The sequence below is a fragment of the Salmo salar genome, chromosome 27, assembly GCF_965601325.2.
Source record: "Salmo salar chromosome 27, fSalSal1, whole genome shotgun sequence".
NCBI classification, from domain to species: Eukaryota; Metazoa; Chordata; class Actinopteri; order Salmoniformes; family Salmonidae; genus Salmo; species Salmo salar.
In genome coordinates, this window is record NC_138317.1 from 14,155,314 (window position 1) to 14,277,209 (window position 121,896).

General features: G+C 42.5%; 6 protein-coding genes across 7 annotated transcripts in view; 5 read left to right on the plus strand and 1 right to left on the minus strand.

Moving 5' to 3' along the window:
- Positions 1–5,430, plus strand: part of LOC106588278 (alpha-2,8-sialyltransferase 8F) — an 8,683-nt gene extending 3,253 nt beyond the window's left edge. The window contains exons 4-6 of the mRNA XM_014177114.3: positions 1,963–2,080; positions 2,296–2,460; positions 3,454–5,430. Of these exons, the coding sequence (XP_014032589.2) occupies positions 1,963–2,080; positions 2,296–2,460; positions 3,454–3,648 (478 nt within the window). The 3' untranslated portion in view covers positions 3,649–5,430. The remainder of the gene's footprint in view (positions 1–1,962; positions 2,081–2,295; positions 2,461–3,453) is intronic.
- A 21,558-nt stretch (positions 5,431–26,988) lies between these two features.
- Positions 26,989–45,543, plus strand: LOC106588277 (alpha-2,8-sialyltransferase 8F). Its single transcript, XM_014177109.3, has 9 exons — positions 26,989–27,109; positions 29,830–29,913; positions 30,548–30,634; positions 30,724–30,868; positions 30,955–31,067; positions 31,521–31,607; positions 42,259–42,376; positions 42,603–42,767; positions 44,128–45,543. The coding sequence occupies exons 1-9, from the start codon at positions 27,027–27,029 to the stop codon at positions 44,320–44,322; spliced, it is 1,077 nt and encodes a 358-aa protein (XP_014032584.3). The 5' UTR covers positions 26,989–27,026; the 3' UTR covers positions 44,323–45,543.
- Positions 45,544–60,563: 15,020 nt separating this feature from the next.
- LOC106588276 (alpha-2,8-sialyltransferase 8F) lies at positions 60,564–69,510 on the minus strand. The gene is made up of 9 exons (XM_014177108.2): positions 69,363–69,510; positions 64,907–64,990; positions 64,607–64,693; positions 64,366–64,510; positions 64,167–64,279; positions 63,743–63,829; positions 62,480–62,597; positions 61,370–61,534; positions 60,564–61,297 (listed from the first exon to the last, which is right to left on the minus strand). Exons 1-9 carry the CDS (start codon positions 69,443–69,445, stop codon positions 61,103–61,105), a joined length of 1,077 nt encoding a protein of 358 aa, XP_014032583.1. The 5' UTR covers positions 69,446–69,510; the 3' UTR covers positions 60,564–61,102.
- An 8,770-nt stretch (positions 69,511–78,280) lies between these two features.
- On the plus strand, positions 78,281–106,409 carry syt11a (synaptotagmin XIa). Its single transcript, XM_014177169.3, has 5 exons — positions 78,281–78,657; positions 96,267–96,997; positions 97,352–97,579; positions 101,227–101,347; positions 101,431–106,409. The coding sequence occupies exons 1-5, from the start codon at positions 78,624–78,626 to the stop codon at positions 101,739–101,741; spliced, it is 1,425 nt and encodes a 474-aa protein (XP_014032644.1). The 5' UTR covers positions 78,281–78,623; the 3' UTR covers positions 101,742–106,409.
- Positions 106,410–109,124: 2,715 nt separating this feature from the next.
- rit1 (Ras-like without CAAX 1) lies at positions 109,125–118,711 on the plus strand. The gene is given in 6 exon segments (NM_001140299.1): positions 109,125–109,382; positions 111,407–111,493; positions 112,315–112,371; positions 114,425–114,498; positions 115,722–115,913; positions 117,173–118,711. Coding segments are annotated over 5 exon segments (636 nt in total). The 5' UTR covers positions 109,125–109,382; positions 111,407–111,411; the 3' UTR covers positions 117,404–118,711.
- Positions 118,712–119,022: 311 nt separating this feature from the next.
- LOC106588317 (uncharacterized) lies at positions 119,023–121,429 on the plus strand. 2 transcript variants are annotated; one of them, XM_082970055.1, is made up of 4 exons: positions 119,123–119,306; positions 119,929–120,044; positions 120,160–120,361; positions 120,698–121,429. In XM_082970055.1, exons 3-4 carry the CDS (start codon positions 120,162–120,164, stop codon positions 121,182–121,184), a joined length of 687 nt encoding a protein of 228 aa, XP_082826181.1. In that variant the 5' UTR covers positions 119,123–119,306; positions 119,929–120,044; positions 120,160–120,161; the 3' UTR covers positions 121,185–121,429. The 2 variants fall into 2 exon arrangements, with proteins under 2 accessions (XP_082826180.1, XP_082826181.1); XM_082970054.1 differs by lacking the exon at positions 119,929–120,044 and having other exon boundaries at positions 119,023–119,306.
- The last annotated feature ends 467 nt before the right edge of the window (positions 121,430–121,896 follow it).

Sequence of the window (121,896 nt, forward strand, 5' to 3'; positions counted from 1 at the left end):
AGTGATGCTGGAATGTTGGTGATTTACCCAATAAATGACTGGGACTTTATATATATGGAGTGTGCAACTCTCCTTTATTTTTTATAGTTTGGAAGGTGAACCTTCGCCTGCGTCTGAGGTCTTGAGCACTCTGGAGCAGATTTTCATTAAGATCTCTCTGTACTTTGCTTCGTTCATCTTTCCCTCGATCCTGACTAGTCTCCCAGTCCCTGCAGCTGAAAAACATCCCTACAGCATGATGCTGCCACCACCATGCTTCACCGTAGGGATGGTGCCAGGTTTCCTCCAGACGTGACATACAGGCCAAAGACTTCAATTTTGGTTTCATCAGACCAGAGAATCTTGTTTCTCATGGTCTGAGAGTCTTTAGCTGCCTTTTTGGCAAACTCCAAGCGGGTTGTCATGTCCCTTTTACTGAGGAGTGGCTTCCATCTGGCTACTCTACCATAAAAGCCTGATTGGTGGAGTGCTGCAGAGATGGTTGTCCTTCTGGAAGGTTCTCCCATCTCCACAGAGGAACTCTAGAGCTCTGTCAGAGTGACCATTGGGTTCTTGATCACCTCCCTGACCAGGGCCCTTCTCCCCTGATTGCTCAGTTTGGCTGGGCGGCCAGCTCTAGGAAGAGTCTTGGTGATTTAAAAACTTCCATTTAAGAATGATGGAGGCCACTGCTGCAGAAATGTTTTGTGAACCCTTCCCCAGATCTGTGCCTTGACACAATCTTGTCTCGGCGGTCTAAGGACAATTCCTTCGACCTCTTTGCTTGGTTTTTGCTCTGACATGCACTGTCAACTGTGGGACCTTTTTTATATAGACGGGTGTGTGCTTTTCCAAATCATGTCCAATCAAGTTGTAGAAACATCTCAAGGATGATCAATGGAAACAGGATGCACCTGAGCTCAATTTCGAGTCTCATAGCAAAGGGTCTGAATACTTATGTAAATAAGCTATTACTGTTTTTTTTTAAAATCTTTAATCTTTAATAAATGAGCAAAAAATGTCAACCTGTTTTCGCTTTGTCATTGTGCAGTATTGTGTGTAAATTGCTGAGATTATTTATTTAATCAATTTTAGAATAAGGCTGTAACCTAACTAAATGTGGGGAAAAAATCATGGGGCCTGAATACTTCCCGAAGGCACGGTACTTGGTAATAAATAGAATAGTGCAGTTGTGAAATGGCAGCAATTGTATGTTGTAAGATGCATGAGTCTTTGGATTGGGTATATAGCATTCTGTGAACTTGGAGATGTCTTTTTGGTAGAACTGCTAGACTGTAAATGATAAAACAGTTCACCATGTTGTTAAAGGCTTTCTTTAGAAGTTGATTTACTGTGCTGCCTTCTGTAGTGAGGACATCAGAGTGTGATAGTTAATGTTGCTACCAAGTTAGCTAGCTTGGATAGCAATCTAGTATTTTACCAGGCAGAGACATTAACGGTAGTTACAACGTTATTACAAGACAATGTAACTAAAATTCTGCTACCTTTCTGGCAAACGGCATGATTACTTTTTATTTCAATGTAAAAACAAAGAATTATACCTAGTGTATACATGTTTTGCCTGTTCTGAATAGACTTATCTTCTTTTCAATCTTGTCTGTGAGCCGTTATTGCATCCACTATCAGTTTCAAATTTGCCACAGCCTAGACTGTCCAGAGAGGATGTTAATACTACGTCATTCCCAGCCGACTACCCATGAGACCAGGCGTTTCTTGGAAATTGTGTTCAAATCTAGAAAAAAAATCTGCATTCTTGTCAGAGCTGACCCTACAAAACATCTGTACACACATAGTTACCCAGTGCAGCTGTAATTGACCACAAAATCAACATTTGTGGTCAATTAATTAGCACCCTCTCCAAGGCTCAGTGTCGTTATCCTCACAAGGGATAATCCTCACAGGGGTGCGAATAATTTGACCACTTTTGAGAATCTCCTAACACCTCCCCTCGCTTGTCCTCAGATACCCTGACCTCCAGCGGAACCCTGGACCCCTGGTGGAAGTCATGTCAGTCTATGGCCACGCCCATCTGCTTCTCCACGCCTTCTCTTTTGGTTTTGGGACCTCCCCCTGCTTCAAGGTGAGTTGCTACCATGAGATGAGACTAGGTAGAGCCCTGCTACCCGGCTCCGGCCCGACAGGACCCAATGCTATGTACCTGTTAATGGCCGGACCTATTGTTTTCATCAATAACTAGCATTTTTAAGAACAACAAAATTGATAACTAACATTTTGATCCTGGGAGAGGAGGGTAGATGGTAATGATGTCATTAATCAGTCTTTATTCTGTCCCAGGTGTACCACGCCCTCCGTAAGGCCTGCACCCAACAGAAAGTGGTGTTCTTTCACCCAGACTACCTGCTTAAGCTGGACAAGTTCTGGCGTCGCCGTGGGCAACGAGCCCCACGGCTCTCTACTGGTATGATGCTGGCCAGCACTGCTCTGGAGATCTGTGAACAGGTGTGTGTTTGTGTGTGTGTTGCCTCAGAAGAGGTTCCCGTCCAATCTGAAGTTTCCATGTCCTTGTGCAGGAGGAAAAGGAGGAAAACATTGAATAGGACCGGCACAAGCACACACTCTTGCCTCACACTAGTGCCTACCCCAAAAAGGTTCAGACTCCTGACCGCCAACTGTAACTCTGGCCACCATCCTCTCATGGAACTGATGCAGGATGTTCACACATTTCCCAAGGCAGCCATGCTGCATAAGGGCCTTCCAAAGAAGTTCACGGTGTACTGTGTCGAAGGCTTTGGAGAGGTCCACAAAGCCCACAAATAGGTGTCGTTTCTGTTCACTGCACTTTTCCTGCAGTTGGCGTCCATGGAAGATAATGTCCACCGGGCTTCTGTTCTTTCTAAAGCAGCACTGGGTCTCCAGTAGGAGCTTCCACAAAGCTGGAATCTGAACGAGTACTTGAGCTTCAGCAAGTGGATGATTGTTCTTTTGTGACACACCCCAGAAGCTCTACAAGCCACCCTCACAGCAGCTGTACAGACAGCTACAACTGGGCCTATGTTCTGCAGGTGGTCAGAAAAAGCGCCTAAAGGACCAATTGAAGACTTCACTGAAGAAGTGTGGGATAAACCCTGCCTCCCTCTGGACTGTTACTGTGGACCGTTCCACCTGGTGCAGCCTCTGCCATCATGGAGAGCCGTTGGCTCAGGAAAAAAGGACTGAATGTCGCCTGGCGAAGTGACAGAGAAGACATATGACCATGGCTGCACCGGCCTCAACGACAGTATGCATCCCGCATCGGATTATACAGTCATCAGAGAACCCACAAGCAGTAGAGGATGCGATCGACTACCTTAAGAGATTAAGTGTGTGTGTGTGTGTATGTGTGTGTGTGTGTGTGTGTGTGTGTGTGTGTGTGTGTGTGTGTGTGTGTGTGTGTGTGTGTGTGTGTGTGTGTACGTTTGTATATGTTTCTAAGTCTCCATCTCTATCTGTCAGGTTCATCTGTACGGCTTCTGGCCCTTCCCTCTGGATCTATCCCAAAATACTTTGCCACATCATTACTATGACAACGTTGGTCCAAGTCACTTCATGCACGCCATGCCTGAAGAGTTCCTGCTGTTACTACAACTCCACAGCCAGGGGGCGCTACAGCTACATGTTGGACCCTGTACACTGACCCCTACACCCTAACCCATACAACCTCTGTTACTACAACTCCATAGCCAGGGGGCGCTACAGCTACATGTTGGACCCTGTACACCCTAACAAGCAGATGGTCAGGGGATCAGAACATAATTATAATAATTTGCACAGTGCAAATTGACCACAACTAAGGCCAAAAATAGGTTGTATTTGAAAATAACAATCATTTCATACCTTGATTACACTGAGACATGATAACGTATCTCTTTTTTAAGCCCCAAAAAATCTCACGGGCCGCCTGTTGCTGACCCCTGCCCTACACCCGAACCCCTTCAAATATAACCTACATTTTTCTATTATTTGTTTTATTTAGCCTTATTTTAATGGTGAGTTGACTGAGAATACATTCTCATTTACAGCAACGAACTGTAACCCCAACACCACTACAACTCCAAAGCACTACAGCTACATGTTGGACCCTGTACACTGACCCCTACACCCTAACCCATACAACCTCTTACTACAACTCCACAGCCAGGGGGCGCTACAGCAACATGTTGGACTCTGTACACTGACCCCTACACCCTAACCCATACAACCTCTTACTACAACTCCACAACCAGGGGGCGCTACAGCTACATGTTGGACCCTGTACACTGACCCCTACACCCTAACCCATACAACCTCTTACTACAACTCCACAACCAGGGGGCGCTACAGCTACATGTTGGACCCTGTACACTGACCCCTACACCCTAACCCATACAACCTCTTACTACAACTCCACTGCCAGGGGGCACTACAGCTACATGTTGGTACCCTGTATACAGGCATAAGCGACATAAGCGGCCACCAGGGGGACCCCGAAACAATAATAATAACTCAGTCGGGGTCTCAACTTGTTGAGAGTTAGAACAGTACAATTTTTGTTAGGGCTTTATTCAATCCATACTGTAGAAATTCGGCATTACAGCGTGATTGAAATTTCTCCCGCGTTTGCGGAGATTGCATTCACGGTAAACACTGCAGATGTCGGTTCAATAGGAAATTAGCGATACAGATTCAATAGAGACCTTAGTCTAGCCAGTTATCTAAACTGGTAGTCATCATGGCCTAATACCGATCGGGCACGTGCCCTAGGGCCCTGACCTCCAAAGGGCCCCCATTGACTTTGTTTGTCACTCCGATAACATAAACATGGCATAAGTCATTGCAAAAAATAGAATTGCATGAAATGTGTTATAAAATCCTAAAGTTTTATCTCCGCCCCGTGACAAAATGTGTAGAACTACAAAAAACTTGCTTTAAAACTGCAATATTTTCTCTCCGCCCCATTGCAAAATGTGTAGAACTGCAGAAAACTTGCAGGGGGCCCCCCAACCAAATCTTGCTTAGGGCTGGCCCTGCCTGTACACCCTAACCCCTGGCCTACACCCTAACCCCTTCACCATAACTCCTACACCCTAACCCCTGTTAATACAACTCCACAGCCAGGGGGTAATACAGCTACATGTAGGACTCTGTCTTTAACATATATCCTAAAGAGTTATTTATACATTGTTATTAGTATGCTGTGGTTTTATATTTTATGGAAAACATTAAAATGTTATACTACTTTTTGGATTTCCTTCCTGTATGGTTTTAATTAATTAATCTAATTATTTATACATTTCCTTGTGTGTGTGTGTGTCACTACAGACCCTGGTTCGATTCCAGGCTATATTGTGATAGGGAGTCCCATAGGGCGGTGCACAATTGGCCCAGCATCGTTAGGGTTTGGCCGGGGTAGGCCGTCATTGTAAATAAGAATTTGTTCTTAACCGACTTGCCTAGTTAGATAAATAATGAGTGCATCCGTATGTATGTATGTATGTATGTATGTATGTATGTATGTATGTATGTATGTATGTATGTATGTATGTATGTATGTATGTATGTATGTATGTATGTATGTATGTATCTATGTATCTATGTATGTATGTATGTATGTGTACACACACCATATGTGTATATATACAGTTGAAGTCGTAAGTTTACATACACCTTAGCCAAATACACTGCTCAAAAAAATAAAGGGAACACTAAAATAACACATCCTAGATCTGAATGAATGAAATAATCTTATTAAATACTATTTTCTTTACATAGTTGAATGTGCTGACAACAAAATCACACAAAAATAATCTATGGAAATCCAATTTATCAACCCATGGAGGTCTGGATTTGGAGTCACACTCAAAATTAAAGTGGAAAACCACACTACAGGCTGATCCAACTTTGATGTAATGTCCTTAAAACAAGTAAAAATGAGGCTCAGTAGTGTGTGTGGCCTCCACATGCCTGTATGACCTCCCTACAACGCCTGGGCATGCTGCTGATGAGGTGGCGGATGGTCTCCTGAGGGATCTCCTCCCAGACCTGGACTAAAGCATCCGCCAACTCCTGGACCGTCTGTGGTGCAACGTGGCGTTGGTGGATGGAGCGAGACATGATGTCCCAGATGTGCTCAATTGGATTCAGGTCTGGGGAACGGGCGGGCCAGTCCATAGCATCAATGCCTTCCTCTTGCAGGAACTGCTGACACACTCCAGCCACATGAGGTCTAGCATTGTCTTGCATTAGGAGGAACCCAGGGCCAACCGCACCAGCATATGGTCTCACAAGGGGTCTGAGGATCTCATCTCGGTACCTAATGGCAGTCAGGCTACCTCTGGCGAGCACATGGAGGGCTGTGCGGCCCCCCAAAGAAATGCCACCCCACACCATGACTGACCCACCGCCAAACCGGTCATGATTGGAGGATGTTGCAGGCAGCAGAACGTTCTCCACGGCGTCTCCAGACTCTGTCACGTGCTCAGTGTGAACCTGCTTTCATCTGTGAAGAGCACAGGGTGCCAGTGGCGAATTTGCCAATCTTGGTGTTCTCTGGCAAATGCCAAACGTCCTGCACGGTGTTGGGCTGTAAGCACAACCCCCACCTATGGACGTCGGGCCCTCATACCACCCTCATGGAGTCTGTTTCTGACCGTTTGAGCAGACACATGCACATTTGTGGCCTGCTGGAGGTCATTTTGCAAAGCTCTGGCAGTGCTCCTCCTGCACCTCCTTGCACAAAGGCGGAGGAAGCGGTCCTGCTGCTGGGTTGTTGCCCTCCTACGGCCTCCTCCACGTCTCCTGATGTACTGCCCTGTCTCCTGGTAGCGCCTCCATGCTCTGGACACTACGCTGACAGACACAGCAAACCTTCTTGCCACAGCTCGCATTGATGTGCCGTCCTGGATGAGCTGCACTACCTGAGCCACTTGTGTGGGTTGTAGACTCCGTCTCATGCTACTACTAGAGTGAAAGCACCGCCAGCATTCAAAAGTGACCAAAACATCAGCCAAGAAGCATAGGAACTGAGAAGTGGTCTGTGGTCACCACCTGCAGAAGCACTCCTTTATTGGGGGCGTCTTGCTAATTGCCTATAATTTCCCCCTGTTGTCTATTCCATTTGCACAACAGCATGTGAAATTTATTGTCAATCAGTGTATTGTCAATCATTCATGAGTTTTTCTTTATTTTTTACTGTTTTCTACAATGGGATAAAATAAATAAAACAAAGGCCTGGGACCATAGTGGCTGAAGGCAGCCTCACGTTCAGTCAGGACCTTTGAAACAACTTAAAGGCTTGTGCCAGAGGATCTGAGGGACCAACCGGATATTTTAAAACTAGCAGGCAAGCAATGCAGGGACTTTTAAAATAGGTGTTATGTGCTTTCCTTCTGGTCTTTGTTAGCACATGTAACCGATGTGAAATGGCTAGTTAGTTAGCGGTGGTGCGCGCTAATAGCGTTTCAATCGGTGACGTCACTCGCTCTGAGACCTGAAGTAGTTGTTCCCCTTGCTCTGCAAGGGCCGCGGCTTTTGTGGCGCGATGGGTAACGATGCTTCGTGGGTGTCAGTTGTTGATGTGTGCAGAGGGTCCCTGGTTCAAGCCCAGGTTGGGGCGAGGAGAGGGACGGAAGCTATACTGTTACACACACGTGCTCCTGCGTTCTGAATTACTTGGAGTTGGCTAATGTTTTTTTTGGGGGGGAAGACCAGACATCATAGGAGGCCCTTCACAATAGAAATATAATTACTATTGTGATACATAATTGCCCTGGTATTTTGGAATTTCCAGTCAATGAGCACTAAGGGTAATGTAGTCATTCTACAGATTCAAAAGCAGGTTGGCGTTTTATTGTCATGAGTCTTGTCCTGGAGGCAGAACTGAGCAATTTCCCCTTAGATAGGCCAGCTGCAATGTCAAAATTAGCTATATTGTTAAAAATGTACCTTCTTGGTCTTAATTTATGATTAGCTGTATGGTTAGGTTTAAATAAGATTTTATAACTTTGTGGCTGTGCTAGCTAGTGACCACTCTGCAGAGCTGCCGCAAGAACAAAATTCACGATCAAAGTCAGCGCAAGATTATTGGATGAGATCCTCCTGCCGCTGAGAAGCTTACAGTATTATAATACTGGTACTGTAAGTTGGTGGCGTCTTAATTGGGGAGGACGGGCTCGTGGTAATGGCTGGAGCGGAATGGTATCAAATACAGCAAACACATGGTTTCCATGTGTTTGATGCCATTCCATCCTCTCCGTTCCAGCCATTATTGTGAGTCGTCCTCCTCCTAGCAGCCTCTACTGTAATATACAGTAGATAAAATATTGGGAGTGGCTCCTGATCCGTGGCCAGATCTTTTATTTCTGAGGTTTTGTATCAGTAAGTCCGCAGTGTCTTGTGTTATTTTGGATTGGGTGTTGACAAACTAGACTGAATCTTTATATTGATCCTTGATAGCTGAATAAAAACATCTGCCACACACACACACACACACACACACACACACACACACACACACACACACACACACACACACACACACACACACACACACACACACACACACACACACACACACACACACACACACACACACACACCAGGGCTCTCGCCAGAACAAATCAGTTGGACGGGCATTTAATTTCCATAAGGGAGCATGTTTTTTTCATGGGACTTCCTATATTCCATTTTTTAAAAGGGTGTTATAGTAAAGACCAGCATGAGTTTCAAGTTTGGGGAAGCTTACAATTTATCCTACCATTTCTACCAATCTGGTGCCAGTTATGATTTTCATACGACAATTCACAGTGTCCAGCCCCTACCATATGGACATATTGATGGACCGTGATCCATTGTCGGCTAAAGAAATGAGCTCATGGAACTGAGATAGTCTGTAGGCCTATACTTCCATCATCAACTAAGTAAAATAGATGGCTAGGTCTAAAACTGACAAATAACAGTAGAAAATATCATTCTCAATCGCGTTCTACTCCACCGGTCTACCTATCTGTCATTACATGAGCTATACAGTGAGGGGGAAAAATGTATTTGATCCCCTGCTGATTTTGTACGTTTGCCCACTGACAAAGAAATTATCAGTCTATAATTTTAATGGTAGGTTTATTTGAACAGTGAGAGACAGAATAACAAAATAATCCAGAAAAACGCATGTCAAAAATGTTATAAATTGATTTGCATTTTAATGAGGGAAATAAGTATTTGACCCCTCTGCAAAACATGACTTAGTACTTGGTGGCAAAACCCTTGTTGGCAATCACAGAGGTCAGACATTTCTTGTAGTTGGCCACCAGGTTTGCACACATCTCAGGAGGGATTTTGTCCCACTCCTCTTTGCAGCTCGTCTCCAAGTTATTAAGGTTTCAAGGCTGACGTTTGGCAACTCGAACCTTCAGCTCCCTCCACAGATTTTCTATGGGATTAAGGTCTGGAGACTGGCTAGGCCACTCCAGGACCTTAATGTGCTTCTTCTTGAGCAACTCCTTTGTTGCCTTGGCCATGTGTTTTGGGTCATTGTCATGCTGGAATACCCATCCACGACCCATTTTCAATGCCCTGGCTGAGGGAGGAGGTTCTCACCCAAGATTTGACGGTACATGGCCCCGTCCATCGTCCCTTTGATGCGGTGAAGTTGTCGTGTCCCCTTAGCAGAAAAACACCCCCAAAGCATAATGTTTCCACCTCCATGTTTGACGGTGGGGATGGTGTTCTTGGGGTCATAGGCAGCATTCCTCCTCCTCCAAACACAGCGAGTTGAGTTGATGCCAAAGAGCTCCATTTTGGTCTCATCTGACAACAACACTTTCACCCAGTTGTCCTCTGAATCATTCAGATGTTCATTGGCAAACTTCAGACGGGCATGTATATGTGCTTTCTTGAGCAGGGGGACCTTGCGGGCGCTGCAGGATTTCAATCCTTCACGGCGTAGTGTGTTACCAATTGTTTTCTTGGTGACTATGGTCCCAGCTGCCTTGAGATCATTGACAAGATCCTGCCATGTAGTTCTGGGCTGATTCCTCACCGTTCTCATTATCATTGCAACTCCACGAGGTGAGATATTGCATGGAGCCCCAGGCCGAGGGAGATTGACAGTTCTTTTGTGTTTTTGTTGTCACCTTCTCACCAAGCTGCTTGAACTGTTGTCACCTTCTCACCAAGCTGCTTGGCGATGGTCTTGTAGCCCATTCCAGCCTTGTGTAGGTCTACAATCTTGTCCCTGACATCCTTGAGCTCTTTGGTCTTGGCCATGGTGGAGAGTTTGGAATCTGATTGATTGATTGCTTCTGTGGACAGGTGTCTTTCATACAGGTAACAAGCTGAGATTAGGAGCACTCCCTTTAAGAGTGTGCTCCTCAGTATTTAAGTGTGTCCTATTTGGTATGTATACAATTTTAAAAGTTTTCTTTCAGTAGTAGATTTTCTTTTTAGCATGGTAACATTAAACCTAATTCCCTTTGTTTACTCACTTCCTAGTGCCTAGAGAGCCCCAGGTAGGCAGAATCTCAGCAGAAAGCTGTCAGACAGACTGATGCAGGGAGGAGGAAGAGGAGTTAAAGCTTAGCAGCAGTGCCAGTGAAGGACTGACAGAAGAGATTTAACAAGCAAGTAGTACGGGAAAGGAAGAGTATGGACAGATTTGAAGTGAGGAAGATGAGGTTTTAGATGATCTAGCACTGTGGCCAGAGAAAAAACAAGACCATGAAAGAGAAGCTATTGTTCATAGACCAGCCAACAGGTGTGGTGAGGAGACAGAACTGTATAAAACCATGCCCCCAGACTCAGAAGGCAAGCCATTCCCCAACTATTTACAGTACAGTAAGTCAGCAGACGGAAGAGAAAATGTGTAGAGAGACTGACTTATTTATAGTAAGAGTGTAAAGGCATTATATTACATTCCATGTGTTCTTTTTTTCTCATGAGCAAAGTAAACAATCACCCAGTTCTCTGAATAGTAAGGATGGCTATAAGTTATCATCAGTGAAATGGCGGAGAATGTACAGTATGACAAACTACCAGAGTATGAGGATGGTGTGTCTCACAAGAACTGTTACTGGAAATGCAAAGATCTTCAGCATACCGTAGCAACAGCTACAGGTATAGACAGTCAGCTGCAGAAACAAATCCAGTCAGAAATGTATAAAAACAGAGCACTTGTAGAAAGGATTTTGGATGTGACACTGTACTTAGCATCTAGGAATCTGCCATTCTGGAGGAAAACACTCAATCTTGAGGATGTGCATAATGAACATTTACCTAGGCTTACTGGAACTGTTGTCAAATTATGACCCGCTATTACGTGAGCACTTACAGGAAGTCAGGGACATAAAGAAAGGAGCGCGACTGACTCATTACCTCAGCCCTGAGAGCCAAAACGAGTTCATAAGAATATGTGGTCAAAGGGTTTTGAAAATAATACTTTATGAAAGAGAAGATGCAATCTATTACTTGGTTATGTGTGATGCAACTCCAGACATTTCCCATACTGAGAGAAATGTATTATTGGTGAGATATGTATATAAAGTTCAGGGAACAGGTGAATGGGAAATAATTGAACGTTTTCTTGAATTGAAAGACTTTGCTAGAAAGACAGTCAGTGACATTTCGGAAATGATTTTGAGAGCATTGGAAGGGCATGGTATTGACAGAAGATTGCTGTGGTCAAGGCTATGATAATGGTGCAAATATGTCAGGGAAAGAAAATGGCGACAACAGAGATGGTCGCCTCGCTTCGAGTTCTTAACCAGTTATGGATAGGGGGCAGTATTTTCACAGCCGGATAAAAAACATACCCGATTTAATCTGATTATTACTCCTGCCCAGAAACTAGAATATGCATATAATTATTAGCTTTGGATAGAAAACACTCCAAAGTTTCTAAAACTGTTTGAATGGTGTCTGTGAGTATAACAGAACTCATTTGGCAGGCCAAAACCTGAGAAGATTCTGTACAGGAAGTACCCTGTCTGACCATTTCTTGGCCTTCTTTGCCATCTCTATCCATTACAAAGGATCTCTGCTGTTACGTGACACTTCCTACGGCCCACATGGGCTCTCAGAAGGCGGCAAAAAGATGAATCGTGGCTTTGCAGGCTCTGGTTGAAACAAAGTAGCGCGTTTGGGTAGTGGCTGGTTACAGTACTGTGAGACTCAGGCTCGTGCCCGCGTCGACCGAATGCTTTGTTTTCTTTCCTCTGTTTACCGAAACGCAGATTCCCGGTCGGAATATTATCGCTTTTTTACGAGAAAAATGGCATAAAAATTGATTTTAAACAGCGGTTGACATGCTTCGAAGTACGGTAATGGAATATTTAGAAATCTTTTGTCACGAATTGCGCCATGCTCGTAACCCTGATTTACCATTTTTGATAGTGTCTAGAACGCACGAACAAAACGCCGCTATTTGGATATAACGATGGATTATTTTGGACCAAACCAACATTTGTTATTGAAGTAGCAGTCCTGGGAGTGCATTCTGACGAAGACAACAAAGGTAATCAAATTTTTGTAATAGTAAATCGGAGTTTGGTCAGGGCTAAACTTGGTCGGTGTCTAAATGGCTAGCCGTGATGGCTGGGCTATCTACTGAGAATATTGCAAAATGTGCTTTCACCGAAAAGCTATTTTAAAATCGGACATATCGAGTGCATAGAAGAGTTCTGTATCTATAATTCTTTAAATAATTGTTATGTTTTTTGTGAACGTTTATCGTGAGTAATTTAGTAAATTCACCGGATGTTTGCGGGGGGTATGCTAGTTCTGAACGTCACATGCTAATGTAAAAAAGCTGTTTTTTGATATAAATATGAACTTGATTGAACAAAACATGCATGTATTGTATAACATAATGTCCTAGGGTTGTCATCTGATGAAGATCATCAAAGGTTAGTGCTGCATTTAGCTGTGGTTTTGTTTTTTGTGACATTATATGCTAGCTTGAAAAATGGGTGTCTGATTATTTCTGGCTGGGTACTCTGCTGACATAATCTAATGTTTTGCTTTCGCTGTAAAGCCTTTTTGAAATCGGACAGTGTGGTTAGATTAACGAGAGTCTTGTCTTTAAAATGCTGTAAAATAGTCATATGTTTGAAAAATTGAAGTTTTCGGATTTTAAAGGAGTTTGTATTTCGCGCCACGCCCATCATTGGATATTGGAGCAGGTGTTCAGCTAGCGGAACGTCTAGATGTAAGTTAAAAAACGTTTTTTTAATGTATTATTTCTTACATTGTTACCCCAGGGAATCTTAAGTCTTATTATATACAGCCGGGAAAAACTATTGGATAGAAGAGAAACGTCAACTTACCAACATTATGACCAGGAATACGACTTTCCTGAAGCAGATCCTCTGTTCAGACCACCATCCAGGACAATAGATCTAATTCCAGTAGTCGACCCAAAACAACGACACCGCAGATGGGACGGACGAAGCGGCCACCTGGCCAGGCTCCGTAGACGTGCACATCGCCCACCGCTCCTGAGTATACTACTGGCCAATGTCCAGTCTCTTGACAACAAGGTAGACGAAATTCGAGCAAGGGTTGTCTTCTAGAGTGACATCAGAGATTGTAACATTCTCTGTTTCATGGAAACATGGCTCTCTCGGGATATGTTATCAGAACCGGGCTTCTCCATGCATCGCGCCGACAGAGATAAACACCTCTCTGGGAAGAGCAATGGCAGGGGTGTATGCTTTATGATTAACGACTCATGGTGTAATCATAACGACTCATAGGATCTCAAGTCCTTCTGCTCACCCAATCAAATGCCGGCCATTTTACCTACCAAGAGAATTCTCGTCAGTTATAGTCACAGCTGTGTACATTCCCCCTCAAGCAGACACAAAGACGGCCATCAGGGAACTTCACTGGACTATATGCAAACTGGAAATCATACATCCTGAGACTGCATTTATTGTAGCTGGGGATTTTAACAAAGCAAATTTGAGAACAAGGCTACCTAAATTGAACCAGCATGTTGATTGCGCTACGCGCATGCGCAATACCCTTGACCACTGCTACTCTAACTTCCATGATGCATGCAAAGCCCTCCCTTCGGCAATTCCGACCACGATGCCATCTTGCTCCTTCCATCTTATAGGCAGAAACTCAAACAGGATGTACCAGTGACGAGAACCATTCAACGCTGGTCCGACCAATCGGAAGCCACGCTTCAAGATTGTTTTGATCATACAGACTGGAATATGTTCCGGTCAGCCTCTGAGAACAACATCGAACAATATGCTGACACTGAGTGCATTTATAAAGAAGTGCATTGGAGATGTTGTACCCACTGACTATTAAAACCTACCCTAACCAGAATACGTGGATGGATGGCGGCATTCGCGCAAAACTGAAACCGCGATCCACCATTTAGCCATGGAAAGAGGTCTGGGAATATGTCCGAATATAAACAGTGTAGTTATTTATTCTGCAAGGCAATCAAACAAGCGAAATTCCTGTACAGGGACAAGGTGGAGTTGCAATTCAACGGCTCAGACACGAGACGTACAGTTGAAGTCGGAAGTTTACACACACTTAGGTTGGAGTCATTAAAACTAGTTTTTCAACCACACCACAAATTTCTTGTTGACAAACTATAGTTTTGGCAAGTCGGATAGGACATCTACTGTGTGCATGACACAAGTAATTTTTCCAACAATTGTTTACAGACAGATTATTTCACTTATAATTCACTGTATCAAAATTCCAGTGGGTCAGAAGTTTACATACACTAAATTGACTGTGCCTTTAAACAGCTTGGAAAATTCCATAAAATGATGTCATGGCTTTAGAAGCTTTTGATAGGCTAATTGACATAATTTGAGTCAATTGAAGGTGTACCTGTGGATGTATTTCAAGGCCTACCTTCAAACTCAGTGCCTCTTTGCTTTGACATCATGGGAAAATCAAAAGAAATCAGCAAAGACCTCAGAAAACAGTTCTAGACCTGGTTCATCCTTGGGAGCAATTTCCAAAAGCCTGAAGGTACCATGTTCATCTGTACAAACAATAGTACGCAAGTATAAACACCATGGGACCACGCAGCCGTCATACCACTTAGGAAGGAGATGCGTTCTGTCTCCTATAGATGAATGTACTTTGGTGCAAAAAGTGCAAATCAATCCCAGAACAACAGCAAAAGACCTTGTGAAGATGCTGGAGGAAACGGGTACAAAAGTATCTATATCCACAGTAAAACGAGTCCTATATCGACATAACCTGAAAGGCCGCTCAGCAAGGAAGAAACCACTGCTCCAAAACCGCCATAAAAAAAGCCAGACTACGGTTTTTAACTGCACATGGGGACAAAGATATTACTTTTTGGAGAAATGTCCTCTGGTCTGATGAAACAAAAATAGAACTGTTTGGCCATAATGACCGTTGTTATGTTTGGAGGAAAAAGGGTGAGGATTGCAAGCCGAAGAACACCATCCCAACCGTGAATCATGGGGTGGCTGCATCATGTTGTGGGGGTTCTTTGTTGCAGGAGGGACTGGTTCACTTCACAAAGTAGATGGCATCATGAGGGAGGAAAATTATGTGGATATATTGAAGCAACATCTCAAGACATCAGTCAGGAAGTTAAAGCTTGGTCGCAAATGGGTCTTCCAAATGGACAATGACCCCAAGCATACTTCCAAAGTTGTGACAAAGCCCTGACCTCAATCCTATAGAACATGTGTGGGCAGAACTGAAAAAGTGTGTGTGAGCAAGGAGGCCTACAAACCTGACTCAGTTACATCAGCTCTGTCAGGAGGAATGGGCCAAAATTCACCCAACTTATTGTGGGAAGCTTGTGGAAGGCTACCTGAAACGTTTGACCCAAGTTAAACAATTTAAAGGCAATGCTGCCAAATACGAATTGAGTGTGTGTAAACTTCTGACCCACTGGGAATGTGAAGTTTGCAGATGACACAACAGTAGTGGGCTTGATTACCAACAACGACGAGACAGCCTACAGGGAGGAGGTGAGGGCACTCGGAGTGTGGTGTCAGGAAAACAACCTCTCACTCAACATCAACAAAACAAAGGAGATGATCGTGGACTTCAGGAAACAGCAGATGGAGCACCCCCCTATCCACATCAAAGGGACAGCAGTGGAGAAAGTGGAAAGTTTTAAGTTCCTCGGCGTACACATCACAGACAAACTGAATGGTCCACTCACACAGACAGCATGGTGAAGAAGGCGCAACAGCACCTCTTCAACCTCAGGAGGATGAATACATTTGGCTTGTCATCCAGAACATTGACAAACTTTTACAGATGCACAATTGAGAGCATCCTGTCGGGCTGTATCACAGCCTGGTAAGGCAATTGCACTGCCCTCAACCGCAAGGCTCTCCAGAGGGTGGTGCGGTCTGCACAACGCATCACCGGGGGCAAACTACCTGCCCTCCATGACACCTACAGCACCCGATTTGTCACAGGAAGTCCAAAAACATCATCAAGGAAATCAACACCGCTACCATCCAGAAGGTGAGGTCAGTACAGGGAACGAGAGACAGAAGCTGTTTTTCAATCTCAAGGCCATCAGACTGCTAAACAGCAATCACTAACTCAGAGAGGCTGCTGCCTACATTGAGACCCAATCACTGGCCACTTTAATAAATGGATCACTAGTCACTTTATATAATGCCACTTTTAATTATGTTTACATAGCTTACATTACTCATATCACGTGTATATACTGTATTTTATACCATCTACCGCACCTTGCCTATGCCGCTCGGCCATCGCTCATCCATATACTTACATGTACATATTCTCATTCACCCCTTTAGATTTGTGTGTATTAGGTAGTTGTTGGCGAATTGTTAGATATTACTGCACTAGAAGCGCAAGCATTTCGCTTCACTCGCATTAACATCTGCTAACCATGTGTTTATGACAAATAAAATGTTATTTGATTTGGAAAGTGAAGGGAGTTCAAGCACACATACTGCAAAAGAATCCACTGGCCACATACTCACCTTGTGCCTCCATAACTCTTTATCTTGTGGGTGTACATGCAGCTCAGTCGTGCCCAGAATGATCAACCTTTTTTGGCTGTGTGAATCGTCTTTATAATCTGTTCAATGCCAGCCCGGAGCGACGTGCCATTCTCAATGAAAAGACTGGCTGCTGTCTTAACTGCCTTTCAGACACGCGATGGAGTGCGTGTATTGCTGCGGTCTGACCAGTGGCAACTCATTTACTATCATCAAGTCCCTAGACATGCTTCTTGCTATCTGCAGTCTAATGAACGAAGCCAAATCTGAGGCCAAAGGTCTGAAAAGCTACTTCATGTCTTTCAAGGCAATCTTCCTGCTCACTTTCTGGGTAAAAGTTTAGCAGTGTATTGAGAATAGAAGCCTAATTCTTCAGTCAGGAAATATTTCTCTGGACACTGAAGCAGCTCACATTAAGGCACTACAGGAAGAAATACAGGCTCTGTGTAATCAACGGGACGCTCTTCTGGCAGAAGCCTCCATGGTGGCAAATGAAATGGGTGTCACTACTCCATTTCACAGTGAACATAGGAGCTGCCAGAAAAAATAAAACATTTACCTGATGAGACTGAAGATGACATCGCAAATGAACAGAAGTCAGACACTGGATTTCGCAACACAGTGTTTTATGTGGCTCTGGATAGTATAAATCAGTAATTTGGACATGCGGTTCCACACGATTGCAGCTATATGCGAGGAGTTTTCACCAATACTTACGCTTAGGAAAATGACTGAAACACAAATTTGGTTATCTTGCCACAAATTGAGAAACAAGTACTCGAAAGATCTCACAGATGGATTTGAAAACGAAGTGCGACATCTAAAGACGATATATGGTGCCACTTTTTCAGATGGTCTTTCTCCTGTAGAGCTCCTAAATACCATCCACAAGATGCAGCTACAGAGTATTTTTGGAGAGGTGTGCATTACACTGCGAATCTTCTGTACAATGCCTGTAACAGTTGCTGGAGGAGAACGTGCCTTCAGTAAGCTGAAGCTTATAAAGAACTATCTAAGATCTACAATGTGCCAAGGCAGGTTGAACAGGCTTGCCATCCTTTCAATTACAAACCAGTTCGCTAGAAACCTCTGAGTTTTGTTTAGAGGGAACAAGGACAAATGCCTTAACCTGTTCTACCCAAGCCTGCCCGGGGATGGGCAAAATACTGTTTCAGAGTATTTTCTGCTATGGTTTATCTCCTGTTGAACTTACTCAGGAATGCCCACATAATGTCTTGACATGACAGTTAGTTTCACAGATGCTTGTTCTAGGAAGGTACCACATTTATGCCTGCAGTCCACATAGTTCAGGATTTTTTTTGGTGTGTGTGTGTATGTTATTCAGGCATATATTTAGGAATTATGCATAGGACAGAAGAGGGTTGGCCTTGTTTATAAAAATTTGTAATAAGTTATTTAATCTGAAATATGGATCATTGGTAATTTCTTCATTAAAACTGACTACAATACCATATATTAAAAAATAAGTCACCAATTGTGTAGTTAGTTATAATAAAGCATCATAAAAATCTCATGACACAGACAACTTTTGTTAACATTAGGAACCAAAAATGTTTGCCTTACTGTTAATATAGGCAAAGGATGAAGGTGGAAACTAGGATCTGCACAATTGCAGTATAGAGCAGCAGAAGCTTATAGTCACTACATTTAATAACACATTCTTCAGCATGTTATTTTAATCTGAAACATTCTAATTTCTATGTTAGGGGCCCAGTAGGTTTTAATTTTGGCAACGCCCCTGGGTAGGCTACTCCGGTTATTTCGCTGTGCAACCAGTGGCGAACCCTCATTCAGAGTAGGTGGGGCAGTGTTTGCCTCAGTGTTCTATCACTCATGGGGACACTACATCGCCACAAAATCTACGGGGAGAGCTCGAGAATTCAAGCCCCTTGGATGCTGCCATAGAGTTACTTTAGAAGTGCCCATCCAAGAAGGCTCAGAGTCATTGGCCACAGATAAAATTACGTCAAATCCATATCTACCGTAGCTTTGATTGGACTGATCATGTCAACATCATACTTTCAAAATCTTAACTAGCAAGTCAGACAACCAGTCATCATCATGAATTAAGTTGACAATCTACTGGCAAATCCTTGTCATATGAAGAGAAATTATAGATAAAACGTATCAGTGCTCATTGGACATAAACATTACACAACAAGTTGGAAATCGCAAATTCAACAATGAGTAGTTTGGAAGGAATCAGTGGCTAAATGCAAGCGTTAGAATGTAATCACTAGCCTGCTATTCAGTAGAGTGGGTTTGTGATTCAAGTTTGGGTTTAAGGGTCTCTTTTTCAATCTTAAAAAGATAAACATTCAACACCATGGGCCAGAAAAGGTTGAATACATTGGCCATGCTGTCAATCCAGTATGATTTCTGCTGGGTTTTCCAAATAACTGGGAAATCTCAGACTTCATTGAGTTCAAGACAACTGGGAACTCAGAAAAAACAAGCTCAGACTGGGAAAATATGTTTTGAACGGTCATCCAACTCGGAATTCAAAGTCGGGAACTTGGGCCTCTTTCTAGAGCTCTGACGTCATGATTCAACCTAGTTTTTTTACTGAGTTACCAGTTTTCTTGAAAGCATCATAAATCCAGAGAATGCCAGACTTTAATGACAAAGTTTGATGACCAAATTTTCCCACATGGACCGACGCGCCACGTTCCTGTTCAAGTGAGCACAGCACAACAAGGTGTGTCCAAAAATATGCTGTATGCTGCTGCATAAATTATGTAATATGCCAGGGAGATATGTAGACTGTAGCTAAGAAAGTAATACTAAGTGTATGTCAATAGTAAGCTGTTAGTAGCCCATGTACCTTTCTCCCTCATAACTTAGCCTACTGTTCTGACTTGGTGGTGCAAATGTAGCCTATAGCCTTTTTTTGAGAAATGTAATCATCTAATATTGTAAGAGCTTTCATTGTCTGCTTATATGCCCCACTTTTATTTTCCTTCAGTTCTGACTTGGTGTACAGGGAGAATACTGTACATATATTCTTTCTATTTTTCTTTTCTTTTGTGTTAATGACTGTATGTTTGTTTGTGTAACTCTGTGTTGTTGTTTTTGTGGCACTGCTATGCTTGATCTTGGCCAGGTCGCAGTTGTAAATGAGAACTTGTTCTAAACTGGCCTACCTGGTTAAATAAAGGTGAAATAAAAATAAAAAATACTGTAAGAACGGCCCATGTTTTGAAATTCTTTCGCTGTACATTTCAAAATTTCTGAACAAATAGTTATATTGACTATGTTTGTCCTAGCTCACTCATTAACGTCTTATGGATTGCCTCTTATCCACTCGTCATCTCCTTGGTAAATAAGTATTCAGGATGTACCACAGGAACCAAACCAGGACAGAGATGTTAACTTAAAGAAATATCTCTCATAAAGAGTTTATAGGTACTAGGAACACTCCCCAGTCTAGCTACTCCCTGCCCAGCCAATAAGCAACCTTCGACAAAGAGACCATGACCTCGTTCTATAGGGTAAAAGTACATGCCACCGCATAAAATGAGTGACTCAGGTAATAGAGATGATACATAGCAGGGAATGATTGGCAGTTGTTGATATGAGACTCTTGTCTTAACCATATTCCATTCCAGTCTCAATTTATCTAAAAGGAGACACAAAGGTGAAAGTAATAACGGGTAATAAAAGGAATGGCATAGTAAAAACAGCATACACAATATTTTGGCTGTTAGTGGCCATAATCAATGACAATATGCAAATGCAATAAACATGCATGGATAAACCTATGCACAAATATAGTAGCATTATAAAATGAACGGCCAGAAAAGAGTTGCAATAGCATGCGGCATAGGCCGAAGTTTTAGCAGGCTAATTTATCAATGGCTACAAAGCATAGTATGCCAAGCAAACAATAAGAAACATAAGTTTAGTAGCAAGCATAGCCATAAAGCAGGCCTATGTAACAATGCCTCTCGTGGAGGGGGGTGTGTAGGAAATCAGGAGCAGGAGAGCAGATAGGGTCCAGGGTAATCAATGTTTATTCAGGCGGTCCCGAAAGCACAACACAAACACAATGGGAAAACCGCACTAACGTCGTTGCCACCCACAGGGAAGGAATTACGCACACGGAGGAGAAATCTCGACTCCGCAAACTACTGAGCAAAATGCCCACGGTAAACACATACCGTGGTGCAGGCACGCACCCCTTACAAGCACAGCACACAGCCTAACCTGCAGCGGGGAATTATAAGCCCACCGAAATCAGCTAAACCAAACACAGGTGTGAAAAACCAGACAGAACTAAACGAAAAGGAAAATGGGATCGGTGGCAGCTAGTAGGCCGGCGACGACGATCGCCGAGCACAGCCCGAACAGGGAGAGGAGACACCTTCGGTGGAAGTCGTGACAGCCTAGTTAGAATAACAAAAGCAATGCACTAAAAGTACAACAATTATTAATAAATCACCCATTAACACTACAACCACCAAAGAGAACAGATCAATAGAATCAACATGGCTTTTTGACTGCGCCGTAAAAACAAAAATGTTCAAATGTAATTCCACTTTGACAATATGGGGTATTATGTGTAGACCAGTGACAAAAAAAATCTACATTTATCCCATTTTAAATTCAGGCTGTAACACAATTCCCTGCTCTGGAAAAATACAAGGGGTGTGAATACTTTCCGAAGGCACTGTAAACCCAAGCTTAACAACTTGTGATGATGCAGGTATAACAGGTGAGAAGTGGAACAGTAAAGGACATCTGAAGACATGTGGATTTCATATGACTGGGAATAAAGATATGCATCTGTTGGTCATAGATGCCTTAAAAAAGGTAGGCGCGTGGATCAGATAAACAATCAGTATCTGGTGTGACGACAATTTGCCTCATGCGGCACGTCACATCTATTTCGCATAAAGTTCATCAAGATGTTGATAGTAGCCTGTGGAATGTTGTCCTACTCCTCTTCAATGGCTGTGCGAAGTTGCTGGATATCGGCGGGAACTGGAACACGCTGTCATACACGTCAATACAGAGCATCCCAAACATGCTCAATGGGTGACATGTCTGGTATGTATGCAGGCCATGGAAGAACTGGGACATTTTCAGCTTTCATGAATTGTGTACAGATTCTTGCGACATAGGGCCATGCATTATCATGCTGAAACATGAGGTGATGGCGGAGGATGAATGGCACGACAATGAGCCTCAGGATCTCGTCACGGTATCTCTGTGCATTCAAATGGACATCGATAAAATGCAATTGTGTTTGTTGTCCGTAGTTAATTCCTGACCATACCTTAACTACACCGTCACCCTCTGTTCACAACCTCCATACACGTGGTCTGTGGTTGTGAGGCCGTTTGTACGTACTGCCAAATTCTCTAAAACAACATTGAAGGCGGCTAATGGTAGAGAAATTAACCTTCAATTAACTGGCAACAGCTCTGGTGGACATTCCTACATTTAGAATGCCAATTGAACACTCCTTCAAAACTGAGACATCTGTGTCATTGTATTGTGACAAAATTACACATTTTAGAGTCACCTTTTATTGTCCCCAGCACAAGGTGTACTTGTGTAATGATCATACTGTTTAATCAGCTTCTTGATATGCCACACCTGTCAGGTGGATGGATAATCTTGGCAAAGGAAAAATGCTCACTAACAGGGCTGTAAACAAATTTGTGCACAACATTTGAGAGAAATACGCTTTTTGTATGTCTGTAAAATTTCTGGGATCTTTTATTTCAGTTCATGAAACATGGCACACACTTTACATGTTGCGTTCATATTTTTCTTCAGTATAAAAATTGAAGAGAACAGGTCGCAAAATCGACCTGTGTTACACCTTTATGCACTTTCAAGAAGTTCAGACTTAACCCCAACAATCACGATGGCCTGAGTTCTGTCACTAAGGTAATTATGAAACCATGAACAGGCATCAGATCTCAGGCCTATCGAGGACAACTTATTCAGCAAAATATAATGATCAACAGTATCAAAAGCGACAGGTCCACAAACAAAGCAGCACGTCATTTGAGTGTCTAAAGCATTGACAAGATCATTAACAACTAAAGTGGTATCTGTAATAGTGCTATGGCCAGGCCTAAACCCTTATTGGTTTACATTCAAAATACACTTCTCAGATAAAAAAAAGAGCAAAGATGTCTATTGCTAGCAAAGCATCCAGGACTTATTTTTTTGTAAATAGCCTAAAAGAAAGGCTTTGACAATTTTTTCTCCCTATCAGCATCCAGCCCAGTCTCATTGTGAATAGGCTTAGAAGTTATTTCAAAGAGATAGCCCGCTGAAATAAAATGGGGATTCAATTCATCAATGACGGCATTGTTTTCCGCAATGAGACCAGTGTCTGAATTAATGTGTTGTGGCAGAGAGGAGGAAGTAGAACCCTTCAGGGATTTTCCAGTTTTCCAGAATTTAGCTGGGTTCCCATTACAATCCGAAAGAGCGGTTACATAATAATCAGATTTAGCCTTTCTGATTCCTCGCCTTGACCCAAGCATCATCTCTTTTATGAATTACTTCTGATAATTCCCTAGTGTACAAGGCATCCAACCTACCTTTAAACCTTTTTAAGCACGATTATCCACAATAGTATTGAAGACATCTCCAAAAAGGCTCAAAGCTAAATCAGGATCAGGGATAGCTGAAATACAATCAAGGTCCCTAAAATCAAGATCATGTAAAAAAGCCTGTTAACTGAAGTTTTTTTAAGTTCTTCTTTGTGATGACACAAGGCTTAGATTTTTGTATTCTCTCATCTCTAACACAAACAACTGGGCAATGGTCACTACTCTCTTAGGTGAAGACACCAGTAGAAACAGATTTCTCTGGTGTATTTGTTAGAATGAGATCAATCAGTTGACTTTGAAGGACCTTCAGGGTTGGGCTGTGTAGGCTTAGTCACCAGCTGGGTTAGGTTTGGATCATTATCAGCCAGCAGCATACCACCCTGCATCCCACTACTGGCTTGCTTCTGAAGCTAAGCAGGGTTGGTCCTGGTCAGTCCCTGGATGGGAGATCAGATGCTGCTGGAAGTGGAGTTGGAGGGCTAGTAGGAGGCATTCTTTCCTCTGGTCTAAAAAATAAAAAAATATCCCAATACCCCAGGGCAGTGATTGGGTACATTGCCCTGTGAAGGGTGCCGTCTTTCGGATGGGACATTAAATGGGTGTCCTGACTCTCTGAGGTCATTAAAGATCCCATGTCACTTATCGTAAGCGTAGGGGTGTTAACTCCGGTGTCCTGGTTAAATTCCTAATTTGGCCCTCAAACCATCATGGTCACCTAATAATCCCCAGTTTCCAATTGGCTCATTCATCCCCCTCCTCTCCCCTGTAACTATTCCCCCAGGTCGTTGCTGCAAATGAGAATGTGTTCTCAGTGAACTTACCTGCTAAAATAATGGATAAAAAAATTTTTACACATGTCTTTTAGATTGTCTGAAGCCTGCATTTCACAATCATAATTTAGGTCACCCAGGATAATAACTTCTGATTCAGTAAAAGATGACAACAAACTACTTAACTCCTCAAGTGCACAAAGGTTAGCCGAGCGAGGACGGTAGAGCCCTATAACAGTTATGCATAAATGTTTCCCCAGACAAAGGCTTAAGGATTGTTGCTAATATTTTTTGGCAAGGTAAATGGATTTCAGTAAAGACACAGAGAAATTATTTTTAATAAGAATGGCCACTCCACCCTGTCTGTCTTTTCTGAACACCTTGTAACCCTCAAAATTAATATCAGAGTTCAGAATGTCCCCAGAGATCCAAGCTTCAATCAATACCAGAATTTCTGGATTTGTCTGCATAGCCCAGATCTTGATGTAATCCAGTTTAGGAAGTAAGCTCCTAATGTTCAGATGCATCAACCCAAGTCCTTTACGATTTTTAAAGCCACATGAAGTCTCCAACTATGTTCAATAGGCGGTTGCAGGTCCTGTCTGATGGATGATATTGATATAGTTGGTATGGCTATATGATTGCATAGAACTGCACAATTTGGTCTATCCCTATTTGTAATAGAGGAGAAAGTAGAAATTGGAATGACTTTTCCAAGGTCGCAGCCAATGTCAGTATGAGAAACTGTCAGAGTAATCAATGATGGAATGTTATAAACTGACTAACATGGGCTTTGGTTGCTATCGTGCAACAGCCCAAGCCCTCTACGTGATTTGAAAACCGAGGGGGTATTCAAGTTTATGGAATTCACATTTGACCTAATAGTACTGGGTGAGCAGACCAAAGTGGGCTTCTCTTTTGAGCTAACAAAATAACTTCTGGACATCAGAACAGCGATTATTCCCCTCGAACTGGAAGAAGCTTTTTCCTTTAACGAGTACGACGAGAAGGATATACTGCTTCCTGGGAACAGGCCCAAATCCCCGTCCTTTGCCTGAAGAAAAGACGGAGGAAAAGGGAGCACAGGTCAGGCTGACTTCTGAGAATCTGTAGGCGATCGAGTAAACTCCCAAGGGCCATCCGTTCTACTGGCTAACGTGCAGTCATTGGAAAATAAAATTGATGACCTATGATTAAGATTATCCTACCAACAGCACATTAAGAACTGTAATATCTTATGTTTCACTGAGTCGTGGCTGAACGACAACACGGATAATATAGAGCTGGCGGGATTTCCATGCATCGGCAGAACAGAGAAGAAGCTACGTCTGGAAAGACAATGGGTGTGTGTCTATTTATAAATAACAGCTGGTGCATAATGTCTAATATTAAGAAGTCTTGAGGTATTTCTCGTCTGAGGTAGAGTACCTTATGATAAGCTGTAGACCACAATATCTACCAAGAGAGTTCTCATCTATATTATTCGTAGCCGTCTATTTATCACCACAGACCGATGCTGGTGCTAAAACTGCACTCAATGAGCTGTTTAATAAGGCCATAAGCAAACAAGAAAATGCTCATCCAGAAGCGGCGCGCCTAGTGGCCAGGGACTTTAATGCAGGCAAACTTAAATCAGTTTTACAACATTTCTACCAGCATGTCACATGTGCAACCAGAGGAGAAAAGAACTCGACCACCTTTACTCCACACACAGAGATGCATACAAAGCTCTCCCCCGCCCTCCATTTGGCAAATCTGACCATAATTCTATCCTCCTGATTCCTGCTTACAAGCAAAAACTAAAGCAGGAAGTACCAGTGACTCGCTTAATACGGAAGTGGTCAGATGACGCGGATGCTACACTACAGGACTGTTTTGCTAGCACAGACTGGAATATGTTCCGGGATTCATCTAATGGCATTGAGGAGTATACCACCTCAGTGTTCAACACCATAGTGCCATAAGGCGTTACAGAGGGTAGTGCGCACAGCCCAGTACATCACTGGGGTCAAGCTTCCTGACATCCAGGACCTCTATACCAGGCGGTGTCAGAGTAAGGCCCAAAAAATTGTCAAAGACTCCAGTCACCCAAGTCATAGACTGTTCTCTCTGCTACCACATGGCAAGCGGTACCGGAGAGCCAAGTATAGGACAAAAAGTCTCCTTAACAGCTTCTACCCCCAAGCCATAAGACTGCTGAACAGTTAATCAAATGGCCACCCAGACTATTTCAATTGCGCCCGCCGCCCTACTGCTGCTACTCGCTGTTTATTACCTATGCATTGTCACTTTACAAATGACCTCGACTAACCTGTACCCCCGCACATTGACTCAGTACCGGTACCTCCTGTATATAGCCTTGTTATGGTTATGTAATTTCCTTGTGTTCTTTATTTATTTATTTATTTATTTTTTACTTACTTTAGTTTATTTAGTAAATATATTCTTAACTCTATTTCTTGAACTGCATTGTTGATTAAAGGCTTGTTAGTAGGCATTTCACGGAAAGGTCTACAACTGTTGTACTCTGCGCACGAGACAAATAAAATGTGATTTGATTTGACACACAAACACGCACCTCTCCTCCTTTCCCCTCAGACTCTCCTCCCTCCTTCTATTCCCCTCCCTGATGGACCAACAGTGTAGTTGTCACGCTGTCATTCAGTCTGTGACCTGTTGTAACGATGCGTTACCTGATTCTATTCATTCTGGTCTGCTCTGGAACTCTCCTGTCTATTACGCTCATAGACTACTACCAACCTCAAAGGTACGTTTGTAATACTGTGAATGTGCGTGTGTGTAATGGGGACATAAGAGTCACTTAGTTTAGAGTGATCAACACAATGTTCAGCAGTTTTTGACTTTCTGTAATACACATCATTTCCAGTGTTCTGTTTGTGACTGTCAAGGTGCCGGTTCATGGTAACTGGACTTGAAGATGACTGTTATGGATTATTCTCTTACCTGTTGATAATGATTCATGTCAGACTGGAGATACAATAACTGAAGACACACTGATTATTCACTGGTGTATTGTATTGATAGTGTTCTGTGAACACTGTGTGATTCTGTATTAGTGATTCATTTTTATTTGGGTTTCATACAAGCCTCTCGGGCCGGTGTTTACATAACATTGTTGCGATTTCGGGCACAGAGCCTTGGGGGTGAGAAGGTTCCAGCTAGTGTATCCCTCTGTCCTTTTACTGTTGATAGATATGGATGTCTGGTTCAGGGCCCAAACTACCAATGGACTGTCATGATTATTTATTTACAAGCTCATTGTGATTTGCTCTTTAGTGCCATCAATCCAAGCACTGGGTGTCAGGTCTGCTGATGGCAGAGCAGTAGGTAAATGAACAGCTTGTTTTGAAACCATAACATGTACACAAATTAACCACACTTTTATGGACATTTTAATCATAATCCTTGAATTATATAACATACACTGAGTGTACAAAACATTAGCAACACTGGCTCTTTCCATGACATTGCTTACACCTGGATTCACCTGGTCGGTCTATGATCCCTTATTGATGTCACCTGTGAAATCCAACTAAATATTAGGAAGGTGTTCTTAATGTCTGTACACTCAGTATGAAAATATAAATATATATATTTATTTACATATTTAGATTTCTTTACTTTTTTTGACCAATCACAAGTGGGGCACCGCCCCTAACACCCTAATGGACGGGCCACCATTGCTCTGATATATGTGCAAGCTAGGAGCACTGATTTGTGACCGACCGGCTCGATTCGGTCTTATGTAGCAAAATTTGAAATTGTGTTTTTTACATTGGATAAAAGCAGACTAGAAAATTGTATATCTAGAAAATTGTATATAATACACTACAGTTGAGGAACAACGGGAAAGTTACTCTGCTTTGAAAGTTGTGAAAATGGCCTTTGAATCTTTTGGAACACCTACTGGAGAGCCCTTCTTTGTCTACACCCATTCAGCATCGTTCACACCCTCTTAAGCTTTATCCCCACCCATCTCTTTAAGGGTTGATCCTAACAACAGCAGTCAAGCACCCAAGCTAACTGGCTAACATTGGCTAGCTTGCTTGCTACTTCCAGACACAAATGAGAGAACAGCTCAGTCTGTGTCACGACTCCTGCCGAGGGTGACTCCTCTCCCTGTTCGGGTGGCGCTCGGCGGTCGTCGTCACCGGCCTACTAGCTGCCACCGATCCCTTTTTCCCTTTTCTGTTGGTTATGCCTTTATTTGTTGCACCCGTTTTCAATTAGGTTATTAGATGAGCATTTAAGCCCGTCTCCCCACCTGTTCTGTGTGCGGGCTTGTTTCTTTCATTTACACTGTGTGTTGTGTAGTGGATCGTGTTTTTTGGGACTTTGTATTTTGATATGCCCTGTTGGTTTGGGCGAATACTCTGTTGGTTGTGCGTAATTAAAAGCACTGTACTAAACGCTTCTGCTTCCTGCACCTGACTCCACACCCACAACATCCAAGCGTTACACTCTGACCATTTTACTCGCCCTAGCAGAGCTGGTTAGGCTATTTGTATGCTATCCCGAGTGTTGGTGACTGCAACTGTGCTGCTGGCAACAATTTACGCTTTTTTGGCAACGTTTACTGACACCGGCCATATTCAACGGGTGTTGAGAGTTCGTCAATTCATCAGTTATTCTGCGCTCTGGCACACTCAGACGAGAGTTCTCTGAAATTGGAGTAGATAACCAGAGCAAATTTACCAGCTATGTCTATCAACAGTTGTCAAAGTGACATCATTAACATTCTATTGAAATTATTAATTGCATGGAGTCTTTTTTAAGACATGTAGCTAGCTAGCTAAACAAAGGCCTGCCAAAGACTAAAGCAAAGCAATTGGCTAGATACTGCTCTGTTTCAGCTGTTATGGGCAGCCTAGCTGTTTGGAGAAGGTGCTTTCTGTATCCTTAAGTGTCCATGCATACAACGACCTTCGAAATTTTTAAAACCTTCTGGAATGTAATGTGATTTGTGGATTCAAATCAATTATTTAAAGTTTGTGTATGTGGTCTCTGTTGATAACAAATCTGTTAACAAAACGAACAAACAAATTGTTTAGAATTCTTCAATGTAACCACTAACAATGATAAAGTTTAAAAAAATGACAAGATTCATAACTTTTTGCCCAGATTGATACAACTTCCTGAACTAAGATGGCTTCCAAGTCAGGTGATCTGTAAGGTGACCCGTTATCTGAATCTATAAAACATCATTTGGTTTAGCAGCCATCAGAGGACTCTCTTCCAGTATGCGTTCTTGACGAAAAAATAATCATCAGTGGAGGCTGGTGGGAGGAGCTATAGGAGGACGGGCTCATTGTAATGGCTGGAATGGAAAATATGGATCGTATCAAACATATGGAAACTACATGTTTGACTGGGTTCCATTCATTCCATTCCAGCCATTACAATGAGCCCTCTGTGCTAGGATGGTTTTTGGTGCTAAAATGGTCTTGATAAATGTGTGTGTTGCAGAGATGAGTTCCTGGACTCTGTCCAGAAGAGTTTGCAGTGCAGAAGACTGCGAGAAAAACTGGTGACCATGACTTCTATGAAAAAGTAGGTCGAGTTTAGAATTTTATTAGGATCCCCATTAGCTCACACCATGATGTCAGCTAATCGAGCGAGAGAGAACGGTGTAGTTTCTCCCTCGCCTGACTTGCTCTTACTATGTTTCATGCTAGTCATATAGTTCTGATCAGATCAACCAGACAATCCATCCTGATCCAACAAGTTCTCCATCTATGAGTCGTGTGTCTGTGTGTAACAAGATCTCATAGTTTGACACCGTCTGACTTCAGTATTCTATATTTGTCCACGTTTGTCCAAAGGTTGTGTTTTAACAGTTAACCAATCTGAATTAATGCCTAAACTTAAGTTCAGGGCTAAGGTTTGGGTTAGGGAATACAAAATATTTAAAAATGAGCATCCGTCATCCGCATCGCTGCAAGCCTACTTGATGGTAATTGAGTTCACCATTGCCGCTAGTGATCGGTATTGAAGGCATCTCCCGACATCGTGGCAATGTGAACGAACATCAAACATTGCATTGGATCTGGAGTGACCTGGCTGGTGTGTGTGTGTGTGTGTGTGTGTGTGTGTGTGTGTGTGTGTGTGTGTGTGTGTGTGTGTGTGTGTGCGTGCGTGCGTGCGTGCGTGCGTGCGTGCGTGCGTGCGTGCGTGCGTGCGTCAGAGTAGACATTGCCCTGTTCTCTCAGGAGGTGAGAGAGCTGATGAACTGTCCTTGGAGACTCAACATCACACACAGAGAACTGCACAGGTGAGACACACAAACACACACACCTTGCTCAGTCTTACGATTATCTCAAACAAACATAATGCCCCCCCCCCCCCACCCCCCCACCCCAGGACAGAGTTGTGGTCATGCTGTAACGCGTCTGATAGGCTGATGGTGACCAGACAGAACACCAATCAGAACCAGAGTCTGACCTACGAGGTAGAGAGGAGGATGAAGAGAAAGGTGGACCAAGCACTATGGGAGATGCTGCCTCAGGTGTGTATGTGCGCAAGTCTTCAGTTCTCAGACAAAGTTAGTCATCACACGAGCGTGGTTTACCAGCATGGTGTGTGTGTGTGTAGACCGTACCCTGGAGTAAAGGTTCGTTGAGTCGTTGTGCCGTGGTGGGAAGTGGAGGAATCCTGCAGAACAGCAGCTGTGGAGCGGAAATAGACAATGCTGACTATGTCATTAGGTATAAGTAACAACATTATCTATCAAGCAATCAATCAATCAATCAATCAATCAATCAATCAATCAATCAATCAATCAATCAACCCGTTATTGGTAGTAATCTATAGCAATGTAGTTCTGTTGTGTAGTGTTCAACGTTGATGTGATGTGTGACTGTTGTTGTTTATAATCTTGTGTATATAATGTTGTTTGAAAGTTATTTCTTCCTATCGAAACCATTACCTCTTTCTGAGTCCATCACCAATTTGTACATGGCGCTCTTTTCAGTTATTATTTGTAATGTTGTGTGAATGTTGTTAAGTCGTGTATGGTTGAATAATGTCATGTGAATGTTGATGTCATGTTGTGTGAATGTTGTCGTTTACATTGCTGTTTCTAATCTTGTGTGAATGTTGTGTGATCGTAGTTGTTTGTAATGTTGTGTGATTGTTATTGTTGTTATTGTTGTTGACAGGTTTAACCTGGCTCCTATCAACAAGAGTTATGACGTGGGAGTGAAGACAGACCTCATAACAGCCAACCCTTCCCAGATCAATAAAGGGTATATACTCTATCAATACACATGATCAGAAACAGACAAAGAGCTCTATTTTCATGTCATCTGACCGAAGCACCGGTTCCAATCCTAGTGCCAATGCCATTTATCAAAAACCAGTCAGTGCTACAGTATGGTCAGACGACATGAAAAAGAAGCCTACTCAGAGAAGTAGCTCATACCTACAGTAAAATACAGTGGTGGATCTTTGATGCTATGGGGCTATTTTGATTCCACTGGTCCTGGGGCCCTTGTTAGGGTCAACGGCATCATTAACTCCACCAAGTATCAGGACATTTTAGTCAAAGACCTGGTTGCCTCTTCAACATTTTTACAAATGGATAAGAATGAAAAGCTGAAATGTCTTGAGTCAATAGGTATTCAACGTCTTTGTTATGGCAAGTCTAAATAAGTTCAGGAGTAAAAATGTCCTTAAGTCACATAATAAGTTGCATGGACTCACTCTATGTGCAATGGTAGATAAGTAAAAATAAAAATAAAATAAACATTGAATATCTCTTTGAGCATGATGAAGTTTTAATTACACTACAAAGATACAGGCGTCCTTCCTAACTCAGTTGCCGGAAAGGAAGGAAACCGCTCAGGGATTTCACCATGAGGCCAATGGTGACTTTAAAAACGTTACAGTTTAATGGCTGTGATAGGAGAAAACTGTGGATGGATCAACAACATTGCAGTTACTCCACAATACTAACCTAATTGACAGAGTGAAAAGAAGGAAGCTTGTATAGAATAAAAATATTCCAAAACATCCATCCTGTTTGCAACAAGGCACTAAAGTAATACTGCAAAAAATGTAGCAAAACAATTAGATTTTTGTCCTGAATACAAAGTGTTATGTTTGGGGAAAATCCAACACAAGACATTACTGAGTACCACTCTCCATTTTTTGAAACATAGTGGTGGCTGCATCATGTTATGGGTATGCTTGTAATCGTTAAGGACTAGGGAGTCTTTCAGGATAAAAAAATAAACGTAATGGAGTTAAGCACAGGCAAAATCCTAGAGGAAAACTTGGTTCAGTCTGCTTTCCAACAGACACTAGGAGACAAATTCACCTTTCAGCAGGATAATTACCTAAAACACAAAGCCAAATATACACTTTAGCGGCTTACCAAGACAGTATTGAATGTTCCTGAGTGGCCTAGTTACAGTTTTGACTTAAATCGTCTTGAAAATCTATGGTAAGACTAGCCATGATCAACAACAAACTTTACAGAGCTTGAAGAATTTTTTAAAGAATAATCGGGATTCCAGGTATGCAAAGCTCTTAGAGACTTACCTAGAAAGACTCATTGCTCACTGACTCACTTTAAGATGGCGCCGACAGACATGACAGCTTTGCTGCCCGCTCCTAAGCAACTTTAAGAGCTTTGCACACCTGGATTGCACAATATTTGCAGATTATTCTTACATTATTAGCCTAGAGCGTGTTTTGTGTTATTACATACAGCCAGAAATAACTTATGGATATCAGAGCAGCGGTAACTCACCAGCATTCCGACCAGACATACGATTTTCTCGAATTGGATCCTTTGTTCGTATCCCCCCAAAGCAACTGAACTTATCCCAGAGGCTGCTCCAAGACACCGCCGGCGGAGAAGAGGTATTTGGAGTGGACATCTAGTCTGACTCAGGAGACGTGCACACCATCCACCACTTCCAAGTATATTACTCGTTAACCTGTTGGGGCTAGGGGCAGTATTTTCACGGCTGGATAAAAAAAACGTACCCGATTTAATCTGGTTACTAATCCTACCCAGTAACTAGAATATGCATATACTTATTATATATGGATAGAAAACACCCTAAAGTTTCTAAAACTGTTTGTGAGTATAACAGAACTCATTTGGCAGGCAAAACCCTGAGACATTTTCTGACAGGAAGTGGATACCTGATGTGTTGAATTACCTTTAAGCCTATGCCATTGAAACACACCGGGGCTGATTAATGTTTTGGCACTTCCTATTGCTTCCACTAGATGTCACCAGCCTTTACAAAGTGTTTTGAGTCTTCTACTATGATATCTGACCGAACAAGAGCCTTGGAACGGTGATGGCCGATTAGACTCTGGCGCGCGAGGTCATGTTGGGTACCCTCGTTCCAATACGTTTTAAAAGAGAATGCATTCGTCCACCTTGAATATTATTAATGTTCTGGTTAAAAAAGGCACTAATGATTTATGCTATACAACGTTTGACATGTTTGAACGAACGTAAATATATTTTTTCCCCTCGTTCATGAAGTGAAGTCCGGCGGGCTTAGATCATGTGCTAACAACATGGAGCTTTTTGGACATAAATGATGAGCTTTTTTGAACAAAACTACATTTGTTATGGACCTGGGATTCCTGGAAGTGACATCTGATGAAGAGAATCAAAGGTAATGGATTATTTACATAGTATTTTCGATTTTAGATCTCTCCAACATGGCCGTTTGTCTGTATTGCAAAGCGTATTTTTCTGGGCGCAGTGCTCAGATTATTGCAAAGTGTGATTTCCCAGTAAGGTTATTTTTAAATCTGGCAAGTCGATTGCGTTCAAGAGATGTAAATCTATAATTCTTTAAATGACAATATAATATTTTACCAATGTTTTCTAATTTTAATTATTTAATTTGTGGTGCTGACTTGACTGCCGGTTATTGAAGGGAAACGATTTCCTGAACATCAACGCCATAGTAAAACGCTGTTTTTGGATATAAATATGAACTTGATAGAACTAAAAATGCATGCATTGTCTAACATAATGTCCTAGGAGTGTCATCTGATAGAGATTGTCAAAGGTTAGTGCATCATTTTAGCTGGTTTTATGGTTTTGGTGACGCCTGTCTTTGAATTGACAAAACATTACACACAGCTATTGTCAATGTACTCTCCTAACATAATCTAACTTTATGCTTTCGCCGTAAAACCTTTTTGAAATCGGACAACGTGGTTAGATTAAGGAGATGTTTATCTTTCAAAGGGTGTAAGATAGTTGTATGTTTGAAAAATTTGAATTTTGACATTTATTTGGTTTCAAATTTGCCGCTCTTGAAATGCACCTGCTGTTGATAGGGTGCACCACGGGTGGCACGCTAGCGTCCCACATAGCCCCAAGAGGTTAATGTTCTGTCCCTGGACAATAAAGTAGACAAGCTCATTGGCAAGGATTTCCTTATAGAGAGACATCAGGGACTGTAACATACTCTGTTTCACGGAATCATGGATCTCTCCGGATATACTGTCCCCATCCATACAGCCAGCTGGGTTCTCAGTACACATGTCAGACAGGAATAAATAACTATCCGGGAAGAAGAAAGGCGTAGGTTTATGTTTCATGATTAGCTACTCATGGTGTGACTGTGATAACGTACAGTAACTCAAGTTCTTTTCTTCACCCGACCTAGAATACCTCACAATCAAATGCCGACCGTATTACCTCCCAAGAGAATTCTCTTCAGTTATAGTCAGAGCCATGTATAATCCGCCTTAAGCCGATACCATGACGGCCCTCAAGGAACTACACTGGACTTTGTGCAAACTGGAAACCACATATCCTGAGGCCGCATTTACTGTAGCTGGGGACCTTAACCTCTTGGGGCTAGGTGGGACGCTAGCGTGCCACCCGTGGTGCACTCCATCAACAGCAGGTGCATTTCAAGAGCGGCAAATTTGAATCCAAATAAATGTCAAAATTCAAATTTTTCAAAAATACAACTATGTTACACCATTTGAAAGATAAACATCTCCTTAATCTAACCACGTTTTACGATTTCAAAAAGGTTTTACGGCGAAAGCATAAATTTAGAGTATGTTAGGACAGTACATTTACAAGAGTTGTGTGTAATGTTTTGTCAAGTCAAAGACAGGGTCACCAAAACCATAAAACCAGCTAAAATGATACACTAACCTTTTACAATCTCCATCAGATGACACTCCTAGGACATTATGTTAGACAATGCATGCATTTTTAGTTCTATCAAGTTCATATTTATATACAAAAACAGCGTTTTACTATGGCATTGATGTTGAGGAAATCGTTTCCCTCCAATAACCGGCAGTCAAGTCAGCGTCACAAATTAAATAATTAAAATTAGAAAACATTGGTAAAATATTATATTGTCATTTAAAGAATTATAGATTTACATCTTTTGAACGCAATCAACTTGCCAGATTTAAAAATAACCTTACTGGGAAATCACACTTTGCAATAATCTGAGCACTGTGCCCAGAAAAATACGCGTTGCGATACAGACTAGACGTCATGTTGGGGAGATCTAAAATCGAAAATACTATGTAAATAATCCATTACCTTTGATTCTCTTCATCAGATGTCACTTCCAGGTATCACAGGTCCATAACGAATGTAGTTTTGTTCAAAAAAGCTCATCATTTATGTCCAAAAATCTCCGTCTCGTTAGCACATGATGTAAGCCAGCCGGACTTCTCGTCATGAACGAGGGGAAAAAATATATTTCCGTTCGTTCAAACATGTCAAACGTTGTATAGCATAAATCATTAGGGCCTTTTTTAACCAGAACATGAATAATATTCAAGGTGGACGAATGCATAGCCTTTTATAACGTATTGGAACGAGGGTACCCAACATGAAGTAGCGCGCCAGGTGTCTAATGGGACATCACCGTTCCATGGCTCTTGTTCGGTCAGATCTCCCTCCAGAAGACTCAAAACACTTTGTAAAGGCTGGTGACATCTAGTGGAAGCAATAGGAAGTGCCAAAATATTCCTAAACCCCTGTGTTTTTCAATGGGATAGGTTTAAACTCAATACAACACATCAGGTATCCACTTCCTGTCAGAAAATGTCTCAGGGTTTTGCCTGCCAAATGAGTTCTGTTATACTCACAGACACCATTCAAACAGTTTTGGAAACTTTAGAGTGTTTTCTATCCATATATAATAAGTATATGCATATTCTAGTTACTGGGTAGGATTAGTAACCAGATTAAATCGGGTACATTTTTTTTATCCAGACGTGCAAATGCTGCCCCCTAGACCCAACAGGTTAACAAAGCAAATTTGAGGAAAACGCTACGGAAGTTCTATCAACACATTGCCTGTAGTACTTGTGCTTCAAAAACTCTCGACCATTGTTACTCTCTCTCCGTGATGGCTACAAGGCCCTCCCCTGCCCTCCCTTCTGCAAATCAGATCAAAACTCCATTCTGCTCCTCCCTTTCTATAGGCAGAAAATCAAACAGGAAGTACCCGTGCTAATGTCTATTCAACGCTGGTCTGATTAATCGGAATCCATGCTTTAAGATTATTTTGATCACGCAGACTGGGATATTTTCGGGGTTGCCTCCGAGAATAACATTGACGTATACACTGACACAGTGACCGTGTTCATCAGGAAGTGTATAGGAGATGTTGTTCCCACTGTGACTATTAAAACCTACCCAAACCAAAAACCGGATAGTTGGCAGCATTCGGGCAAAACTGAAAGCGCAAACCACCGCACTTAACCAAGGCAAGGGGACTGGGAATACGGTTGAATACAAACAGTGCAGTTACGCCCTCCATAAGGAAATCAAACAGGCAAAACGTCAGCACAGATACAAAGTGGAGTCACAATTCAACGGCCCAGACACGAGATGCATGTGGCAGGGACTCCAGAAAATAATGGATTACAAAGGGAAAACCAGCCAGACGGCATCCCTAGCCGCATTACATTTAAGTCATTTAGCCTGTTGGGTCTAGGGGGCAGCATTTGCACGTCTGGATAAAAAAAATGTACCCGATTTAATCTGGTTACTAATCCTACCCAGTAACTAGAATATGCATATACTTATTATATATGGATAGAAAACACTCTAAAGTTTCCAAAACTGTTTGAATGGTGTCTGTGAGTATAACAGAACTCATTTGGCAGGCAAAACCCTGAGACATTTTCTGACAGGAAGTGGATACCTGATGTGTTGTATTGACTTTAAACCTATCCCATTGAAAAACACAGGGGTTTAGGAATATTTTGGCACTTCCTATTGCTTCCACTAGATGTCACCAGCCTTTACAAAGTGTTTTGAGTCTTCTGGAGGGAGATCTGACCGAACAAGAGCCATGGAACGATGATGTCCCATTAGACACCTGGCGCGCTAGTTCATGTTGGGTACCCTCGTTCCAATACGTTATAAAAGAGTATGCATTCGTCCACCTTGAATATTATTCATGTTCTGGTTAAAAAAGGCCCTAATGATTTATGCTATACAACGTTTGACATGTTTGAACGAACGGAAATATATTTTTTCCCCTCGTTCATGACGAGAAGTCCGGCTGGCTTACATCATGTGCTAACGAGACGGAGATTTTTGGACATAAATGATGAGCTTTTTTGAACAAAACTACATTCGTTATGGACCTGTGATACCTGGAAGTGACATCTGATGAAGAGAATCAAAGGTAATGGATTATTTACATAGTATTTTCGATTTTAGATCTCCCCAACATGACGTCTAGTCTGTATCGCAACGCGTATTTTTCTGGCCGCAGTGCTCAGATTATTGCAAAGTGTGATTTCCCAGTAAGGTTATTTTTAAATCTGGCAAGTTGATTGCGTTCAAGAGATGTAAATCTATAATTCTTTAAATGACAATATAATATTTTACCAATGTTTTCTAATTTTAATTATTTAATTTGTTACGCTGACTTGACTGCCGGTTATTGGAGGGAAACGATTTCCTCAACATCAATGCCATAGTAAAACGCTGTTTTTGGATATAAATATGAACTTGATAGAACTAAACATGCATGCATTGTCTAACATAATGTCCTAGGAGTGTCATCTGATGGAGATTGTAAAAGGTTAGTGCATCATTTTAGCTGGTTTTATGGTTTTGGTGACCCTGTCTTTGACTTGACAAAACATTACACACAACTCTTGTAAATGTACTGTCCTAACATACTCTAAATTTATGCTTTCGCCGTAAAACCTTTTTGAAATCGTAAAACGTGGTTAGATTAAGGAGATGTTTATCTTTCAAATGGTGTAAAATAGTTGTATTTTTGAAAAATTTGAATTTTGACATTTATTTGGATTCAAATTTGCCGCTCTTGAAATGCACCTGCTGTTGATGGAGTGCACCACGGGTGGCACGCTAGCGTCCCACCTAGCCCCAAGAGGTTAATTAACAGACGCTCTTATCCAGAGCAACTCACAGTAGTGAATGCATACATTTCATTATTATTATTATTTTTTTTTTTTGTACTGGCCCCCCGTGGGAATCGAACCCACAACCCTGGCGTTGCAAACACCATGCTCTACCAACTGAGCCACAGGGAATCCACTGCGCATCCTCAGAGCATGCGCAGACCAGCTGGCTGGAGTGTTTGCGGACATATTCAATCTCTCCCTATCCCAGTCTGCTGTCCCCACTTGCTTCAAGATGTCCACCATTGTTCCTGTACCCAAAAAAGCAAAGGTAACTGAACTAAATGACTATCACCCCATAGCCCTCACTTCTGTCATCATGAAGTGCTTTGAGTTGCTAACCTGTCTGGGCTAGGGGGCAGTATTTTCATGGCCGGATAAAAAACTTACCCGATTTAAACTAGTTACTACTCTTGCCCAGAAACGAGAATATGCATATTATTAGTAGATTTGGATAGAAAACACTCTGACGTTTCTAAAACTGTTTGAATGATGTCTGTGAGTATAACAGAACTTATATGGCAGGCAAAAACCTGGGAAAATTCCAAGCAGGAAGTGGCCTGTCTGCGAATTTGTAGTTCTCCTTTTGCTTCTCTATCGAAACTACAGTATCTCTGGGGTTACGTAGCACTTTCTAAGACTTCCATTGGCTCTCTAAAGCATTCAGAAAGCGGATTGAGGCGTCCCCTGTCTCTGGGCAGATAATAGGTGCACAGTTTGTCAGTGGACTGCCTGGTGACTAAGAGATTGGAAATGCGCGGTCACGAGACCTCACCATTTTTTCTTTTGGCCATTGAATGAATACACTATTGTTCGGTTGGAATATTATCACTATTTTACGAGAAAAATACCATAAAAATAGATTTTAAACAGCGTTTGACATGCTTCTAAGTACGGTAATGGAACATTTTGAAATTTTGTGTCTCGAAATGCGCTTGCGCGTTACCCTTTGGATAGTGACCTGAACGCACGAACAAAATGGAGGTATTTGCACATAACTATGGATTATTTGGAACAAAAACAACATTTGTTGTGGAAGTAGCAGTCCTGGGAGTGCATTCTGATGAAGAACAGCAAAGGTAATACAATTTTTCTAATACTAATTCTGAGTTTAGTGTGCCCCGAACTTGGCGGGTGTCAAATTAGCTAGCTGTGATGGCTGAACTATGTACTCAAAATATGCTTTCGCCGAAAAGCTATTTTAAAATCTGATATGGCGATTGCATAAAGGAGTTCTGTATCTATAATTCTTAAAATAATTGTTATGTATTTTGTCAACGTTTATCATTTTGTAAATTCACCAGAAGTTTTTGCTGGGAATGCATGTTCTGAACATCACACGCCAATGTAAAAAGCTGACCCCTAGCTATTTTGACACCCACCAAGTTTGGGGCTCACTAAACTCAGAATTACTATTAGAAAAATTGGATTACCTTTTCTGTTCTTCGTCAGAATGCACTCCCAGGACTTCTACTTCAACAACAAATGTTGTTTTGGTTCCAAATAATCCATAGTTATATTCAAATAGCTCCGTTTTGTTCGTGCGTTCAGATCACTATCCGAAGGGTGACTCGCGAGCGCATTTTGTGACAAAAAATGTCAAAATCTTCCATTACCGTACTTAGAAGCAAGTCAAACGCTGTTTAAAATAAATTTTTATGCAATTTTTCTCGTAAAATAGCGATAATATTGCAACCGGGCAACGTTGTATTCATTCAAAGGCTGAAAGAAAAAAATGGAGTAGTCTCGTGACCGCGCATCTCAGTCTCACTGTCCCCAGGCTGACCACTCACAAACTCTGCTGCTGTTCTTTGCCCAGAGACAGCAGACACCCCATTCCACTTTCTGGCGGCTTTAGAGAGCCAATGGAAGCCTTAGAAAATGTCACGTTACAGCACAGATGCTGTATTTTCAATAGAGATGCAACAGAAGGACAACAAATTGTCAGACAGGGCACTTCCTGTATGGAATCTTCTCAGGTTTTGGCCTGCCATATGAGTTCTGTTATACTCACAGACACCATTCAAACAGTTTTAGAAACTTTAGAGTGTTTTCTATCCAAATCTACTAATTATATGCATATTCTCATTTCTGGGCAAGAGTAGTAACCAGTTTAAATCGGGTACGTTTTTTAACCGGCCGTCCAAATACTGCCCCCTAGCCCCAACACCTTAATTACATTTAGGCGATTAAGTAGTTTAATCACGTAATAATAATTACAGAGACTTTTTGATAAAGATTGATCTTCAGTTTAATGATGCCAAAGTCACGACACTACCAATACAATTTCATTCTAACTTATATTGACTCAGGGGGTTTAATACTTATCTAATATATTTGCGTTTCATTTTCCATTAATTATAAATAAAATGTTCAATTTTTTCTTCCACTTTGACATTACAGAGTATTTTGTGTAGATCTTTGGCAAACGGCTGAGCTGTTACAACTTCGAGGAGATGTCGCCAAGCACAGGATGCAGTTAGCATACCTTTGAGAGGGGAAGGAGCTGCTTTCCCTTGTGTCAGACTTGGTGATTCCCGGGAAATTGTGAAAACTCAGAAATGTTGTTGAAAGAGGGTGGCCTAAAACCAAAGATAAATAATATGTAAATAAGGGAAGTTTGTGTGAGAAACAATATTTATGCGTTCTTTATCTAGCTTATAGGCATCATTATTTAATTTAGAAAAGGTTTTAGAATCTAATTTGGACCTATCAGACCAAAAGACAGATTTCCACCAGTCTAATGTCCATTGCTTGTGTTTCTTGGTCCAAGCAAGTCTCTTCTTCTTATTAGTGTCCTTTAGTAGTGGTTTCTTTGCAGCAATTCAACCATGAAGGACTGATTCACACAGTCTCCTCTGAACAGTTGATGTTGAGATGTGGCTGTTATTTGAACTCTGTGAAACATTTATTTTGGCTGCAATTTCTGAGGCTGGTAACTCTAATAAACTTATCCTCTTCCTTTCCTTTGGCGGTCCTCATGAGAGCTAGTTTCATCATTGCGCTTGATGGTGTTTGCGACTGCACTTGAAGAAACTTTCAAAGTTCTTGAAATGTTCTGTACTGACTGACTTCATATCTTACAGTAATGATGGACTTTCGTTTCTCTTTGTTTATTTGAGCTGTGTAGAAAATAGTAAAATTAAAGAAAAACCCTTGAATGAGTAGGTGTGTCCAAACGTTTGACTGATACTGTACATAATCTATATATATATATATATATATATATATATATATATATATATATATATATATATATACTCTCACCTGTCTCTGCCTTGAACATGATTTCACAAACTCAAATAGATTTTTGTCGTCAAGTCGATTCTAGACATTTGTTCAACTGCCAATAACATCGACAATGCCTCACCTGTCTCCTAACTCCTCCCCTGTCTCCTAACTACTCCCCTCATCTGTCTCCTAACGCCTCCCCTCACCCGTCTCCTCACTCCTCCCCTCCCCATCTCCTAACTCACCTATACTCAGGTACCCTGACCTCCAGCAGAACCCTGGACCCCTGGCGGAAGCTCTGTCAGTCTACGGTCATGCTCATCTACTTCTCCCAGCCTTCTCCTTTGCTTTTGGGACCTCCCCCTGCTTCAAGGTGAGCTGCTACCATGTGATGAGACTAGGTAGAGGCCTGCGACCCGGCACGGGCCCGACAGGACACAATACTATGTACCCGGTCAATTTTTTTATCAGTTACTAGGGCAAGGGCTGGGCTCGGGTAGACTTTTTAAGAATGACAAAATGGATAACTAACATTTTGATCCTGGGGGGAGGAGAGTAGATAGTAATGATGTCATTAATCAGTCTTTGTTCTGTCCAAGGTGTACCATGCCCTCCGTAAGGCCCGCCCCCAACAGGAAGTGGTGTTCTTCCACCCAGACTACCTGTTTGAGCTGGGCAGGTTCTGGCGTCGTCGCGGGCAACGAGCCCCACGGCTCTCTACTGGTTTGATGCTGGCCAGCACCGCTCTGGAGATCTGTGAACAGGTGTTAGTATGTGTGTGTGTTGCCTCAGAAGATGTTTCTGTCCAATCTGAAGTCTAGGGTCACCCCACTCTACGTTTCCATGTCCTTGTGCCAGCAGTGTTGGGACACAAAGGAGGAAGACATAGGACCAGCTCAAGCACACGCTACTTGCCTCACACCAGTGCCTACTCCAAAGGGTTCAGACTTCTGACCGCCAATTGTTACACTGACCATCACCCCCTCATTGAACCATACTGCAGAAAGACCTTCCAAAGGTGTTCACAGTCTACTTTGCTAGCCAGAAATTCATTTGTGGGTGGGCTTGCAGAAATTTTGACTGAGGAGTATTTTTTCTCAATTTGATTGGATGGGCCTGGCAGGGCCTGGCTCCCCAGTGGGTGGGTCTGTGTCCACCTAGGCCCACCTATGTCTAGACCTGTGCTTAGGAGAGGTCCATAAAGGCCATGAACAGATGTTGTTTTGAAGATCATATACATCGTGCTTCTGTTATTTCTGAAGCAACACTGGGACTCTAGTAGCAGCTGGCACAAAGCTTGAATCTGAACGAGTCCTTGAGCTTCAGTACGTGAATGACAGGTTCAACTGGGCCTATGTTCTGCAGGTGGTCAGAAAAAGCGCCTAAAGTACCAATTGAAGACTTCACTGAAGAAGTGTGGGATAAACCCTGCCTCCCTCTGGACTGTTGCTGTGGACCGTTCCACCTGGTGCAGCCTCTGCCATCACGGAGAGCAGTTGGCTCAGGAAAAAAGGACTGAATGTCGCCTGGTGAAGTGACAGAGAAGACATATGACCATGGCTGCACCGGCCTCAACGATAATATGCATCCTGCATCGGATTATACAGTCATCAGCGAACCCACAAGCAGGAGAGGATGCGATCGACTACTGTCGTGGAAAATTGTCTTAAGAACATAATACTCTTACAAGAACTTTGTGAATTCAATATAGACTTTAATACAGAGTAGCAAAGCCGAGTCCTTCCATGAAAAAGACTAAATTCTCATATTACAGAGTCCTATCTTTATAGGATTCTGTCTTTGCATAACGTATAGAGTCCCCTCCCTCTATATGAAAATAACTTCCCTAGACCGTTCTTTACAATTATCTCTCCATATCAGTTGTTGCTTGTTAACGCCCACATCTGACAGCAATATAGGTTATAATGGTAGCAGGGCCTGGTCCTATATGTTCCATTTCTTATATAGCCATTCTGTCTCAGCTCTTCAAAGTGGACAGCCTAGATGCTGCTAATAATGGAAATGGCATCAGAGTCATGAGTTTTGCTCCCACACTACCTTAAGAAATTAAGTGTGTGTGTGTTTGTGTGTGTTTGTTTCTAAGTCTAGATCTCTCTTTGTTAGGTTCATCTGTACGGCTTCTGGCCCTTCCCTCTGGATCTATCCCAAAATACTTTGCCTCATCATTACTATGACAGTGTTGGTCCAAGTCACTTCATGCACGCCATGCCTGAAGAGTTCCTGCTGTTACTACAACTCCACAGCCAGGGGGCGCTACAGCTACATGTTGGACCCTGTACACTGACCCCTACACCCTAACCCATACAACCTCTGTTACTACAACTCCACAGCCAGGGGGCGCTACAGCTACATGTTGGACCCTGTACACTGACCCCTACACCCTAACCCATACAACCTCTGTTACTACAACTCCACAGCCAGGGGGCGCTACAGCTACATGTTGGACCCTGTACACCCTAACATGCGGATCATCGGGGGCCGGAACAAAATAATAATTATTTATACAGTGCAAATTGACCACAACTAAACCCCAAAAGATGTATTGTTGTATTTGTATTTGAAAACAATCATAATTTCATCAAATCAAATTGATTTATAAAGCCCTTCTTACATCAGCTGATATCTCAAAGTGCTGTATAGAAACCCAGCCTTTAAACCCCAAACAGCAAGCAATGCAGGTGTAGAAGCACGGTGGCTAGGAAAAACTCCCTAGAAAGGCCAGAACCTAGGAAGAAACCTAGAGAGGAACCAGGCTATGAGGGGTGGCCAGTCCTCTTCTGGCTGTGTCGGGTGGAGATTATAACAGAACATGGCCAAGATGTTCAAATGTTCATAGATGACCAGCAGGGTCAAAAAATAATAATAATCACAGTGGTTGTCGAGGGTGCAACAGGTCAGCACCTCAGGAGTAAATGTCAGTTGGCTTTTCATAGCCGATCATTCATACTTTGATTACTTTGAGACACAACCTTTATTCGTGGGAATACTTGGGAACAGATTTTCTAAATTAAACAATATTTTTTTGCTAAATTCCTGGTGATTGTAGTCTTTTTTGACCAAACATTACATTTATATATTTTTACAAAAAACTTGTCACATTTCTTTTACTCGCTGAACCCTGCCCTACACCCTAACCCCTGTTTCGACAACTCCAGTCAGTGGGCACTACCAGCTACATGTTGGACCCAAACCCTTTCAACTATACCTTGCTTTTTTAAATGACTTGTTTTATGTTTTCCTTATTTGACCAGGTGAGTTGACTGAGAATACATTCTCTTTCACAGCAACATTGATTTGATTTGAACAACCTGTAAACCCTACACCCTAACCCCTATTAATACAACCCCACAGCCAGGGGGCAATACAGCTACATGTTGGACTGTCTGTAACCTAATCTTAAAAAAGTTATTTATACATTATTTGTATAGTTGTTTTATGATGGGTTTTATATTTAATGGAGAACATGAAAATTGTATACTTCTATACTGAACAAAAATAAACTCAGCAAAAAAAGAAACATCCCTTTTTCGGGACCCTGTCTTTCAAAGATAATTCGTAAAAATCAAAATAACTTCACAGATCTTCATTGTAAAGGGTTTAAACACTGTTTCCCATGCTTGTTCAATGAACCATAAACAATTAATGAACATGCACCTGTGGAACGGTTGTTAAGACACTAACAGCTTACAGACGGTAGGCAATTAAGGTCACAGTTATGAAAACTTAGGACACTAAAGAGGCCTTTCTACTGACTCTGAAAAACACCAAAAGAAAGATGCCCAGGGTCCCTGCTCATCTGTGTGAATGTGCCTTAGGCATGCTGCAAGGAGGCATGAGGACTGCAGATGTGGCCAGGGCAATAAATAGCAATGTCCATACTGTGAAACGCCTAAGACAGTGCTACAGGGAGATAGGATGGACAGCTGATCGTCCTCACAGTGGCAGACCACGTGTAACAACACCTGCACAGGATCAGTACATCCGAACATCACACCTGCGGGACAGGTACAGGATGGCAACAACAACTGCCTGAGTTACACCAGGAACGCACAATCCCTCCATCAGTGAGGTCCTGTAAGGCAGGACCTCACCAGATATCACCAGCAACAATGTCACCTATGGGCACAAACCCACCGTCGCTGGACCAGACAGGACTGGCAAAAAGTGCTCTTCACTGACGAGTCACGGTTTTGTCTCACAAGGGGTGATGGTCAGATTGCAGTTTATCGTCAAAGGAATGAGCGTTACACCGAGGCCTGTACTCTGGAGCGGGATCGATTTTGAGGTGGAGGGTCTGGGGTGGTGTGTCAGCATCATCGGACTGAGCTTGTTGTCATTGCAGGCAATCTCAACGCTGTGCATTACAGGGAAGACATCCTCCTCCCTCATGTGGTACCCTTTCTGCAGGCTCATCCTGACATGACCCTCCAGCATGACAATGCCACCAGCCATAATGCTCGTTCTGTGCGTGATTTCCCGCAAGACAGGAATATATGTGTTCTGCCATGGCCAGTGAAGAGCCCGGATCTCAATCCCATTGAGCATGTATGGGACCTGTAGGATTGGAGAGTGAGGGCTAGAGCCATTCCCCCCCAGAAATGTCCGGGAACTTGCAGGTGCCTTGGTGGAAGAGTGGGGTAACATCTCACAGCAAGAACTGGCAAATCTGGTGCAGTCCATGAGGAGGAGATGCACTGCAGTACTTAATGCAGCTGTTGGCCACACCAGATACTGACTGTTACTTTTGATTTTGACCCCCTTTGTTCAGGGACACATTATTCCATTTCTGTTAGTCACATGTCTGTGGAACTTGTTCAGTTTATGTCTCAGTTCTTGAATCTTGTTATGTTCATACAAATATTTACACATGTTAAGTTTTCTGAAAATAAACGCAGTTGACATTTAGAGGACGTTTCTTTTTTTGCTGAGTTTATAAACGCAACATGCAACAATTTCAAAGATTTTACTGAGTTACAGTTCAAATAAGGAAATCAGTTCATTTTAATTAATTAAATAGGCCCTAATCTATGAATTTCAAATGACTGGGCAAGAGCGCAGCCATGGCCATGGGCAGCCAGGCCCAGCCAATCAGAAATGTTTTTTTCCACAAAAGGGTTTTATTAGACAGAAATACACCTCAGCACCCGCTCAGATGCTCCCACTTGTGAAAAAGCCGGATGTGGAGGTCCTGGGCTGGCATGGTTACACGTGGTCTGCGGTTATGAGGCCAGTTGGACATACTGCCAAATTCTCTAAAACGACGTTGGAGGCGGCTTATGGTAGATAAACGTACATTACATTCTCTGGCAACAGATCTGGTGGACATTTCTGCAGTCAGCATGCCAATTGTATTTTAGATGCTTTTCACTGTCAGCCGCAACTCAGTAATCAGCAAGGCCTTCCCAAATAGGCTTCCCAAATAGGCATACAACGTAGCCATTTTTTTTAAAGAAAAGTGGCAGCCTGAAACCAGAGTATGTATGAAATGACGAGATGCTCATGTCTCTGCCCTGACAATGGGAGTCGTTGTCCCAAAGGCGGGAAGGCAGGCGACAAGCTTAGGTCTGCATATTAACTCCATCTGTTTTACTATATGTGGCCTATGTATCTGATGCTGTCTAGCCAGAAAGAGTATGACATGCCATACTCTTTATGTCCAGACAGCATCAGATACATGGTCTACACATACTGAGACATAGGGGCGCTGCCTACCAGACGGGCCAACTGCCTTTTATGCTCACTTCGAGGCAAGCAACACTGAAGCATGCATCAGAGCACCAGCTGTTCTGGACGACTGTGTGATCATGCTCTCCGTAGCCGATGTGAGCACGACCTTTAAACAGGTCAACATTCACAAGGCCGTGAGGCTAGACGGATTACCAGGACAGGTACTCAGAGCATGGTGACCAGCTCACTAGTCACCATAGTATCACCCACCAGTAGCACGCGCTCCAGCAGGTATATCTCACTGGTCATCCCCAAAGCCAACACCTCCTTTGGCCACCTTTCCTTCCAGTTCTCTGCTGCCAATGACTGGAACAAATTGCAAAAATCGCTGAAGTTGGAGACTTATATCTCCTTCACTAAATTTAAGCATCAGCTATCTGAGCAGCTAACCGATCGCTGCAGCTGTACACAGCCCATCTGTAAATAGCCCATCCAATCTACCTACCTCATCCCCATATTGTTTCTATTTACTTTTTTGCTCTTTTGCACACCAGTATTTCATATTGCACATCATCATCTGCACATCTACCACTCCAGTGTTAATTTGCTAAATTGTAATTACTTCGCTACTATGGCCTATTTATTGCCTTACCTCCTTACTCTGTAACTCTGTTGTTGTTTTTTTTGTCGCACTGCTTTACTTTATCTTGGCCAGGTCGCAGTTGTAAATGAGACCTTGTTCTCAACTGGCCTACCTGGTTAAATAAAGGTGAAATAAAACATTAAATAAATAAATAAAACATTTAAAAAATGTGCAGACCAACTGGCAAGTGTCTTCACTGACATTTTAAATCTCTCCCTGACCGAGTCTGTAATACCTACATATTTCAAGCAGACCACCATAGTCCCATAGCACTCACCTCGGTAGCCATGAAGAGCTTTGAAAGGCTGGTCATGGCTCACATCAACACAATCATGCCAGAAACACTAGACCCACTCCAATTCACATACCTCCCCAAAGGTTCACAGAAGACGCAATCTCAATTGCACTTCACACTGCCCTTTCCCACCTGGACAAAAGAAACACCTATGTGAGAATACTGTTCATAGATTACAGCGCAGCATTCAACACCATAGTGCCCACAAAGCTCATCGCTAAGCTAAGGAACCTGGGACTAAATACCTCCCTCTGCAACTGGATCCTGGATTTCCAGACGGGCCGCCTTGAGGTGGTAAGGGTAGAAAACAACACATCTGCCACGCTGATCCTCAACACGGGGGCACCTCAGGGGTGTGTGCTCAGTCCCCTCCTGTACTCCCTGTTCACACACGACTGCGTGGGCAAGCACGACTCCAACACCATCATTAAGATTGCTGACGACAAAACAATGGTAGGCCTGATCACCAGCAACGATGAGACAGCCTATAGGGAGGAGGTCAGAGACCTGGTAGTATGGTGCCAAGACAACATCATCTCCCTTAAGCATGAGCAATACAAAAGAGATGATCGTGGACTACAGGAAAAGAAGGGCCGAATTGTTCAAAGGAATTTTATATCTCGATGATAATAATCAATAATCAATTCGCCTTGACTAATGCCCAAGGGTTGTAAGACAATGGGTTAAAATAATTAGGCAAGGACTCAGCTTTCTGCAAAAGGTTTCTGTAGCTTTATTCAGAGAACGTTCTGCCGTCAGGATAACAAAACAGTCATTATATAGTTCTTGCTTACTTACGCACATGCATTTACACACAATCTGTTGGTGACCTGCAACCCCCATAAACTTCTCACACTGTTTATCACCTTCTGGCTCAGCCTGTTCCTTTCCTTCAAGGTTAGGAACTCTCTGAGGTTTTACTCCCTTGACCATCTGACCATCTGCTTCTCTATCTCTCTATACTAATTGCATACACACATTTCTTTCCCTCTCCAGTGGTTCCTGGACTTTCCGGAACTAATCAGACTAATCGATCCCTACATTTATTATTACATTGATCATTCATTAAACCTGCTGTATGACTAATAATTCATCATGGTTTATTGATTCATTTACCTTTATTAGATAATTATCTTATCACGAACACACCCCCATTCACATCGACAGGGCTGTAGTGGAGCGGGTCAAGAGTTTGAAGTTCCTTTGTGTCCACATTACCAACAAAATATCATGGTCCAAACATACCAAGAAAGTCGTGAAGAGGGCATGACAACACCCCAGATTCTCAAAAAGTTCTACAGCTGCACCATCGAGAGCATCCTGACCGGTTGCATCACAACCTGGTATGGCAACTGCTCGGCATCCGAGTGTAAGGCGCTACAGAGGGTAGTGCGTACAGCCCAGTACATCACTGTGGCCAAGCCTCCTGCCATCCAGGACCTATATACTAGGGGGTGTCAGAGGCCCAAAAAAGTGTCTAAGACTCCAGTCACCCAAGTCATAGACTGTTCTTTCTGCTACCGCATGGCAAGCAGTACCGGTGTGCCAAGTCTAGGGCCAAAAGGCTCCTTAACGGCTTCTACCCCCAAGCCATAAGACTGCTGAACAATTAATCAAATGGCCACCGGGACTATTTGCATTGACACTCCCCCTTTGTTTTTACACTGCTGCTACTCTGTGGTGGTGGGGCAGTCAGCATAGGGGTTGGTAATGTTCTCTAGTTGCGCCATGATTGGCTCTGTGTTCTGTCACTCATGGGGACACTACGTCACTGCAAAATCTACAGGTAGAGCTTGAAAACTCAAGCATCTTGGGTGCTGCCATAGACTTACATTAGAAGTGCCCATCCAAGAAGGCTCAAGGTCATTGAACACAGATAAAATTACGTCAAATCACGTTATATCTACTGTAGCTTTGATTGGACTGATCATGTCAACATCATACTTTCAAAATCTTAGCTAGCAAGCTAGACAAGCAGTCACCATCATGCATCAAGTCAGCAATCTACTTCAATCTTTGTCATTTGAAGAGAAATCATAAATAAAGCGTATTGGTGCTCATCGGCCATTGGACATAAACATTACACAACAAGTTGGAAATCACAAATTCAACAATGAGTGCTAAGGTGCAACTGCAGCCCCAAGTTCGATCCCAGGCTGTGTTAAAGAGGGCTGTGACTGGGAGACCCATGAGGCGGCGCACAATTGGCCCAGCGTCGTCCAGGTTAGGGGAGGGTTTGGCCGTCCGGGATGTCATTGTCTCATTGTTTTCTAGTGACTCCTTGTGGCGGGCTGGACGCCTGCAAACTGACTTCGGTTATCAGTTCGACAGTGTTTCCTCTGACAGATTGGCACGGCTGGCTTCCCGGGTTTAAGCGAGCAGTGTGTCAAGAAGTAGTGCAGCTTGGCTTTCGACATTCGCCGAGTCTATAGCGGAGTTACAGCGATGAGACAAGATCGTTACTACCAGTTGGATATCACAAAAAAAGAGGTAACGCCATGGGTCAGAAAAGTTTGGATACATTGGCCATGCTGTCAATCCAGCATGACTTCAGCCGCGATCAAAACAACTGGAAACTTTAAACTGGGAAATCTCAGACTTCAGTGAGTTCAAGACAACTGAGAACTCGGATAAAACTATCTCAGACTGGGAAAATATTTTGAACGGTCATCCAACTCGGAATTCCAAGTCGGGATATCGGGGCTCCACTTTCCTGTTCAAGTGAGCACAGCACAACAAGGGTAGTCCAAAAATGTCTTGTTATCACGTCTGATTTGGACTGGCGTAGAGGCGGAATCAGATGCAGGAGACAGAGGTGCTGGAGGTGAGTGTCTTTTAATAAAACTGACACACACAAACGCCGAAAAGCACAGGGCGCTATACAAAGTTCGCCTGGGAGAAACACTTTCCCATAAAACACAAAATATATATTCCAAGGCACAAAAGGCAAGGAGCGCAGCCCGGTAAATCCTTCGACAAAACTGTCGGTAAACACAACGTGGACAATAAACAATCCCGCACAAAATGCCAACTGAAAACACACATTAAATAAGCCCCCACTAATGACATACACAAAACAGGTGCGGAACAGACAGACAAAACTAAAAGACACAGAAACAACAATCGGTGGCAGCTAATAGGCCGGCGACGACGACCGCCGAGCGCCGCCCGACCGAGGAGGGGCGCCACTTTCGTTGGATCCTGTGACACTTGTATGCTACTGCATAAATGATGTAACATGCCAGGGAGTTATGTATACTGTAGCCAAGAAAGTAATACTAAGTGTATGTTGTGTAGTATGCTGTTAGTAGCCCATGTGCCTCATCCTACTAATTGTTTAGACTTTTTCAAAATTTTGTTAGCTTACAGCCTTATTCTAAAATTGATTAAATTGTTATTTTTACTCAACCAACACACAGTAGCCAATAATGACAAAGAAAAAATTGTTTTTTTAGAATGATTTTTTTAAAATTAGCAATCAATCACATTTACATACAGTTGAAGTCGGAAGTTTACATACACTTACGTTGGAGTCATTAAAACTCGTTCTTCAACCACTCCACAAATTTCTTGTTAACAAACTATAGTTTTGGCAAGTCGTTTAGGACATCTACTTTGTGCATGACACAAGTAATTTTTCCAACAATTGTTTACAGACAGATTATTTCACTTATAATTCACTGTATCACAATTCCAGTGGGTCAGAAGTTTACATACACTAAGTTGACTGTGCCTTTAAACAGCTTGGAAAATTCCATAAAATGATGTCATGGCTTTAGAAGCTTCTGTTAGGCTAATTGACATCATTTGAGTCAATTTGAGGTGTAACTGTGGATGTATTTCAAGGCCTACCTTCAAACTCAGTCCCTTTTTGCTTGACATCATGGGGGAATCAAAAGAAATCAGCCAAAAAGAATTGTAGACCTCCACAAGTCTGGTTCATCCTTGGGAGCAATTTCCAAATGCCTGAAGGTACCATGTTCATCTGTACAAACAATAGTACGCAAGTATAAACACCATGGGACCACGCAGCCGTCATACCACTCAGGAAGGTATACTGCTGTCTCCTAGAGATGAACGCACTTTGGTGTGAAAAGTGCAAATCAATCCCAGAACAACAGCAAAGGACAAGTGAAGATGCTGGAGGAAACAGGTACAAAAGCATCTATATCCACAGTAAAACAAGTCCTATATCGACATAACCTGAAAGGCCGGTCAGCAAGAAAGAAGTCACTGCTCCGAAACCGCCATAAAAAAAGCCAGACTACGGTTTGCAACTGCACAAATCGTACTTTTTGGAGAAATGTCCTCTGGTCTGATGAAACAAAAATAGAACTGTTTGGTCATAATGACCATCGTTATGTTTGGAGGAAAAAGGGGGAGGCTTGCAAGCCAACGAACACCATCCCAACCCTGAAGCATGGGGGTGGCAGCATCATGTTGTGGGGGTGCTCTGCTGCAGGAGGCACTGGTGCACTTCACAAAATAGATGGCATCATGAGGGAGGAAAATGATGTGGATATATTGAAGCAACATCTCAAGACATCAGTCAGGAAGTTAAAGCTTGGTCGCAAATGGGTCTTCCAAATGGACAATGACCCCAAGCAAACTTCCAAAGTTGTGGCAAAATGGCTTAAGGACAACAAAGTCAAGGTATTGGAGTGGCCATCGCAAAGCCCTGATCTCAATCCTGTAGAAAATGTGTGGGCAGAACTGAAAAAGCATGTGCGAGCAAGGAGGCCTACAAACCTGACTCAGTTACAACAGCTCTGTCAGTGGGAATGGGCCAAAATTCACCCAACTTCTTGTGCGAAGCTTGTGGAAGGCTACCTGAAATGTTTGACCCAAGTTAAACGATTTAAAGGCAATGCTACCAAATACTAATTGAGTGTATGTTATCTTCTGACCCATGTTGATGCTCTGGATAAGAGTGTCTGCTAAATGACGTAAATGTAAATGTACTTCCTCTTCGTTTCCTGTGAGATCAGAAGAAACAGCCCTATCTCAGTAGTGGGACAGGTGAGAATAGCATGGTGCTAGCTGGTCAGATTCTTCCATGGTTACAACCTGTTAGAATTCAAACTAAAAACTTTGATGTTCCCTCAACTTCACATAACTCAATGGCAGCCATGTTAGTACCAAGTTACTGACCGATAAAAATCATCAGAATGTTAAGTGATTCTAAACTCTACTCCAGAGACTCAGGGAGGCCAGTGGAGTGTCCTAGGCACTCTTTCGCTCGCCGCTTATCAGCTATCTGATACAACCCTAACATCTGATTGGACAAACAGAACTGGGCCTCCCAACGTAGACACCTGATTGGTTGAAATAGATATCTGATAAATGTCACTATTGTTGGGTTCTGAGAATATGAAAATATACTTATTCATGTCACTGATGGTGCTAAGGTTTAGAGGGTCTACACCAGAAGTTAAGGGTTTGAGGAGGAAGGTATATAGTGTGTGCAACTAAGCTTGGAATGTGTTGAGTGCAGGGAAGCGATTACATGTGGCAGGCATTGATAAAAGGAGAGAGCCATGGATTAGTGATGGGGGGGGGTTGAGGTCAGGTCAGGCCACCTTAAGGGAGAAATAGAAGTTTATGGCCCGTATCACTAATGTCCTGCCAGATGGGTAGGTGGAGACTCAGCCTAGGAGAAAGGGTTAAATATCAGTGCTGGTGTGAAATGTATTTTGTCTGAATACAGCTGTATACAGCTTCTACCCTTTGGGAATAATTAAACTTGGTTAAGCTTCTCTAGTGTCGGTAAGTTATTTACTCTGAAAATTAGAACCTAACACTAGTAATGAACTTAATAATAAAGATAAATCGACATGACAGGGAACATTCAGAGTAATCAACGATATATAATAATTTACAATCAATATCATCAATATGAAATTAATATAAAGTGCAATTAATATAAAACGCAATCAGCAACATCACATGAGCTGAAATGGAAGTGAAATAAGACGTATTGTTATCTGCACAAAGGTCTCCAAACTACTCAAATGAGAATACAGTATACACACAAACTTTCCTCTAAAATCAATCGAATCAATAAGGGGATAATTAATCAACTACTGTAGATTATCAATCAGATTGATCAGATAATATTCCAATTGATTAGCAGCAACTATGAAACACTGTTGCATTGAATCAATATAAAAGTTGACCATCATCACTGAAGCGTCAAGACCCAGAGCACACCAAACCTCAACCTAATAACAACATGATACAATAACATAAATTAAAGCGACATGATACACTTCATGATGTTTAAAGGGCTACTTTTTTTTACGGGATTTTTGCAATAAGGCAAAAATCCCTTTATCTACTTCCCCAGTCAGATTAACTTGTGGATACCTTTTTATGTCTCTGTGTGCCTTTTGAACACATTTGCTAACGCTAGTTAGAATTGGCTCGCAAAACTACCTGTAACTTCCTTCGTATTGGACGCAGAGACATACAAATGGTGTCCACGAATTCATCTGACTCATTGCCCAAATCCTGAAGTATCCCTTTATTATTTCTTTAGTAGCTCCTCTGCTCACCTGGTGTTAGGTTAATCCGTTGCACCTAGTTACCTTGTTACACACAAACCAAAACAGGGCGCTCGTTCAATAGTCATGGAAACCCGTCAGCTTGGACCCCCCACACCACACGTACACCCGGGACACACGAATCCCACCAAAATCCCGGTGGTGACCACATCTCTCAATGCAGGTTTGGATACCGGGCTCATCATTTCATCTCCACACAGGGAAGACTGGGAAGGTAGACCAACAGGTGGAACCAACGGATGGGGTGGAGGGTGGCGAACATGATGAATACACAATGACTTGCAGGCAGAGGGTTCCGAACAGCAATGACAAAACATTTAGACAAAAAAAAAAAAAAAATACAAATAATATACAGTATACCACGCAAAAGGGCACTTTGGAGACTGGAAGGGAAAAGGTGCATGTGCTCTGCTCAGGTAAAGCCCTATCTGTAGCAGTCTTTATATGTACCACAGAAGAACCAAGAAATGAAGAGCGACACCAAGGCTGTCTTTTTGGCCTTCTATGTAGATCTGCAATGGTATTATAAAAGGACAGGAATACATCAGTCTTCAATGCACCATATGCCAAGTTGTTCTTTCTCTCTGTGTTTTCTCCGACTCCCACAATTACATTCATACATAAATCAAATCAAATTGTATTAGTCACATGCACGGAATACAACAGCCTACACCTTACAGTGAAATGCTTACTTACGAGCCCCTAACCAACAACGCAGTTAAAAAAAATAAGGTTAAGCGTAAGAGATAAAAGTATCATGTAATTAAAGAGCAGCAGTAAAATAGCAATAGGGAGACTATATACAAGGGGGTACCGATACAGAGTCAATGTGCGGGGGCACCGGTTAGTTGAGGTACTATGTACATGTAGGTAGAGTTATTAAAGTGATGAAAGCAACAGAGAGTAGCAGCGGTGTAAAGAGGAGGGGGGGTAGCCATTTGATTAGATGTTCAGGAGTCTTATGACTTGGGGGTAGAAGGAAGCTGTTTAGAAGCCTCTTCGACCTAGATTTGGCACTCCGGTACAGCTTGACGTGCGGTAGCAGAGAGAACAGTCTATGACTAGGGTAGCTGGAGTCTTTGACAATTTTTAGGGCCTTCCTCTGACAGCGTCTGGTATAGAGGTCCTGGATGGCAGGAAGCTTAGCCCCAGTGATGTACTGGGCCATTCGCACTACACTCTGTAGTGCCTTGTGGTCGAAGGCTGAACAGTTGCCATACCAAGCAGTGATGCAACCAGTCAGGATGCTCTCGATGGTGCAGCTGTAGAAACTTTTGAGGATCTGAGGACCCATGCTAAATCTTTTCAGTCTCCTGAGGGGGAATAGGTTTTGTCGTGCCCTCTTCACGACTGTCTCGGTGTGCTTGGACCATGTTAGTTTGTTGGTGATGTGGACACCAAGGAACTTGAAGCTCTCAACCTGCTCCACTGTAGCCCCGTCGATGAGAATGGGGGCGTGCTCGGTCCTCTTTTTCCTGTAGTCCACAATCATCTCCTTTGCCTTGATCACATTGAGGGAGAGGTTGTTGTCCGGGCACCACACGGCCAGGTCTCTGACCTCCTCCCTATAGGATGTCTCATCGTTGTTGGTGATCAGGCCTACCACTGTTGTGTCAGCGGCAAATTTAATGATGGTGATGGAGTCATGCCTGTCCGTGCAGTCATGAGTGAACAGGGAGTACAGGAGGGGACAGAGCACGCACCCCTGAGAGGCCCCTGTGTTGAGGGGGCCCCTGTTAGCTTATTGATGAGCTTTGAGGGCACTATGGTGTTGAACGCTGAGCTGTAGTCAATGAATAGCATTCTCACATAGGGGTTCCTTTTGTCCAGGTGGGAAAGGGCAGTGTGGAGTGCAATTGAAATTGCATCATCTGTGGATCTGTTGGAGCGGTATGCAAATTGGAGTGGGTCTAGGGTTTTGATAAGGGAATTATATGCTTAAAGGTAATGACTAAACAAATTCCACCCTGAAACATAATTATGACATGATGTAACAGATATAATGAATAATTAGACAAAGGTAACTATTAGTAATCATTCGATTATGTAGCATGTATAATGAATAATTAAAGTACTAAACGTAAGTCCAATAAGGTTCAGTAAATTCTCGTGAGGGAGAGAAATGTGTGTGTGTGTCTAAGAAAATACGGAGAACAATTCAACTGTGTGTGACCCGACCTGGCTAGAACTCTGAGAAACTTATGACAGGGAGTATTTTCAAGGTTCCTCTAATCTCGGGGGAATGGAACTGCCAGTTTGGTGGTAATAAACAGTGGATACAACTCACCCACTGTTCGTGTGTATGTATGTGCGTAGGATATCTACTGTTTGTGTGGAGGTATGTGCGTAAGTAGGGAGCAAGTTATAAAATGTATGTCTTTGTATTATGGACTTCAGAATGTTCTCTGAATAAACTGTACGGACTTTTTGCATAAGCCGAGTCTTTGCCTAATTATTATTAAACACAGTGTTTTACAAACCTTGGGGATTAGTCAAAGCTTATTGATTGTTAGTTATTATCATTGGGATTGAAAATTCTCTTGACAGCTTTCTGGGATGATGGTGTTGATGCGAGCCATGACCAGCCTTTCAAAGCACTTCATGGCTACAGATGTGAGTGCCACGGATTGGTAGTCATTTAGGCAGGTTACCTTAGTGTTCTTGGCACAGGCACTATGGTGGTCTGCTTAAAGCATGCTGGTATTACAGACTCGGACAGGGAGAGGATGAAAATGTCAGGAAAGACACTTGCCAGTTGGTCAGCGCATGCTCAAAGTAAACGTCCTGGTAATCCGTCTGGCCCTGCGGCCTTGTGAATGTTGACCTGTTTAAAGGTCTTACTCACATCAGCTGCGGAGAGCGTGGAACAGCTGGTGCTCTCATGCTTGTTTCAGTGTTATTTGCCTTGAAGCGAGCTTAGAAGTAGTTTAGCTCATCTGGTAGGCTCCGTGTCACTGGGCAGCTCTCGGCTGTGCTTCCCTTTGTAGTCTGTAATGGTTTGCAAGCCCTGCCGCCCCTTGTCTTGCCAGACGCCTCTGTTCTATCCTGCCGGTACAGTATATAACCAGCCAGCTGTATGTCGCTAGTGTTTGTCGTTTAGCCACGACTCCGTGAAGCATAACATTTTACAGCTTTAAATGTCCCGTTGGTAGTTTAATCTTCCGCGTAGCTCATCGATTTTATTCTCAAAAGATTGCACGTTTGCTAGCAGAATGGAGGGAAGTGGGGGTTTATTCGATCGCCTACGTATTCTCAGAAGCCAGCCTGCTCTTCGGCCCCTCTTTCTCCACCTCCTCTTCACGCAGTTCACGGGGATCGGGGCCTGTTCCTGAGAAAGCATTATATCCTTAGCATCAGGCTCGTCAGAGTCGTGAAAGGAAAAGAAGGATTCTGCTAGTCCGTGGTGAATAATCGCAGTCCTGATTTTTCGGTCATAAGAGACGGTAGCGGCAACATTATGTACAAAATGAGTAAAAAAACAAGTTGCAAACAGCGCAAATAAACAAAAAAACACAATCGGTTGGGGGAACGTAAAATGTCTGCCTTCTCCGGCGCCAGTAGTAAAGCTATAATGTATAGAATAAAAAAAAAAAAATGTAATACAAAGAATGTATAAAAGTAATTTTTAGACAATAGAACCAAACCTGCAATAATTTTTTGAAAAGACAGGACAGGAATACATCAGACTCTAATTCACTACCTGACAAGTTGTTCTATAGAGGAGCATGAAGAAAGGTAAAACACCTATTCTGTCTCACATCTCCAATACATTGCTAGGTGCTTTCAGTGTTGACAGTATTAAAATACAACAACTCATGTACAAAAACACTGTAATACAAACAAGCTACAACGTGAAATCGCATTTATCCAATTCAGACCTTACAGGGCTAGAACGTCATCTCCCATAATGCAGCGCTAGCATAAAGCGGCAGCTCAGCCGACAATCTCCATCACAGAAAGACATGCTAGCTAGAAACAGCGATACTTTTTAGCACTCTGTAAAACTATATCAATAACAACGATAAAACTCTGAAAGTTACATGTTTCGATAGTCTCACACTCCCTTATAGCAATACCTATAGCATTAACCTTGAGATTCTTTATTTAACGTTATGGATTTCTAATCTGCGATACATACCCTTCTCCGGAGCTACGGGTACCAAGGTGTTAGTAGGTGACGTAAGCACCCAAATGAAATAAAAACCGAAGATGTTAATATTATCCAGCTACTATAGCTGCCTCCTTAACATCAACAGGCAGTACTAGTAGTTCAACAATTGAAAATCATAGCAATCTGACTCCACCCTTCTATCCGAACTTGGAATATTCCTTTTTGCGGGCTTGGGCCACTGACATTAACCTGCACCTGGATATTCTGTTCTGCGTGGTGAACTATTCCTATAATTTAAAGTTTGATGGAATAACCATTTTAACGCTCCTACAGATCTGTGCATATGCCAGGGTGGGTTGTAGGTTGATTCTGGAGAGAGATTGGATAGTGTGCTCTGCAGCACACCGGTCAGCTGTGCTCTGTATGATTTGATTACTGCCAGCCTTGATTAGACTGTGCCAGGCAATCAAAACCCCAACTCTCATGTAAATTGTGACGACCTCAGTTACCCAAATCTCACAAATCTCTGGAATATACTGGCTTTATGACCAAAATGATCCTACTTACACTTTTTATTCAATTTTGTGTCTGGAATGAATGTTTGACTAATATTTATGCCACATAGGCCATTTTAAACCAGTTAACTTGTGTTCAGTTGCTCTTTAAAATCAGTACTACAGGTGTACGCTCTCTGAGGCAGGCAGTAGACTCTACAGTTTTAAGGGTGTGTTCGTAAATTCACTCGAGTGCCAGAGTGGCTCAGAGTGCCCTCCGGGCATTCATAAATTCAGTGTTGTCAGATTGTCTGTTTGTAAATTCAGAGCGTTTCACTCTCGGAGCATTCAGAGCGCATACTGGACACTCTGGCTGAGGGTTGATCCAAATGTTCTGACCTCACAACAGTGGTCAAGCACCCAAGCTAACTGGCTAAAGATAGCTAACTTGCCAGCTGCTTCCAGACTCAAATGAGAGAAACTCACTCTGACCATTTTACTTGCAGTAACAGAGCTGGTTAGGCTGTTTTCATGTTATCCAGAGCATTGGTGACTGTATCTGTGCTGCTGGCAACAATTGAATTGAGTATTTTTTGGGGCAGACGTTTAGTGACACCGGTCATATTCAAAGGGTGTTGCACGTTTGTAAACAAACGCACCCTAATACTACGTCCCAAATGGCACCCTTTTGATATAGTGCACTGTGTAGTGAATAGAGTGCCATATTGGACACACAAAACACCTAGTCACTCTCTCTCCCTTCATCTCTTTATTCTGACATTTATCTGGAAACACAAAACAAACTGGTAAAGGAACAACATTAATTTACCAGTCATGAGTTAGGTCATGTTCCAAACAGTTCAGTTTGTTAGATTCCAAACTATTTGGTCTTTTTAGTTCTAAAACAGTTAAGTCAGCGTTTCCCAAACTCCGTCTTGGGTATCCCATGAGGTGCACAGCTGATTTAAAATAATCAAAGCTTGATGATGAGTTGATTATTTTAAATCAGCTGTGTAGTGCCAGGGCAAAAACCAAAATGTGCACCCCTTGAGGTCCCCAGGGCCAAGTTTGGGTAACGCTGAATTATGGCGTGTTCTAAACTGTTAGCTCTATTAAGTTGTGGTCCAAATTCAATCTCAAGTCGTGTTCACAGTATTGTCTCACCACAGAGACTGAGGGATCAGGGTGTGAATACAAGTTAGTGTGGTAGCCTTCTGTTGCCTATCCCTACACAAGGGGCTATCAACAGGGATGTAGCTGTAGCGCCCCCTGGCTGTGGAGTTGTAGTAACAAAGGTTGTATGGGTTAGGGTGTAGGGGTCAGTGTACAGGGTCCAACATGTAGCTGTAGCGCCCCCTGGCTGTGGAGTTGTAGTAACAGCAGGAACTCTTCAGGCATTGCGTGCATTCTGCGGTTCGGACCCACGTTGTCATAGTAATGATGGGGCAAAGGATTGTGGGATAGATCCAGAGGGAAGGGCCAGAAGCCGTACAGATGTACCTGAAAGAAAGAGATAGAGACTTAGAAATCACACACGAAGATGAACACACACAACAAACGAAACACAAACACCTGTTCACAGATCTCCAAAGCAGTGCTGGCCAGCATCAGACCAGTAGAGAGCCGTCGGGCTCGTTGCCCGCGACGACGCCAGAACCTGCCCAGCTCAAACAGGTAGTCTGGGTGGAAGAACACCACTTCTTGTTGGGGGCGGGCCTTACGGAGGGCGTGATACACCTGGTACGGAACAAAGACTGATTAATGACATCCTCACTATTTACTCTCCTCCCCCAGGATCAAAATGTTAGTTATCAATTTTGTCATTCTTAAAAATACTACCAAGTCCGGCCCGTGGACTACTTATTGATGAAATAAATAGGCCCGGCCCTTACCCGGGCCAGTTACCAGGACTTTACCTAGTCTAATCTGGGACCAGTGGGAAGGGCTATAGGAGGATGGGCTCATTGTAATGGCTGGAATGGCATACATGGAACGGTATCAAACACATGGAAACCACTTCGTTCCATGTATTCCTTACAAATGAATAATGAGCCTGTCCTCCTACAGCTAACCCCACCAGCCTCACTGTCTGGGTCTAAAAACATGGCACTTTGATGCAGCTACGACCAGAAGGGATTTTTCGTAGCAGGTTAGGAAAGCATTTTCGCTAACCATAAACCTTTTCCTAACCTTTTCCTAATTCTCCTAACCTGCTATGTTAAATCTCCCAACCTGCTATGTTAAATCTCCCAACCTGCTATGTTAAATCTCCCAACCTGCTATGTTAAATCTCCCAACCTGCTATGTTAAATCTCCCAACCTGCTATGTTAAATCTCCCAACCTGCTATGTTAAATCTCCCAACCTGCTATGTTAAATCTCCCAACCTGCTATGTTAAATCTCCCAACCTGCTATGTTAAATCTCCCAACCTGCTATGTTAAATCTCCCAACCTGCTATGTTAAATCTCCCAACCTGCTACGAAGAAAAAATAAAATAAATAAATAAATAAATATAAAAGAAAAAATATATAAAACCAAAAATACAAAAAAAAATACAAAAAAATAAAAATATACAAAAAATAATAAATAAATAAAATCGCTTCCAGTCGTTGCTGTATTCAAGTGGAGTGTTTTTAGGGAAACTTATATCCCCGCCTTATCATTTCATGGTATCAGCGCACCTTGAAGCAGGGGGCGGTCCCAGAGGCAGACGAGAAGGCGGGGAGAAGCAGATCAGCGTGACCATAGAATGACAGGACTTCTGCCAGGTGTCCAGGGTTCCGCTGGAGGTCAGTGTACCTGAGGACAGGGGAGGGGAGGAGACAGGTGAGGGGAGGAGTTAGCAGACAGGTGAGAGGCGGGGTCGATGTTAGTGGCAGTTGAACAAATGTCTAGAATCGACTTGACGTCAAGAATTTATTTGAGTTTGTGAAATCATGTTGGACAAGTGTGAGGCAGAGACAGGTGAGTATTGATCATGTGTATTGATGGTGTGTATTGACAATATATAGGTCGTTATCAATAAAACGTTGCAATATGGTGCAGAGCATTCGATTTGGCTGCTGGGGGGCAAGGAGACCCCAGCTCTGATAACTACATGCCATTTACAAGGGATTGTTAAATATATTTTTTAACTACACTGTATTTGGTTTTAATATCATCACCTGTTCAAAAGCATAGTCAGAACATATGTCCAATTATTTCACATTTAGCGCCATCAGAGTTATACAGCAAGTAACTGCATGCTTTTTATGATCAGTAAACATCAATTGATCATGTATTTTCAGATATGCGAGGGTAGCCTATCCATTTGGCATGTAGCTAGCTAGCTAAGCAAACAACATGTAATTTAGCTTGCTTCATCAGAGATTAGGCTTTTGGAAAGAGCATGACATTGGCAAGTCCTCTTCCTGGTAAAGTTGTCAGTCGGACTACTGTCATCACCACTATACATGGCAAACAAATACAGCCATCTAGTTTATCCCCTGAAATGTAGCTTGTTAACTAGCCATATTGACGTGATCTGTTATTAGCTAGCTAGCCAATTTGACAATGTCCATCAATCAATGTAGTCTATCATGTCTGTCAGCAGCAATTGTGTTTTGTATTACTTGAGAGGCATTAGAAGACAAAAAGGGTCAATCAAATGCATTTGGTGTGTATTCAGAGTGGTCACTGACTTGTGGTCAGACTCGCTCAAGTGAAAAACTTAAACTTGCAGTTTTTTTTCAATGCCGAATTGAATGTCATTGAGGAAACAGAAAGTTGTCATGTCTTTTTCTCACAAACATCCTTTCTGAATTTAAAAGTAATCCAAGAAGTAAATCAGCTAATGTATCTGTAATCTGATTACAATATTTTAGCTGGTAATGTAACTGATTACGGTTTTTAAATCAGATTACATGTAATCAGTTACTCCCCAACCCTGTTGACAGTGTATATACCCTTTATTGATCTGGGAAGGGTTGGCTGTTATGAGGTCTGTCTTCACTCCCACGTCACAACTCTTGTTGATAGGAGCCAGGTTAAACCTGTCAACAACAAAAACACCACAAATTACAAACGACGTTCACACAAGATTATAAATAACATTCACACGATATTAAAGCAACATTCACAACAACAACATTCACAACATTACAATTAACTGAAAAAAAAGGGCCATGAACAAAGCGGGTGATATACTCAGAAAGAGGTGCCAGTTTCGATAAGATAAATCAACATTCAGATAACATTCAAACACATTCACACATAACATCAACATTAAACACTACACAACAGCACTACATTACAATAGTTAACTACCAAAAACATATTGATTGATCTATGTTTGCATGATTGATTGATTGATTGTGTTGTTGCTGATACCTGATGACATAGTCAGCATTGTCTATTTCCGCTCCACAGCTGCTGTTCTGCAGGATTCCTCCACTTCCCACCACGGCACAACGACTCAACGAACCTTTACTCCAGGGTACGGTCTACACACACACACACCATGCTGGTAAACCACGCTCGTGTGATGACTAAGTTTGTCTGAGAACTGAAGACTTGCGCACATACACACCTGAGGCAGCATCTCCCATAGTGCTTGGTCCACCTTTCTCTTCTTCCACCTGTGTATCTCATAGGACAGACTCTGGTTCAGATTGGTGTTCTGTCTGGTCACCATCAGCCTATCAGACGCATTACAGCACGACCACAACTCTGTCCTGGGGGGGGGGGGGGGGGGGGGGGGGGGCAACAACAGGACGTTTGTTGCAGAAGATCGCAAGACTGAGCAAAGTGTGTGTGTGTGTGTGTCTCACCTGTATAGTTCTCTGTGTGTGAGGTTGAGTCTCCAAGGACAGTTCATCAGCTCTCTCACCTCCTGAGAGAACAGGGCAATGTCCACTCTGAGACACACACACACACACGAGAACTTGTTGGATCAGGATGGAAGTTGGATTGTCATGTTGATCTTATCTATACTGTATGTACTAGAATGATCATTAAACATAGGAAAAACAAGTCAGGCAAAGGGAGAAACTCTCTATTTCACTCACTGACCCCAGGAAGATTAAGTGACATGGTGTCAGCTAATCATGCAAATTCAAAACTCCACCTACTTTTTTATAGTAGTCATGGTCACCAGTCTCTCTCTCAGTGCACTGCACTGCAACCTTTTCTGAACAGAGTCCAGGAACCCATCTCTGCAACATGCAAGCACGCACACGAACAAAGGAGAGCAGTCGTTGGTAAAGCCAATCAAAAACAAGGCAACAGTAAACATGTCATCCCCCACGAATGATGCAGCACCACCTTCCTTGGGCCAATTCAAATTAAACTATACTCATAGTAAAAAATTAAAAAGCCCATTATAGCGTCATGGATGTTCTTGTATATGTTGAGTTTTGACAGTGTTGGCAAAATGTGTACTAAATTTGTTAGTTACAATATGAATATCTGGGACTGATTTATATGCATTTATATGCCAGACCTCGCCCACGTAATAGTTTTTTTGGTCAATAGCGGCCATGTCGTTTTAGTTACTAGTCTGGAAAATATTGCATTGAGAGACCATAGATTGTCCATAGACGCCACATATCAAGTTTCATGCAGATCGGTCATTCGGTGCCAGAGGAGTAGCGTTTTGTGTTTTTCCACAAAATTAAAAATGGCGGAAAATCTATCAAGGCAGACCTTGTGTGTCTCTGAGGCAAATTTGTTCCTTGTGAGGAGAAAGACTTACGTACCGAATTTCATGACTTTAGGTCAAACGGAGTGAGGGGTGTGACCTTTAAAGTCAGCATTTTCAATTGCTTGTTATGGCGCCAACATCTGTATTGTATTTTTATTTTATTTGCTTGTTATGGCGCCAACATCTGTATTGTATTTTTATTTTATTTTCGTATCTCTATGTCAAGATGCATCATTCACACCAGTTTCGTCCAAATCGGGCCTGTGCTGTCTGAGATATCGCATGTGACGAACAAACCTACAAATGTACTAACGGACAGAGACAGAGCCACAGTCCCCTCCTCGATTTCATCGTGGGGGACAATCAATCTGGTTGAATACAAGTTGCAACAGGGAGAAGTCGAAGGCAGAAAGAAAAAAACAGAAGTGGGGAAAAAGTCTAAAAATGACCTCTTGGAGACAGTGCCTTTATAGTCTAATCGAACAGCACCAAATGTTCTGTAAACACCAGCCAGAGAGGCTTGTATGAAACCCAAATAAAAAAGGTAGTGACTTTGTCATCTGCTTTCCAGAATGTCATCAATACAATGGAACAGTGAATAATCTGTGTCCTCTGTCTTTGTACATCCAGTCTGGCATCAATCCCTATTAACAATATGAGATTAATCTAGAAAATTCAGCTTCAAGTCTAGTGACCATACACCTGTACTTTGAGTGTCAAACAGAACATGTGAAACAGAAGGATGTGTTTTACAGAAACTCCAAATATACTAAGCATTGTGTTGATCACTTAACTAAATCACTCTTTAAATCTCTCCATTAGACACAGGGCGTTTCTCAATATGCATACTACCGTGCTCCACTCTCATATGCTCCGAGTACCTCACCTCCCCATTCACTGAACCTTCTTCCAGTCAAGACAATGGCAACAGTAGATGAAACAATATATACAAAATGCAAATGTTTTACTTCATAATTATCAGCTAGATATGTGAATCATAATAATCTAGCTAGCCAGCTAGTTAAACAGGCATAAATGACCTAAAACGAATGTTATGCAAGGTAGATATACATTTTGTGGGTAGCTACCAATTCTTTGTGGGTAGCTAGCTAGCCGTATTAACTTACTATGGACTTAAACCAACTTCCAGCCAGGAAAACAATGGCAATAGAGAAGAAACAAGATATACACCAAGCAACAGTTTTACGTCATAATTATCAGATAGCTATATGTGAATTGTAATAATGTAGCTAACCAGATAATTTTTGCCTGTTAAACTACTTCAAACTAATATGCAAGATAGATGTAAATTCTTTGTAGGTAGCTAGCTAACAGTACTTTGTGGCAATCTGGCTAGCTAACAATACTAGTAGCTTCTCCATTCTACAGGTCAAATGTTTTGGCTTATGTCTCTTTATATTCATAGAGCCTAGGGGCTACGTCGCTCCTTATCTATCTTGTTTGGAATTGTGTTGCTCTGTTACACGGACATTGAGTTTTTCTTGCCCTGGTTGTGTCAGTAAACAGTCATTTAAAAGAGCAATTGTCCCTAAAAAACAACTTCCCATTTAGAAAACAGCCTGTGGCATTGATATGAGTCAGGAACATTTATTCTACTGTCAAAATTTACTACAAAGTATCATTTGCCATAAGGTCAGTCTCGTCAAAAACTGAGTTTTGTGAGACTTGTGGTTGTGATTGCATCACAACGTAAATGAAGGTTGGATTTGTTTCAATCCACAGCTGGCAGCAAGCAAGATATCATCAATTCAAAGTGCAGCTGCACGTGACCCGATTGTAATGCATGTGGTAAATTTGGGTTGACTTTGGATGTCCCTTTAGGATTAGTTAGGGACTGTCAGTAAATTAAACAATGTATGGGACAATAATGTTAAAATTCCATTAGCTCCAGATTTCAATGACTTAAAAACCTCTAAAATTGTAGAAATTCATATACAAATATTGAAAGCATTTAATGAGAAAACTAAAAGGTGTGCAGCATGAAAATAGTATCTCTTTTACATTGTATAATTTATTGACAACCCCTAACTAGCCCCAGAGATTGACTTTGGATGGCCCATCTCTGGTCGCACACCAGCCGGCTAAAACTTATTGTTGAAATAATTTGGCTAACTCTTCCCACCTACGAACACACCCACATCAAACCACATCCTGAAACCAAGTAAAGTTTGAATTCAGTCATGGCCACTCGCAGTCATGGCCGCTTCTTAATGAACCAAATCATGAAGTTCAGTCGCCCTTTACAACTAGCTAATGACTTGTTGCACATCTACCTTACAGATGTGCTAAGAAGGAGGAAAGATGAGAACATCAGGCCAGTAGAGTACTTAGAACAGCAGCAGCCAGGGGCAAATGGTAGGGAAGAGGATGATTTAGGTCACTCAGACACAGGCCCAAAACAAGTTAAACTACCCCAGCATTCCCTTGACTGTTTTAGATTTCAAAGAGACAAACCAGACAAGAAAGAGACAGCAGCAGAAGAGTAGATGATGGAGAGAGACAGACAAGACAGAGACAGCAACAGAATAGGAGGACATGATGGAGAGACACCAGACAAGAAACAGAGACAGCAGTAAGCCTGTGAAGGGAATAGACAAGAGAGCCTGTGGGGGAGTAGACAAGGGAGATGGCAACAGACAACACAGAGAAAGTGATGGAGGCAAAGGATGGGTGAGCACACAGTATACTAAGCTTCTCTATGGATTCTAACTACTACACAATGTGTGTGAAAATGAGAGAGAGAGAGAGAGAGCGAGAGAGAGAGGAGTGTTTGGGTACTGTTGAATCCTTTAGTCAGTTTGCCTCCTTGGACAGGTCAGAGTCTGTTTGAAGTTGTTGAGTGGTATGGAGGTTTTTGGCAATTCAGTGTAGATTAGAGTTGGACCCGTTTCGAAATGGACTTAGGGCCTTTCCCACTTTCCCACCCAGACCCAATTATATCAGCTCTTTTCAGATCTGATCTGATTGGTCAAAAGAACAAAAAAAGATCAGAATTGGGCTGCCTGTGAACACAGCCATGAAGTTGTGAGTTGAAATCCCTGGTGAGGACATGCTGAATAATAATGACTGTATAAATGAACATGCACATTGAGAGGGGGAGAACGTTTCTTCAGGACCATCAGGTGACATTTTGACAACTGATACACAGAAATGTTCCTGCAACATTCCCATGAAATGTGTCTAGAACATCAATATATTCTGCGAACATGGCAACCATGTTCTGTGTATGTTTGGTGGGACGTTGATGGAATATTCTCCTAACCATCAGAAAACTGGACACATGAATGTTCTTGCAACGTTCCATGAAACATGTCTAGAACATTAATATTGGATATTTTGAGAACATAGCAACCACTTTCTGGGTAAGTTATTTTTTACATTAAGGGAATGTTCTCTTAACTAAAATGGCAAAACATGCTAAATAGGTTCTCGTTAAGTTTTTGCTAACATACATAGAATTTTCCCCTAACTAACTGAAAACTGGACACTCAAACTTCAAGGGAACATAACAGGTAACATAAACATTCTCTCCCTAGAATTGTTAGTTGGGAAGATCTAATTGAATGCTCATGTCCTCTCATCTCTTCCTCAAAACCCATTGGATGAGTAAGCCAGAGGTTCCTGCCCTCTGACCTTCTCTTCCAATGGGTTTTGAGATGGAGAAGAGAGGACACGAGGTGTATGCAATTGAGATCTTCCCCCTGTGCCTCTCCCACACCTTTAATCACCTGCACATAATTAGGCCAAATTGGTGGGACGGCTGTCAATTATCAATTAACCAATGTCTGTCCAAAAACAAACGCACAATACATTATTAAATTTACTTATTGGGTTGAAACACATTCACAGTATTACAAACGTACCTTTGGTGTTGGTAGTAGTCTATGAGCGTAATAGACAGGAGAGTTCCGGAGCAGAGGAGAATGAATAGAACCAGGTAACACATTGTTACAACAGGTCACAATGACAGCACAACAACTACACTATCTGTCCATCAGGGAGGGGAATAGAGGTGTGTCTGTAGGAAAATCTCAATGGTCCTTGGGACGTCCCTACCCGACTGAAATTGACATTTTTAAATGGTTAGGGTTTAGGGTAGGAACATCCCAAGGATTCCAAATAGCACTAACCAAATCTCAAATTGCATACTCCTCGTGTCCTCTCTTTGCCGCCTGCACAAAACCCATTGGATGAGAAAGCCAGAGGTCCCTCCCCTCTGACCATCTCCTCCTATGGATTTTGAGAAGGGGGAGAGGACGCGAGGATTATGCAACTGAGATGTTGTGTGTGTCAGGGTTGGGCTTAATTCTAAATTTTGGAATTGACTTCCATTCAACTCGTTAAAATTCTAATTGAATAGGCCACACCCCACAAGATGTAGAATTTGAGTGACAGGAAGTGGAATTTAATTGGGTCAAAGAGGAAGAGGCGGAGAGGGAGGGATAACTAGGCCTAACATCTGTCTTCGCCAGCAGGTGGCGGTATTTTTTTTTTTCTTCGCTCACCAAGCCAGGAGTTTTTGTATGGAGGTCAATGAGTGTCAAATTTCGTTAACAAAAAATGTATGGTTTATTTGCTACGTGTGGCTTATTTGATCGAACAGAAGTTTCGTAACGCTTAGGTTGTTATGAGTGTACTGATATAAGTAGGACACTTGACATCCCGGCAACTTTGAGAAAAAACACTTCATATCGGAGTTGTGCCCGTTGTTCACGCGACTACCTGCCCTCTCATTGGCGAGAATGGTCCCACCTGATCTTGCCTCCTCCCGACTGACTTGCATTTTTGAAGGCATTTAATTTCGTTGTTCGAGTGGCCATTTGTGTATCTGGTCAATAAAATGGATATTCTGTGATTCAGTGCAATTCAAAGAAATTCCTGTCATAGAACATACATTTAATTGAATTTGACAGGTCACACTTCCATATACCAAAGAATCTCTTTTCTCTGGAAACAATGTTCATATACTCTTTTAACCTTAGTGCTTAGGGTGTCTTCAAGTGCTCGTGGGAAATGGGAAGTCGTAAGTCCGATATGAATGTGTTCACGTGCCTTTGAAGTCAGAACAATTATTCAATCAATAAGATTTTACCTAGCTAACATTTCGAATAGTAAAGCTAGCTTGGTTAACAATGATATATGGTCAAACTAACTACATTCTCCATACTAATATGGTTGTAATTGTCAAAAATTGATTTGTTGTCATCTTTTGGTTGAAAAGGTAAAAGCTCTGTGGTGAAATGTTGCAATTTGGGTAATAACATTTAATGTAATTCCGAGTTGGAGGGTTTTCCCACTGGGAACTAAGAACTCCCTTTAACACCGATCGCATGTGAACACATAATTAGAATAGCCAATTATATTTCCACCAACTATTTCATTTGTTTGGTATATTTTTGGAGGCCTCAGGGTCAGCTTGAGGGTTAAACTATTGTATTCTGGGAAATTGAGAATTTTCCCCATATTGAATACAATTTAAGTGATTAATGACATATAATAACTTTAGAATATTCACATACAGGTTTATTTCATTTTGGGAGTTTGTCCTGAAAATAAATTGTTTTGATAATATTGTATATGCATGTACTGTATATAATGACATGTTTGTTTTATGCACAACATGTATTTTTTTATATAATAGACTAGGCATTTGCATTTCATTGAATTTCACTGAATTCAATTATATTTCCTTTTAATTCAAATGGCAATTCTTTATCCTGTTCACTACTTCAATTCAAATTCAAGAACTGAATTGGAATTTGAGGCATTCTTCACTCAATTCTGAAGTGAGCCCAACCCTGGTGTGTGTCTCAGAGGTTTCTATTCAGCCCAATCAAGGATTTGCTACACTGCAGAAATATAAGGTTTAAGTCACGTTTATCCTGTTCATCACGAAACACACAGTCACACTCATGTCTAATAATTTGTTTTATTGACCAGTTTTGCATTGATACAATTTTGCATTAGCATGGGGATGGATGGGCAGCGCTGTGGAGCAACGTTTGTTCTTCTGCATACCAGTATTAATTCCATTGTAACCAATATAAATTCAGAACAAATCAACATAAATCACAATACCAATGCTCAGCTGTTACTACCTCACAGTAATACACACACGCTTGTGTGTGTTCGTGTGTCATCAGCAGTGGTGTAAAGCAACTAAGTAAAAATACTTTGAACTGCTACTTAAGTTGTTTTTTTGGGGATATCAGTAATTTACTATTTGTTTGACAACTTTTGCTTTTACTCCACGACATTCCTAAAGAAAATGTGTACTTTTTAATAACATACATTTTTCCTGACACCCAAAAGTACTTATTACCTTTCAAATGCTCAGGCAGGACAGCACTATGGTCCAAATCACCTATCAATATAATGCGTTATCATTGCTACTGCCTCTGATCTGGTGGACTCAATTTTACACATACTGCGCTTGTAAATCATGTCTGAGTGTTGGAATGTGCCCCTGACTGTCTATATATATATTTATTTATTTATTTAAATAAAAATAAACCGTGCCATCTGGTGTGCTTAATATATGGAATTTGTTGTATAGCATTTGCTTTTACTCAAGTATCACAATTGAGTATTTTGCTCACCACTGTTTTTCATTAGAGACCCACATTTCATGACACAGGTACTCTACTTTTATCTACAGCCCAAAAAGTCTTTGTTTCAAATACAGTGTAATCAATGCATTGCAGTGCTGCTGGGTTTGTAGAGCACAGTTCCCAATGAAATGACAAACAGACCCTGCTGAGTACTCCCAACCCCACTTCTACATCAGCACAAATAATTATTTATTTCTCTATAAGCAGGGTTGGGTAGGCTCTTTTCTAAATGTAATCCATTACAGTTATATATATATATATATATACCTGTACTTTCAGTTACTTTTTGATTACTTTCCCCTTAACAGGCTTTAGAATAAGACAAACAGGATCCATCAAACACATTTGGTGTATTCATAGTGGTCTCTGGCTTGTGGTCAGACTCGCTCAGGTGGAACTTAAACTTGCGCCTTTTTTCAATGCTGAATTGAATGTCATTGAGAAAAACAGAATAGTGTCATAATGTATTTTTTTCCCCCACAAACATCCTTTCTGAATTTTAAAAGTAATCTAAGAAGTAATAATCAAGTTTTTCCAAAGTATATGTAATCTGATTACAATATTCTTAGCTGGTAACATAACAGATTTTTTTTGGTAATCAGATTACATGTAACTGATTTAATTAGTTACTAATCAGTTACTCCCCAACCCTGTCTATAAGCCAATATGTAATATTCAGTGATGTGCATTGAGGCCAATGGAATAGGTGGGGTAAAAGGCCAGCAACACTCCCCCATGAAATAAAACTATATTTATATTCTACAGACCCTACTGAGTATTCCTACCCCACTTACATTGGCACAATTTCTTTATGTTCTCTGTAAACCAACACCTAATATAAAGTGTATGGAATGGATGGCGTAAGGCGTCACCAGCACTCTGTACTAAACCACTTTCCCAGCACAACAGACCAATTTAAGTTGTACAATAATTTCAATAACATACACTACCGTTCAAAAGTTTGGGGTCACTTAGAAATGTCCTTGTTTTTGAAGAAAATAAAAAAAATTGTCCATTGAAATAACATCAAATTGATAAGAAATACAGTGTAGACATTGTTAATGTTGTAAATGACTATTGTAGCTGGAAATGGCTGATTTTTTTTTTAATGGAATATCTACATAGGTGTACAGAGGCCCATTATCAGCAACCATCACTCCTGTGTTCCAATGGCACATTGTATTAGCTAATCCAAGTTTATCATTTTAAAAGGCTAATTGATCATTAGAAAACCCTTTTGCAATTATGTTAGCACAGCTGAAAACTGTTGTCGTGATTAAAGAAGCAATAAAACTGGCCACCTTTAGACTACTTGAGTATCTGGAGCATCAGCATTTGTGGGTTCGATTACAGGCTCAAAATGTCCAGAAACAAAGAACTTTCTATTGTAACTCGTCATTCTATTCTTCTTCTGAGAAATGAAGGCTATTCCATGCGAGAAATTGCCAAGAAACTGAAGATCTCGAACAACGCTGTGTACTACTCCCTTCACAGAACAGCGCAAACTGTCTCTATCCAGAATAGAAAGAGGAGTGGGAGGCCCTGGTGCACAACTGAGCAGGAGGACAAGTACATTCGAGTGTCTAGTTTGAGAAACATGCACCTCACAAGTCCTCAACTGGCAGCTTCATTAAATAGTACCCGCAAAACACCAGTCTCGACGTCAACAGTGAAGAGGCGACTCCGGGATGCTGGCCTTCTAGGCAGAGTTCCTCTGTCCAGTGTCTGTGTTCTTTTGCCCTGCCTAGAAGGTCAGCGAAGACCTTCAGTTTCTTGGCAATTTCTCACATGGAACAGCCTTAATTTATCAGAACAAGAATAGACTGACGAGTTTCAGAAGAAAGTTATTTGTTTCTGGACATTTTGCATGTTGCCTTTTATATTTTTGTTCATTATATGTACCACGAGACTCCAGCTATGACTCCTTTGGCATGCGCCCTGCTCGGAAGATCAATAAATGTTACTTCTGACATGGACAATTTAGCCAGGTCCAGTGCACACTTCGTCTGTTCTTCATCGACACAATTAACCGTAACAAGGCCGCTTCTAGTCACCTTGATTGAATCCACCTTTCCCACTGCCTCTTCACAGTCCTCGATATTACAAATGGATTTCCCAAATGAATCTCCTTGTCCAAAAAACACAGGCCAATAACAAATGCATTATTGAACCGGTCTCCTACTATGACTTTTGCTCGTTTTGTTCCATTCTTTGATTTCTCAAATTGTCCATTAATTGTCACACACTTCACTTGCCGCACTTTCAGATTCAAGGACAGTCGCCATTTTCTCCCCAGTTATCAATACTCAACCCGCCATGATATAAGAGAACGGAGTTCAGCATTCCTCAGGTGCAGTGCCTTCAGAAAGTATTCACACCCCTTGACTTTTTCCACATTTTGTTGTGTTGCAGCCTGTATTTCAAATACTTTGAGATGTTGTATCACTGATCTACACACAATATCCCATCATGTCAAAGTGGAATTATGTTTTTAGCAGTAAGTGTTGTAGTACTCGAGTCATTTACATTTTAGTCATTTAGCAGACGCTCTTATCCAGAGCGACTTACAGTAGTGAATGCATACATTTAATTTCAATTTTTTTTTTTTTTTTTTCTGTGCTGGCCCCCCGTGGGAATCGAACCCACAACCCTGGTGTTGCAAACACCATGCTCTACCAACTGAGCTACAGTTGGTAGAGCATGGTATATTGAGTTTCTCGTTCTTGTCTTGGTGTCGGATGCATTTCTACTTGGTCTTGACTTGGTCTCGGACAGTGAGGACTCATAATTTCTTCCCGAGACCAGCTGAGACCAGTGGAGTAAAAAAAACTCATTATCAGCTTCCATTCAGTCAGCACATAAAAGCGCTTCTCCAAGGCCAAATATATACACTCCTTTCTTGAAACATTAATATCTTATTGTCTATTGAAACCTGTGATTCCTACTTTACTCGTAACATTACTGTCCTTTACTTTCATTTGAAAATGTCCTCAAACTTTGTCGAAATTTCCTTGACTCGCTGGTAGGGAAGATTGAGGGAAATTGTTGGCGTTGCGCGCTTACTATTAGTAAAGGGGAGACATGTTGGCATTACAAGTCAATGTGATTGCTTGATTCCACTGTCACTCCAAAATGTTCCCCTAATACAGTTGAAAGGCAGATGCCTTCTATAAAGCTTCTAATGGCCTAGCCAATGGCTGAAATTAGATAGCTAGATTCATATCGCCAGGGACCACCAAAGAAAAATCCTGATTGGATATTTTTTTCTCTTCACCTTTAACCTTTTTTCCTTTCTATCAAAAACTGAAGAGATTAAAACAGAACATAATTGAAAATAATATTATAATTATTATTATTTTTATTATGTTATAAATCCTTAGCCTTTCTCTGAAAGCGTAGAAGGCCCTCATTGTTCCCCACTGTGTTTGGGTTAGTAAAAATGTCCAGTGGCTCCATTTCCCCTCAGCATGCATTTTTTTCCCACCAATCTGAATGTCTAAAGAATCCACATGTTGTTCTGAAATATGAACACAGAAGTACTGGACATTTTCAACTCTTATAATGGTGACGATTTGACAAAATTAGAGTAATGGTCTTGAATTGGATTCACATTTTTCTGGTCTTGACTCGGTCTCGGATCTCGCGTCCAACTCCTGGTTTCGGTCTTGACTCGGTCTCGCCCCCCCCCCTCTGCTCTTGGTCTTGACTCGGACTCGATTCGCTCCGGTCTTGGTCTTGAATCGTTCTTGTTTATGTGGTCTCGAACACAACACTGTTTTTTAGACATGGTTACAAATTACTAAAAAATTAACATTTGCTTAACAAGTCACAATAAGTGGCATGGACTCACTCTGTCTGAAAATATAGTGTTTACCATGATTTTTAAATGACTACCCCATCTCTGTACCCCACACATACAATTATCTTTAAGGTCCCTCAGTCGAGCAGTGAATTTCAAGCACAGATTCAACCACAAAGACCAAGGAAGTTTTCTAATGCCTCGCAGATAAGGGCACCTATTGGTAGAATACAAAAAGCAGACATTGAATATCCGTTTGAGCATGTTGGAGTTAATAATTACAATTTGGATGGTGTATCAATACACCCAGTCACTACAATGATACAGGCGTCCTCCCTAACTCAATTGCCGGAGAGGAGGGAAATTGCTCAGGGATTTTACCATAAGGCCAATGGTGACTTTAAAACAGTTACAAAGTTTAATGGCTGTGATAGAAGAAAACTGAGGATGGATCAACAACATTGTAGTTACTCCACAAAACTAACCTAATTGACAGAGTAAAAAGAAGGAAGCCTGTACAGAATACAAATATTCCAAAACATGCATCGTGTTTGCAACAAGGCACTGAAGTAATAATGCCAAGAGAAATGTGGCAAAGCAATTACATTTTTGTCCTGAATACAAATTGTAATGTTTGGGCGAAATTAATGCTTGTAATTATTAGACTGAATTTTTTCAGGATTATTAAAAAAAAAAAAACGGAATTGAGCTAAGCAATGGAATGGAGCTAATCCTAGAGGAAAACCTGGTTCAGTCTGCTCTCTGAAAGATGAATTCACCTTTCAGCAGGACAATAACCTAAAACGCAGGCCAAATATACACTCGAGTTGCTTACGAAGACAAAATGGAATGTTCCTGAGTGGCCTGGTTACAGTTTTGACTTAAATCGTCTTGAAACTCTATGGTAAGACATGAAAATGTCTGTCTAGCAATGATCAATAACCAACTTGACAGAGCTTGAAGAATGTTTTAAATAATAATGTGCAAATATTGTACAATCCAGGTGTGCAAAGCTCTTAGACTTACCCAGAAAGACTCAGCTGTAATCACTGCCAAAGATAACATGTATTGACTCAGGGGGTTTAAAATGTATCTTATCAAGATATATTGGTTTAATTTTTCATATGTATTTTTTTTTTTTTACAAATGTTAGAATTGTTCTTACACTTCTAGTATTTTGTGTAGATCATTGACAAAAAAGACAATGAAATGAATTTTAATCCCATTTTTTTTGTAACACAACAGAATGTGGAATAAATCACGGGGTGTGAATACTTTCTGACGGCACTGTAGCATCAGCAATCCAGGGCTTATATACATCATTAGTGGGAATCATACCCACGCTGACACAGTAGGTCTCTATGGGCACGCTGAAGGATGCAGCCCTAACTGCTCGGCCACCCCGCGATTGAATTCAATTTTGACAGTTCATTCAAAACCTTAGGACACACTCCGTGCTTGTATGTCGTAGCCTAGTAGAGTACAATATCTATCTTGTGTTATTTAAGCCATAAGGCCCGGGGGGGTGTGGTATATGGCCAATATACCACGGCTAAGGGCTGTTCTTAGCACGACGCAATGCGGAGTGCCTGGACACAGCCATTAGCCATGGTATATTGGGATAATATATCGCAAACCCCAGAGGTGCCTTATTGCTATTATAAACAGTTTACCAACATAATTAGAGCAGTAAAAAAATGTTTTGTCATATCTGTGGAATATGGTCTGATATACCACAGCTGTCAGCCAATCAACATTCAGGGCTCAAACCACCCAGTTTATAATAAGCTATATAAAATGATGGTTGTTGACGTGTATGGCTACATGGCAGATCCATTTTTGTACATTTGAATGTTGCAGTAATAGGACCTAGGTCTAATGTTTGCGAGAGAGAATATTATTTTGATAGCAGACCTGATCCCAATGACTCTACTGCCCCAGCCTGGAGAAAAAGACAACTGTTCATTTTCAAGGAATCGTTTGAATTTCCTGATGCAACAGCAAAATTCTCCCAGACAAAAGCGTGATCAAGTTAAGATCTGACATCTGTAGGGGTTAAAAATATGATAACATCAACAACCATATTTTTTTTTTAAGTTAGTTGCTATACTGTGAAAAACAGTTGTACTTAACAAGTGCAACAACAACAAAAAGATTCTCTCTTCTGGGTCCCTCCCTAGCCCTATCCTCATTGCGGCCAATTCCACTGCTTTATTCTCATTCGCCAATTATTGGTAGGTTCTTGGCAGTTCTTGGCAGTGAAGGGCAATATGATTGGATGAAAAGAGTTTGGAGGGGCGGGACCTTTGACCTTCTCATCCAATGTGTTTTGAGAAAGAGGCGAGAAGAGGGGACGCGAGGAATCAAGTGAATCAATTGAGATTCTCCCCTAGACTCCCCGTTATCCGTGGGGGAGACCAACTCTGGTTGTAGTAGTCGCGCTCAGCAGCCGCACCCGAGATCGAAACTGGAGTGGGAAGAAGCAAGCGCAAGCGCCATCCGGAGCGCATCATTGAGAAGCCACAGAATCAAAACAATAATTTCGCACTGAGAAAAATACCACGGTCAAACATCGTCGCCTCATCTGACCTTAAGAAAAACGGAGGGACAAGATCATTCATGGAAATAAAATAGAAACCTGCGAGTTTTAATTGTTTTATTTTAATCTTCTTTTTTTTTCTTTCTGACAACAACACAGCCATTTCAACCCCAAAATGACTGAGATAACCAATTTAAGACCAGCATATGGTAAGACATATTTTTCCTCATGATAATGAACGAAAAACAGCTGTATTTAGGCTACTTATTGGATGCCAGCCAACTGTTTTAGGCTAGCTGAAGGAAAAATGAGTGTTTTTCAGGTTCTCCTCGGATTCTAAATGGTGTCATGTTGGCCTAGAAAGGCTGAAAGACTCCAGGTGCTACATTTGTTGTTTATTCTCTACACATTTACTTGAATTATCTTCCCGAAAGCCTCGTTGTTTTGTATATTCAATTAATTTGATGTTTGAAATGAAATGGCACACGTCTATTTAATATTTCATAAGACACGGTTTATCTCCTAGAATGGATGTTATTCTGATGATTAGAAAGCTTTGAGCCAACAACTGGAATACATCAAAAAAATTAATATGGGAAACCTCATTAAACAATGTTGGTTTAGGGTGCATGTATTATTATCAACAATGTTCAAAGTTGTTGAGAACACAGGCCTGTCAAGGCCTCGACTGTGCCTCAACAAATTCTAATCATTTTAAAACGGAGAACAGGCCCAATGTCTATGTTCAATTTGTTGGGATTAGAAATAGGCATGTATATGAACATGTGTGGTCATGCGTGCGTTAGTTCCCGGCAGTCACCAATGTTGCTTAGTCAGATTTTGGCTTGAAGGGGGAATATTGGCAGGGAAATGGACTGAATAAAAATGTGCCTTTTGACATTATGTAAAAAACAAATCAAGTTATTTTCTGGTACATATTTATTGTGCGGTACGTATTTATTGTTAAGGGTGAGACCCGTTTGGCCTGCTCCTACTGCGCTCATGCTTTCTCCAGCCTTCTCTAATGGCGTTGACTGCGCATGTGGGTTAGAGAGGATGATGACGTTTTGTCTATTCTTGAGGCTTGGCATCAACCATGCCCGACTGCTCGCCCTTCTATGGTTTTAATGAACATCTACCCGAATTCCTGAACTGGACCCGTTGTCCATAGCCTAACAGAACATTTGGGCGGGGTGGGTGGTCTCGCGTCTCCCCAAATACCTCACTCGCTGGGCGATCAATTCGCGTGCTCATTATAATCTAGTTATGTAACCGTGGGACTTGTGCGAAGCATTGATGGATGTTTTGCCAATAGTGCATCACGTATCCCTGTCAGAGTTAAACCACCGGCTATGGGGCTTAACTTTGGGCAGAATATGTTGTTATTTAGAGAATGACTGGAGAATGAGTGGACAAAAAAAATGAAAAAACACTGGCTACACCCAGTCACACACATCCTACTGTATAAATATATGGTTTACACCTACAAATACTCAGCAATCAATTACGCAATACACAGCAACCAGTGCAGACAACTAATAGGACAGAATGGGACATATCACATTGACAAAAGCAGTAAGAAACCGTCTAATTCTCCTCTCCTCTGACCTGCATAAAGTCCCCGAAAATAAATTCGCTCCTGTGAAGATGATTATGTTCTTTGTCTGCAGTGGAGGGGTGAGGCGCTAATGTGTGTGTGTGTGTTTGTGCCAGGAGTGTTCAGAGCAGGGCCTCGGTGAGAGGGCGTGGGGAGTCTAATTACACCAACAAAAGCACTCTCTGTTATATCATCTCTTCATTACCAATTTATATGCATTGTTACATTCATATTACCATAATTCCTCTCCTTAACAGATAGCTTTCGCCCAGAGCTACTTGCATGGTTTTTGTTTTGATTCAGGACCTTCCCTCAGAGTTGAGGCCAGTGCCAAAGCTGGAGGGAACAGCTTCAGTTTACCCCACCTGAGGGCTCACACTGCTGAGCCAAAACAAGCTGTACTGAGCTGGCCTGGTTGTTGCTGTAACTCTTCTGGAATGGACAATGTGCAAATGAAATGCGACGTGAATGTGATGACCCCCCCTCTGCTTTACTTCCGTATCCAGTCCCATACTGTTTAGAATGGGCTTCAAGATCATATCATCAAATTCATGAAAACATGGCCATATATATTATATATAACATACAAAAAACCTACAAAAGTTTAAAAACAATGCTTGGAGCCCACTCTATTCTTAACCATCACTACACACCATCACTTATTATCCAAGGCGTGCATGTGGACAGAGGGGATCGTCGGGATGACGGTGGGCGTCTGGGTTGGCAGTCTTTGATGTAAAAGAGGGCAGATATTTTAAGATCCCCAGCCTGTTATGCCATCTTGGATCTAAAACCATGGCGTAGGAGTTACCTGAAGGACTGGCCGGGAGAAAGACTTGTTGAGTCAGGGAGTAGCCGAATCGGAGCTATTTGAGGGATAGTCTGCACTTAAGACAGAGAGCTACGGGGAGAAATGTTAGCCCTACTCCTGTCAATCAAATGGAATCAGATCAACATGAATAAAATATCCTGCCATTCTACAGGAAACATCGTGGCAAACATAATTCATTTTGAGTCTTTTTAAAGTCGGTTGCATAATTGAATAGCTGACCAACTTACTGAAAAAAGGGAAGAGAAGTTTGCTCAAAGTTAACATGGTACTAGAAACCTGTCAGACAAAGTGATACACATTTGTTTTGGCTTAGAAATATGGACCGTCTTTGTAAAGTTCTGATTTGGGATTGCAGCCCTTTGGTCAGAGTTGGTGTTGTTGAAGTAGGTCACTTTATTGTTTGCTATTCATTTACTGGAGGTTTAGCCAAATGATTGTGTGCTTGAGATGGTCCTAACGAGGATCTGAATGTCAGATCGTTGGGATTCTGATGACGCTTGTGCGAGCGGTGTGGGTGAAATGATTGAATAACATGTATGTGTAAATTGATTTTGCAATGCTCACGCGCGCAGCGTGTCCAGTGTGGTTTGCATGTAAGAGTTGTATTTGATGAGAACAGCATAGGTGCTAGCACAGAACCTTGTGGAACACAATACTTAATATTGGAATTATCAAAGTGAGTGTCCTTTGAGGATTCAAACCAGACGAGATTGTCTACGACTGACCAACTCGGTTTCTTAGTGTATTTAGTGTCTTCACAGTTCCTAGTGTCCGTTTTTGTAGTTTGAATCTTCTGAACATATCCTTCTCAGCCGATCGATTGACCTTTGACCTTTGTTGCTTTTAGCCGATCGATTGATCTTTGTTACTTATAGACACTTCTGGATGTTGTTCCGGATTTCTTCGTAGACATTTCTGTGGCATATACACTACCGATCAAAATGGCTTTTTTACCAAGAAGGAGAGTGAGGGAGTGCTGCATCAGATGACCTGGCCTCCACAATCCCCCGACCTCAACCAAATTGAGATGGTTTGGGATGAGTCGGACCGCAGAGTGAAGGAAAAGCAGCCAGCAAGTGCTCAGCATATGTGGGAACACCTTCAAGACTGCTTGGAAAAGCATTCCAGGTGAAGCTGGTTGAAATGTATTTATTTATTTTTTATTTCACCTTTATTTAACCAGGTAGGCTAGTTGAGAACAAGTTCTCATTTACAACTGCGACCTGGCCAAGATAAAGCATAGCAGTTTGACACATACAACAACACAGAGTTACACATGGAATAAGCAAAGATACAGTAGAAAAAAAGTCTATATACAGTGTGTGCAAATGAGGTAAGATAAGGGAGGTAAGGCAATACATAGGCCATGGTGGCGAAGTAATTTCAATATACCAATTAAACACTGGAGTGATAGATGTGCAGAAGATGAATGTGCAAGTAGAGATACTGGGGTGCAAAGGAGCAAGATAAATAAATAAATAAATAAATACAGTATGGGGATGAGGTAGTTGGATGGGCTATTTACAGATGGGCTATGTACATATTGCCAAGAGTGTGCAAAGCTGTCAAGGCAAAGGGTGGCTATTTGAAGAATCTCAAATATAAAATATATATATATATATATTTTTTGGGGGGTTACTACATGATTCCATATGTGTTATTTCATAGTTTTGATGTCTTCACTATTATTCTACAATGTAGAAAATAGTAAAAATAAAGAAAAACCCTTGAATGAGTAGGTGTTATTAAACTTTTGACCCGTAGTGTATGTACTTGAAGAGGACATTACACAGTCATAACATAAGCAATGTAGAACACCTTTATATGTCTTATGAAGATGGTATAAGTCACCTTAAAAGGTTTTCCTTATTTAGTACCCTTATGTTATTGACTTACTTTGTCTCTTCAGGGCTATATCTCTTACTGAGGCAGTCTAGCCTGGATGGAGGGGTGAGCCAACACACAGTCCTACCTCTCCCCTCCCTCCAGCTCTCTCCGTCCCTTCTCTCTGCAGTGTGTCCGGCATAGCCGCAGTGGCGGTGCCGAACAGACCTTGTGATTTAATGCCATAGTGACTGGTGTCAGAGTGACAAGCCCCTTTCTGTCCCAGTGGTGAAATACAGCACACTCCACCTCAGGACAAGGTGTCTGTCTGTGCCACTCATCTTCACAGAGATTTCAGGATGAAGAAACACACACAGAGAAAGCTAACGTTGTGTGAAAGGGGGTTTAGATAGTCTATTAGCTCAGTCCTGTGAGAAGCCGCGCAGCAGTGGTTTACCCCAGCGTGTTGATGGCGGTAGTGGAGATGGACATTTCCAGGTGTGTTTTGTCTGTGTGCCATATGTTGTACATGTAAGAAGGAAAAGAGTGTGTTCACGAGAACATTTCTATGAGTTTTGGGGTTATTTGAAGAATACTTGAGACACACAACTCTTTGTAGTGGAGTTACTTAGGAAGGTATTATTTCCTCACACCTTGACATCACCTTTCCTGAAGTTAGTGGTCAATCCTGGTTGGTTTGCCACCGAAAGGGTAGGAAGCACGAGTTTTTACTCACCAATGTATCAACACGGTGTGGTCAAAGTCTTAGTAACTTAGTTGTAGTCATGATCTGGTTACCTATAAGTACAAACATAGTTATGTTTTGGGGTTATTACATATTTATTAACTTATTTCCGGATAACTTCTAAACTATCCACAATGCACTATTTCTTGCAATGCACTATTTCTCATATGGTGGATCTACTCTGCTACCGAGTTTGTATGCTAGCTCTGTAGCTAGCTCGAGCTGGCTAACGTTGACCACACATCATGCTTCTCACAGACTTTGTGGCTGTGTTATCTAGTGGGAACCTGTTAGCACGGCAGGCTCCGGTGCTTGCCATGGGCTCAAAACGATTGTGTAGTACCTCATCTGTTCTCCTTTTTGTTTTGTCAACTTTTGCCATGTTCGCTGTGAAATAGGCTATGGGAGTTTTGTAACTTTTTCCACCTTGGCTTAGTGCTAGCACGCTAGTTGACAGACATCTAGAATCTATCTATTTTGGATTTCTGCCCGGTGAAGCACTCGACTCCCCCTCGCTTTGGTAGCTAACCCAGCCTGCACTCTTTTAAAAGTTTTACCATTGGATGGGCCCCAACCATCAATCTATAAGTCTCTGCTCTCTCTTTGCTTTTAATCTGCAGTTATGTTTTAGTTGTGTTGTATTTGTTTTTTTCTAGTTGATCTCCAGTAGTTGGATTCTAGCTTGCTGACTATAACTGTGGTGGCTAATAGCTAGTTGACTAAATAGCTAACGTTAGCTGGCTGGCTAGCTTGCTGGCTAAAATAACTGCATATACAGTAGCTAACATTATGGCGTTATGTATTTCCTAAAAGTTGGTTTACTTTAATGTAGCTGTAAGCTAGCTGTTGATAGCAACTGGCTGACTCATTCAGTGCTAACGTAAGCAGGGTAGTATGGCTAACTTTAGCAGACTAGTTGGCTAGCAATTTTGCAAGTTGTTGTAACAATAAATTCATAAAGTATTTGCTTGTAAGTTGGCTGAACACCTTGAAACCAGTAGTCATGGCGATTTTGATTCATTTGAAATTATAGATTTGAAGTTATTTCTGTTGGAGTTTACATTATAGGGATCAGGCTGGCTTACCTGTTCCTCTATATTACATCACACCCTGGAAAACATTTTCCGACAGGCCTTCGGAATTCTGATCGGTTTTATGTAATAACTCCAACAATAGAAAAGTGAGGTCACTTTGCATTGGGACTTTTGATGCATATATTAATGCAAATCCCAATGTTACATGTGGTTACGTTGTTGCTACCTGCCCATTAATTTAGGGGTTAGAATGACTGAATTCAAAGTATGGAGTGCTGAGTTACATTTACTACTCTTCTGGTAGTCTAAGCCCAGACGTCACACATTATCCTTAATAATACACTCTTCATTTCCTCCTCTCTTCTGTAACTCCACAACGCTCCTCTCTCCATCCTAACCTCGTCCTCCTCTTTCTGCCTTCACACTCCAGTGTTCCTGTATTCCTCCACCGTCCCACACTTCCCCACTCTCCTCCTGGCGTATGAATCAGACAATTAGAATCATTGCTCGGGATTAACAATTTACTGCAGTCTATTAATCATGGATGCCCCCCTGCTTGTGCACAGACACGTGTGCATAGACACGGACACACACACACACATTCTCTCTCTCACACACACACACACTTGTTCTTTCAAGCATTGTGCTCCTTTTGATACCGTTGGTTTCATTAGTAAGTCCTGGATTTCGACCTTTTCTCCAGTATTGCTATTGAGGTTTGAACGGTTTATTTCATTTAGACCTTGACCTTATGGTTAATGTCAGTCTCTCTCGCTCTCGCTCTCGCTGGGGGAACGCCTCTAGGCAACAAGAGCTGCTCAGCTGTGCTTTAAAGACCCTACAAAAAAGTGACATCATCTGATTCTAAAGCCCCACTGAGGTCGCATTGATCAATGGAGTAGAGGGTCGAGTCTTTGTCTAGAGGGGGATAGTGGGTGTGGGTAGCTAGACACTATGGAGATACAGTGAGTGGATGAGAGAGGAAGAGAGAGATGACAAAATAGAGTAGGAAAAGGTACAACATGTCCTTGGTGGATCAGGAGAAAGAGAGAAGGGAAAGCAGAATTGGATGCCAGTAACTGATTTGAATGACAATACAAAAAATATTCTAAATGGTTTAGCCGTGAGGTATGCCAGGAGGTATGCAGACAAGCGCCTGCTGTTCTGAATTCCCATGGCCCGCAGGGAAGTCACTCTTCAGAAATGTCCCAAACAGTCTGTTTGTCTGGCACGCTTGCTCTCGACTCTCAGTCTGGGCCCTAGCTATGGATCCTTTGTCTCACTGTTTGTCTCTCTGTTAGCAGCTAATGCCACCACTCATTCATACCCCATTTCCTCACTTTCTTCCTTTTACCATTTCCTCTCCCCTTTCTCTCCTCCCTACCCATCTACCTCTCTATTTCTCTCTCTCGTCTTCCTGCTACCTTTGATTTCTGTTCAATTTAACCCCTTTTTTTTCTCCTCCCCAATATCGTGGTATCCAGTTGGTAGTTACAGTCTTGTCTCATCGCTGCAACTCCCGTACGGACTCAGGAGAGGCGAAAGTCAAGAGTCGTGCGTCCTCCGAAACACAACCCAACCAAGCCGCACGGCTTCTTGACACAATGCCCACTTAACCCGGAAGCCATCCGCACCAATGTGTCGCAGGAAACACCGTACACCTGGCGACCATGTCAGCTGCGACAGAGTCTGGACTCGAAACCAGGATCTCTAGTGGCACAGCTAGCACTGCAATGCAGTGTCTTAGACCGCTGCACCACTCGGGAGGCCCCTATCTTTGGTTTCTAACCCACTTCCTGTTCTCAAGTAACTGTGTTTGCAACTTTCATTTTCTGGCCATTTTGGTTTTACCAAAAGCTCTTAAAAGCCTCCTGTCTGTCACCCAACTGGACAAGTGCCTGCTGACCCAATTTTGGCCTCCTGCACTGTTGCTACGCCCCTCCAACTGACTTCACTGCTGGATATGAATATTGATTGCTAACACAAAGCTAAATCCCTGCACATGCAGCTTACTGGTGGCCCAGGGTGTGGCTGGCTGCAGGCTCAAGCATCTGGGGTCATCCAGTCAAGAACTAGCCAGGTCAAACCAGACTTAATGTTGCACTCACTATTGCTTCCAATGGTGAAGGCTGTGTTCAGTCTGGTTTTACCAGGCTACCAGTTTCCGCCAAGGTGCATGAAGGCTAATGAAGGCAGCTATGCCGAAACCTGTTTTTTTTTATAGTAAAGCAAGAGGATTTATAATTGTACTTCCATTTTCCTCCAAGAGAAAATCTTGTGCAGAAGTATTGTAGTCGATAGCTGGGGCCTCTCTGTCATCTTTGTTTTATAACAGAGGTAGGTAACCTTAAGCAAATGTGACTATGCATAGTTATTCCTGACCACTAAGGTTGGTTTGGGCTTCAGTCACAGATTTTAACTGTAGAAGGTGGCTTATCAGAATGCAGATGTGAATCTGATTATGTTTAAGTCAAACATTAGATCTGTTTGGGCTTCTTGTGGTCAATTTGCAGTCTATAAATTATTTGTAATTATGTTCCGGCCCCCCGACCATCCACTCCAGAAATAAAATCGTCCAGCGGCTGAATCTAGTTGATGATCCCTGGTTTACACTAAAAACGACAAGTAACTTCCATGACATTTCCCATGACAACGGCATGCATAATTCAGGGTATTTATTTTAGTTTTTTATGCATCTGCATCAGTGGCTTTTTGTGAATGCTGTATGTGGGTGTGTTTTTAGGAATGTTTGTAAGTGCATGAACATTCAGTATGCTAAGTGTTTATAGTGTAGTTCCTATACTTATTATCCATGATGCTGTGGAGTTTTACATAGAACTCACAGGAGAAAAGGAGAAACTCTCCAAAGCTCTTGAGGCCTCATTATAGCTGTGATCAGTGCAGCTGTACAGCAGTGTCTGTCAACCACACACATGCATACACGCACAGACACAGATACGCATACACACACTTCTGCCACCATGTCTGACAAAAACATCTCTCAGCCTCTCTTTACACAGAAACTTTCTCAGAATAGGCATCCCCCCCACACACACCCTCCGGTGGTTGCTGGCTTCTGGTTAAGGGCTGCTTGTGTGGAGATGGTGGAACACACATCCTGTTCTCATCCGCTCTGGGGTTCCTGGGCGAACTCTGAATTCCAATCAGCTCCATCTGACCAGCTCGATGGTAGAGGGGCCCCGCTGTTGCCAGGGCGACCCATAGGGAGGGAGGGAGGGATAGAGGGAGGGAGGGAGGGAGAGAGGGAGGGAGAGGGAGAGAGGGAGAGGGAGAGAGAGGGAGAGAGAGGGAGGGAGGGAGAGAATAAAAACCAAGTTTCCATAGTAGTAAACAGACATACAGTGGCAAGAAAAAGTATGTGAACCCTTTGGAATTACCTGGATTTCTGCATAAATTTGACAACAATAGATAAACTCAGTGTGCTTAAACTAATAACACAAATTATTGTATTTCTCTTGTCTATATTGAGTACATCATTTAAACATTCACAGTGTAGGTTGGGAAAAGTATATGAACTCCTACTGTAGGCTAATGACTTCTCCTAAAGCTAATTGGAGTCAGGAGTCAACTAACCTGGAGTCCAATCAATTTGATGAGATTGGAGATTTTGGTTAGAGCTGCCCTGCCCCATATAAAACACTCACAAAAGGTGAGTTTGCTATTCACAAGAAGCATTGCCTGATGCGAACCATGCCTCGCTCAAAAGAGATCTCAGAAGACCTGAGATTAAGAATTGTTGCCTTGCATAAAGCTGGAAAGGGTAACAAAAGTATCTCTAAAAGACAAATTGTCTATAAATTGAGAAATTTCAGCACTGTTGTTACAGGGCAGTTAACCCACTGTTCCTAGGCCATCATTGAAAATAACAATTTGTTCTTAACTGACTTGCCTAGTTAAATAAGGTCAAATAAATAAAACACTCCCTAGGAGTGGCTGTCTTGCAAAGATGACTGCAAGAGCACAGCGCAGAATGCTCAATGAGGTTAAGAAGAATCCTAGTGTCTGCTAGAGACTTACAGAAATCATTGGAAGATGCTAACATTTCTGTTGACGAGTCTACAATACGTAAAACACTAAACAAGAATGGTGTTCATGGGAGGACACCACGGAAGAAGCCACTGCGGTCCAAAAAAAACATTGCTGCACGTCTAAAGTTTGAAAAAATGCACCTGGATGTTCCACAGCACTACTGACAAAATATTCTGTGGACAGATGAAACTGAAGTTGGGTTGTTTGGATGGAACACACAACACTTTGTGTGGAGAAAAAAAGGCACAGCACACCAACATCAAAACCTCATCTCAACTGTAAACTATGGTTGAGGGAGCATCATGGTTTGGGGCTGCTTTGCTGCCTCAGGGCCTGGACAGCTTGCTTTCATCGACAGAAAAATGAATTCCCAAGTTCATCAAGACATTTTCCAGGAGAATGTAAGGCTATCTGTCCGCCAATTGAAGCTCTACAGAAGTTGAGTGATGCAACAGGATAACAACCTAAAAGACAGAAGTAAATCAACAACAGAATTGCTTGAACAGAAGAAAATGGAGTGGCCCAGTCAGTCCTGACCTCAACCCGATTGAGATGCTGTGGCATCCCAAGACTATTGTAGAACTGAAACAGTTTTGTAAAGAGGAATGGTCCAAAATTCCTCCTGAACGTTGCGCAGGTCTGATCCACAACTACAGAAAACGTTTGGTTGAGGATATTGCTGCCAAAAGAGGGTCAACCTGTTATTGAATCCAAGGGTTCACATCAGTTGAAGTCGGAAGTTTTACATACACCTTAGCCAAATACATTTAAATTCAGTTTTTCACAATTCCTGACATTTAATCCTAGTAAAAATTCCCCAGTCTTAGGTCAGTTAGGATCACCACTTTATTTTAAGAATGTGAAATGTCAGAATAATAGTAGAGAACAAATTATTTCAGCTTTTATTTCTTTCATCACATTCCCAGTGGGTCAGAAGTTTACATGCATTCAATTAGTATTTGGTAGCATTGCCTTGAAATTGTTTAACTTGGGTCGAACGTTTTGGGTAGCCTTCCACAAGCTTCCCACAATAAGTTGGGTGAATTTTGGCCCATTCCTCCTGACAGAGCTGGTGTAACTGAGTCAGGTTTGTAGGCCTCCTTGCTCGCACACGCTTTTTCAGTTCTGCCCACATTTTTTTTTATAGAATTGAGGTCAGGGCTTTGCGATGGCCACTCCAATGCCTTGACTTTGTTGTCCTTAAGCAATTTTGCCACAACTTTGGAAGTATGCTTGGGGTCATTGTCCATTTGGAAGAGCCATTTGCAGCCAAGCTTTAACTTCTTGACTGATGTCTTGAGATGTTGCATCAATATATCCACATAATGTTCCTTCCTCATGATGCCATCTATTTTGTGAAGTGCAGCAGTCCCTCCTGCAGCAAAGCACCCCCACAACATGATGCTGCCACCCCTGTGCTTCACGGTTGGGATTGTGTTCTTCGGCTTGCAAGCCTCCCCCTTTTTCCTCTAAACATAGCGATGGTCATTATGGACAAACAGTTATATATTTGTTTCATCAGACCAGAGGACGTTTCTCCAAAAAGTATGATCTTTGTCCCCATGTGCAGTTGCAAACCGTAGTCTGGATTTTTTTATGGCGGTTTTGGAGCAGTGGCTTCTACTTTGCTGAGTGGCCTTTTGTACCGGTTTCCTCCAGCATCTTCACAAGGTACTTTGCTGTTGTTCTGGGATTGATTTGCATTTTTCGCACTAAAGTACGTTAATCTCTAGGAGGCAGAAGGTGTCTCCTTCCTGAGCGGTATGACGGCTGCGTGGTCCCATGGTGTTGATACTTGCGTATTATTGTTTGTACAGATGAAAGTGGTACCTTCAGGCGTTTCGAAATTGCTCCCAAGGATGAACCAGACTTGTGGAGGTCTACACATTTTTTTTCTGAGGTCTTGATTGATTGATTTGATTTCTTTTCCCATGATGTCATGCAAAGAGAGACTGAGTTTGAAGGTAGGCCTGGAAATACAATTGACTCCAATTGACTCAAATGATGTGAATTAGCCTATCGGAAGCTTCTAAAGGTATGACATAATTTTCTGGAATTTTCCAAGCTGTTTAAAGGCACAGTCAACTTAGTGTATGTAAACTTCTGACCCACTGGAATTGTGATTAAGTGAAATAATCTGTCTGTTAACAATTGTTGGAAAACTTACTTGTCATGCACACAGTAGATGTCCTACCGACTTGCCAGAACTAGACATGAAAAAAAGACATGAAAAATTGTAATTGTTTGTGTGTTATTAGTTTAGGCAGACTGTGTTTGTCTATTGTTGTGACTTAGATGAAGATCAGGTCAAATGTTATGACCAATTTATGCAGAAATGCAGGTAATTCTAAAGGGTTCACATACTTTTTATTCCCACTGTAGTTTTAACATTGGCAACAAGACATAAAACCCATTACTTACTCAAAGATAGGCATTGTGCCTCTGTCAATCGGTCCCTTAGAAAATTTCACCATGAAACTGTTACAGTAGCGAGTGCAAACATTTTCAGACTAGTTTTTTTTGTACTGGTCCCCCATGGGAATTGTTCCCACAACCTTGGCATTGCAAGCACCATGCTCTACCAACTGAACCACACGGGACCAAGAAGGTGTTGCTCTCACTCAGGTTAGTCTTTGGACTCATTACAACATTGACTACAGTGTGTGTGCATGTTTGTGACTATAGGGTTGGTGAAGAGGCTCTCTCTCTCAGGTTACTCAGAGATTGAGTCAGTACTTAAGAGACTGTAAGTAAAAACGTAAGCAAGACTTGCCTGAGCCAGAACTACACTAATTATTGCCCCATTCTAATAGATTACTTAACTTCTATGGGCTACGTAGCGTCCCACCTGCGGGACACAGCCAGTGAAATATCAGGGCGGCAAATTCAAAAACAACAAAATGTCATAATTCAACTTTCTCAAACATACAACTATTTTACACCATTTTAAAGATACACTTCTCCTTGATGTAACCACATTGTCCGATTTCAAACAGGCTTTACAGCGGAAGCAAAACATTAGATTATGTTAGGAGAGTACATAGACAAAAATAATCACACAGCCATTTTCCAAGCAAGGACATGTGTCAATAAAACCCAAAACACAGCTAAATGAAGCACTAACCTTTGACGATCTTCATCAGATGACACTCCTAGGACATTATGTTACACAATACATGTATGTTTTGTTCGATAAAGTTCATATTTATATCCAAAAACAGCATTTTACATTGGCGCGTGATGTTCAGAAAATGTATTCCCACCAAAACGGCCGGTGAATGTGCACATCAATTTACAGAAATACTGATCATAAACATTGACAAAATATACAACAATTATTTAAAGAATTATAGATAGACTACCCCTGGATGCAACCGCTGTGTCAGATTTTAAAATAGCTTTACGGAGAAAGCACATTTTTCAATTTTCTGAGTACACAGCTCAGCAATCACGGTGAGCTATTCAGACACCCGCCAAGTTCGGGGCAACCTAAACTTAGAATTAGTATTAGAAATATTCTCTAACCTTTGCTGATCTTCGTCAGAATGCACTCCCAGGACTGCTACTTCCACAAGAAATTTTGTTTTTGTTCGAAATAATCCATATTTATGTACAAATACCTCCGTTTTGTTTGTGCGTTCAGATCACTTATCCAAAGGCATAAAGCACGAGCACGGAACGAGAGACAAAGTCAAAATGATCCATTACCGTACTTAGAAGCATGTCAAATGCTGTTTAAAATCAATTTGTATGGTATTTTTCTCAGAAAATTGTGATAATATTCCAACCGAACAATAGCATATTCATTCAAGAAGAAAAAGAAGGAACGGCGTGCTCGCGTGACCGCGCATATCCAATCCCTTTGTTGACCAGGCAGACCACTCAGTAACTGAGCTCCTATTATCTGCCCAGTGACAGGAGAATGCTCAAACCACTTTCTGAAGGCTGTTGACAGCCAATGGAAGCCTTAGGAAGTGCAACGTCACCCCACAGACACTGTAGCTTCGATAGAGAATCAAAAGAAGAACTACAATTCTGACTTTCCACTTCCTGCTTGGATTTTTCTCAGGTTTTTGCCTGCCATATGAGTTCTGTTATACTCACAGACACCATTCAAACAATTTTAGAAACTTTAGTTTTATAAACTTCAGCTGGCCGCCCGGCCAAACTGAGCAATCAGTGGGGAGAAGGGCCTTGGTCAAGGAGGTCACTCTGATAGAGCTCCAAAGTTCCTCTGTGGAGATGGGAGAACCTTCCAGAAGGACAACCATCTCTGCAGCACTCTGCCAATCAGGCCTTTATGGTAGAGTGGCCAGATAGAAGCCACTCCTCAGTAAAAGAAGCATGACAGCCTGCTTGGATTTTGCCAAAAGGCACCGAAAGGACACTCGAACCATGAGAAACAAGATTCTCTGGTCTGATGAAATGAAGACTGAACTCTTTGGCCTGAATGCCAAGCATCACGTCTGGAGGAAACCTGGCACCGTCCCTACGGTGTAGCATGGTGGTGGCAGCATCATGCTGTGGGGATGTTTTTCAGCTGCATGTACTGGGAGACTAGTCTGGTTTGAGGGAAAGATGTATTGAGCAAAGTATAGAGAGATCCTTGATGAAAACCTGCTCCAGAGTGCTCTGGACCTCAGACTGGGGCAAAGGACAACAAGCCAAGACAACGCAGGAGTTGGCTTCTGGACAAGTCTCGGAATGTCCTTGAGTGGGCCAGCTAGAGCCCGGACTTGAACCTCTTGAGAGACCTGAAAACAGCTGTGCAGCAATGCTCCCCATCCAACTTGACAGAACTTGAGAGGATCTACAGTCGTGGCCAAAAGTTTTGAGAATGACACAAATATTAATTTCCACAAAGTTTGCTGCTTCAGTGTCTTTAGATATTTTTGTCAGATGTTACTATGGAATACTGAAGTATAATTACAAGCATTTCAAGTGTCAAAGGCTTTTATTGACAATTACATGAAGTTGATGCAAAGAGTCAATATTTGCAGTATTGACCCTTCTTTTTCAAGACGTCTGCAATCCACCCTGGCATGCTGTCAATTAACTTCTGGGCCACATCCTGACTGATGGCAGCCCATTCTTGCATAATCAATGCTTGGAGTTTGTCAGAATTTGTGGGTTTTTGTTTGTCCACCCGCCTCTTGAGGGTTAAGTTCTCAATGGGATTAAGGTCTGGGGAGTTTCCTGGCCATGGACCCAAAATATCGATGTTTTGTTCCCCGAGCCACTTAGTTATCACTTGCCTTATGACAAGGTGCTCCAACATGCTGGGAAAGGCATTGTTCATCACCAAACTGTTCCTGGATGGTTGGGAGAAGTTCTCTGAGGATGCGTTGGTACCATTCTTTATTCATGGTTGTGTTCTTAGGCAAAATTGTGAGTGAGCCCACTCCCTTGGCTGAGAAGCAACCCCACACATGAATGGTCTCAGGATGCTTTGCTGTTGGCATGACACAGGACTGATGGTAGCGCTCACCTTGTCTTCTCCGGACAAGCTGATGGTCTTGAGATAGATGTTTTTCAGTCTCTCGGTCCCAGCTTTGATGCACCTGTACCTGTAAATACAGGTCTGCCAAGCTTGTAGCGTCACAGCTAAGAAGACTGGAGGCTGTAATCGCTGCCAAAGGTGCTTCAACAAAGTACTGAGTAAAGGGTCTGAATACTTATGTAAATGTCATATTTCGTTTTTTTATTTTTAATAAATTATCAAACATTTCTAAACCTGTTTTTGCTTTGTCATTATGGGGTATTGTGTGTAGCTTGATGAGGGGGGAAAATGATTTAATCAATTTTCGAATAATGCTGTAACGTAACAAAACGTGGGAAAAGTAGAGGCCTGAACACTTTTCGAATGCACTGTACTTCTACTACAATAAGTGTTTTCAAGTTTGTCACCTACAGTCTACAAACACCAATATTGAACATGATTGGACAGTCAAACAGTAAAGAGTACTCTGTACTGTACATCATAGAGATCAACATACTATTTTTTTTTTCTCCATGCAATTATTTTATTTTTATTAGAATACACAAACAAAAACAGCAGATATAGTTTTATATAACAATATCATTTTCCCAACAGAGGCAATGTAAAATGAGTGGTAGCAGCAAGCCAAGTGAAGAATTACTTTTATATCAAATTATACTGAACATGGCCACAGTAATGGAATACTTTATTCAGATTTGTTCCTATTATAATACCTTGTAGTGCTTAATATTCTACACAGTGAAGCGGTAACTGACTGGTTTCAGTGTCTATATCAACATCAATCCAACTATATTTCTGTTACTCATTTTCAGTGACTCACAATACACAATGCTATGCACTGTTCATGAATAATTTGACCCTTAAATTCACTGATTGTATTTATAACTAGCTAACATATTGCACCGCCTATGTTAATCTACTATAGTTATCATAGAAATGACATAGAATAGTTTTCCTTTATCAGAATACCAAATATTCCATCACATATGTTTGTTGCTCTTATCTATCCATCTCTTAAAAAGTATATTTTCAGAAAAGGTCTCCCTCTCTCTGTGTCCTTAACCTCACCTTTCTCCTCACATCCATAGCCACACCTCAAAACTAGGTAGCACTTTATTTCGCACCACTATTTAAGGTATGGTAACTGCTCGGCCTCTGACCACAAGGTGCTACAGAGGGTAGTGCATTTGGCCCAGTACATCAAGCTTCCTGCCATCCTGGACCTCCTACACCAGGCGGTGTCAGAGGAAGGTCCTAAAAATTGCCAAAGACTCCAGCCACCCTCGTCATTGACTATTCTCTCTGCTATCGCACGGCAAGCGGTACGGAGCTCCAAGTCTAGGTCCAAAAGGCTTCTTGTTAAGAATAACAGCTTCTACCCCCAAGCCATAAGGCTGCCGAACAGCTAACCTGTACCCCCACACATTGACTTGGTACCGGTACCCCCTGTATAAAGCCTCGTTATTGTTATTTTATTGTTGCTCTTTTATTTTTAACTTTGGTTTATTTAGTAAATATTTTCTTAACTCTTATTTTTCTTAACTGCATTGTTGGTTAAGGGCTTGTAAGTAAGCATTTCACGGTAAGGTCTACACTTGTTGTATTTGGCGCATGTGACAAATATAATCTGATTTGATTTTGAATAGCAGTTAAACGTGTACTGTCAAATAAAGTGCCAGCCGAAGCTTAGATCCAGGCTGGTGCCACAGCTGTCAGTCACTTTTTAAACTGGGTCACATGCTTAGTCCAAATGTAGGTCAGTGGTGTTGTGTGTTTTCCTAAACGCGCTGGGTAGAACATGGTGTAGAATGTAGCATAAGCCGTTGCAGTAGGATTACAGTAACTTCAACTTCCTCATCTGACTGACTGTATGTGGCAAGGCCCCAAGAAACGTGAACAGGGGAAAAAAATTGAAATACTTTGATCAAGTCCATCCATTTTACTAGGTTAACCAGTTTTCCTGCTTTTCAGCACATATTTTTGACAGCCTTTCATCTTCTCACTTTAGGCAGGGAATTATGCTTTTTGATGGAATACAACCTTCTGTTTCATTATGTGTTTTCATACCGCACGTGTTCTTCATTTGTTTGTTGAAGGCAGTTTTTAGAAGGCCTAATCTACCTGTTAGTAAGGCTTTCAACCCATCAGTATTGAAGGAATGAGGTGAATAACAATGGAAAGGAAATTTTCTAATAAAATGAATAAGATTTCCCTGCTCTCTCCCTGTCCCTCTCAGAGGTGTCCCCGGTGCTGGCGGGCTTCCTGGGCGCCGGGGTCCTGGTGGTCTCGGTCACAGTGGCCGTCTTCCTCTGGACCTGCTGCCAGCGTCGCTACCGCCAGATGACGGGCAGCTACAAGCTCCAATCGGGACCCTGCGACCCGTCCGTGGACCCGCCCTACAAGTTTATCCACATGCTCAAGGGAATCAGCATCTACCCGGAGACACTCAGTAACAAGAAGATCGTCCGCGTGGGTCGACGCCCGGGCTCCTCGGGAAATGGCGGCGGATCCGGCGTCGAGTGGGGTCGTAATGGCGAGCGAGGAAGAGGGGGAGGAAGGGTGATGCTGGTGGACGCTGACCCAGAAACGGGCCTGCTCAACGGCTCCACCCACCTGCAGATGAGTCACCTGCTGCCTCCTGCTGGACAGCCCAGGATAGAGCGGGCGCTGCCCATCCGAGCCGACTACTGCTGCCTGGAGAGCAGCTCTGGAGGTAACAGCAGTAGCAGTAGCTGTGATGCCAGCAAGACAGCCTCGCCCTTTACCCCGTGCCAGGGGGAGGGCACCACCACGCCGCACGCTGCCCTAGGTACCCTCAGCCTGTCCGTGGACTACAACTTCCCCAAGAAGGCGCTGGTGGTGACCATTGTTGGCGCCCAGGGTCTGCCGGCCGTGGACGAGCAGGCAGGTAGCTCGGACCCCTACGTGAAGATGACCATACTGCCAGAAAAGAAGCATCGGGTCAAGGTGAGTCTGGTTCCTCTGGAGGTTTCTTCCTACCTACAGGGTTGATCCTTGATTTGCTTTGTTGGGTTTAGGGTTTAGGTATTTGGGGTTGCGGTCCCAATTAGCCTAATACTTTTATTATTGAATTATTTTAATTTTCATTATTACAGGATTAGATAAAAATAATAACATTCTTTTTTTTTTAAGTATGCAAACATGATTGGGGCCCTGGGCAAGAAAAGTTTGAAGACCCCTGCATTATCCCTCTCATTTTGCATTGTAAAAGAGTTGTGTCACTGTAACTGTTACTGTAAGTGTAACTGTTTAAATGCTATTGTCACAATAGCAACCAGACTGCAATATGTTGCTCTACAGACCCGCGTCCTGAGGAAGACCTTGGAGCCAGTGTTTGACGAGACGTTTACGTTCTACGGCGTGGCCTACAGCACACTGCCCGACCTCACACTGCACTTCCTGGTGCTCAGCTTTGACCGCTTCGCCCGTGATGATGTCATCGGGGAGGCGGCAGTGCCTCTGGCCGGGGTGGACCCCAGCACGGGACGAGTTCACATCACCCAACAGATCAGCAAGAGACACATCCAGGTGAGGAAGGGAAAGGGAAGGATGGAGGGAGGAGAGAAGGAATTACTTGTATTTATTACCTTTATTTAAATATGTTATTAAGAACATTCTCTTTTACAATCATGACAAAAGACACATCCTGGTTAGAGAATGGGAATTAGGAATGGAGAGAAGGGGAAGGAGGGAGAGAGGAGAAACCGGATGAAAGTGAGAGGCATTTTTTTATTGAGAGGAATACAGGTGAGGAATCGAGGGATGGAGGTTAGATGATGAAAAAGACTCTAGAATGAGGGCCGGATGAAAAGAAGGGAGAAGGGGGAAAGATGATGGAATGGGGTGTGGTAAAAGAGAGCAATTCATTGAGAGATGAGTAGACAGAATTTGAGGATAGAGGGAGGAGTTGGAATGGTAAGGAGGGAGAGAAGGATGGAGAGAGAGGATGGAGAAGTGGAACAGTTGAGGGGCTTTTATGGCCAGCAACACTAGAGATGACGAGGGATAATGAGAGAGAGGGGGAAGAAAGAGAGAAAGGTTGGCAGAAAGGCGATACATTTGCAAAATAAATGTCTACAGATTTCAATATGAATGATGAAATGGTATACATAATATATTAACCAATCCTGACTTGTTTGCTTTTTAGCTATTGCAGATATCTCACAAACATTCCACACACACACATGCAGCTGCAACGTGTGTGTGTGTGTGTGTGTGTGTGTGTGTGTGTGTGTGTGTGTGTGTGTGTGTGTGTGTGTGTGTTGACTGGAGGCCCATTAGACCCATAAAAGCTGAGAGAGGCTGGTCTTATCTCTGACTGTGGGAAGACATCCATTAAAGTCGGCACCAGAAACAAAAGCCGCATCCCCACGTCATTACACATGATCCCTAACTGACAGAGCGAGAGGGGAGGGAGAGAGAGGGGAAAGAGAGAGAGGAGGGGAAGGAGAGCGGAGAGAGAGGGGAAGGGGAGGGAGAGAGAGAGGGGAAGGGGAGGGAGAGAGAGAGGGGAAGGGGAGGGAGAGAGGGGAAGGGGAGGGAGAGAGGGGAAGGAGAGGGGAAGGAAGGAGGGAGGGACCGAGACAGGGAGAGAGGGGGCAGGGGAGAGAGAGGCGTGGTATAGACAGAGCAGAAAGATGGAGACGAGTGGGAGGGCAATGGAGAGAAGAGAGGGTAATGGAGAGAGAAAGAGAAATAGAAGGGGTAGGCTACTCCCATTGACAAGAAAGAGCCCCACACATAGCACAGAGAGGGAGAGACCGAGAGAGAGACCTCCGCACAACATAATCTGCACTGAGAAAAAGATTACAGAGAAACCTGCACTGAATGCATACTACACACAGCCAGACACACACACACACACACACACAGAGAGAGAGAGAGAGAGACTCATTCAACACACACAACCTGTTTCTTTTCCACTCTTCGAAGACAGCAGCAGACACACACATGCACAGTCATGCACACACAACACATGTGTAAACACATTACATGCATAAGTATCATTCCCAGTGCCAATGTAAGCCTGTCAAGCGAGGCAGTACAGATATGTATCCACACATGCATAATACCTTCCTCCATATACACATACACCCACTCCAACATTCTCAATTTCATCTCCATTATTTCACCCCCCCCCCCTCTCTCTCTCTCTCTCTCCCTCTCTCTCTCTCCTATAGAGATTTATCAGTACATACTTCTACCATTTCCTCTTTCTCTCCCTCTCTCTCCCTTTCTCTCCTGTCTCTCATCTTCCTCTCTCTTCCTCTCGGTTATCTGTCTCTCTCTACCCCCTCTCTCCCTTTCTTCCATCTCTCTCTCTCTCCTCCTTATCTCTTTACTCCTTCGTTCAGAAGAGGGCCTTAAATTGAATTCCCTCCCATTTTACTGCAGCCTGAAGCGGTTTAGAGACGGGAGGGAATCGATCTTCCAGTGGAGAAAGAGCGAGAGAGAGAGATGGAATAAGACATAAATAGGAGAGGGAGAGAAAGATTAGTTTGAGTAAATGAAAAGAGAGACATGGGTGTCTGCTGATGAAGAGGAGAAAGAGGAGAAGGAGTGTGATGCCACTGAACAAATGAAGAGGGGAAAAAAAGACTGAGTACACGAGAAAGAGAGAGATGGAGGATACAGTAGTAGGGGACGAATTAGAGAGAGAAGGGCGTTATTGGACGGAGAGAAAGCGAGATGGCGCTGCGATAAAAAGGAGTGTGGCTAGACCATAAGTCCAGAGGAGACGTCCATGAAACTTTTATCGGGGGGGGGGGGGGGGGACTTAAATGGAGGGGGAAGCTTAAATTATTGAAGTGGGGAGCAGTAAAGACGTCACACTCATTACGACAGCGGTAGCTCACACACTTAGTGGTTGTTCAAAAAAAGCTATTACCCATTTAGAACATAAAAAGGTATATTTTGAGCATTGTGATTCTCCACCATTCTACAGGAGCGCTAAAACGCATCAAAACTCCCGTTCAGCCCAAGGCGTCCAAAATGTCACATTGGTTTATATGGCAGCACTAGCTCCTAGCGCTGTTAGGACTTTTCTCTCAGCCCATCTTGACTAATGATGCCGTAGGAGACATAAAGAAATAAACCAAGCGCAAACTGAGTTTATGGTATGTTCATTCATATAATAAAAAGTATGAGAAATGCTTGAAAGTATGACAAATGTACCATTTGCATTGTACTTTCGAGAAAATATTTTTGAAAGATTAAATTGTCAGGGAACTAAGCAACGCTAAAAATGGTGGGTCATTTTCTGCATTTCACTCCGAAGTGAGTCTATGGCATGTTCATTTATATACTCAAAAGGTGCTTTTAAGTATGAAATGTACCATTTACTACATGAGTACTTCAGAATATAGTCAACAGGAGTACAGCGTTAGGGAACTGAAGTATTGTACACTACAAATGGTTGTGTACAGACTGCAGTGGTTTCCGACTATTTTTATAGACTAGTCTTTCTTAGAGCAGAGTTCCCCTAGTGGGGTTTCTAAATGAGATGTGGCGTTAAGTCCTGCTCGTTAATGAAAAAGCTACAGATGCACTGTACTAGAGAAAATTAGGAGGCTATCTATTTACGTCATACTTTGCATGCAGATCCCAGTGCAGATGGTAGCGGATTTGCACACGCACGCAGGCCAACACACACACACGCGTACGTCCCAGCACGGGTAATTCTCTAGTTCTCCTTTTTTAAGTTCAAGCTCAGCCTTGGGCCGCCTCCCACAGTGCGTTGCCATAGTGACACCTAGGTGTAGTATAAGAATTCACGAGAAAGAGAGTGAGACCAAGAGTAAAACGGAGAGTGAGATGAACAGAAAGACAGGGAAAGCCGCAGGTCTGCATACAGTATATTATTTTTACGGAAATGATCTATGGTGTATGAATTGTGTGGAAGTGGGTAGTGGGTTATGGACGTATAATGTGTGCAAGGCAGGTTTTGTGTGTATGAGTGTATGTACTGTATGCGTACTTTGTGTGTGTTCTAACTATGTGTTCTCTCTGCAGTGTGTGTGTGTATCTACATTCTAACCCTGTGTTCTCTCTGCAGTGTGTGTGTGTGTGTGTGTGTGTGTGTGTGTGTGTGTGTGTGTGTGTGTGTGTGTGTGTGTGTGTGTGTGTGTGTGTGTGTGTGTGTGTATCTACATTCTAACCCTGCGTTCTCTCTGCAGTGTGTGAGCCGTGGGGAGTTGCTGGTGTCTTTGTCCTACCAGCCTGTCACTCACAGGCTCAATGTGGTGGTGCTGAAGGCCAAACACCTGCCCAGGATGGACATCACTGGCCTGTCAGGCAGTAAGTACTGCACACACACACACACACACACACACACACACACACACACCTCACCCACTTTCCCCTCTATCCATCCCTCACAGACCCCTACGTGAAGGTGAACGTGTTCTACAGCCACAAGCGCATCGCCAAGAAGAAGACGCACGTGAAAAAGTGCACACTCAACCCCGTTTTCAACGAGTCATTCATCTACGACGTGCCTGCCGAGCTGCTGGCCGACATCTCCGTGGAGTTCCTGGTGGTCGACTTCGACCGTACCACCAAGAACGAGGTGGTGGGCCGCCTGGTGCTGGGTGGCCAGAGCCTCATGCCCACTGGGGTCACCCACTGGAGAGAGGTCTGCGACAACCCCCGCCGGCAGATTGCCAAGTGGCACACCCTGGGCGAGTATTAGGACAGCTCAGAAAAATCTCCCCAAATGTTCAAAAATCGTGCAATTTCTCGGAGCGGGTATTCCGTCGGAAAACCACCACCGCTACTATTTCAATCCTATTCTCTTCGAAAAATAAATAAAAGAATGAAATAGAACCCTTCCCATCTGAAATAAAGAGACCCAACCCGACCAGCGTAACCCCACCCAGCATGGACGTGTAAGGTAGGACCGTTCTCTTCTATGAAAAATGACCGCAACCATTGAGATGACCCCCGGGGGCCGAGAAAAATCTGACCAGACTTTCAGAAATCACTGACGACAAAAGACTTGATTGAGGATTTCAAAATCTATATCTGAATATATAAAGACATATTCAAATGTATACACAAATATATAGCCTACACATTCAATACTGTTAGCAGTATCTATGTGGTCCTACCGGTTGGGTGGGGGTGTAAAGGGGATGTGGTTAATCCGGTCAGAGTTCACATCAGAGTGCGTCACAGTCACCCACCCTCGTTCACCAGCCCCTGTCACCCATAGGTATAAACATTCAATTACTTGCTTGCTTGAACAAGTTAAATATAAAACACACCTGGGAAGGAAGGTGGCCACAGAATACAGTATGCAAGACTTTCTCTTAACCTAGTGTACCAATTCCCTTTAAACCAGGAAGTATCTCCTGGTACTGCACAAAATTGGGAGGGTTTATGTTAATTAGAGGGTGTGGTTAATTTATATTGAGACGGGGCTGTTTTTTAAAGTAGGGACGTTTTTTTTTTTTTAACAGGAGTGGTAATATTAGACGTGTGGTCAATCTATGGGGCAGGATAGAGTACTATATTACAATATTCACGGGATAATACTGATATCGCTAAGTGTTTTTAAGTTATGGGCAGGTAAGGCTATAGGGATGTCTTGATCTTATCTACCACCACGTTTATGTTTCTTAATTTCAATGTGGACCATATATGTTTCATCAGTAAGCTCACATGTAGCAACAAAACCCATGAAACCCAGTAGTCAAACTGCGCGAGTCAGAGCTTTTTCATGCACAGTGTAAAATGGGCTCGAGTTCAAGCCACCTTTCTTATCCTATTTTAGCGAGGCAGAGACAAAATGGGGAATTTCATTTTGTGGGGCAGATTCATACCAACGCTGGCATAACAATTGGACATTATTCACCTGCGGTTCACGTACATGTTGGAAAACCTGCGTTCAGTATATAACAATGTGTCTATGATAAGTCAATCAATCAACCAAATGTATTTATAAAGCCCTTCTTACATCAGCTGATGTCACAAAGGGCTGTACAGAAACCCAGCCTAAAACCCCAAACAGCAAGCAATGCAGGTGTAGAAGCACGATAAGTGCATTGTGGAGCTAATCAAAACAGTTCAATCTAAATTGAGAGGATGGAAAATCACTCTGCTACAAATCTCTGTTATATTCCTTCACTGAACCCTCCCTCAGTAGCACACAACCTCAGTGGATTGGGTCTACCCCATTAGAGTAAATGGATGATTTCTGGTTTTACTTTGTGACTCCTGTTGCTCTCCCTATCATTTCACTGGTGCATTTATTTTTAGACCTGACGTGATTGGTCGAGGCGAGGCTGTAGCCATGTAGCACGGGAAGCTATAATTGTACGGATCTCAATGTACCCGAAAGCCGTTGTTATAGTACATCCGTTGTCATGGTGACCACATGAGCAGAAGGCCATGAAATGATCTGTAACTTTGTCTGTCTATCACCAATTCTACCAGAGAGAGCTTTGTAGTTCATATGCTGTTCCACAGTGGCCATTTGGCCCTGTATACACTTGCATGTCAGTGCTTTTCTCCTGTTAATTTATTAGAATAAGTAATTGAGTAGAATTTACTAGAATTTATAGTCATGCTATTGGTAACGGCTCAGTCGATCCTTGTTTGAACTCACCATCTTTTGGAAATATATTTTGTGTGGGGTGAGTTTGTGTAAGAATGCAAATGTTCATCTCCTGCAATGTCTCATCCACTGAATTCAGCAAAGGTTTCAAAGTGTCAGCTCTGGCTCTGGTGCCCTCCCTTCTCCCCGAGCTCTTGCTCTCTGTTTATCACCGCTGTTGCTCCACAGCACGGTCCCCATTCTGTCAGAGGATTTTTGAACTATGATAGTCAATAGCGATCAAATGAAGTCAAGCTGTCACTGCACACTGTCTCTTTGCTGTGTGTGTGTATACACTGTATCTCACTGTAGGTGTACACTGCTAACCACTTAGCTTGAATGTTGCATATCCCTACACTCACACACAGGTAAATATTGTACACAATCAGCTTCACGGCCTCTAAGGTGCTCAAACTGAGTCCTTATAAACTAGCTGCAATGCTAGCTTGAGTTTGAGCTAAATTGAGCTAGCAAATAAATGACCATAAATGTCTGTTATTAGATGTTATTTGCGTGGTGTTGTCACTCAACAAGCTTCTTTGGTTAATGCTTGGCATATCACAGTTTTATGTAGATAGCATCGATAGCAGTTTTGGCACTCGTACGTGTTTAAGCGGGCAGTTGTGTCCTTTCCTATGAAAGTCATCACATTCCACATGGAACTGAGAGTAGGCAGTATGCACATCTGGGCTGCACACTGAACATTTTGTATATCTGATTGCACTTTGAAAAGCCCAGAGCAACCATTTTGTTTTTAATCACTGGTTGATTTGATCAAACTTTTTTTTTTGCCACGGAACCTGATTTATTTATTTTTTTGCTCTCTTTTGATACTTTTGAAAACAAATATCTATTTGTAGTTATTGTAACATAAAAGGCTAATATCCTGGGCCGTTCAAGTCCTTTGTCCTATAGTTTTCCCTCACAGCCATGAGATATGAGAAATTTGTTAGTTACATGCACAGTATCTTCAGTTTCCATCGAAACAAAACATCAAGGCAACTTGTTGAAACAAAATGTAATTGTCATTAAGAAGCACTGTGTCTCGGAACCCATTTCATCATGTTTGAATCATTTGCACAGCACTTTAAAAAAAAAAAAAAAAAAATCACAACAGCCGCACAGGTTTTGATAACATACAGGCATTTTTCAAACTGTAGTCTTTCCAATTCAGAGGAAGATCCTCTGACTATCCTTTTGTCTTTCTCTCTGTAGGAGGCTTCCAGTCTGGGGCATGATTTAATTATATGGATATAAGATCTGTTGGAGTGAGGTAAAATTGCATTAGCCCTAACACCGTGACCCCACCTAGTCTTGGCTTGGGCAAAGATGTGCTGGGCAGTAGCCTGGAAATGTGTTTGTATTTAACATATGGGGCCCTGAAGGTAGACTTTAAATGGCCAAATTTGTAGTGTGAGCACAGGCATAAGCATGTCAGAGTCTCACCACTGAAAGGCCAATGGGTTGTAGTCCACCGTTTGGCCAACTTTGCCCAGGAGGTTCTAACATGGTGGCTGAGGAATAGTGTGATGTTATCTTTATTCATTGCTGGAGAGTTAAACGGTACATCTAGAAAGGAGTAGTGTTCAGGCTCCTAACCGTAGCCGCGCTAATAAGGGTTGCGTTCAATATTTTAAAAAAGTGTTAAAGTGGAGCATTTTTGGAGGGTGAAAGGAGAATGACAGCGTCTTAGCATTGTTCTGTGGAAAAGGATGGCTGTCAATGTGTCGGTTTGATAAGGACACAAGTGTTTTTTTGTCTCACGTGTCTGTGCATGACAGATAATTACTGCGAGAGGTGAGATGTCTTTGGCTAGCAACATTGTGAGTTCTGTTCATGACAGGAAGGTTTAGTGGAGATCAAATCAAGATGTATCATAATTGCTATCTAACATATTTTAGAAAACAAACCGTGTACATTCTCCCGTTTCTGTATCTTTGACAGATTTTCTAGTTTCCTATTTCTATGTTCTCACTGTTTCTTTCTGACTTTAATTTGAGATTCTGGGGTTGTGTATATTACAGGTGCCTGTGATCGATATTCAACAGTTTCTTCTTCCTATGAGCATTTCCTTTTGTAAATAGCACAGAAAGCACTCTGCAAAGATCAGCAACGATGTCCCATATCACTGAATAATCCAAACCAAAATTAGATGCTGTGTCTTTGTTACCCTCTGTTTTGCTGGCCTCCCCTAAACCCATAGCTTAATTAAAACCTCTTTTGTAGATATCAAAATGTAAATACAGTATAACCTTGTGTAAATGAGTTTGTTCCCAGACACTATCAGGCAGATGCACTGCCGCCTGTCGTTAGCGTATGTGATTGTTTCCCCAGGAATGGCAAAGGGCTCTCCCCTCGCTGTGAATGTGTTCAATTGTTGGGGTGCCCTCCCTTTTCCTATCCCTTGGCCCTGACTGAATCCCTCTCTCTAGTCCACTCTCCTTTTCCTCCCATGAGAACCCATCCCACTCTTTCGCTGTTGTGTGTTGTACAGACAAATCTGAGCTGTGAATAAAAAGAGACAAAGAAATCAATGGGTTGTGAGTATCCCATTGGCTGTCATTGATTCACCGCCTCAGTCATAATTGAAGGTCAGAGTTGTACGTTGTGTGTGGGGGAAATGCAAAACAAGACCAGTACTCTGAAATGTGTTTAAACTGCATAATGCTATGAAGTCTATGCTAAATATATTACACTAATGCTGACTTGTTGAATTTGTTAACACAATGAACGTGCAAATAAATAAAAAAAACTGATACACTATTTTTGAGTCTTTTTTGCTTGTCCTTTTGCTAAGTCACATTTGGGCAGACACACGACTAGCTCACTGATTTCTCTCTGGATAAGAGTGGCTGATAAATGACCAAAATGTGAATGCATCCTGCTTTTTTTTCTCACAAACACAAACTCACATGACAAGATGTGGTCTTCTGTGCAGTTACAGCATGAGAATATCCAGTAGCCTATAATTGTCTGGTCTAGCTAATTAAGATCAAACAACGCACAGGGAGCACACAGCAAATAGGGACATACAGGTAACTGCCAAAATCAAGTAAACAGCAACAACAAGTATTTTAATAGGCTGTTGGGCCACCACAAGCCAGAACTGCTTCAATGCAACTTGGCATAGATTCTGGAACTCTAACTCCGGAACTACACCTGTGTGGAAGCACCTGGTTTCAATATACTTTGTATCCCTCATTTACTCAAGTGTTTCCATTATTTTGGCAGTACATGTCTAGTATACACCACCACCTATGCATGGCAGGTAGCCTAGATGTTAGAGGGAAAGTTGTTGGCTCGAGACCCAGGCCGGAACATTAAACATGGGAACTGAACTGGCACCTGAAGGGCTGCTGGTATCTGATCCCAGGTCCGAACCACTGCTGTTGTACCCAAGAGCAAGACAGTTAACTCCAAATTGTCTCCATCCAGGGATTCTGCACCGTGACTGACAATGTGCCTCTTAACAATAAAGTACTATCTTTATTCTATTACGATAAACTTAAAATATAATAAATTGTCTTAGTAGGCCTATTAATTGGTTGTAAGTGAGGACTTGGTGGACTCCCGTGTGCTGGTAAGGCACCAGATGACAGACAGGTAGGACTCCAGTTGAGGGGGTTTAATAACGCTGAAGATGTACAGGCGTGGAACAACACCGCACAGTGTACAGTGCATTCGGGAAGTATTCAGACCCCTTGACTTTTCACACATTTTGTTACGTTACAGCCTTATTCTAAAACTGATTCAATCGTTTTTTTCCCTCAATCTACACACAGTACCCCATAATGACAAAGCAAAAACAGTTTTGCATAAATCCATAAATTTTTTATTTACTTTTTAAAATCACATTTACATAAGTATTTATACCCTTTACTCTGTACTTTGTTGAAGCACCTTTGGCAGCGATTACAGACTCAAGTCTTTTGGGGTATGATGCTACAAGCTTGGCAGACCTGTATTTGGGGAGTTTCTCCCATTCTTCTCTGCAGATCCTCTCAAGCGCTGTCAGGTTGGATGAGGAGCGTCGCTGCACAGCTATTTTCAGGTCTCTCCAGAGATGTTCGATCTGGTTTAAGTCTGGGCTCTGGCTGGGCTAGTCAAGGACATTTAGAGACTTGTCACGAAGCCACTCCTGCATTGTCTTGGCTGTGTGCTTAGGGTTGTTGTCCTGTTGGAAGGTGAACCCAGTCTGAGTTCCTGAGCGCTCTGGAACAAGTTGTCTCTGTACTTTGCTCCATTCTTCTTTCCCTCGATCCTGACTAGTCTCCCAGTCCCTGCCGCTGAAAAACATCCCCACAGCATGATGCTGCCACCACGATTTTTCACCGTAGGGATGGTGTCAGGTTTCCTCCAGATGTGACGCTTGGCATTCAGGCCAAAACGCCAAAGAGTTCAATCTTGGTTTCATCAGACCAGAGAATCTTGTTTTCTCATGGTCAGAGTCCTTTCGGTGCCTTTTGATAAACTCCAAGCAGGCTGTCATGTGCCTGTTTCTGAGGAGTGGCTTCCATCTGGCCACTCTACCATATAGGCCTGATTGGTGGAGTGCTGCAGAGATGGTTGTCCTTCTGGAAGGTTCTCCCATCTCCACAGAGGAACTCTGGAGCTCTGTCAGAGTGACCATTGGGTCCTTGGTCACCTCCCTGACCAAGGCTCTTCTCCCCCTATTGCTCAGTTTGGCCGAATGGCCAGCTCTAGGAAGAGTCTTGGTGGTTCCAAACTTCTTCCATTTAAAGACTACTGTTCTTGGGGACCTTCAATGCTGCAGAAATGTTTTGGTACCCTTCCCTAGATCTGTGCCTCGACACAATCCTGTCTTGGCGCTCTACGGACAATTCTTTCGACCTCTTGGCTTGGTTTTTTGCTCTGACATGCAATGTCAACTGTGGGACCTTTATATAGACAGGTGTGTGCCTTTCCAAATCAATTTATCACAGGTGGACTGCATTCAAATTGTAGAAACATCTCAAGGATGATCAATGGAAACAGGATGCACCTGAGCTCAATTTCAAGTCTCATAGCAAAGGGTATGGATACGTATGTAAATAAGGTATTTCTGTTTGTTTTTTTTATTCTAAAAACCTGTTTTTGCTTTGTCATTATGGGGTATTGTGTGTACATTGATGATGATTTTTTTTTTTAAATAAATTTTAGAATACGGCTGTAATGTAACAAAATGTGGAAAAAGTCAAGGGGTCTGAATACTTTCCGAATGCACTGTATGTAGTATGGATGTGCGTGCGTGTGGTATATTAACAAGGACGCACACTGGCCTTGGCTAACACAATAAAAGCTATCGGGTGGGAAAACACAAGGATGGCTGGAACTTTCTCTCACTTGACTTCTCTCGAGCTGATCTTCTCTGAGTTCGAGATCCCCCAGCATGCTCTGCTCCACTTCCCCGGTGGGCGGAGCGACAGCTCTGATATGATCATCTAACATTACTGATATGATTAACTACAAATACTTCACAGCCTTTTGGACAGGTCCACACTTTGTAACAGTAGCTAACTGAACTTCAAAGTCACTTTTCAAGGTCACTTCCAACTCTACTGAGAAGTCACAGGCACTGACCCGACGGGAGGTGGGACCCCGTGACGTGAAGTTTACAGACTGCTGGCGTTGTTTACAGTTAGTGAGGATTTTGTAGCATGACTTATCAAACGTCAAGCACTAAATGGTCATAAAAGTCATTTTGGAAATTATGAAGAAAGAAGCTCTGTGACACAGGTGAGTCGCTCATTTTTTATTCATGTCTGCATGAAGTCAGTTGGCTATTTTATGTTTGCAAACGTTCAATCATTTACTTTCGTCGTAGTCCGCAATATACAGCTTTCTCACTGAACTCGTTCCTTTAGTTACATGAAACAATGTATGCGATGTCCGATTGAACACTGATCTGCAAAAAGGCTAACAAATTCATGCAGCTTGTTTTACGTTAATCAATGATCGACTCGTAGGCTACACTTGATTTGAAGAACAGTCTTACATTTTAAGTTTAGAAAAGTTATAGTAATGAATTTTTCCTAATCCTATAACGCCTAACGTTACAGCCGCACAAGTCATTCTGCTACTTCACCAGTCTTTGGAAGGTTCGCTATTGCACTTTTTTTTTAAATATTGTTGTTGTTTATCCTGTTTCAAAGTAGGCAATAAAGTATATTAAATGGTTGTTGTATTTCAGTGAATGTTTGCAACGGATGCAGTTTTCACTGCGACTTTGTCAGATTCAATGATTTAGAAAACATTTGTGTATTTTCATGCGCTGAAACGTAGCCGACTCACTGTTTGTAACATTAGGCTATATAACAACGTGACAATAGTGTACTAAACGTTTACTTTTGTTGCGTTTAGTTTAGGTAGCCTCTGGCAATAATAATGAGACCCCCCCCCCCTAACTGTGGAAGTTGAATAAGACCACTAGAGTCGACATATTTCATCTGCATTTCAATACAACTTCGAGGCCTGAGCTATCTGAAGCCTGGAGACTCTCTTGAATCATGGAGCCTGTTTAGGCTCGGCAATATACTACAATACCATCCACTCCTTTGTGTTTTGGGATCTACCAAAGATATGTTTTGAAGCAATTTTAGGCAATGGTGCACGGACTTGGAGTCAGTCATGCGTTATTGAAGTTCAGACCTATTTTACATAAAACCAGGCAACAACAAAAAAAACGTAGCTACTCTCAAGCGGATATGAACATCTATTTTTAACCTCCCAAGTTATGCCTGTTCTATCTGCCTCTGTCCTGACAACAATCAACCGGCTTTGTCAAACGTCGTGTCTCTGCATTCCGTCACTGAGAGAATGTGATCTCTTCATAATGACTTCCATTAGTAGCCTAGGCCCTAATGATAAGTAAATGTGTGCTTATGTAGGCCTATTTATCAAGGATAAATATATAATTATCATTTATTCTGACAATTAAATTCAAGTTTAATATAGTCTGGTGTTGTAATTTAAAAAATGTTTAAATCATGCTCTTTTGGGTTAGAGAAAGGGAAGGCTAGGTGATATCAATAATAGATGTGATGACATTGCCCGGGTCTGTGGCGGGCAATGTCACACATTCGCCTTGCACTTAGAAATCACATGATTGCTGTCAAGGCGATAGGAGTTGGTTCCTCTTTCCGCATGAGTGCATCTAGCTGCTGCATACACCAATCTAATGAACTGAAGAGCCGTCTGACTATTATAAGTCAATCTAGACTCCAAATGGGTCCGAGGTGACGACAATAGTGGCCTATTCAGATGAGTTGAATAGTTTTTGTTTTTCAGGGGTGGCAAAGTTGACTAGACTGTTGGCTGTATAGCTCTACTTCTGTCCCTGAAACCACTCTCTCTTTCACCTCTGTCTCATCGCTATTCAATAGATCTACTGTGTGGTACAGTGGTTGACCAACTCGACTTTCGACAGTGAATGGATGTTGAAGTTTGCCAATGTGCGTGTGATGTGTATCTCGTTCTCTCTTTCCATCTCCTCTCTCTCTCTCTCTCTCATCTCTTGTCATTAGCTTTAGCGCTTGACACATGACAGCAACATTGCACATTAGCATGTGTGGTATTATGTTTGTCTGTTTGTGTGTTAGTCACTTTCAACTCTGTACACTCTCTTTCATAGTTCTATTCGTTAGTCCTGGGCTTAATAAACTGGGACCAAGAATGAATATGCATGTTTGTGTGTTGACGCGTGTGTCTGTTTTAAGGGTATATGTGTATTACTCGCAGCCTATTATCTCTCTGTTTTATAGTGTAAATGGAGTCGTTGCGAGGCTCCGGGGGCCTCTCCCGCGAGTACAAACTGGTGATGCTGGGAGAGGGGGGAGTGGGGAAGAGCGGTGAGTACACACACTCATAATTACACTTAACTGCACTCCTCCTCACTCTTACTTAGTGCATGTCTTTTCTTCTGTCTTGCTGTCTGTTTTTACATATTGTGTCTGACTGACTATTCTTCTCCACCTCTGTCTTGATTTACCTCATTACTTCTCCTAATGCCGCCTTGTCTTTTCTGTGTTTCTCTGACACACCCTCCAAGTGCAGTCAGATAGTCAGAGTTCTCTTCTCGTAAGCATGGGCGTTGGCCGCCTTCTACGGCAGTCTGGGGTGCCGTTTGGGTGCCTGTTGTCAGGAAGACGCGTCAGTGCCTAGCAACCCCCTTCCCCCCTCTTGGCTACTGTTGCCATGGAGACTGGCAGAGTTCACCTGGTATAGGTACACAGAAAAGTCGTAAAGGCATCGGAGAGAGGGAGGATTTGGAGGGATAGCGGGAGACATGGGTCGTTAAAAACATCTGTGCCTGCTTTCGCCATGGAAACTAGAGTGGGCGTACACTGATGCTGCAGAGGCGGAGATACTGTGTGTTTCTGTGTAAGCTGCAGGGTGTGTTTATCTATGTGTGTGTGTGAACCACTACCTGCCTGGAGGGAGAAAGAGAAGTGTGTGTGATACAACCTGGGTTATGTAATAAAGTCTCCCGCATTGACTTCGTAATCCCTTTATCTCTCCGTCTCTCTCTTTCTTCCGCTCTGTCTTCTGATCTGCTGTAGTTTGTTTCTGATTTCTCCTCTATTGATGCAGTGCCTGTGCAGCTTTGTGACAATGTAATTGCCCCCAAAAAAGCTTGTTAAAACTTCAACTTCTCTCTCTTTCTCCTCAGCTATTATAATGCAGTTTATCAGCCACAGGTTCCCTGAAGATCATGACCCCACCATAGGTGAGAGAGCGCTTGGTATCTGGTTAAACTAACGACACTCATATTTGGCCTGCTTTAACCACACCAAAAACTGCTATTTTGAATCAGTCATTAATTTTATATATACAGTTTAATGGGTACACCGCCCCATTCGTGAAAATGGATTGCTCCTACAGAGAGTGAGTCACCTGGCAGTGGCTTGCTATATAAAGCAGGCATCGAGGCTGTTCGATTGAACGTTAGAATGGGCAAAACGAGTGTCTTAAGAAACTTTGAGAGTGGTATGTCCGTCGCGGCCGGGCACTCCGGATCCAGTGTCTCAGAAACTGCCGCCCTCCTGGGCTTTTCACACACGACAGTGTCTAGTGTTTCCCGAGAATGGTGAGACGAACAAAAAAACATCCAGCCGGCGGCAGTTCCTGTGGGCGAAAACAGCTCGTTGATGAGAGGGGGTCGAAGGAGAACGGCAAGAAACGTGCAGGCTAACAGGCGGGCCACAAACGGACAAATAACGGCACAGTACAACAGTGGTGTGCAGAACGGCATCTTGGAGCGTACAAATCGTTGATCCTTATCACGGACGGGCTGTTTCAGCAGACGACCCCACAGGGTTCCACTCATATCAGCTAAAAATAAGAAGTGGTCACACGATCGCCAACACTGGACAATTGAGGAGTGGAAAAACATCACCAGGTCCGACAAATCCCAGTGCCTGTTGCGTCCCAGTTCCTGATGGCATAGTCAGGATTTGGTGTAAGCAGCACAAGTCCCATGGACCCATCCTGCCTGGTGTCAACGGTACAGGCTGGTGGCGGTGCTGTACCGCCGTCCAATCTGCAGCAACTGCATGATGCCATCGCGTCACAGCATAGACCAACATCCCTGTGGAATTTATCTGACTTGTAAAATCCACGCCCCAAAGAATGCAGGCTGTTCTGGAGGCAAAGGGGGATCCGACCTGGTACTAGACGGGTGTACCGAATAAACTGTCCCGGGGAGTGTGTAGATAGAAGTGTACACAGGTAACTGCCAAAATAATTGGAACACTTGAGTAAATGTATATTGAAAGCAGGTGCTTCTGCACAGATGTGGTTCCTGAGTTAATTAACATCCCATCATGCTTAGGGTCATGTATAAAAATGCTGGGCAGACCATTATTTTGGTTACCATGGCTATGCCCCCATAGGATGACAACTCCCCCATCCACAGGGCATGAGTGGTCACTGAATGGTTTGATGAGCATGAAAATGATGTAAACCATGTGCCATGGTTGTCTCAGTCACCAGATCTCAACCCAATTGAACTCGTATGGGAGATTCTGGCGCAGTGCCTGAGACAGCGTTTTCCATCAACAAAACTTACCGAAGGAGGGAACGACCAATCATATTCACCTAAAGAAAAATGAAATCGCACCCTACGGTCCAATGGATGCCGAGCCCACCCTCGGAAGCGGCGTTTTTTTTGCTATAATACTGGGGCTCGCATCCATTTCTTCAATTAAGTAGCGCTTTTCAGCGAGCCCAAATCCCCTGACTGCGTGGGGCCTAAATATGTTCTACTTCTTTCCCTCATTCAGGGAACAATAGTTATATTCATAACTGAACTTTACCTTTCAGTCGGTCACTCTGCATATCATACTATGGGTACAATCACACCCCAACCCGGGTCAGAGGGTACAAAATGCCAGCCAAAGCACACACAGGTTCCACCGGCTTCAAAATGGGCTTACAGAAGCCACCTTTTTCCCTAAAACCTACCTGAGAAGCCTGAACTGTCAGCGACCCGTATAGGGAACCAGAACCTGCTGCAACTTGGCTATGCACACTGACACGCTGCCACTACAGCCCAAGTCCATAAACCCCACAGTGCCAAGAACAATACTTACCTCGCGAGCCTGAAATGTCAGAACTCGTACAAGGAACCGAAAGTCCCAAACAACAGAACACCTGTCGTAACTTGGTAAAGTGCATCCGCTCGGTGCATAGCATCGACCAGAGTCGAACCACGGCTTATGACATGTAACTACACAATCATCCTGTATAGCCATTAAAATACCACTTAATGTCTCTCCCAGAGGATGCATACAAGACACAGATCCGCATCGACGATGAACCAGCCAACCTGGACATCCTGGACACAGCAGGACAGGTACACTTCCTCACAAAGGGCTCCCATATAAATGTCACGTCTCCACCTCTTTTGGCTGCGTCTCATTCTCAATAGTCTAATATGGCTTCCTCCTCTCCTTCAACACCTGATCTGTAAACATAGGATAGGTGAAAGCAACATGAAAAAACACCTGGGAAGGACTGGGAATTTGCTTTCATCTGTCTAGTTCTTTTGCATCAGTTGAAATGGAGGAAAGCCTCTCCCTCTACGCCAATGCTCATTTTCCTTTAAATCAACCCTTTCCGACGGTCTCTCCCCGTCTCTCAATTCCATTCAATCAGTCTTATTAGGATGATAACTTATCATTGATAACTAATTATCTTACATTGCCAAAGAAAACCCAGAGGAACATATTTCACTCTGTCACATCTGCCCTTCACCGTCATAACATCCGCATCCTTATTCTTCTCAACTTTCTTTTAAGCGTCGCTCACTCCATCTACTCCCTTTCTCTTTCCACAAACGTACATCATTTCTGTCTCTCACCTGCTCCCCACAATGGCGTCTTTCCCTGTCTCTCTGACTCATCCATAGACGCGTATGGGTCACTTATTATATTAGTCATTTTCCATATATGGTCATAGTATATGCCCGTGACTGGGTCTGTTTGTACCATACCAAAATCAGGGAAGTGTCCACACAGAGAATTGCAGTCCACTGTCTACACAGTCCACTGTCTCAAGTGACTTCTGAGTCATCCAAATTGTAATCTTTTTTTTTCAGTGGGTCTCCATGTTCTTCCTCCAGTAGCTTGTAGGACAGACAGACCAATGTATTGGTGATTGATTTTCTTGACGCTCTCAGGCACACACACACACATACCAGTACGTGTGTGTGTGGGGGGTGTCTTCTATCCTTGTGGGGACCTAAAATCCCCCAAAAACAAAAAAATTCTCCCTCGTAGGGACATTTCCCACATCCCCATGAGGGTAAAGGCTATTTTAAGCTTAGGGGTTATGTTTAGGGTTACAATTAGTGTTAGGTTTAGGTTAGGGTAAGGGAAAATAGGATTTTGAATGGAAATACATTTTAGGTCCCCGTGAGGATAGAAGAACAACGTGTGTGAGGCACCTGGATATATAATGTTATCTAAGTATTTTGCTGTGATGCTTTCTGTATCAGTCCTTAACCACTCTCTATTTTTTCTCTCACTCTCTCTCACACACTCTCTCTCACATACATGCACACATGCCCCTTTCCAGGCAGAGTTCACAGCCATGCGGGACCAGTACATGCGGGCTGGCGAGGGCTTCATCATCTCCTACTCCATCACAGATAGGCGGAGCTTACAGGAGGCGCGCCAGTTCAAGCAGCTCATTGACCGTGTGCGCCGCACCGCCAACACCCCCGTGGTACTGGTGGGCAACAAGTCTGACCTGACTCATCTACGACAGGTGAGAATTAAGGGAAAGAAGGAAGGAGGGAGGGAGGGAGGGGGAAAGGGACACCCATGGTAGTCTTGGCACTACAGTACGTTATGCCTGCTATCTGGCGGCATTAAAATCCTACCGCTGTTCAAAAGGCCTGTCTTTATATATTTACTGGAAGATCTACAGTTTGACTGGTATGGTATACCTTTAGATTCCCTGCGGAATCTAGATTTACCAAGGAGACAGGGAATCTGTAGATTCAAACATTTACCATAACATATACAGTGCTTCCAGAAAGTATTCATACCCCTTGCTTTATTCCACAGAGATGAGGTAGTTATTCAAAATTAATGTTAAATACTATTATTGCACACAGTCCATGCAACTTATGTGACGTGTTATTAGAATTTGTACTCCTGAACTTATTTAGGCTTGCCATCTTATTTGTATTTTATTTATTTAACTAGGCAAGTCAGTTAAGAACAAACTCTTATTTACAATGACGGCCTACCAAAAGCCCTCCTGCGGGGACGGGGGCTGGGATTAATTTATTTTTAAATAACATATAAATATAAGACAAAACACACATCACCACAAGAGAGACAACACTACATAGAGAGAGACCTAAGACAACAACATAGCAAGGCAGCAACACATGACAACACAGCATGGTAGCAACACAACATGACAACAACATGGTAGCAGCACAAAACATGGTACAAACATTATTGGCCACAGACAACAGCACAAACGGCAAGAAGGTAGAGACAACAATACATCACACAAAGCAGCCATAACAAATGGGTTGTCATTTTTTATTAATTTGTAAACATTTCGAAAAACATAATTCCACTTTGACATTATGGTGTATTGTGTGTAGGCCAGTGATTTGTTTTTTTTTTTTTTTTTTTTTCTCTCAATTTCATCCATTTTAAATTCAGGCTGTAACACAACAAAATGTGGAAAAATTCTACGGGTCTGAATACTTTCTGAAGGCACTGTACATCATGACTCTATTTGGTACCATATACTGTATATACCAGAGGAGGCTGGTGGGAGGAGCTAAAGGAGGATGGGCTCATAGTAATGGCTGGAATGGATGGATGGAACGGAACAACCATGTGGTTCACATATGTTTGATACGTTCCATTATTCCATTACAATGAGCCCATCCTCCTATAGCTCCTCCCACCAGCCTCCACTGGTATATACCAATTATCTTCTGTCTGTGGGTTTTATCTGTATATTGGCTTTGAACATGCTACTTCCCTCCGCTGCACTAGGTGTCAGTAGAGGAGGGGAAGGAACTGGCCCGGGAGTTCCAGTGCCCCTTCTTCGAGACCTCAGCGGCATTTCGCTACTACATCGACGAGGTATTTGCCGCCCTGGTCCGCCAGATTCGCCAGCGCGAGGCAGAATCGGTCCGTGGCAGCGAGAGGAAAACCAGGAGGAGCCAGTCGTTCTGGAGCCGCATGCGCTCCACCTTCCACAAGAAACAGCACTCTGAGCACTGAGAGAGAGACGCTGTGAGCTAGGACAGTCCTCCAGTGGTACCCTTACAGCCCCAATTCCTAGTTCCAACTCCCACGAGGAGACCAATGACTCTTATCCGAGTTAGATTGAGTGTTTGCAATGGGCAATTAAACTAACAATCATTACTGAAGATATGAGTCTTCTGTGCGCTTTAGAGAAGGCAGGAACTGTGCTGATGTACCGTATGTTCATTGTGCTGAAAATTGGGTCTGGCATTTAACGACAGCCGACGTTAGCATTTTAGTATCCAATGAAACCAATTGACTGTAGTGTTGTATATTTGAAATGCTGAGACACTGGAGTTGGCCTGAAGTTACGACATTTCTTTGATGGAGAGCCAGTGAGGAGACGTTTAGGTGAAACGGGGGTCCTGAAGAGAGGTAGAGATTATGGGGAAGGGAGCAAAGACTAGGCTATGCAGAATATTCAGAAGGTCACATAGTAGGTAAAGCGGCATAGGTGTTGAGGAGTGAACTCCAAGTTTGATTTAAAGGCAGTTGGTTGGGAAATACGAAGGGGTATGAGACGCGAGTTTGAAGATTAAAGGGATGGTTCCAATGGATGTGGTTTAACTTGCCAGCCAATGAAAGAGAAGGATGAAAATAATTAAGTTTGTTTTCATCATCTTCTATATTACAAAGACATTCTGATAGCATTCACTGTGCATTTAGGTTCCTCTGTTTCAATTGAAAAGCCATCAATCGATTTATTGCTTAGTGTTTGTAATCTGACCAGCCTGTACTCACGGTTGGTGCCATGTTTCAGTGGGAGTGGGTATACTTTGAGTGTGAACTGAGTTGCAGGGGATATTTAATACACAGGTGGTGTTGCTGTTGACAAGGCATTACTATGCAGCATTGCCTAATATGGGCTACTGATCTATACTTGACCTGAATGGGCTGATAGTTGGCATGGGCAATATGTTGATCACATCCAAATGACATAAATCACTGGATTTTACTTTTTTTTTTGAATGGAATTTGATGGGTGTAGCTGGCATTTTTAATTTTGCTCTGCCTACAACAGGGTTTGATTGTCTTCATATAGTGTTTCAGCGAATAGAGACAATGCCAACTACAATACCTCTCCAGAGTGATACACACTCCTTTATTACCCCCTGACCTGTAGTACACCGGTTGTGCTCTTATTATTTCAGCACTCCGTGGATCTGGTAGTGCCACATATGGAAGAATATGTTTTGTTTGTTTTATTCCTCTTGATCATGATTGTTTCCTTAATTTATTTTATATTAACACGCTATAATAAAATGGACTGCCATTTTTTTCCCATTTGCTGGTTGGTTGTCTGGCCTCTTATTGTGTGTGTGAGTCGCCCCCCTGTGGCAGTATAAGGCAGTAAATATAATCCACAGCAATGAGTTTCCTTGACTATTGTTTTTGAATAACTACAAGTGTTAACATTCATGAAAATTATCACATATTATTCAATAGCGTGCTCCACTGAAACGACTAATGCCATGTACAATACAATCCATGTGTTGTGGACGAACCTCCTACAAGTAATGTAGCTAATGATTACTGCATAATAGGACTTTCGCTTTGTTGTCCCTCCACAGATTCCGTCCATGGGTAAAGGAGATGTGAAGTTGTTCGTGTTGTGACGCTAACTCTCTAGCGCAAATATTTAAAACAAATTCTGTTGGCGGACGTTTGGGGCACATTGTGACATATTGAACTGTGTAGATAGCATTGGGCAGCTCTTGCCAGAAGACGGTATAAGAACGTTGTAGATAGATTGCTAGCTAACACGGACACAGGCCTAATCAATCCACAGTTGCAAAGGAAAGCGAGTGTTACCTGTCGCCAGCATGGACTCTTGGATTCGATTTAGCGCGCAGAGCCAAGCCAAGGAACGAGTTTTCAGGTGTAGTAGCTAAAATGTATTAGAGTTGAGATTTCTCAAGACAAAAAAAAAAAGTTACATTTATTACACTAATTTGTTAACGATCACTAGCAGTCAATACAAACTGAAAACCATTAGCATACAAAAATGTGTATATATAAGGGGACGAAAAAGTACAAATAACTTTATAAAAAGTCCAGCGAAGTGGGTGACCTTTTGTACCGTTGAGTTCTCGACTTTTTGTCGGTTTTTGGCTGCGGTTGCTCCTGCCCGACACTGCCTACCTCCCGGTGTTATTCGGTACTGTGGGACAGCTGATTTTGGGTTCCTGTTGGGGGCTCATGCAGTGTTTTGTCTCGGGCTCTCCCAAACCTGGATAAATTAAACCATGACAATTGCTATTTTCAGCCTTTCCCTATCAAGTGGCCATTTTCCCAACTGCGTTTGGTATTATACGGATACTATCATGTAGCTACAGTAACTAAGTACCAATTGCACTTGACATGAAAACACACACTGGAGAAAGTAGACAAAAGTTGTGCCCAAGTTTTTCATTGCAAGATGCAACATTTTTACTGAACTGTAGTAGCATGGCTATAATCAGATTTTGACAAATTTGATTCCTTTTCTGTGGTCACACAAGGCAGCACAGTACACATGTATGTTGCAAGGTTACACTCTCCAGAAGGGTGGGGCAGGTGTTGAGCTCCTGAAGACAGTGAAACAACTGGAGGCTCATGTGAGCCTAACAAAGGAAGTGTAAGTCACTGTCTGCATCACTTAAGTCAATGCTAGACCTCTGTGTCTCAGGATTGTGGCTCAGGCTTACTCTGTACATCAATTCTGGGTTTCACATCACTCTCTCCCTCTCCAGTGATGCGTCTAGGGAACTCCGCAGAGGCTGTGGAGGCAGCGAAATGTGCTGTGCACCTCTCGGACAGCGTGCTGCGTCTCTGTCTGACCGTGGCCCACCTCAACAAGGCCATGTACTTCGCCTGTGACAACGTGCTGTGGGCCGGCAAGGCTGGCCTCCTGCCCCAACTGGACCAGGTCAAGTGGAGCCAGAGATCCTTCAGGTGACTGTTATAATTGTGAAATTTAAGCCTTAAATTTCACCACATTAGGAACCAGTGTATTTGAGTTGGCCAAGGTCATCAGAAGTCCTGTAATGAACTTTACTACTATTGGCAGTTGTTACTACATTATCTCTCCCTAGAGCTATTTTCTATAGCTTTCGTTATCTAATTCTACCTATTAACTCCCCCTCTTTGCTACTTTTTCTTTTGTTCGATGTCTCCTTCATCCTGTCTTCCGGTCTCCCACTATCTTTACTTTCTCTCAGATTTTACATGAATCTCTCTCTGCCTCACACTCTCTTAATCTCTCACAGCTTTCTCTCTCATTCTCTACAGGTACTACCTCTTTGCCCTCATCCTCAACCTAACCCGGGACGCCTACGAGATCCGCCTGCTTATGGAGCGTGAGGCCCGCTCCTCCCATGTGGGGTCAAAGGCTACCTGGACCTCTTCTCCTCCCTCTCCACACCCCTCTTCGCTCACCCCTGAGAACGTTGACCTCTCCGACCCCCCCTTCCCTTCCCGGAGCCATATTACCTGTACGCCTCCGCAGACAGTTCCACCTGCTGGTGACGGTGCTGCGAAGCAACCCACCGCTGCTGCTGGACCTGCTGAAGAACGTGTGCGACGTGTTCATCCCCCTGGACCGGCTGGGCATCTACCCCACCGGCCAGGGCTTCGTGGGGGCCTGTGGCCTGGCCTCTTCGGTCCTCTCCATCCTCACCATCGTCCACCCCTGGCTCAAGCTCAAACCTTGAAGAAGCCAGAATATTCGGTTGAACGTTCTAGCTCGAGTCGAACGTTCCTCAAGCTCAAGCCTTGAAGGAGACATTTTGGACAAACTTTTTAGGTCCCCTGGAAGTGAAGAAGTGCTGTTGTGTCGAGGAATGCAGCATGACACGAGCAGGGTTCCTGTACACTGCTTGCTTGGAAAGTTTAGCATTTTTTTTTTTGGAATGCCAACATTTTGGGCAGATCATGCTCGGACGAAGGTTGGTGGACTGAAACAGTGGCATTTCGAATCAAAGAGAGAAAATGTGCAAATGAGCGCTGTATTGGAAATCTGTCTTTCGTATTCAGCTCGCGCTCTGAAAATTTGAAACACAAAGTTTCCCAAAAGCCATTTGGTTGAGTTGTTGAAAAGGACCTTCCCTATGCAAGTGTATAGAACCGGCACGTGGAAAATTGTTGAGCCAGAACAGTAGACGTTTAAACACCTTAACGCACCATACATCACAACTAATGGGCTTTGTGAAGTGATGCATAGCACAAAGAAACACAACTGAATGACGATCTGGTTGTGTCTGAACACAAGCTGCAGGGAGCACATTTATAACCTTAATCAGCGTTTTAAATGGATCCTGATCTCTAGTTAGGAGACGATTCCGTATCCATATAGTGTTTCTGTCCTGTTAGCATTGAAAATGATGTAATTGTAAAAGATTATCTGTACAGCATTTGTTTTGGAAATGTGCCAATGTCACCCCTGTAGAACGCTGTACAGCTAGATACGTTTCCACGTTTACTCAGTTAAA

Bases quoted from the DNA above. Each gene is read 5' to 3' on its own strand.
- LOC106588277 (XM_014177109.3), top strand. From the start codon at position 27,027: ATGCGTTACCTGATTCTATTCATTCTGGTCTGCTCTGGAACTCTCCTG. The intron at 27,110-29,829 runs GTACGTTTGTAA...TGTGTGTTGCAG, and splicing joins GACTACTACCAACCTCAAAG to AGATGAGTTCCTGGACTCTG. The intron at 42,377-42,602 runs GTGAGCTGCTAC...GTTCTGTCCAAG, and splicing joins GGACCTCCCCCTGCTTCAAG to GTGTACCATGCCCTCCGTAA.
- LOC106588317 (XM_082970054.1), top strand. From the start codon at position 120,162: ATGCGTCTAGGGAACTCCGCAGAGGCTGTGGAGGCAGCGAAATGTGCT. The intron at 120,362-120,697 runs GTGACTGTTATA...CATTCTCTACAG, and splicing joins TGGAGCCAGAGATCCTTCAG to GTACTACCTCTTTGCCCTCA.
- syt11a (XM_014177169.3), top strand. From the start codon at position 78,624: ATGACTGAGATAACCAATTTAAGACCAGCATATG. The intron at 78,658-96,266 runs GTAAGACATATT...TGTCCCTCTCAG, and splicing joins CAATTTAAGACCAGCATATG to AGGTGTCCCCGGTGCTGGCG. The intron at 97,580-101,226 runs GTGAGGAAGGGA...TTCTCTCTGCAG, and splicing joins TCAGCAAGAGACACATCCAG to TGTGTGAGCCGTGGGGAGTT.
- LOC106588276 (XM_014177108.2), bottom strand. From the start codon at position 69,445: ATGTGTTACCTGGTTCTATTCATTCTCCTCTGCTCCGGAACTCTCCTG. The intron at 62,598-63,742 runs GTATATACACTG...CCCTGTCCTCAG, and splicing joins CCTTCCCAGATCAATAAAGG to GTACACTGACCTCCAGCGGA. The intron at 61,298-61,369 runs GTGTTTGTGTTT...TCTTTCTTTCAG, and splicing joins CTTTGGAGATCTGTGAACAG to GTACATCTGTACGGCTTCTG.